The sequence below is a fragment of the Populus nigra genome, chromosome 5, assembly GCF_951802175.1.
Source record: "Populus nigra chromosome 5, ddPopNigr1.1, whole genome shotgun sequence".
In the NCBI taxonomy this organism is placed as follows: Eukaryota; Viridiplantae; Streptophyta; class Magnoliopsida; order Malpighiales; family Salicaceae; genus Populus; species Populus nigra.
Window position 1 is genome coordinate 23,252,824 of NC_084856.1, and position 143,372 is coordinate 23,396,195.

The 143,372-nt window shown below is 34.8% G+C and overlaps 13 protein-coding genes and 2 pseudogenes across 22 annotated transcripts; 9 read left to right on the plus strand and 6 right to left on the minus strand.

Moving 5' to 3' along the window:
• Positions 1-26,273: 26,273 nt before the first annotated feature.
• On the plus strand, positions 26,274-35,176 carry LOC133694924 (receptor-like protein 9a). The gene is made up of 9 exons (XM_062116614.1): positions 26,274-26,646; positions 26,736-26,888; positions 28,050-28,199; positions 28,292-28,736; positions 32,410-32,720; positions 32,810-32,962; positions 34,124-34,273; positions 34,366-34,958; positions 35,060-35,176. The coding sequence occupies exons 1-9, from the start codon at positions 26,274-26,276 to the stop codon at positions 35,174-35,176; spliced, it is 2,445 nt and encodes an 814-aa protein (XP_061972598.1).
• Positions 35,177-35,534: 358 nt separating this feature from the next.
• LOC133693570 (cuscuta receptor 1-like) lies at positions 35,535-36,741 on the plus strand. The gene has a single exon (XM_062114803.1). It carries the CDS (start codon positions 35,568-35,570, stop codon positions 36,549-36,551), a length of 984 nt encoding a protein of 327 aa, XP_061970787.1. The 5' UTR covers positions 35,535-35,567; the 3' UTR covers positions 36,552-36,741.
• A 5,609-nt stretch (positions 36,742-42,350) lies between these two features.
• Positions 42,351-45,396, plus strand: LOC133694149 (UPF0481 protein At3g47200-like). Its single transcript, XM_062115604.1, has 2 exons — positions 42,351-42,485; positions 43,511-45,396. Exon 2 carries the CDS (start codon positions 43,524-43,526, stop codon positions 45,093-45,095), a length of 1,572 nt encoding a protein of 523 aa, XP_061971588.1. The 5' UTR covers positions 42,351-42,485; positions 43,511-43,523; the 3' UTR covers positions 45,096-45,396.
• Positions 45,397-46,349: 953 nt separating this feature from the next.
• On the plus strand, positions 46,350-49,177 carry LOC133693984 (ADP-ribosylation factor-like). 2 transcript variants are annotated; one of them, XM_062115379.1, is made up of 7 exons: positions 46,350-46,455; positions 47,111-47,274; positions 47,369-47,439; positions 48,398-48,517; positions 48,598-48,716; positions 48,797-48,878; positions 48,965-49,177. In XM_062115379.1, exons 2-7 carry the CDS (start codon positions 47,127-47,129, stop codon positions 48,968-48,970), a joined length of 546 nt encoding a protein of 181 aa, XP_061971363.1. In that variant the 5' UTR covers positions 46,350-46,455; positions 47,111-47,126; the 3' UTR covers positions 48,971-49,177. The 2 variants fall into 2 exon arrangements, with proteins under 2 accessions (XP_061971363.1, XP_061971362.1); XM_062115378.1 differs by having other exon boundaries at positions 48,797-49,053.
• Positions 49,178-51,168: 1,991 nt separating this feature from the next.
• LOC133693985 (ADP-ribosylation factor) lies at positions 51,169-54,183 on the plus strand. 2 transcript variants are annotated; one of them, XM_062115381.1, is made up of 7 exons: positions 51,169-51,322; positions 51,901-52,064; positions 52,161-52,231; positions 53,317-53,436; positions 53,516-53,634; positions 53,725-53,806; positions 53,889-54,183. In XM_062115381.1, exons 2-7 carry the CDS (start codon positions 51,917-51,919, stop codon positions 53,892-53,894), a joined length of 546 nt encoding a protein of 181 aa, XP_061971365.1. In that variant the 5' UTR covers positions 51,169-51,322; positions 51,901-51,916; the 3' UTR covers positions 53,895-54,183. The 2 variants fall into 2 exon arrangements, with proteins under 2 accessions (XP_061971365.1, XP_061971364.1); XM_062115380.1 differs by lacking the exon at positions 53,889-54,183 and having other exon boundaries at positions 53,725-53,818.
• Positions 54,184-56,492: 2,309 nt separating this feature from the next.
• Positions 56,493-57,903, plus strand: LOC133693983 (probable xyloglucan endotransglucosylase/hydrolase protein 23). The gene is made up of 3 exons (XM_062115376.1): positions 56,493-56,825; positions 56,919-57,112; positions 57,337-57,903. Exons 1-3 carry the CDS (start codon positions 56,538-56,540, stop codon positions 57,728-57,730), a joined length of 876 nt encoding a protein of 291 aa, XP_061971360.1. The 5' UTR covers positions 56,493-56,537; the 3' UTR covers positions 57,731-57,903.
• A 2,087-nt stretch (positions 57,904-59,990) lies between these two features.
• LOC133694180 (pectinesterase inhibitor-like) lies at positions 59,991-60,536 on the minus strand. The gene has a single exon (XM_062115643.1). It carries the CDS (start codon positions 60,534-60,536, stop codon positions 59,991-59,993), a length of 546 nt encoding a protein of 181 aa, XP_061971627.1.
• Positions 60,537-66,857: 6,321 nt separating this feature from the next.
• On the plus strand, positions 66,858-72,231 carry LOC133695409 (putative disease resistance RPP13-like protein 1). Of its 6 annotated transcripts, none has more exons than XM_062117389.1 (5): positions 66,858-71,143; positions 71,262-71,311; positions 71,397-71,497; positions 71,593-71,802; positions 71,915-72,231. In XM_062117389.1, the coding sequence occupies exon 1, from the start codon at positions 67,136-67,138 to the stop codon at positions 71,141-71,143; it is 4,008 nt and encodes a 1,335-aa protein (XP_061973373.1). In that variant the 5' UTR covers positions 66,858-67,135; the 3' UTR covers positions 71,262-71,311; positions 71,397-71,497; positions 71,593-71,802; positions 71,915-72,231. The 6 variants fall into 6 exon arrangements, with proteins under 6 accessions (XP_061973373.1, XP_061973374.1, XP_061973376.1 ...); XM_062117390.1 differs by having other exon boundaries at positions 71,593-71,747; XM_062117392.1 differs by having other exon boundaries at positions 71,593-71,742.
• Positions 72,232-89,625: 17,394 nt separating this feature from the next.
• Positions 89,626-91,265, minus strand: LOC133695472 (galactinol synthase 2-like). The gene is made up of 4 exons (XM_062117487.1): positions 90,774-91,265; positions 90,379-90,699; positions 90,156-90,290; positions 89,626-90,068 (listed from the first exon to the last, which is right to left on the minus strand). The coding sequence occupies exons 1-4, from the start codon at positions 91,104-91,106 to the stop codon at positions 89,853-89,855; spliced, it is 1,005 nt and encodes a 334-aa protein (XP_061973471.1). The 5' UTR covers positions 91,107-91,265; the 3' UTR covers positions 89,626-89,852.
• A 3,371-nt stretch (positions 91,266-94,636) lies between these two features.
• LOC133694091 (cuscuta receptor 1-like) lies at positions 94,637-100,066 on the minus strand. Of its 3 annotated transcripts, XM_062115522.1 has the most exons (9): positions 99,471-100,065; positions 99,197-99,355; positions 98,928-99,086; positions 98,509-98,664; positions 98,247-98,405; positions 97,467-97,607; positions 97,182-97,331; positions 95,064-97,092; positions 94,637-94,970 (listed from the first exon to the last, which is right to left on the minus strand). In XM_062115522.1, exons 1-9 carry the CDS (start codon positions 99,832-99,834, stop codon positions 94,880-94,882), a joined length of 3,408 nt encoding a protein of 1,135 aa, XP_061971506.1. In that variant the 5' UTR covers positions 99,835-100,065; the 3' UTR covers positions 94,637-94,879. The 3 variants fall into 3 exon arrangements, with proteins under 3 accessions (XP_061971506.1, XP_061971505.1, XP_061971507.1); XM_062115521.1 differs by having other exon boundaries at positions 94,637-97,092; XM_062115523.1 differs by lacking the exon at positions 97,467-97,607 and having other exon boundaries at positions 94,637-97,092; positions 99,471-100,066.
• A 2,610-nt stretch (positions 100,067-102,676) lies between these two features.
• Positions 102,677-106,628, minus strand: LOC133694925 (cuscuta receptor 1-like; annotated as a pseudogene).
• Positions 106,629-118,182: 11,554 nt separating this feature from the next.
• LOC133693993 (WAT1-related protein At1g09380) lies at positions 118,183-121,443 on the minus strand. The gene is made up of 7 exons (XM_062115391.1): positions 121,265-121,443; positions 119,680-119,742; positions 119,482-119,598; positions 119,132-119,381; positions 118,879-119,037; positions 118,566-118,717; positions 118,183-118,459 (listed from the first exon to the last, which is right to left on the minus strand). Exons 1-7 carry the CDS (start codon positions 121,441-121,443, stop codon positions 118,267-118,269), a joined length of 1,113 nt encoding a protein of 370 aa, XP_061971375.1. The 3' UTR covers positions 118,183-118,266.
• A 3,776-nt stretch (positions 121,444-125,219) lies between these two features.
• On the plus strand, positions 125,220-128,352 carry LOC133694926 (GDSL esterase/lipase At1g09390). Its single transcript, XM_062116615.1, has 6 exons — positions 125,220-125,234; positions 125,335-125,653; positions 126,349-126,537; positions 127,044-127,204; positions 127,282-127,546; positions 127,896-128,352. The coding sequence occupies exons 1-6, from the start codon at positions 125,220-125,222 to the stop codon at positions 128,126-128,128; spliced, it is 1,182 nt and encodes a 393-aa protein (XP_061972599.1). The 3' UTR covers positions 128,129-128,352.
• A 3,389-nt stretch (positions 128,353-131,741) lies between these two features.
• Positions 131,742-134,878, plus strand: LOC133693864 (pentatricopeptide repeat-containing protein At1g56690, mitochondrial-like; annotated as a pseudogene).
• Positions 134,879-135,226: 348 nt separating this feature from the next.
• Positions 135,227-135,961, minus strand: LOC133693865 (NRR repressor homolog 1-like). Its single transcript, XM_062115221.1, has one exon. It carries the CDS (start codon positions 135,810-135,812, stop codon positions 135,480-135,482), a length of 333 nt encoding a protein of 110 aa, XP_061971205.1. The 5' UTR covers positions 135,813-135,961; the 3' UTR covers positions 135,227-135,479.
• Between the last annotated feature and the right edge of the window lie 7,411 nt (positions 135,962-143,372).

Below are 143,372 nucleotides of genomic sequence, written 5' to 3' on the forward strand. Positions count from 1 at the left end.
GTTTGTTATCTGGAACATGAACATAAGAAAGGCATCCAAACACACGGAAATAAGTGACAGAAGGTTTAGTGCCACTCCATGATTCTTCTAGTGTTTTATTTTGAATTGCCAGTGTGGGACTTCTATTGAGTATGTGTGCTGCCCAGTTGACAGCCTCAGGCCAAAAAGTTTTTGGAACTCTTTTACTGGTGAGCAGACTTCGAAACATATTCATGATGGTTCAATTTTTTCTTTCAGCCACTCCGTTTTGCTGAGGAGCATAACTTGTTGTGAGTTGGCAATGTATCCCATTAACTGTGCAAAACTCAATAAACTCAGTAGATGTAAACTCCCCCCCTCGATCAGTTCGCAAACCTTTGATACTAGTTCCAGTTTCCTTTTCAACCTTCACTTTAAAATGCTGAAACATTTTAAAAACATTAGACTTTTTAGCCTAGAAGAAGACCCACAGCTTTCGGCTAAAGTCATCAATGAATGTTAACACATATCTCTTATGACTGTTAGAGATAGGATTAATTGGCCTACATATATCTGAATGAATGAGCTGAAGTGGGTGTGATGCTCTCCACATACTAGCTCGCGAGAAGGAGCTCCTATGTTGTTTTCCCAATATGCAATCTTCACATAACAAGTTTGAATATTGCAACTGGGGTAATCCATGCACCATTTGTTTCTGCTGTAAAGTTTTAAGACCTCCAAAGCTCAAATGGCCATAACGGCAGTGCCATAGATGATTTAAATCGAGTGTTGGTGTGAGAAAACACTGCTGATTTTGAGTATTAATCTTGGCCGGCAGAATGAACATTCTGTTTAGAGACATTCTTGTCTAAAAAATGAGACCCCTCTCTAGATGATACACCTTGCATGTATTGTTGTGAAACAAAATTCCCAGACCTTTCTCCTGTAATTGACCAATGCTTAAGAGATTGTTTTTCAGCTCAAGAATATAGAATACCTTTGTAATGATTTGTGAAATTTGATTGATTTGAAGATGAATTTTGCCTTTTCCCACCACACCAATGCTGGAATTGTTTCCCAGCTTTACAAACTTACAAAAGCTCTCATCTATCTCTAAGAAAAATTCCTCGTGATCGCACATATGATTGCTGCAACCTGAATCTAGAAACCATGTTGTTTCATCAGGTGCTTTCTCGACATGATCCATGAGAAGCATCTCCATCGTGTGATTGTCAATCATCTCATCATGTGGTCGTCTTCTGCATCTGTAGGAATTTCTAGTCCTTCACAGTAGCTGCATAGCTTCTTGTCCAGTCTCTCTTCAATAAATTCAGGAGCCATGAAAAACATCTCCATCATGTGATCATCATCTTCAAGAATATTAGGTGCTTCACTGCATAACTTCTTGTTTTCTTCAAGAATATCTGATGCTTCACTGCATAACTTCTTATCTTCACTGCACAAGTCTTCACTGCACAACTTCTCTGTCTCCTCAATTTTAGTATATGCCATGAGCAGCAGTGGTTCGTCGTTAATTGTTGGGGATTCCAGCACCCCATGCGCGGACCGGTGGTGTACTGATAGTTGCTCATCAGAGGGGAAAGCACACTGAGACAATATTTAACGTGGTTCGGCAAATCCACCTACATCCACGGGAGAGATCCATTTTATTAGATATAGAGATACATGGAGGAGGAGGATTACATCTGCTGCTCTTACAGCTACTGCCATTGTAGCTCTCTCTTTCTCTCAACTCACACTCACGTTTTTCACTCTCACACACTCTGCACTCTCTCATTTTTCTCTCAAATATAAGCCTCCTTTATAGGCATTTCATGGTCAACTTTCTCCAGCAATAGCAAGGGGACAATAGGTCCCGAAATCATGCCACTAATTGTGGCACTAGTGGTGCTTCCACTAAGCCACAATTAGTGGTGGGGTATTGCCACTAAATGGCAATATCCTAACAATCACCCCCTTTGCCATTTGTGTGGGCAATTGTCTTCTTGCTTCTTCAGCACAGGCTTGCATCTTGCAGCTCTTCCAAGCTTACCATTCTGAGAGCGTCTTCAACACAACATTCCCCTTCAAGCGTATCAACCATGCTCGGTCCGGAATGAGTTTTCAAGCCTTACACCAAGGCTTACAACACCCCCTCAAACAAATATTCCCAAGTGCGACAGTCATTATCTGAGTATCTCAATATGATCACAAGCTCACCACTCTTCCAAGAGTCTACTCATCCAGGAGTTGTGTCTGCCCTCTATTCCACCCTAGGAACCACGCCTTACTTCTCTGTGAGTCTCTCGCTCTTAGTCGTAAGAGTCCAGGTAGCTCTCCACCTTTAACCATGGGGGCAGCCCATTAAAGGTTGATCCATATCTATCTTCACACTCTAAGTATTACAATGCCATTACCGAGCTCACCACCTTGACGAGAGTCAACTCGTTCTTGGAACCTGCGCATGCCCTTCTGCTTCTTCATAGCAGCCGCGTCTTAATGCTCCACAAGTCACACACTTATTGTCCAAGGCAAATGTCTTCTAGCTCATTGATCTTTAGCATGGGGGCAATATCCATGAAAGTCAATCCTGCATTTGTCTCCATACTCATCATAGCCACTTCATTGGCTATACACCTGTCCACTCATATCTAGCCATCACATCGGCTTTGGGGTTGTTCTGAACTGGGCTCATATCATGGCCCACACACCTTCTCTTTATGTGTCTCTGCTCGTCGTCATACGACGGTCTGAAATGGGGCTTCTATCATGGCCCTCACACCTTCTCTAAGGCGTCTTCACCCGTTGTCATAGGGCGGTCTGATCCGGGGCTCCTAGCACGGCCCACACACACTTTCCATCTAAGGTGTCTTCACCTTTCATAGGTGGTCGCATCCTTCTTCAGTTGAGATGCTTCAAAGTGACTCCAAAATTCTCTACCACCATGTGCACTATGGGAGAGATTACTGCCACTGACTACATAGAAAGTGAAAGTTGTGGTATACTCCTCGCAATCCTCCACCTCGATTTCTATGTTTGGAGCTTCTGTGCCTTTCTGTTTGACAGCTCCACCTACACCAACTCTCTTTAGTGTCTTCGCCTTTCATCATAGGCGGTCGCCTTTTATCACAGGCGTTTGCAGCCCCTCAATTAGGTGCTTCTACAACAGCTTTCTTTCCATCTTCGCATGCATTGGAAAGGTCTTCGTCTGTTGTCTTCATCAAGAGCACAAGAGACTTCCTGTTGTACAACTTCTTACACACTATCTCTGCTCTGATCTTCATCTGTAGAACTTGATCACGAATGAAGTGTAGATCAATTTCTATATGATTTGTTCGGGCATGAAACACAGAATGTTTGGCCATATGATAGGCACTGATGTTATCATACCAGAGTATGGGGACAGCAGGGGTAGGAACACATAGTTCTTGCAGCAAGGCTTGGATCCAAATAATTTCCGCAGTAGCCAGAACAAGCCCCCTATACTCGGATTCTGCACTGCTGCGAGAGACTAATTTTTGCTTGGTAGAGGACCAAGAAATTAGATTACCCCCTAGATAAATGAGGTAGCCACTTGCACTTCTTCGATCGTCAGGTTGAGCCCCCCAATCAGCATCGGTGAATCCTTCGATTGTCAACTGATTTGAGGAACTTAAGAGTAAGCCATCATTCATAGTTCCACGCAGGTATCGAAGAATTCGTTTTATAGAAAGCCAATGTGCTGAAGTTGGTTGTTGCATAAACTGACATGCTTTATTAACAGCGAAGGTGATGTCAGGCCTTGTAATTGTGAGATATTGAAGAGCTCCCACTACACTGTGATAACCAAAAGCATCTTCCATAGGCTCACCATCAAATTTAGATAAATTATGTCCAATAGCCCTAGGAGTTTTGATAGGCTTGGTGTCAAACATTTCTGTTATGTGCAGTAAATCAGAAACATATTTTGTTTGGCTGAGATGTATAAAATTCTCATGGTAAGAGACTTCAATACCTAGGAAATAAGTCAGCCTTCCCAAATCTTGTAATGCAAATTCAGAATTCAATTTAGCAATAAGGGAAGCTACCTGCATACGTGAGCTGCATGTGATAAAGATATCATCTACATAAATAAGAACAATGAAAGTTGTAGATTCACCAAAGGAGATGAACATAGAGTTATCAGTCCTGGAGGTGTTGAACCCCCACTATAAAAGAGCAGAGTTGAGTCGTTGAAACCAAGCTCGTGGAGCTTGTTTCAAGCCATATAAAGCTTTCCTCAATCAACAAACTTTGGTAGGGAATTTGGTGTCCACGTAGCCAGGAGATTGAGACATGTAGACTTGTTCCTCAAGTTCACCATTTAGAAATGCATTGTGGACATCAAGCTATCGCACTTCCCATTTAGAACTAAGAGCAATGGTTAGGATAATGCGGATAGTTGCAGCTTTGACTACTGGGCTGAATGTCTCAAAGTAATCAAGGCCAAGTGTTTGATGATACCCTTTTGCCACAAGTCTAGCTTTATACCTGTCAATACTCCCGTCTGGCTTGTGCTTTAATTTGTATACCCACTTGCATCCTATGATGTTAACATCAGAAGGCTTGGCAATAAGATCCCTGGTGTGGTTGTGATGAAGAGCTGCAATCTCTTAATCCATTGCTCTAGTCCAATGTGGATCCTTTAGAGCTTGACTGAGTGTATATGGTTCTGTGACAGCAGTTAGATCTAGAATATCCTTCTTTTTAGTGATAGCACTCATCAACCTTGTTGTCATTCATGGAGCTAAACTGGAATCAGGGATATGATTAGTAGGAACAGACTCATGAGAAGGAGGAGAGATTGGAAAGGTTGCAGTTTCACTTAGGGAAATATAATCAACAGTTGTTGGAATGGGATCAGTATGTATTGAGGTAGGTGTATCAACTAGACAGTGAGACAAATTACTAGATAGGAGTGGTATTGCAGGAGGTAAATTGGCAGAGAAAGTGTCATCAGGTTGAGAAGAAGGAGATCCGTTAGTGAAAGGGAATTGTGTTTCAACAAACACCACATGAGGTGTGACATAAACTCGTCCAGTGAGATAATCAAGGCACAAATATCCTTTGTTGCTGAGGGTATAACTAAGAAAGATGCACTGAATCGATCGATATTGCAGTTTATGGTTGTTATAAGGGCGAATGAAGGGATAACATAGGCATCCAAATACTCTTAGAGACTTGTAGTCAGGCAGTTTCTGAAAAAGAGTTAGATAGGGTAAAGCATTGTTGAGTACCTTGCTAGGCATTCTATTGATGAGGAATGTGGCTAATTAAAAGGCATACTACCAGAACTTCATAGGCAACGAAGCATAAGTGATTAGTACTTAAAAGTGAACTTGATTTGTTGTTAACATAAGTTATAATCATGAATGCCTGACAACATTTACAAGTATTAGCATTATTCGAATAAGATAACTAATGTAATCATGTTAACAATTTATAATCCGATTGGAACCTCCTTTGTGTGTGGTTTCCAGTTGAATAATAAGAGTTTATACTATACTTGTTTGATGTACCATTAGTGGATCCTCTAACCTTGACATTTGTTGTTATCATTGTTTAATCCTTACGTTAATCTTTCATCTCAAAGTTCTCATCAATTTCTTCTTCTTCATCATCTTTTCTATTATCATTATTAATAGTATTATTGGTATTATTAGTATTACTACTACTACTATCATTGTTGTTGTTGTTGTTGTTACTATTATTGTAGTATTATTGTTGCTTATAATTTATACAAGTAACCTCCCTGTGGTTCGACCCCGGTCTTGCCGGGTTATTTATTACTTCGACACTCCTGCACTTGGGAAAAGACATCAATCTTTTGGTCGTGTCAAGTTTTTGGTGCTGTTGCCGGGGAGGTAAATTCTTGTACAAATTATAGTATTTATTTTATTTTCTCTTTTTTCTTTTCTTGTATCTAACTTTGTTTCTTTTATTTTGTTTCTCTTTCTTTTATTCTCTTCTTCCTTTTATTCTCTTCTTACACGTGCATGAGAGTGTGGTCACGTACATTAAGTGGTAGACTTTGTAGGGTATCCTCATCATTTTCAGAAAATATGGCTGAAGAAGATAACCAATCGCTTCATAATGAGAATAATGAGAATATTTGGGTTAGAACTCTTAGAGACCACATGAATCCCATAAGAACAAGTGCACCCTCATGCATAGTTTTTCCTCCTGATGCATCTCATTTTAATTTTAAGACAGGCATTATTCAACTTTTACCATCTTTTCATGGCTTAGATTTAGAAAATCCATACTTGCATTTAAGGGAATTTGAAGAGGTTTGCAACACGTATAATGACTCAAATTGTAGCATGAACACCATTAGATTGAAGCTTTTTCCTTTTTCATTAAAAGATAAAGCTAAAACATGGCTACAAAATTTGAGACCTGGATCCATTCGTGCTTGGGATGAAATGCAACAACAATTTTTAAAGAAGTTTTTTCCATCCCACAGAACAAACTCTTTCAAAAGACAAATCATTACTTTCTCTCAAAAACCAGGAGAAACATTTTATCAATGTTGGGATAGGTATCGAGACTTACTTAATACTTACCCCCATCATGGTTTTGAAACATGGAGATTAGTTTCACATTTTTATGAAGGGTTAACTCCTAGAGATAGGCAAATGGTTGAATTGATGTGCAATGAAACTTTTGAGGATAAAGACCCTAATGAAGCAATGGAATACCTAGACTTGCTAGCTGAAAATGCGCAAAATTGGGACACCACAGGTACTTATGAGGCACCAAGTAAAACCCAACCTCATACATCTAGTGGAGGTATGTACAACCTTAGGGAAGATCATGACCTCCAAGCCAAGTTTGCATCTTTAGCTAGAAAGGTTGAGGCACTAGAATTAAAAAAGAGTGGTCAATTAAAATCTGTTCAAGACATTGCATGCCAAATCTGTGAAACCAACGAACATTCAACCAATGACTGTCCAACCTTGCCTTCTTTTAAAGAATGTCTCCATGAACAAGCCCATGCATTAAACAGTTTTCAAAGGCCCAATCATAACCCATATTCGCAAACATATAACCCTGGTTGGAGAAATCATCCAATTTCAGTTGGAAGAGTGAGAACAATAATGCTCAAACTTCACAGCCATCGTTTCAAGCACATCATAATTTCCAAAATTCTCATGGATATGCACCTCCTTATGCTCCCCCTCCTAGAAGAAATCTTGAGGAAACATTGCATGCATTTATGGAAAAGCAAGAGGCAATTAACACTCAACTTGCTCAAAGCATGACAGATTTTAAAGATACTCTTGCAAAATTGACATCTGCTCTCAGTTTCCAAGAGAAAGGTAAGTTTCCATCTCAACCACAACAAAATCCCAAGGGGCAATACAATGCGAATGCAAGTAGTTCGGGAAGCCAACACATGGATCACGTAAAATCTGTCATCACTCTTCGCAGTGGTAAGGTTATTGAAAAACCCATTCTTGAACCTTATGAGAATGATGATGAATCAATCTCTGAGGGTAAGGAAGAGGTTGAATCTGATCATTGCAAAGAAAAGACTAATTCTCCGTCTGCACTTCCATTTCCTCATGCCATGACTAAACAAAGGAAAGTCAATCACAACTCTGAAATCTTTGAAACTTTCAAACAGGTAAGGATCAATATACCTTTGCTGGATGCTATCAAACAGGTTCCTTCTTATGCTAAATTTTTGAAAGATCTGTGCACTGTGAAGAGAAAACTGAATGTGAAAAAGAAAGCCTTTTTAGCCGAACAAGTAAGTGTCATTCTTCAGAACAATAATGCTTTGAAATATAAAGACCCTGGTTGTCCTACAATTTCTTGCTTTATTGGAGAACATAAAATTGAAAGAGCCTTACTTGATCTTGGAGCTAGTGTGAATTTACTTCCATATTCAGTTTTTCAAAGTCTCAATCTAGGTGAGTTAAAACCAACTTCTGTAACTCTTTTACTTGCCGATAGATCTGTAAAAGTGCCTAGAGGAATAGTTGAAGATGTGTTAGTACAAGTCGATAAGTTCATTTATCCTGTGGATTTTATTGTCTTGGACACACAACCTGTTGAAGCATGCAATTCATTTCCTGTTATTTTAGGACGTCCATTTCTTGCAACTTCTAATGCATTGATTAATTGTAGGAATGGACTGATGAAGCTATCATTTGGGAACATGACATTGGAGATGAATATTTTCAACATTTGCAAGCAACCTCGAGATGATAATGATTTACAAGAAGTAGATTTTATTGAAGAATTGGTTTATGATCAATTTGAATCTACTTTGAGTAATACTGAATTTGATGAATTTGAAGATTTGCAAATGACTTATTCTCAGGAAGAAATCACGGATGAAAAAGGCATTGAAAATGTTGATGCGAATCTTTTGTCAAGAGTGACAACAGATTCGATATCTGACATCACACCAACCGATGATTACTTTCCTGACAAATCCTTACTTTCTCTTAGTTCAATGCCTTGGTTTGCTAAAAATATCAATTTCCTTGCCTCAGGAGACTTGCCAACTCATTGGAGTACCGAAGACAAAGGTAAGTTTTTGAACGAAGTGAAGAAATTTTATTGGGATGACCCTAACTTATTTAAACATTGTCCTGATCAAATATTTCAAAGATGCATTGCGGACAATGAGGTAAGTAGTGTCATTAAATTTTGTCATTCTGAAGCGTGTGGGAGTCATTTCTCATCAAAAAAGACCATTGCGAAAATCTTTCAAAATAGATTTTATTGGCCCACCATGTTCAAAGACACACATGCATTCTGCAAAACTTGTGAAAATTGTCAAAAAGTTGATACTGGTCAAAAAGTTTTGCTTTATAATTCTCGACTCCATTTATTTCCTGGAAAGTTAAGATCAAGATGGAGCGGTCCATTTATTGAGAAACATGTGTATCCTTATAGGGCCTTTGATATTGAGAATCCAAAGAATGACAATGTTTCTAAGAGAAATGGACATCGTTTGAAAACTTACTTTGATAATTTTCCTAGTGAAAATGAATCCATTGGTTTGAATGATCCTGTAGATAAAGGTTGATTATTTTGTTTTTCTCACATTGTTTTTGTGTTTCCTTTTGGTGTGACTCTTGTTTTACTAGTCTCTCATCCCGGTCAAATGGCGGACAACGGTACTCCGTGACTTCAGTCGGTTCTTTCAGTTTCCCATAATAACTGATATCTGTATATATTTGTGCAATTCTTTGCTCTTTCTCTCTTCTTTGAATCTCTTCTCTAATTCTCATTTCAAAATGGACACCACTCTTGAAAAATTGAGAAAGTATTTTCCCGCTCTGCCTCAGAATGCGATTACAAAAATTTACCGTGCTAGGTGTGCAAGATTGAAGTTGTTAATGGATCATGGAATTCCTGAAGATATTCGTTGGTTGATTGAAGCAAAGGTCCGATTATCAGGTGAGTCCTCCAATTCTTTCATTTCACACATGCCTGGAACAGGTAAAAGCACTTTTGCAAAGAAACGTCGTGCAAAACGACTGAAAGTCTGTCACAAATGTGCCAGATGGACTTGTAATGCAACATGTCGTTCTTTAGGAATGGTATCTATAAACCGTGAAGATAAAATACAATTCATTAAGGATGGCCTGAGTAAGGGGTCTTTAGATAATCTTTTGTTGACCCTTGAGACGCATCCTAGTGGAGATGTGCATCGTGCAATTCATGATTTATGGCCCCATTTTCATAAAGAACATGATAGACTTAGTCTTGGGAATCTGACTAAAAAAGACCCTGTTTGCCAGTTTTTAAGAAAACTGGATGGGAAGCCTATCCCCGACCCATAGAGGGCGTTTAAGCCGTTCTTGGACGTAAAACCAAGGGAAGATGTGAGCCACAATCACAACTACGATTTGAGTTTGAGTTTGTAAAAATTTATGTCTTTCAGTTTTATTAATAGCATAATATTTTTTTTTCTGTTTTGTTATCTCTTATATTTGTTTAAGTGTGTTTCAGGTTTGTCAGTGTTCGTTGTTTCAGGTGATGTCTTCTATACTCTATCTTTCTACCTTAGGACATTGAGGACAATGTCTCGTTTTGGTTGGGGGGAGAGGGTAGTAGTATTTAAAAAAAAAAAAAAAAACTAACCAACTAACTGTTTTTGTTTTAAAAACCATTTGGCAAAACTGTTATTACTAGGATGGCAGAGTAAGGGGGAATGACTCTTGAGACGCATCTTAGTAAACATTTTCTAATGGTTATTTGCAATATTCATAACAAGGCCTATTAGAATACTTCTTGAAATATTCAGGTTTACAAACTCTCGCATTGTTATCACTTGGTTCTGCTCCTATACTCATTTAACAAATATTCTTAAACCTTCATTTTCACACACACACTTTAACATATGATTGTGGGTTGCACATTGGATTATTACATTATTTATGTTCTTTTGTTAAAGGTAACAACTAAGGGATAGGGATAGTCTATAATTTGCAAAAAGAAAAAAAGAGAAAAAAAAAAGAAAAAAAAAAGAAAAAAGAAAAAAAAATGATGATAATAAAAACGTAGATAAGTTTGGTTTCGTAGCCTCCCTAACCTAAGCAATTAAGCCCGAAGGGGTGTTTTAACACCTAATACCCTAAAGTCAACTGACTTGGGAGCTATTGGCCCAAAACTTGTTACATGGGTTAAGGAGAAAAGCTTAAGGGAATCAAACATTGCACTATCTACGTATCAGTATCTGCAACCCGAGTTACTAAGCTCGTAGGGGTGTCTCAACACCTAATGCCCTAAGATCAACTGGTCTGGGAGTCATTAGCCGAAAGCTCGTTACATGGGTTAAAGATGCATTGTGTTTTAAGTTATATGTATAGATATTAAAAAGAAAAAAAGAAAAAAAAAGAGTAAAATAAAATAAAATAAAATAATCCCAACCCAAGGAAGTTAACCTTAAACATTAGAACAAAATATTGTTTTCTTCCAATAAAAGCCCCATCATCTATGTTTCATACATTGAGCACATAACAAGGAAGGTTTATTAATATTTTGTTTAAGAGGTATTGAGCAGATATATAAAATTTAATGAGAGTTTGTTTATCTGGATAGATTAATGGAAGTTGAATGATGAATGCCTTGCCTTGTGAAAATTTGCAAATTGTTTTTCTACTTTAACGCTTTAATTACTAGGGACTAGTAATAAACTGGTTGGGGGGTGTGATTAGTACTTAAAAGTGCATTTTTATCAAGGTTTTATATCATCATTTTGCACTTAAAGTATCAATAACTCCTTAACTAAAGCATGTTTTATAATAACATATCTAATTATATAAGATACCTTTAATTTATGGTAAATGTTCATCTTAAATGCAGGCCTATCACATAAATGAAAGAATTGATTGATGAGTTGAAGTACTGAAATTGAAAGGACAAAGAGATGGCCAAACTTAGAAAAGAGATGCTGGTGCAGTCCAAACTTGAACACTGTTCGGTAATTGGGTCATATCTGGAGCTGTAGATCTTGGATTTAGGTCCATTTTATATGGATGGAAAGATAAGACATAGGCCTACAACTTTCATGTGGAGCCCAAGATTTAAAAAGGCCGTTTTCAAGTCCAAATTGTAGCAACAACGAAGAAGTCCGAATCTGTCCTGCAGCCCAGACACTGTTCAGTGTTCAGCCCATATCTCGAGTTCTAGAAGTCTAAATGATCTCAAATGTTTACCCTGGAAAGATGAGACAATTTCCTAGAACTTTCATGATTCAAGTTTGTTCAAATTATGACGTCATCAATGACGTTTTTGGCAGACAAGAAGATAAGAATTGTCACCAAGTCAAGATGTGGCCACCCACTCATCAATTAGTCAACAAATCAATAGTTCCGAATTTTGGCCTATAAAAGGAGGCATTTGCCATGTATTTAGGCATCTTGGTGTTCAGATCAAGATCATGCTCTTTCTTTCTCTCTTTATATTTTGTAATGCTTAAGTTTTGCTTATATTAATCTCTTGCTTATGCTTTTCATTTCCTTTCCTTGTTTATTTATGTTTCTTTTTTTCATTATGTTTAACTAAGTTTATTATGTCAAGGTGAAAAGGGTACACTAATGGTGTAAGAATAAGTATAATATAAACTTAACATGGACCTTAATGTTGGATACTAACATGCTTTATATTTGCTATCTTGTTCACTTTTAATACTTTGCTTGTTAAATGGTTAATCTAGATTTATGTTGTATAACATTTGGTACAACAAATACTTGGTACTTTCATAGCCCATACTGTATGGTATAACCGACACCTGAGCTATGAAAGGAACTTGATTTGTTGTTAACATAAGTTATAATCATGAATGCCTGACAACATTTACAAGTATTAGCATTATTCGAATAAGATAACTAATGTAATCATGTTAACAATTTATAATCCGATTGGAACCTCCTTTGTGTGTGGTTTCCAGTTGAATAATAAGAGTTTATACTATACTTGTTTGATGTACCATTAGTGGATCCTCTAACCTTGACATTTGTTGTTATCATTGTTTAATCCTTACGTTAATCTTTCATCTCAAAGTTCTCATCAATTTCTTCTTCTTCATCATCTTTATTATTATCATTATTAATAGTATTATTGGTATTATTAGTATTACTACTACTACTATTATTAGTATTACTACTACTACTATCATTGTTGTTGTTGTTGTTGTTGTTACTATTATTGTAGTATTATTGTTGCTTATAATTTATACAAGTAACCTCCCTGTGGTTCGACCCCGGTCTTGTCGGGTTATTTATTACTTCGACACTCCTGCACTTGGGAAAAGACATCAATCTTTTGGTCGTGTCAATAAGCCAGCAAAGCCAATCCAATCTCTATAACATGTCTATGTTTCCTTTCAACTCTCCCATTCTGAGCTGAGTTATAAGGGCAGGAAAACCGATGCACAATACCCGCCTGTTGAAGAAAGGTGATGAAGGATTTGAACTCGCCTCCATTGTCAGACTGCACATATTTTATATTGTCATCAAATTGATTCTCTACTTGAAGTTTGAATTGTTGAAACATTAGGAGAGCTTGATCCTTTGTATGTAGTGGATAGAACCATGTGTATCGTGAGAAATCATCTAAGAACAAAATAAAATACTTAGCACCAGATATGGATTTTTCTAAGGCAGGCCCCCAGATATCCATATGAATCAATTCTAATGGTTTGGAAGCACGAGAGAAGGAGAGACGAGTCGGCAGTCTGTGACTCTTTGCAAGTTGACAGGAAGAACATATAGTGGAACAATTAGGGGCTTTATTCTTTTCATAGGAAACATTACAGCTTTGTAATATTTGGACTACAACATCAGCAGCAGCATGACCTAGTCTGTGATGCCATATATCCATATTATTATGAGTGGTTCTGGAGATTGGAGAATGAAAAACTGAGAAGTCTTTAATGCCAACGTATGCCATCTTCTCATTGTTCAGTGCTGGGAACTTGTAAAGTCCATTCTCAAGTCTGCCTCGTGTCAGTATCTTCTTCGTATGCAGATCCTTCACAAGGAAACTATTAGATCGAAATTCAACCAAGGCATTATTATCTGAGCAGAACTTAGCAACACTTATCAAGTTTGCTGAGATGAATGGAACATGAAACACCTTTCTGAGTTGAAATGATCGGGAGTTAGAGACTAGACGATGGGAACCAATGTTGGAAATGGATAAGTGCTTACCATTACCAACTGTGACCTTATCTGTCCCTTTATATGGAGTAGAGTTGGTTAGATTCCCAGCATTTTGAGTCAGGTGATGGCTTGCTCCAGAGTCAAGGTACCAATTGTCATCTGCAAGATTATTAGAGGAGGCAACCATAGCAGGTATATTGTTTTGATTTCTGATATTCATATTCACAAAGTTAGTACCATTGTTGGAAAAGTTTTGATAGGAGATGTCAAATCTGTGATAGCAGACATGTACTGTATGCCTAAATTTACCACATAACTGACATTGTGGTTTTTCTGAACTGATTGAATTATGTCTTCCACTCTGTGTGTGTCTACCCCCGCGACCACGACCTCTGTAGTTGTAATTGCTGGCATTTGGAGTGAAGCTTGTGTAACTGTGTCCTCTACTGCTATTGCATCTCCTTCCACCACCTCTGTTATTAGAGGAATAGGCATAATTGGCTGCCATTGCAGAAATTTGATCCACTGAGCTTTGTTGCTCAAGTCCATTTTTTCAAATGCCAGGAGCATACTGTGAATTGCTTCAACTGAGATTTTATCATCTCTAATGTTGATAGCTGTAACTACTGCATTGTAGTCAGAACCGAACCCTCCAAGTAGATTCATGACTTGATCCTGTTCGGATACAGGTTCTCCAATGGCTGCTAGACTGTCTGCAGCCCCTTTCACCTTCATGATGTAGTCTATCATAGACAAAGATCCTTTCTTTGTGGATTGCAGTTCAAGCCTCAGTTGCATTATTCTGGCTCTTGAAGAAGAAGAGAAGGTCTTCTCCAATGCATTCCAAGCAGATTGAGAGGTAGTGTGTCCGATGATCTATGCCATGATAGCTGGTGTGAGAGATGAGTATATCCAGCTGAGGATTGTGCGATCTTGTCTTCTCCAAGTAATGAAAGCTGGATTGATTACACCTACACTCAATTCCTTTTCTGGACAAACAGAGGTGTCATCTATGAAATCCTCAAAGCTATTAGTAAAAACAATATTATCAATTTGAGATTTCCACAAAACATAGTTGTTTCGATCAAGTTTTACTGGTAATGCATGGTTGAGCTGCTGATAGGATGAAGTAAGTGTCATTGTTGTGGTTTGCCCAGATTCAAGAGGACTGAAGGTTGAGGAGGAGTGACTTGAAGCAGAAGTCATAGCTGAATCGAAGAGGGAAAGAAGTTTTTCTTTTAGAAGCTCTGATACCAAGATAGAAATTGAAAATTCCTTCTCTTCTGAAGGTTATATTTCACTTGTGTATTTTGTATATACGCATGCACTATATATATATATGTAGTTACAGATTGTAACTGTCATGACAGCTGCTAAGGCAGTTATGAAGTAGTTAGAATTGGTTACAATTATGTTACCGGTAGTTATAAGAAGAAAATAATTAACAGCAATCCTGACGTAACAACTTCTTCTTCTTAACTAGTTCTTCACGTAACCAATCCTTCTTCTTCTACTACTGGTTTATCAAAGACAATAGAGAGGTACCGCGGTGAAGATTTCTGGAGAGTTCAACATATCACAACAATCACCCGTATCTACGAGAGCCAGGGGAGATGGGTCTCCGAAACTCTTCTGTAATTAGAGGGGTGAACTACGGAGAGGACTACAGTTTCCGGAATATCATGATCTCTGCCAAGTTCCTCAGGTCTGTACAGAAGTTTCATCATGTAATGCTGAGCCTCAGAAAACAGAAAACTGCTGCTCTTCCCTCCTCTTCTCTGCTTCTTTGTCTCTGTTTTGCTGTTGTTGAATCTTCCAACCTGCTATCTTGCCCAAGTTTTACAATTTACACTTTCTAATTTATAAAGCCAGGAGTAAATCACATACATCAGATATTTTTTTCTTGCCCCAAGTTCATTTTGAGGAACACCCCGTTCAACAAGCTTGAAGAAAAACAATAACAAATAATCCATTGATATAGTAAATACGCAAATAACTGTTGGCACTGTCCATTTAAGGGTATCATGAGTAAATTGAAAACCAGGAACGGAATATTAATATTTATGGATCAATGAAGTGAAAGTGTTTGGTTGTTTATTTATCTAGTTTTTTATGTTTTTTTTGGAGGAACTGTTGCTGATATTAGAAAGTTTTTGAAAAAAAAAAAGAGTTTACATTAGATTTATTTTTCGTTTCCAATTCTATCAATTTATTGCCTCTTAGACCACCAAGTGATAGTATACAATTAGATCTATAAATAAATGACATAACCAGTCCAGGGAAAGTTATCAGCTTCAAGCCCTCGTCTGTACAATTTTACAATTAAACAAGAAAAAAAGGGTCCAAACCTATGAAGTAGAAGATCATTGTTTATTGGATTACTACTTTGAAATCCTAAACTCGTTTTGTTATTAGAACAAAAGGGTAAACCCACCTTTTGACTTTGTAACGTAGAAGCAGAGTATCAAACTTTGAGCCATAAGGACAGTCTGAGGCGAATTAAGTGATATAATTCGCTACAAAAATTAAATTGGAATTTGCTCAAAGTTCTTATCAAGCTCAACAGTAATCTGACAAATGGAAGCGTAATACTAATTGAAAGCAGAAACATTACGAGTTTTTGTAACGAGTTTAAGACCAAAAAAAAAGGCTAAAATTGTCTCCTGAAGCTCAAAAGTAATGATTTTATTTGTTCTTGTTTTTTAAGCCATTGATAGTGTTTTGGCGTACTCTGTCTATATACGTCATCTCTGCCCTAAATTTCTCCATTCTAACAAGTCCATGTTTTAAAAAACATTAACAGACTAACGAAAATAATTGTGGGACCCAAGATCAAATCAATTGCTCAAACACTCATCACAATTTATTTTAATTTTATTAAATTTTTATGTTAAGAAGTTTATGTTGGAAAATAATTTTAATATTAAAAATAAGCAGGGTTTGTTTTTTATTTGATTTTAAATATGTCAATTAATCATGTTTTAGATAATGTTTTCATCAAATAATTCAATATTACAGGATTAAATTTAATTAATCAAGTAATTTAACATACAGATAAATTTAACATAAAACTTTTTTATTTTTTGACAAGCCATTGATATTGTCTTTCGTTTTCAATTTTATTGGCCCACACGGTGTCTATGATGGTCATCTCTGCCCTAACTTTCTTCATTCAAACACATCAATAATATTTTAATCAATGTATTTTTCTTCTTTCGTAGTTATAGAAATATATTTATAAAAAAGAAAATGAATTTGTTTTGAATGGACTAATATCATTCAGATTAAGAATATTCAAACAATAATTAATATGGAAGTAAATCAGCCTAACAGATATTTCTTTCTGAAATTGATGATGTTGATAATATATTGGGAATCTTGACCGACTTCACAAGTCTACGGAGAAAAAGAACTGCAAGTGGATGATGAAGCTATCGGCAAATCACTTCACTCCATGGGAAAAGTCAAGAAATACATAAATTTTTAAAAAACATTTTTGAAATGCAAAAATAAATAGAGTTTTATGAAACTTAGTTAAAAAACATGTAAAAATTACTTCACAAATATTGCCTTTCAAACTTAAATTTTTGGGTATGCTTGAAATGTTAAGTCAAGATTTAACTAGTTTTATGTATTAGGGTATGCTTGATACGTGGGTAAAGGAGTTTTCCACCTCTTCTACTTGTGTTTATAACAATTTCAAAGGTACGAAGTGTTAGGTTGGTTGCCATTAATGTGCAACAACCCACAATTGCAGCAGCCACCATTGTCAAAGAAGATGGCTGCAATGGTGGGTTGTTGGTGGCAGCCAACAACCATTGTCTAATGTCAAAGTTTGGTAAGTTTGGCAGCCATCATTATTGACAAAAGAACAAGTGGAGCAGCACCATGAAATGCCTATAAATAGAGGTATTATGTGAGAGCAAAATGTGAGAGAGAACGTGAGTGTGTGCAAGAGAGTGGAGAGAAAGAGAGCTGCAATGGCAGCAGCCTTGCTGCCATTGCAGCAGCTGCAAGTGCAGCAAAGAGCAGCTCCTCCATGTATGTTGTAAATCTTTCTTTATATATCTCTAATAATATAGACTCTCTCGTGGATGTAGGCGTTTTGCCGAACCACGTAAATATTGTGTCAGTGTGCTTAAGCCTCATATGAGCAACTATCAGTACATCACCGGTCCGCGCATAGGGTGCCGGAATCACCCAACTATTGGTATCAGAACACCACCGGTCCGCGCATGGGGAGCCGGAATCCCCAACACGAAGAAATTAATCTAAAGAAGTTTAAGATTTAATCTCAAAAGCTAGCGGAGTTAAATGGTAACTTTATGGAGGGTGGAAGGGGTAAAAAAAAAATGATTTATCAATGGGAGAGATATGGAAGTAGCTAGGTTGGAAGGGTAAAAAAATGATAATGATAAGAATTCAGAAGTAGAAAATAATTATGTCAATTATAAGACGACATTAATTGTAATGGGTTTCTTTCAAAAGCAAAATTATGATTTTCGTGCAAGGAAAATAATATAAGGAAATAATTTTGGTAGGAGTAGCTCTGTATCAAATCTTAGACCTAGAGTGGATTATAGTGATAAAAAAATGTTGTATTATCATGAAGAAGACTATATTCAGTATCACTGTGAGGAGGAGAAAGCCATTGTAGAAGAACTGAAGCTAAGGAGCAAGAAGTACTCTAGATAGATGCTGCTATTGTACAAATCATAAACATGTTCTCATGGTTTATAAAGGCAATGAGGTTTTGAGATATTCATGAATTTTAGATTCTGCACTCTCTTTTCATACTTGTTTAATGAAATAATGGTTTAATATTTATTTAAAAAAATGATGGAAATTTTATCACACAACAATCTCGCTCGATCTATACCTGCAACGTTCTCAAATTTGAAGCAGATTGAGAATTTGGATCTTTCTTACAACAACTTGAATGATATCATCTCTTGAGAAAAAGTATCAGTTTGAGACCTTCGATGAAAGCAGTTATGAAGAAAATCCTTTCTTGTGTGAATCTCCATTGCGAAATAATTGTAAAGAAAAAGAATTATTATGGTAGCCAAAGGATAATGATGAACAAGAAGATGATGGTTTTATAGACATGGATTTTTTCTATATAAATTTTGGTAAATGTTACTTGGTTGTGGTGATGGCTATTACAGTAATTCTTTACATCAATTCGTAGGGGTGACACAAGTGGTTTTACTTCATTGAAAACTGCATAGATTCTTGTAATTATTTTGTGGTGGCTACTTTTCGCAAGTTCTCCAACTTCAGAAGGTGAATTTGTTAATGGAGAGACGGTTGTTCCTAGTTTGTGATGATTGTTTGTAATGTGGATGCTTTATAGTGTACTGTCTCTAAGCTTAGCCTTTTTATTTGATTAATTATTTGGGCTACAAATATAAGCTGGACTTATTTTTAAGAAAATTATGGTTTGATATTTTTAAGAAAATAATGAAAATTATATGAGGCCATATAGGTGGTACCCCAGTGGTAAAAGCTTGGAACTAAGAGGTTTGTTATCTCTGTGGTCTCAGGTTCGAGCCCTGTGGTTGCTCGTATGATGGCCACTGGAGATTTACATGGTCATTAATTTCAGGGCCTGTGAGATTAGTCGAGGTACACGCAAGCTGGTCTGGATACCCATGTTAAACTAAAAAAATAAAAATAAAAAGTTATTGGAATTGATAGTGTTAAAATTAACATGCTTGATGATACAGCGAAGACTAGTTCCAAATAAAAGACGATTTAAATAATAAAAAGGAAATTACTGCTAAATCAAAAGGGCACAGCGCAAGTCACGCATCCGCGTACACGACATTTTATGCCACCAAAATATCGTTACAGAACAGTAATGGAGAAAGCGTGATAGCCTACTTTTGACTAATTTATACACCCAATGTTTAACACAAAATAGAGCTGTACATCAATAATTGATGACAAACTGGCATTCAGCTAATTTAAATTAAAATATCTTTTATTTTCAATTATTATTTCATTTTATTGTTGGATTTCTTTTATATATATAAAAAAAAGCCATTGCCACTCCATATATTAAGAATTGCAGATTGAATCAGCTTAAAATGGTTCTGTCCTGCTATCTTGCTGGAGTTTCCCAATTGATTGCAATTATTTCTTACGATGTTAGATCAAAACTTTAATCGCCCTTACAAGGTTTGTTTCCGCAAGGAAATCAGCAATTTCCGGCGAAAAGGCGCCCTGCAAGTCAAAGCATCAGCGTCCACGACATTTCATGCTTTCACTCAATTTTCTCCCGTAGCGCTGTAAGGCAACCAATAGATTGACTCCGACTCAAAAACTTAAACGTACATGTGTTTCGTCTGTGATGGTGTAAAATGTTTTTTAAAAGTACTGTTTATTTGAAAATGTATAAAAAGATTTGTTTTAGATTTTTTATATAAATATATTAAAAATATAAAAGAAACATAAAAAAAATATTAATTTAATATTTTTTAAATAAAATATATTTTTAAAAAACATTGAAAAGCATAAATTACTAAACTCTCAAACATTCAAAAGCATAAGTCTTAAATTAATCAAAAGAAATCATTTTCCTATCTCTTCATTTCTTTCACAAATCAAATCAATTGATGTAACAGATAACAAAAATTAATAATATGGTTTATAAGACTATAAAAAAACCCCAAACTATAGCTCATATGCGACAAAAATAATTTGGATATTTTTCTATAGTATCCGAATTAAAAAATATTCAAACTATAAATGAAATAAAGAAAACTTATTAATTAGTTGAAATCTGAAAACAGATAGAATAAGAGTGGGAAAACAACCCTCAATGTTCAGCCTTAATTAAAGCATTGTTTTCAAAAAAAACTAGTAATTTTATTTTTTATTTGAGTGAAAATTGTAAACAACTTACAATGTCTTACTCGGCTAAATTTTATCTAATCAATAATTTTGAATATCTTTTTACTGCCAAAAAATCCAAATCATTACACTACCATGAAATTGTCAAATATAAACGAAACTATTGATGAAACAAAACCTGTCAACAATTTACAATGACATTTATCAACAAAATATTTATTTGCTATGTTTTTTGGTATACACTAATGAAGATTTTTCATTGGTATATATCGAGAAAATTATAATTGAAAAATGAATGAAAAAAAGAAAAATAAAGTGTCATTATTATAGACTGTATTACTTATGAAATAAACCGTCACTAATATCCTTTGGTGAATCTGTCGTTAATATTTAAGTTATAACCTGACAAACAAACCTCCTCTCCTCCTCCTTTATTTCTTCTTCTTCCTTTTTATTATGCAGAAAACAACACACAACACCCCTATATTTTTGTCATAAAACAAGCTCTCATCATCACAAATCCAGTCACCCCAACACTCAATCTGTCTGCATACCTGTTCTACTTTTTCTTTTTTTAGATTGGCCACGTAAAGTAAGAAAAACACTTTTTTTTGTTGTAACCAATTTTTAAAATGTTAATTTTTTTGGCATTTTGAGATAGTATTTGTTAGGGGTGTTCACGGTTCGGTTCGGTTCGGTTTAGACTCAAAAAACCAACCAAACCGAATTATATTAATTTTGTGAAATATTAACCGAATCGGACCGAAAACCGGTTCGGTTAAATCCGGTTTTTTGGCAAAAAAACCAGGAAACCTAATCCTATCATCCGGATTTTTTATATGGCAAGGAGAAAACATAGGCACAGCCGCACAGAAAGAAGATAGATTTTACAGCCCTTTTACATGAAAGGCACAAAGAAGTTCAAGACAAAAACTTCCTTGATGGAGCTAGATGAAGGATAATTATCTTTAATATCCAAAACCCTCTATGGTTTTCATTGCCATTAATCACATCGATCTCAGTCATTACCACGAATACTTACCACAAGAAAAACAGCTAAGAATGAAAATGGAGGAAAGATAAGAACAAGAAAAAAATACAAGCGACAAAGATGCGCAAAGATATTGTCTTTGTGGTAGCTTTGTTCTTCTGTTATGGAATACATATAGCATGTACAAGCTACTATAAATTTTCAAGTTACAGAGGCTTATAATCTTTGGATGTGTACGTGACGTTGAAAATTGTGACCTTCACATTGAAAGCTCATTAAACAACCCACTGGAAAGGAAGATTGGGAAACTAGGAAAGGAAGATTGAAAATTAATTGAGAGAAAGATTGAGAATTTTTTTGGAGCAGGCTTGGAAACTGGGAAAGGAAGATTAGGAATTTTTTTGGAGCAAGCGGCGGCTTTTTGTGAGAGGCAGACAGGAAGGTTATATTAACTGTTAGGGTTAGGTTACAGTTTAACTATTTATACCTCAGATTTGAGTAACTTTTGGCTTTTAGTGGGTCCAGTTCGGTTTGTATTAGTTTCTGGTTCAAAACTGAAACCAAACCGGACCTGTTAAAATTTATGGTTTTGACAATCGGTTTAATCGGTTTTTTATTTCGGTTCGGTTTTTTTATTAATTTTTCTTTGGTTTTCTCAGTTAGTCGGTTATTTTGAACAACCCTAGTATTTGTAGTTTGTTTATGTGTTTACTTGTCATATAGCTTTTTCTCATAGAAATTTGTTGTGTAAATGTATGATTTGTACATGTTAGGGTTTTTTTTTAGATTTTTAAAAAATAGTATTTGTTTGTAATTTGATGAAATTGAGTTTGATTTTGTAACTTAGGTGTTTTTTAATGAAATAAATAATGACTTATTTCATGTGTATGTTTCCTATTTTGTCAATTTTATTGTTAAATTTAAAATTTCAATAAATATGGAGGAATTGAATTTTTATAGAAAAATGATAATGATTTAAGGGTACAATTAAAATAGATTGAATAAATTTGAGTTAAACTTATGGTAGCTAATTAATTTGGTACCGATAATTTGTTTAGTCCACATTATTAATTAATATATTTTGTCATCAACATTCTATATAGGGTTTCATATAAGTAATGGATGATCGTTATTAGATATATCAAGTTTCACCAAAAGGGTTGCATAAGATGGATTATTGTAATGGGGTTGAGGGTTTTATTAAATTCGTCTTAGATAAGAATGCACAATTACTTGTCTACCAAAAGCTTAAGAGTCTTCGTTTTCTTAATGGATATATTTCAAACATATCTCGGTGATGAATTTGAAGGATGACAAATTATATGGAATAAAGAGTCATAATTGTCACGTGTTTATGAAAATACTCATTCGACATGCCTCCCTAGATTTATTGCCAAAAGAGATATGAGATATACTCACAGAGATCAGTCACTTTTTTAGATATATATGCTCTAACAAGTTGCATACCCAACATATATATAGAGAAGCTTGAAACAAATATCATCCAGACAATCTACAAACTTGAGATGATATTTCCTTCATCTTTCTTTGACTCAATAGAGCATCTACCTATACATCTACTGATTGAGACAAAAGTAGGAGGCCCTAACCAATATAGATGGATGTATCCATTTAAGAGGTGACGGATTACATATTCATTCTAATTAAATTTTTATTTTTTTTAATAAGACATTCATTTAATTCCATTTGAAAACTTATTCAATCTAAAGAAAAAAGTTAAAAATAAAGCGCATGTTAAGGCTTTGATATGTAAGGCTTATATTGTGGAAGAGAACTTAACATTTAACTCATAATATTTTGAGTCTCATTTGAGAACAAGAATAAACAGTGTTCCAAGACATAATGACAGTGGGGAATTTCCTTCTAGTGGGAGCTTGTCAATATTTTATTGTCTTGAATGACTTGTACCAAAAAATATAGTGAGAAGAAAATATTTGACAGAAATCAAATACAATACTAGAAGTGAAAATATTTTTCCATTTTGGACAACATAGAATATCAAATTTATTCTTGATACAATACTAGAAATAGAACCAAACACTTATTGCAACAAATTAAACATGAAGTAAAATAAATATTAGTGAATGTTATATTTCCTTGTTCAATTCATTGCCTTGTTCATATTATAAAATAATCAATTTATAAAAACTTATTAGTCATAAATAAAATCAACTAGTTTGTGGCTTTATTTGTTGATGAATATTTGTAAGTACACGAATTTCAGGTAGGCTCTCGTATAGGGAAGGTGCTGTTGAATTTTTAACATAAAATAGGAATGTTATTACCCTTTTCAATGCTTTAATTTGTATAGATGTTAATGAGAATGTCATTAGTGAGTAATATGGACAGGAGTGCTGCTAGTTCTTCTAGCAGCGTTTCTAATAACCATGAGTCGTTCGGTGCCGACCATGATAAGCACCCGAGGCACATGCACCCTTTCTCGATGCAGGCTCGTCGAGTGCAATGCCACCTCACAAAGGGGTTTTCCGTTATGAGAAACATGTATGTACTGGGAAGTACATTGCTCAATGAAAGCTCAGTCGCTCAATGTAAGTTTGTTTTAATTCCTTTTATGCACGATTGAAAAATAAACTACAATGTATAATTTTTGAATAATTAATTTCAATTAATAAATGGAATTTTAGGTTTATAAATGTGGAGGTTACTTGCACAATAATATCAATGATGAAATCATCAATGAAAGTGCCATTGTTTTAGTGAAATCAAGTTTTCAAAAATCCTGAATTGAAACCTATGATTGATGCAAGATTCAGAAACTTCAAGGATATTATACATAAATAGTTTTTTTATTATTTTATTTGGTTAGCTATTTAATGTTAATGAGCAAACTATTTTACAAATTTGACATGCAATGAAAAAATTTACTATGATAGGGCTAATAGCACAACATTGTAAGATTGAATTCAAAATGTTATATTTTTTATTTAAATGTTGAAATTGTATTCTTCATTATCTTACCAATAATTTATTTCTGGATATATGTTAAGTGATTTCTGGTATGAGGCATAGGAGAAAACAAAAAAATATGCTAAAGAAAGAGGTTTTTCAGGCTGAGAGACGTGGTTGTTTGGAGAGATTTTAGACCTTCGCACATCTTAAAGGCTATCTAGGAAGTTTATATCTAGCACATGATGTTTGCACATTTCATGTGGTGGTCACAATCCAGTGCAGGGAACCAAAATAGAGAGATTTGCGGTTCAAATACCACGTAGACCAACGAATCCATTTCATCTGTTTCACATGCGAAATAGATGTTAAGATTCTTTTTTATTACATCTATTTTTTAAAATTATTGTTTTATATGAAAAATTTTAACTAATAATAGTCTTCTTTTGCAGGCTATGGTTCTTGGACACGAACTAAGACTCATGGAGCTTTTTGTAGAAACTCACATGTGAAATGATGACCGTCAAAAAGAGATGCTACAGCTCATTGATAGCCGAGCTTAGAAGTTCATTGTAAGTTGGATTTCAATAATTTTTTTCTCAAGTTATTATTTTTTAAAATAGCTGGCTGGTTATTTTTTTAGGAAACATATACCCACCTGATTGCAGGAGAGATATGAGAACGATCCTTTGACCCATCCAAAACTCAATCCAGTTTTGTGGTTAAAAGTTGGATCATCTAATGGACCCTATATAAATTGGATTTATGGTATCTCAAACACTCTTATTGAGGATATGCAGATGAATTGTAATGTAGTGACCATTGGTTCCTTGCAATCGGTATCGAGCTCCCAATCTGTATAATTCCAGGCGATTGTGTGACAACAAGTTGAAGCTCAAATGGCCTGGCTTACTACTGAGACAAAACAACTTATTGCTAAGATGGCCGAACTTAGGTGAAGGTATGTGGAGTTATTGTCAAACATCGATGGTACATATGGTCCACCTCGTCGCCCACCTGGTCCCGGCAAAGATCCTCCCCTGCCTCCTCCTCCTTTAGCTTCTATTCTCTAGATTAATTGTATTTAAATTGATAATTTTTAAATTTGTAATAAATATTTGGTTTTTTATTTTAGTTTTTATTTCTTTTAATTTTTTTGTGTTCTATTTATTTGATTTTAAAAAAAATATTAAACAAATTACTAACGGAATTACCGACAGACTAAGTTTATTAAAGTTCTAAAGAGTTGAAAAAAAATTACATGAAATGCTACTCAACATTACAGATGGAATCACCGACAAACTAAATCCCTCAAAGAGTTCTAGAGAGTTAAAAAAAATTACATGATCTTGCCACTGATAATATGTAAATCACCAACGGGTTTAGTTTATCGGTAATATGAAATAAATCACCAATGAAATTACAAATAGTATTCTTTGTCGATGATATGTCATACTAACTGATGAAATGATACTGGTATTTTTTTAACGTGTTTTTTTTCCTGTAAATCTAACAGTGATGATATTACTGATGGAATGACCGGCATAATAAAAATCACTAACGATAAGTTTTTCAATGAATAATTACCATCCATGATTCCCTTGGTAAATGTTTTTCCAATAGAATCAATGTTTAAATACCGACGGACCAATCCATTGGTAATATGCAAAATTCTAGCAGTGTTTAATTGGTCAATTTTACTATGTTTCAAAGTCTTTCGCCAATGATGCACCCAAGTCTTTTTCTGTTCACAGTTGAGCAAAGAAAATTCAAATGAAAGGTTGAAGAGAGCCAAATTAGTATAAATAGGACCTCTTTTGTTGCCCAAATGCACATAACAAACAACAATATTCTACAAACCGTAGTGGTTCATAGAATTATCTAAGATGATGGCAACGAAAAAGATGTGGGTTTGGATGTTGCTAACATTATTAACTTTGGTTGGCGAAAGGTGTGGTCGTTGCTATGGGTGTTTGGAGGAAGAGAGAATTGGGCTCTTGGGGATCAAAGCTTTGATCAATCCACACAGCGTTTACGGGTATTTAGGCGACTGGACGGTCAATAAAGAGGATAATTGTTGTAAGTGGTCTGGGATCAAGTGTGATACAGCCGCAAGGCGAGCGATCCAACTCTCTCTTTGGGATGCAAGGGATTTGCGCTTGGGCGATTGGGTTCTCAACGCATCTTTGTTTTTTCCTTTTAGAGAATTGCAAAGTCTTGATTTGAGCTCTACTGGATTAGTTGGTTGCTTTGAGAATCAAGGTTCGTTCAATGTTTATCTTCTTATAATAAAAAATAAAGTTATATTATTTGTGGATGTTAATTATCTTGCTTCGATGTTTTTCTTCCAGGTTTCGAAGTCCTATCATCAAAACTGGAGTTACTTGACCTAAGTGATAAACGATTTAATGATAAAAGCATTTTGTCATGTTTGACTGGGCTTTCCACTCTCAAGTCTTTGGATCTATCACACAATCAGTTGACAGGATCAGCTAGCTTCTATGGTAACCTTTTCCTTTCTCCTTCTCATATGATTTTTCTATGCGTTTATTTCCTTCCAATATGCTTTTGACAAACATCTTTCAGGTTCCAAAGACTTGTCATCAAGGTTGAAAAAACTGCAGAACCTTCATCTAAGTGGGAATCAATGCAACGATAGCATTTTTTTCATCTCTAACTGGGTTTCCATTTCTCAAGTCTTTGGATCTGTCATTCAATAAGCTGACAGGATCAATATTAAATTATATATAATTCATACCTAACTGCTTTGCATGCCATTCTCGTATACGGTTTCTTTATCAAGAAAAATGAGGACTTTATATCTATTTAATAATCAATTTAATGATAGCATTTTATCATGTTTGACTGAGCTTTCATCTATAGGAATTTATATCTATATGCATTCATGCATCATTTTCTTATGTATATCTCGTAAGATTTCAAGTCCAACAGATTTCATAGCATCCCATCAATTCTTGTTTTTAGTTTCTATAATGCATATCGGAGATCTTTATGACTTACATATAGCAACAACTCTCCTGCAGGTTTTGAGATCAAATCATCACATTTGAGGAAACTTGAGAACCTTGACCTAAGCTATAATATGTTCAACGACAACATTTTATCATATATGGGTGGATTTTCTTCTCTCAAGTCTTTAAATTTATCAGGCAATATGTTGTTAGGATCAACGACTATCAATGGTAAAGTTTTTAATATTTCATGGCATCTTGTACCTAATTAGGCATAACTTACCCAAAATTCATTTTTTTAGATTGTACATGAAAACTTATTTAGCTCATTTTTCAACAATACCTTTTGAAATCTCTAAATTTCTCACGCAATTTGTTGTTTCTATCCAAAAATCATCATAGGTTTAAGATGTATACTTAATTGTCATAATACTTAATTTCACTACTTATTTGATTGCCTGTTTTCAATTCTACACATCATAGGTTTAAGGAAGCTGGAATTACTGCATTCACTGGGAGCATTGCCATCCCTAAAGACCCTTTCTCTTAAGGATACTAATTTAAGCTGGACATCAATAAGTCAAGGTTAATCAAAGTTTAGTTTCTTAAAATTTTAATTAATAAAATTGAATGGAATGGTTACTCTGTACCACCACTATTTTGATCATACCTTTTCTTGTTTCTTTTTCACAGGGACTTTCTTCAACTCGACCACCCTTGAAGAATTGTATCTAGATCGTACTTCTCTCCCAATAAACTTTTTCCAAAACATTGGAGCATTGCCTGCTCTTAAAGTTTTGTCTGTTGGTGAATGTGACCTCAATGGCACGCTGCCTGCTCAAGGTAAATTAACAACTCTCCATCTACCTATAATTAAATTATCAATGAAAGATACTTGCATCACTATTTTGACTATTTTGAGATAAATTGTACAGGTTTGTGTGAATTGAAGAATCTGAAGCAGTTAGATCTCTATGGAAATAATTTAAGAGGTTCACTCCCAGATTATTTGGGGAACTTGTCATCTCTACAACTATTAGATGTTTCTAGAAACCAATTTACTGGAAATATTAACTCCAGTTCTCTTACCAACATCATATCCCTTGAATTCCTCTCACTATCAAATAACCTCTTTGAAGTTCCCATTTCAATGAAGCCTTTTATGAACCACTCAAGCCTCAAGTTCTTCGATAGTAAGAACAATAGGCTAGTAACGGAACCTACTGCATTTGATAATTTGATTCCGAAGTTCCAACTAGTCTTTTTCCGCTTGTCAAAAAGTCTAACATCGGAAGCAGTCAATGTAGAAATTCCCAACTTCCTCTATAACCAATACGACTTAAGAGTCCTTGATCTCTCCCACAACAACATCATTGGAATGTTTCCATCGTGGTTGCTTAAGAACAATACACGATTGGAGCAACTATTTATGAGCGAAAACTCCTTTGTTGGTACCTTACTGTTTCAAGATCACCCAAATCCAAAAATGAAAGTCATAGATATATCCAAAAATGAAAGTCACGTGTTTATAAAAATACTCATTCGACATGCCTCCCTAGATTTATTGCCAAAAGAGATATGAGATATACTCACAGAGATCAGTCACTTTTTTAGATATATATGCTCTAACAAGTTGCATACCCAACATATATATAGAGAAGCTTGAAACAAATATCATCCAGACAATCTACAAACTTGAGATGATATTTCCTTCATCTTTCTTTGACTCAATAGAGCATCTACCTATACATCTACTGATTGAGACAAAAGTAGGAGGCCCTAACCAATATAGATGGATGTATCCATTTAAGAGGTGACGGATTACATATTCATTCTAATTAAATTTTTATTTTTTTTAATAAGACATTCATTTAATTCCATTTGAAAACTTATTCAATCTAAAGAAAAAAGTTAAAAATAAAGCGCATGTTAAGGCTTTGATATGTAAGGCTTATATTGTGGAAGAGAACTTAACATTTAACTCATAATATTTTGAGTCTCATTTGAGAACAAGAATAAACAGTGTTCCAAGACATAATGACAGTGGGGAATTTCCTTCCAGTGGGAGCTTGTCAATATTTTATTGTCTTGAATGACTTGTACCAAAAAATATAGTGAGAAGAAAATATTTGACAGAAATCAAATACAATACTAGAAGTGAAAATATTTTTCCATTTTGGACAACATAGAATATCAAATTTATTCTTGATACAATACTAGAAATAGAACCAAACACTTATTGCAACAAATTAAACATGAAGTAAAATAAATATTAGTGAATGTTATATTTCCTTGTTCAATTCATTGCCTTGTTCATATTATAAAATAATCAATTTATAAAAACTTATTAGTCATAAATAAAATCAACTAGTTTGTGGCTTTATTTGTTGATGAATATTTGTAAGTACACGAATTTCAGGTAGGCTCTCGTATAGGGAAGGTGCTGTTGAATTTTTAACATAAAATAGGAATGTTATTACCCTTTTCAATGCTTTAATTTGTATAGATGTTAATGAGAATGTCATTAGTGAGTAATATGGACAGGAGTGCTGCTAGTTCTTCTAGCAGCGTTTCTAATAACCATGAGTCGTTCGGTGCCGACCATGATAAGCACCCGAGGCACATGCACCCTTTCTCGATGCAGGCTCGTCGAGTGCAATGCCACCTCACAAAGGGGTTTTCCGTTATGAGAAACATGTATGTACTGGGAAGTACATTGCTCAATGAAAGCTCAGTCGCTCAATGTAAGTTTGTTTTAATTCCTTTTATGCACGATTGAAAAATAAACTACAATGTATAATTTTTGAATAATTAATTTCAATTAATAAATGGAATTTTAGGTTTATAAATGTGGAGGTTACTTGCACAATAATATCAATGATGAAATCATCAATGAAAGTGCCATTGTTTTAGTGAAATCAAGTTTTCAAAAATCCTGAATTGAAACCTATGATTGATGCAAGATTCAGAAACTTCAAGGATATTATACATAAATAGTTTTTTTATTATTTTATTTGGTTAGCTATTTAATGTTAATGAGCAAACTATTTTACAAATTTGACATGCAATGAAAAAATTTACTATGATAGGGCTAATAGCACAACATTGTAAGATTGAATTCAAAATGTTATATTTTTTATTTAAATGTTGAAATTGTATTCTTCATTATCTTACCAATAATTTATTTCTGGATATATGTTAAGTGATTTCTGGTATGAGGCATAGGAGAAAACAAAAAAATATGCTAAAGAAAGAGGTTTTTCAGGCTGAGAGACGTGGTTGTTTGGAGAGATTTTAGACCTTCGCACATCTTAAAGGCTATCTAGGAAGTTTATATCTAGCACATGATGTTTGCACATTTCATGTGGTGGTCACAATCCAGTGCAGGGAACCAAAATAGAGAGATTTGCGGTTCAAATACCACGTAGACCAACGAATCCATTTCATCTGTTTCACATGCGAAATAGATGTTAAGATTCTTTTTTATTACATCTATTTTTTAAAATTATTGTTTTATATGAAAAATTTTAACTAATAATAGTCTTCTTTTGCAGGCTATGGTTCTTGGACACGAACTAAGACTCATGGAGCTTTTTGTAGAAACTCACATGTGAAATGATGACCGTCAAAAAGAGATGCTACAGCTCATTGATAGCCGAGCTTAGAAGTTCATTGTAAGTTGGATTTCAATAATTTTTTTCTCAAGTTATTATTTTTTAAAATAGCTGGCTGGTTATTTTTTTAGGAAACATATACCCACCTGATTGCAGGAGAGATATGAGAACGATCCTTTGACCCATCCAAAACTCAATCCAGTTTTGTGGTTAAAAGTTGGATCATCTAATGGACCCTATATAAATTGGATTTATGGTATCTCAAACACTCTTATTGAGGATATGCAGATGAATTGTAATGTAGTGACCATTGGTTCCTTGCAATCGGTATCGAGCTCCCAATCTGTATAATTCCAGGCGATTGTGTGACAACAAGTTGAAGCTCAAATGGCCTGGCTTACTACTGAGACAAAACAACTTATTGCTAAGATGGCCGAACTTAGGTGAAGGTATGTGGAGTTATTGTCAAACATCGATGGTACATATGGTCCACCTCGTCGCCCACCTGGTCCCGGCAAAGATCCTCCCCTGCCTCCTCCTCCTTTAGCTTCTATTCTCTAGATTAATTGTATTTAAATTGATAATTTTTAAATTTGTAATAAATATTTGGTTTTTTATTTTAGTTTTTATTTCTTTTAATTTTTTTGTGTTCTATTTATTTGATTTTAAAAAAAATATTAAACAAATTACTAACGGAATTACCGACAGACTAAGTTTATTAAAGTTCTAAAGAGTTGAAAAAAAATTACATGAAATGCTACTCAACATTACAGATGGAATCACCGACAAACTAAATCCCTCAAAGAGTTCTAGAGAGTTAAAAAAAATTACATGATCTTGCCACTGATAATATGTAAATCACCAACGGGTTTAGTTTATCGGTAATATGAAATAAATCACCAATGAAATTACAAATAGTATTCTTTGTCGATGATATGTCATACTAACTGATGAAATGATACTGGTATTTTTTTAACGTGTTTTTTTTCCTGTAAATCTAACAGTGATGATATTACTGATGGAATGACCGGCATAATAAAAATCACTAACGATAAGTTTTTCAATGAATAATTACCATCCATGATTCCCTTGGTAAATGTTTTTCCAATAGAATCAATGTTTAAATACCGACGGACCAATCCATTGGTAATATGCAAAATTCTAGCAGTGTTTAATTGGTCAATTTTACTATGTTTCAAAGTCTTTCGCCAATGATGCACCCAAGTCTTTTTCTGTTCACAGTTGAGCAAAGAAAATTCAAATGAAAGGTTGAAGAGAGCCAAATTAGTATAAATAGGACCTCTTTTGTTGCCCAAATGCACATAACAAACAACAATATTCTACAAACCGTAGTGGTTCATAGAATTATCTAAGATGATGGCAACGAAAAAGATGTGGGTTTGGATGTTGCTAACATTATTAACTTTGGTTGGCGAAAGGTGTGGTCGTTGCTATGGGTGTTTGGAGGAAGAGAGAATTGGGCTCTTGGGGATCAAAGCTTTGATCAATCCACACAGCGTTTACGGGTATTTAGGCGACTGGACGGTCAATAAAGAGGATAATTGTTGTAAGTGGTCTGGGATCAAGTGTGATACAGCCGCAAGGCGAGCGATCCAACTCTCTCTTTGGGATGCAAGGGATTTGCGCTTGGGCGATTGGGTTCTCAACGCATCTTTGTTTTTTCCTTTTAGAGAATTGCAAAGTCTTGATTTGAGCTCTACTGGATTAGTTGGTTGCTTTGAGAATCAAGGTTCGTTCAATGTTTATCTTCTTATAATAAAAAATAAAGTTATATTATTTGTGGATGTTAATTATCTTGCTTCGATGTTTTTCTTCCAGGTTTCGAAGTCCTATCATCAAAACTGGAGTTACTTGACCTAAGTGATAAACGATTTAATGATAAAAGCATTTTGTCATGTTTGACTGGGCTTTCCACTCTCAAGTCTTTGGATCTATCACACAATCAGTTGACAGGATCAGCTAGCTTCTATGGTAACCTTTTCCTTTCTCCTTCTCATATGATTTTTCTATGCGTTTATTTCCTTCCAATATGCTTTTGACAAACATCTTTCAGGTTCCAAAGACTTGTCATCAAGGTTGAAAAAACTGCAGAACCTTCATCTAAGTGGGAATCAATGCAACGATAGCATTTTTTTCATCTCTAACTGGGTTTCCATTTCTCAAGTCTTTGGATCTGTCATTCAATAAGCTGACAGGATCAATATTAAATTATATATAATTCATACCTAACTGCTTTGCATGCCATTCTCGTATACGGTTTCTTTATCAAGAAAAATGAGGACTTTATATCTATTTAATAATCAATTTAATGATAGCATTTTATCATGTTTGACTGAGCTTTCATCTATAGGAATTTATATCTATATGCATTCATGCATCATTTTCTTATGTATATCTCGTAAGATTTCAAGTCCAACAGATTTCATAGCATCCCATCAATTCTTGTTTTTAGTTTCTATAATGCATATCGGAGATCTTTATGACTTACATATAGCAACAACTCTCCTGCAGGTTTTGAGATCAAATCATCACATTTGAGGAAACTTGAGAACCTTGACCTAAGCTATAATATGTTCAACGACAACATTTTATCATATATGGGTGGATTTTCTTCTCTCAAGTCTTTAAATTTATCAGGCAATATGTTGTTAGGATCAACGACTATCAATGGTAAAGTTTTTAATATTTCATGGCATCTTGTACCTAATTAGGCATAACTTACCCAAAATTCATTTTTTTAGATTGTACATGAAAACTTATTTAGCTCATTTTTCAACAATACCTTTTGAAATCTCTAAATTTCTCACGCAATTTGTTGTTTCTATCCAAAAATCATCATAGGTTTAAGATGTATACTTAATTGTCATAATACTTAATTTCACTACTTATTTGATTGCCTGTTTTCAATTCTACACATCATAGGTTTAAGGAAGCTGGAATTACTGCATTCACTGGGAGCATTGCCATCCCTAAAGACCCTTTCTCTTAAGGATACTAATTTAAGCTGGACATCAATAAGTCAAGGTTAATCAAAGTTTAGTTTCTTAAAATTTTAATTAATAAAATTGAATGGAATGGTTACTCTGTACCACCACTATTTTGATCATACCTTTTCTTGTTTCTTTTTCACAGGGACTTTCTTCAACTCGACCACCCTTGAAGAATTGTATCTAGATCGTACTTCTCTCCCAATAAACTTTTTCCAAAACATTGGAGCATTGCCTGCTCTTAAAGTTTTGTCTGTTGGTGAATGTGACCTCAATGGCACGCTGCCTGCTCAAGGTAAATTAACAACTCTCCATCTACCTATAATTAAATTATCAATGAAAGATACTTGCATCACTATTTTGACTATTTTGAGATAAATTGTACAGGTTTGTGTGAATTGAAGAATCTGAAGCAGTTAGATCTCTATGGAAATAATTTAAGAGGTTCACTCCCAGATTATTTGGGGAACTTGTCATCTCTACAACTATTAGATGTTTCTAGAAACCAATTTACTGGAAATATTAACTCCAGTTCTCTTACCAACATCATATCCCTTGAATTCCTCTCACTATCAAATAACCTCTTTGAAGTTCCCATTTCAATGAAGCCTTTTATGAACCACTCAAGCCTCAAGTTCTTCGATAGTAAGAACAATAGGCTAGTAACGGAACCTACTGCATTTGATAATTTGATTCCGAAGTTCCAACTAGTCTTTTTCCGCTTGTCAAAAAGTCTAACATCGGAAGCAGTCAATGTAGAAATTCCCAACTTCCTCTATAACCAATACGACTTAAGAGTCCTTGATCTCTCCCACAACAACATCATTGGAATGTTTCCATCGTGGTTGCTTAAGAACAATACACGATTGGAGCAACTATTTATGAGCGAAAACTCCTTTGTTGGTACCTTACTGTTTCAAGATCACCCAAATCCAAAAATGAAAGTCATAGATATATCCAACAACAACATGAATGGTCAAGTTTCAAAAAATATTTGTTTGATCTTTTCAAATCTAGACACCTTAAGGATGGCTAAAAATGGATTCACAGGTTGTATCCCTTCTTGTTTGGGAAATATTAGCTCTCTGGAAGTTTTAGATTTATCCAACAATCAATTGTCGACAATAAAACTAGAATGCTTGACAGCATTAACATTTCTCATGCTGTCAAACAACAATTTGGGTGGCCAATTACCTGACTTAGTGTTCAATTCTTCTGGTCTGTATTTTCTCTACCTAAGTGGTAACAACTTTTGGGGTCAGATACCAGATTTTCCACCACCCTCTTGGAAAATATGGTTTGAATTGGATTTGAGTAACAATCAGTTTTCAGGCATGCTTCCAAGGTGGTTAGTCAATTCGACGCTACTCTGCGTAATTGATTTGTCCAAAAACCATTTTAAGGGTCCAATTCCAAGTGACTTTTGTAAGCTTGAGGTGCTTGAATATTTGGACCTTTCTAAGAACAAATTGTTTGGTTCTATACCATCTTGCTTCAATCCACCACAAATAACACATGTTCATCTATCTGAAAATAGATTGAGTGGTCTATTAACATATGGATTTTATAACAGCTCTTCCCTGGTTACGATGGATCTCCGAGATAACAACTTCACCGGTTCCATTCCAAATTGGATTGGTAATCTTTCATCATTGAGTGTTCTTCTTCTGAGGGCTAATCACTTTAATGGCAAGTTCCCTGTTCATTTATGTTGGTTAGAACAATTAAGCATTTTGGATGTTTCACAAAATCAGCTCTCTAGTCCACTACCCTCCTGTTTGGGCAATCTTACTTTCAAGGCAAGTTCCAAGAAAGCGTTAGTGGATCTCGGATTTGTTTTTCCATCAAGGTCTATAGAAAAAGCTTATTATGACACAATGGGTCCACCACTAGTGGATAGCATCAAAAACTTGGAAAGCATTTTTTGGCCCAACACTACAGAAGTAATAGAATTTACAACTAAAAACATGTATTATGGTTACAAGGGAAAAATTCTCACCTACATGTCTGGTATTGATCTCTCCTGTAACAACTTCTTAGGAGCAATCCCTCAAGAATTGGGAAACTTATGTGAGATACATGCATTGAACCTATCACACAACAATCTCGTGGGATCTATACCTGCAACGTTCTCAAACCTGAAGCAGATTGAGAGTTTGGATCTTTCTTACAACAACTTGAATGGTGCAATCCCTCAGCAACTTACTGAAATTACCACACTTGCAGTTTTTAGTGTGGCGCACAATAACTTGTCAGGTAAGACTCCCGAGAGAAAATATCAGTTTGGGACCTTCGATGAAAGTAGTTATGAAGGAAATCCTTTCTTATGTGGACCTCCATTGCAAAACAATTGTAATGAAGAAGAATCACCATCGCAACCAATGCCTAATGATGAACAAGAAGATGATGGTTTCATAGACATGGATTTTTTTCTACCTCAATTTTGGTATATGCTACACAATTGTGGTGATGACGATTGCAGCAGTTCTCTACATCAATCCATATTGGCGACGCAGGTGGTTTTACTTCATCGAAGACTGCATAGATACTTGCAACTATTTTGTGGTGGCTAGTTTTCGTAAGTTCTCCAACTTCAGAAGGTGAATTTGTTTTGATTGTTGCTGGGAAGGCAGTAGTTCCTTGCTTGTGAGTTATTGGTCTTGTATGTCTAGCAATTGGATACTTGGTAGTGTACTGTCTCTATAATATTTTGAAATAAAAAATAATAATAGAAAATGACAACAATGCCTTTGAATGAGTAAATTTTAAGTTTAAATTATTGAGGGATACTTTGGTAATTTTCCTAACAATTGGTAAATATAAATAGGAAAAGAAAAACAAAAAAAAAGGAAGTGCTCAAAATTTTTGAGAGGAAACCGTGAGAAGAAGAAGAAGAGAAAAAGGAAGGAAGGAAGAGAAAAGATGGAAAGAAATGGTTTTTCATAACTTCTGAGGTTAAATTTTGGGTTTGTTTGCACGATTCTCAAGTTTAGTTTTGATTTTAAGATTTTTGTGTTTGTAGAGATTTTAAGTTGTGTTGTGAAGTTTAATTGATGAATTATTGTTATGGTAAGTGTTTAATTAGTTACCGATGGAATTTTTTTTGTTGGTAAATTACGGTAAATTTTACCAATAAAATTATCTATTGCTATATCCCTCGATAAACACTAGCAAAAACATTCTGTTAGTATATATTGAGGGAATTGCGGTGGAAAAAGAATGAATAAAAAAGACAGAAAAATACGATGATGTGTAACTTTTATCAATGGTTTTACCAATGGAATAAATCGGATAGTAAAGTTCATCCATAAATATACCGACAGAAATAATCCCTTGGTATAGACTGATAAAATTACAAACGCTATTACAAAGGGATTCAAAAAGTCAAATCGTATGATGATGTGGCAATTTTTACCGATAGAATTACCAAGGGAATGCCTGACAGGATTATTTTGTTGGTAAATCCATTGATAATATTTAATTTATGACCTGAAGATCAACCCTCTCTCTGCTCCCCCCTTTCTCCTTCTTCCTTGTACATTTTTTCTGCAAATAGTCATCCCCTCATTCTCAACATAATTCAATCTCCCACAACAAATCTGGCCACCACAACACTCAGTTTGTCAACATTCATGTTCTGATTCAAATTTTATTAAGGATTCTCCACCTTAAGTAAGCAAATCTATCCTTTTTTTTAATTTAAACATAATTTTTAAATGTTATTTTTTTTTTTGCATATTTTTGTAGTATATGTATTTTGTTTGGGTGTTTACTTGTTTTATAATTTTTTCCTCATACAATTCTGCTGTATTGATTTATGATTTGTACATGTTATCACACCCGAAATCGCGACAACCTTTAAAAATTCAATTTGGTGGAGAAAGAATATATTTCTGGCATCTTGTTCTTTGATAGGAAAAAGGTCTTGTTTAAGGAGTTGCCACCTAGTATTATGATCACTAGAAACACTACATGGTCAACAGATACTATCACTCATTAAGCGTCCTACCTGTGGTAGACTGTATTGTTGGTTTTGTTTTAAATTGCTAAGAGTTTGTTGGATTTTGCTATGATGGTCTGCTCGTAATATTCCTAACCCTAGTGTCAATAAATATTCAACTATGAATATTTCTAATTCTAGCGTTGGTAAATATTATGTAGTAAAAAAAAAAACATTTAGCATTCCTAGCTCTAACGTCATAAAATAAATCAATAAACTAAATTTAAATTAATACATTTATTTTTTTTTATTTTTTTATGGGTTTGGCCCAGCTTGTGTGGGTTGGACTATGTCGGCCAACCTGACCAAGCTGGGCAGCAGGAAGCACGCGTGAATTTAGTCACGCGTGCATGAATAATGTGAAGGTAATTAAAATTACCGTCGCACAGTGTTCAAATATTATTTGCAAAGAATGAAAAGGTAAATGAGCGTAACTGGTTCTTGAAATGATGAAGACGGTGGCAACGCTGGTTCTGGTCTCGACGATTTCCTCTGCTTATATTCTTTCCTTCTGCTCGTCTCTATCTCCCTCTCGTGCTCGTTTTCTCTGGTTCTATCTTCCTGTTTTTGTTCTTTTTCTGGGTTTTTCATTGTTTTAGTGTTTTTGCTCTCTCCTTCTGTTGCCTTCCCCTCTGGCCTTTCTGTGGCTTCTATAAAGCCAGAGAAAGCCTTCTCTTCGTGCCGAAGCACGTTAGTTCCTGTTTGAGGAAAAACAGGGGACTAGCAGTCCTGCCATTGCAGGACTGTTGGTCACGACAACATGGCCTTTTGAAATGGTATCGTGGAGGATAGTGGGCAGCTGAGGTAAGAGTCGTGGGGACTGTCTTTGGCGCATTTCCCCGGATTTTCCAATTGAATCGGTCCCTGGGATGAAAGAAGGCGATGAACAGTGGAAACGGCGACGTTTTCTTGACTAAAATGGATATTTCCAATTTGCCTCCTAAACTTCTGACATTTAGCAATTGGGTGTCTGTCTTTGGTGCATTTCCCTGGATTAATTTTGGTGCTATTTACAAAACGATTGTTGGTTTTTAATTTAATCAATTCAATTTTTAGTTGACTCTTCAACTTGTAATTTTTTTAAAATTACCCCTAGAAAAATCAATTAATCCCCCTATAGTATCACCACCTATTCACTTTGATCCTCGGACCCCAAATTAACCCTAAATTTTGGTATTTCTTCAATTAAACTCTTGATTGTATTAATTAATTAAATCAAAGTTTAATTAAATCCTCAAACTTTCAATTCTTCTAATTTTTTATCAAATTGACTCCTAAAATTATAATTTGATCCTTATTAGTCCCCAAATTTTCAATTTGTGTTATTTTAACCCCATCTTCAATTCATTTTTTTTTATTATTTATTATTTGTTTTTGAAAAATTCAAAAATTGGGTATGACAGATGTTATTGTTTGTTTTATATCTTGTAAAATTATATTTGTTTGTAAATTGAAGAAACTTATATTGATTTTTTTTTACTCAAGTGTTTTATGATGAAATAAATAATGGCTTATTTAATGAAATCGTTTTATATTTTGTTAATTTTATTGTAGAGTTATAATTTGTTATAAATGTGTAGAAATTTGAATTTATGTAGATATATAATTGATAATGAATTATGAGAACTATTAAAATAGATTGAATAAAATTGAGATAAACCAATATTTTTACAAATTATTTAGTTAACATAGTTAATTAATAAACATTGTCATCATTATATATTTAAATATATTTGATATAAATAATGGATGGATCGAGATTTACTCCAGGGGTTGAAGATGATGGATTATTGTAATGGGGTTTAAGGTTTTATTAATTATACATTATCTAGCCTGAGAAATATTAGTAGATGCGGTATTAAAAAATCGATTTAGATGTTGTAACGATTCATGTTCTACAAAAAGAGTTCATAGAGAAATTAATACTTGTGTTGGTATGCACACGGAGAACCATAGGTTTCTTAACATATCATGGTAGAGAGGATGATTAAGTCAACTTTTAGTGTTAGCAACATGTATGAAGTTGTAGATGACAACAATAATCCTTATAGGGATCTGATTATGTATGCAATGAGAATGAATCAAGGTTATGTCGATCAATGTTCAACAATAAATGAAGAACCTAATGCAGACATGACCAAGTTTTTTTATTTTTTAAAAGATTTTGGCTAACTATTATGGAATGGTTGCATAAATCCATGAGTCCATCGATAAAAAACTTACCGATAGAATGTGAGTGTAAATATTGATGGGAATTTCTGTCAATAAAACTGTAAAATCTGGTAGTGGACACTTCAACATCTAACTCCACCTTTAAAAAACTCATGCGTAAATCATAATACATGTCAAACAATAATTAATCAATATTAATTTAAATTAATATATAAACCAAATTAAATCTAAGAATTTATTCATACACCATTAGCATAGAATCTTTCACCAAAAGATAAAGGTAATTAGACCTCCTGTACATAACGTTATATATTCCAAACTCTTTTAACAAATGCATGTGGGAAAAGAAAACTTCACCACCTAAACCCTCCGGTGGCTCAGATGTTAAAAAACCCCATTATCTATTTTGTAGGTCACATATCCCTATCCATTACCCACCACCCTCTAATCATTACCAACGGAATCTCTTTATACTACCACTAATCACTGCTACAATTCATTACACACACACACACACACCTGTGCTTAGCTATGGCTTTAATCTTAGCGATATAATGTCCATATATATGGAGTAGCCGACGGAATCTCCTTATATTACCAATTGAGTGTAAGGAAGAATCTGGCAGAGAGTTCTGGTGTTGATCAAATTATTCTTGGAGGCTAATTTAACCATTTAAGTTTTTGAAATCAATTTGTGAATATTTGTTCATGTAGCTTATGATATTATATAAAAAATTATCTCAATTTAAAAAAACAAAGTTATTAGATGAGATTTTAAGAATTATTGTACATACTATTATACTATATATTGCATATATAATTAATTAAGTTTTGGTTGCATTCAAAAGATTTAGATTTTGTGATGAGCGGATGAACGGGCTAAATAAATTAAACAATTTATTCAAAGATAACAACGTCAAATTTTGGATACAGTTTAGTCTGCTATTATTATTATATTACCTTTGCCATAACACATGCGATAACGTCATATATTCCCCTCTCTTTTTTTCAACTCATTAATCCAACGGGAAAAAAACAAAATTCACCACCTAAAGACTGTGGTGGCTCAGATATTAGAAAAGTCTATTACGTACTTGTCTGTCTGTTTTTTAAAAGCATTTTTAAAATGCAAAAATAAATGTTAAGGCTTTATTAGTGATATGAATGTCCACATGGAGCCACCAGCGTAATCTCTTTTATAAGAGCACCGACTGAATGCAGGGGGGAATATAGCAGTGAAATCTAGTGTCTCGAACGTGAAATTTAGAATCCAACTTAATGTTTATGATCAAATCATTCTTGAAGTTTAATCTAGCCATTCAAGTTTTTGACATCAGATTTGTGAGCTATTTATAAATCTCTCATTCTACCTCTTTCTCTTACTTAAATTTAAAATTAACTCCTATAAAAATTATTTTAATGTATTTTAGTTGACTTGACATGTTTGAATATAGTGATTTTATTTAAAAAAATTTAAGATGATATTTTTTAATATTAAAATGATATATAACATATTGCATCAACCCAAATTTCATAACTTAACACATCAAACTCGTGATATAGGTCATGGACTTCACTGAACTAAACAAACATTATTTTTTTAATTATTTTTATTTAATAATATGATAATAAAAATACACTCATAAAATTAAGAATAAATTAAATATAGAAATATTTATTTAATACTGTGATAAAATAAAGTTAAAAAATTATAAAAACCATTTTAAAATTAAAAAAATATTCAAGATGAAAGTAAAAAAAATTCTCTCGGTTCTTTTAGTTTGTAGTTGAAGTTAATTAATCATGCCAACCCCAATAAAATTCTTTTAATAATTTAATTTTAAATCGACACAGACCTTGTTAATTTTAAAAAACCCCACCACCTAAACACTCTGGCGGCTCAGATATTAAAAAATTCCATTACGTCCTTCTTCGTCCGCATACACAAATATTCGTTAGCAACACTAATCATTGCTACAATTGACTATAAATTACAAGATATAAGTAATACATTTTCTTAGCTTTGGCCTTAACTTGGTGGTTAGGAATCTATTAGACTGGCTAGAAAATTTTATGCGAGCATATTAAATTTCTCAATAATTAATCAAAGGTGGAGTTAACCTAACTAGCTAGTTACTTGAGGATTAAAGAAAGAAACAACGTCGAGAGCAAAGGAAAGAGTACTATATATATGACATCGAGTCGAAGAGCTAAATATAAACAAATCGAAAAGAGTGAGAGAGGCTGCATACAGCATCTCAGTACTATTGCTTCTAGGAAAGTGGCTCTGCTGCTGCTTGAACCAAACATTTGCCCTTCTACAGTACAGGCCAAGGTGCGTGCTCTGGTTTGCTTAATTTTCTCATTAATTAGTTTTGTTTTTCTCTCCATCCATGTTTCTTTTTCCTTCCATAATATTTGATACACTAAGACGAACGGTTCAAGGGGAATGTCATGAACGTAGCCTCTCCCTCTGAAACTCTAGTTCTAATTTCTTTTGGCTCTTATTTAGTAAGTTAGCAACTGCAACACATGAAACGAGTTCATTTTCACCTTTCCTCTGCTTTGAAAGGAAAATTGTTGTTAAAATCACCATGAGAAAGCTGAGGATAGTAGCTCCTGGTTAAGGAGGATGCTACTTTTTTGACTACGTACTAGGTCGTTAATTAGAAGTAAAATTATACAGTACTATCTATGAATCTATAAATCTTGATGTGGATAACATGTCTTTTATGATCAGATTGAAGAGTTAACTGTCTCGTTGAGCTAAATCTGACCTGAAAATAAAAGATGATCGTTAAAAAGAACACAAGTAGATGTAAGCTTGTTAGATGAAGAGCCATGGATATATTATAATTTTATGTACTTGCTGAGGGCATTTGATTTTCCTAAAATATTTTATAAAATAATATATTTTATATGTTTTAGATGCCAATCTCTCCTTCCCTTTTCTTTTGCCTCTCCCTCCTCCCCCTTTCCCTTGAAGACTATTTTAGATATCACATGTAAATTTAACGGATCTATAATATACTTAATGTTCACGTACTAATTAATTAGTTTTTAGAACTAGACACGCTATTCAATTCATTTTATTTATAGGGACTAATCGATAACATATTCATTTTGAGAACAAGACTAGAAGTCAGATTCTTGAGAAGCAAATATTAATGGCAAATGTTACTATATATTGTCTTTGATTACGGAAGCAAAAACTTCAAACGCATAACTTTTTTTATATATTAATTTTTACATAATTCTTTAATGAAGAAAATAAGTTACTTTTTCCTGTCGTATAATCTTAATTTTTGAGAAATTGTTTTTATTGGTAAATAATGATTCGTTTACCTATCATCTTGGCAGCAAATTGCAATAGATGGGAGAAATTCGTTCACCATATTTTTCACTTGGCCAATATTACTATGGAGATAATCCTGATATTCATTCACCGTACTTTTCATATGGCGGAGAGGACTATCATGGAGATAATGCCGAAATCCATCAAACATATTATTCAGCCGGAGACGATGCCGAAATTCATCCACCATATTCTTCAGCCGGAGACTACTTTGGAGATAATGCTGAAATTCATTCACCATATTCTTCAGCCGGAGACTACCTTGCAGATAATACTGAAATTCATTCTGAAGCATTGTTTCATCAAGATATTTCTGGAAATTCATACAATGCACAACAATTTGTTGAGCATGGAAAAGCACTCCGTTATTCTAGAGAAGATTTGAAAGATGAACAAGAGAGTGATGTGTGCATCTACATAGTTGGCGGGGCACTTCGCAAATCAAACGAAGCCATGTACAGTCCTCAACAAATTTCTATAGGCCCTATTTACCACGGCAACAGAAATCTGCGTTTCATGGAAAGGAAAAAGTCTAAATACTATGAACAGTTCTGGAAAGACAGGGTGTCAAAGGAAAGGGAACGGAAAGGGGCTGAGGACGAGTTTTGGGATGCCCTGACAAAAGATGAAAATCAGATTCGCCAATGTTATGAAGATGGTTCCCATAGAATTAAAAGTTCTCAACGCTTTCTGGATCTGATTCTGTACGATGCTGTATTCATCTTCGAGCTATTCCTCAAGTACAGTGAAGATAGAGAGGAGTTTAAAAAAGATTCTATATTGAAAGAACCATGGTTGAGGTTAGCGATTCGACGGGACTTGATTTTGTTTGAAAATCAGCTTCCATTCTTTATTCTTGAGAAATTATATGAACTTCTTCCAAAAAACATTAAAGGAGAACACACGGATTTTAAAGCTCTTGCTTGTTCCTATTTTAAACTCCACCTTCGAAGTAACCTCTCTCCTGCAGAAACAATGCCAAAGCATTTCACTGATTTGGTAAGATCTTTACTATCCTTCACTCAAAATGACAAGTCTGTAGAACTAATCAAAAGCTTTCACAGTGCAACCAAGCTACGCCAAGCAGGAGTTAAGTTTAAGGTTCCACGAGAACGTGACTGCTTACTTGGTGTGGATTTCCGTAGATTGGAAACAGAGTTTCACATACCAAAGCTTGAGATAGACGGCAACACTGAACGTCTCTTCAGAAACCTTATGGCCATGGAGAAGCGTCTTTATCCAGGACGAGAGTACATCTGCCATTACATCAACCTATTGAGTATTCTTGTTGTCAAACCTAAAGATGCGAAACTCCTAATGAAAAATAAAATTGTAATTCACAATGACGAAGTTGCAGTGAGGGACCTGATTTACAGTCTTGCATCAGACACGATTGATCGCCATTCCTGTTATCACGACATCTTTTTTTCGGTGGATGATTATTATAAAAGCTCCTGGGCCAAAAACCCCTCATACTTTATAGAGGAATTTTTCGGGAATTTTTGGAAAGGTGTTGGAACGGTTAGTGCAGCTGGCCTCCTCATCCTCACTTTAGTACAAACAATTTGTGGGATCCTTGGCCTGCGCTAGCACTCCAAGTGGATCAAGTCAATCCAAAGCCTGTGTAGTTTTATTTCTCCTGTTTGTTGGCTTTTGTTGTGTTGTGCTGTGGATTTTATGTTTCCTGTGCAGTCAATAAACACACACACATGCATGCAGCTTTAGTTCGTTTGGTGTTGCTGACTTGGCGGCATGGCTGCCAGCATTTGTGTCCTGTCTCCATGTTGTATAAATGTACAAACAGTAGTAAGTTGGGCATATTCTCTTTGATGTATTTTAAAAAATTCTTATCACATGTAACTATTCTGTATATTTTATTTTGAATTCCTCATGGTGTGCGCTTAATATTGTAGAGCATGGTATTTTTTTACTTTAAATTCAAGTAAAATACATGAATTACCGTATTTCTAAACACTCACTTAACTTATCTCCGAGGGTGCGAGGGGGATAAGAATAGACATGAACAAAACGACACAAGTATGACTTAATTGTTAATATAATATATCCTTCCATGGTTCTCAAGCTATGCAGATTAATATCTCTTTCTTGGGCTGAAAGGATGACCAAACCAAACTATGGACACATAAAGCATGGCTGGAAAAGCAGTGCGTTCCCTACAAAAATTTATAAAATAATTTTTTTTTATATTTTTATATCGTTAAACCAACACCAATGTTACAATTCTAAAATATCCCATAATCTATAAAATAATATAAAACCGCATGAGTCAAGATATTCTTCGCGAAGCATACTTGAAGAGTGTGTGCGTTTGTGTTGCGAGGTGGCCCGCTCGGTGCACTTTATTAATTCATGCTTTTAACAAATTATATCGCGTAATGCTACTCATAAATAAATAAATAAACTTGAAATAAATAAAATATAATTTTGATTGATATATAAGCTAGTTTAAAAACATACTCTACTATCCAATAAAAAAATATTTACACGAGTATAAGAAACTTCAGAGAGTATTTTATTAACAGAAAAAAGAAAAAAATAAGTGGTGATCAATATTAATAAATCAAACGAAAGAAAATTGGGGTCAGCACATTGATCTCCTTTTTACCACACATTGTTAAGTCATTAACAATATTAAAATAGTTTGAATATTAAATTTAGTTTTGATTGATGTAGAAATTAATTTAAAATTATGTTTCATTATCGGATAAAAATGGTTATCAATGTTAACAAATCAAACCAGTGAAAATTGGGGTCCACCAATTGACTTAATTTTTACCCTAACATCGTTAAGTCTCTAACGCTGTTAACTCACCACACCCATATTAAAGCACAGGTTGATATATGGAGCCTCCCTTTTTTCCATTTCCTTGATCTCTCTCTGGGCAGCTTCTGTGTACTCTGCCCTCTCTCTATCTCTCGCTCGCTATATGTAAGCAATCCCCCTCTCTTTATTGCTTTTGTTATTATTGTTGTAGATCTTGATCTGGATTCGGACGGGATTAGTCTTGTTTTGGTTCTATAGCTTGTCTTTTTTATTTTTCTCTTGAAGGTTCCTAGATCTGACCCTTGTTGGATTTGATCTGTTTTTGGTGTTTTTCTTATGTTTTTCAATGACCCTTTTGTTTGTTTTGTTTTCTGGTATTGACATTAAGAAGATTATGAATCTATAAATTTGGCTTTGGTGTGAAATAATGAAATGAAAATAGAGGAATTTAAAGGAACGGACTTCATTGTTTATACAAGCTTGGATCTGTATGATTTATTGTTGATTCTAAATGCCCTGATGGATTGGACCTTGTGTCGTATGTGAAATGTTGTTAAAAAGGAAAGATTTTGTTTGTGTTTGTAAGAAAATGTGTTTTGAGATCTTGCTATGCCCTGATGGATTGAACCTTGTGTCGTATGTGAAATGTTGTTAAAAAGGAAAGATTTTGTTTGTGTTTTTAAGAAAATGTGTTTTAAGATCTTGCTTGCTTGCATGCAGTGTTTGATTTTGATTGTTTCATTGGCGTGAATGAGAAAATGTTATAATGGATGTAAAAGTGATCTTTTTTAAAGATTGATTGTTGGGTTTTATGATGCAGGTGAGATTTAGGAAAGATGGGGCTTTCATTCACCAAGCTTTTTAGCCGTCTCTTTGCCAAGAAAGAAATGAGAATTCTCATGGTGGGTCTTGATGCTGCTGGTAAGACCACCATCTTGTACAAGCTCAAGCTTGGGGAGATTGTCACCACTATCCCTACAATTGGTATGTTACTCGAAACTTACCATTACTTTAAAGTTATTTAGTACTGAATTTATTGTGCTCTTGTTTTTCTTGCTAATTGTCTGTTTCTATCCAGGGTTCAATGTGGAGACTGTAGAATACAAGAACATAAGCTTCACTGTCTGGGATGTTGGTGGTCAGGACAAGGTATGTAAATGCTGTAAATTGTAATGAGAACTTCGGGTATAATTACAATATCATGAAAATGCATCAAATCGTTTTCTCGGCATTGTAAATGTCTCATCTTTAGTCAATGACTAAATATGGCACTATTCATGTTTGTGCTTTAATCTGGTTTTAAAATGTGCTTGTTGACGGTCTTGTGCTGGTTAGATATTGCTCCCTCAGCGCATAATCAAATCATAAGCTACATGGATTTAGCCAGTTAATGTTGCAATCTTTCCTTTTTCGGCATGAAGGGAAAGATAACCATTGCATGGCTGAAATTTTACTATTTAAGCATTTGTGCCCTTGCACATACCCTTGTTGTCTATTTGCTTATGGACAGTCTAGTGCTGATTATATGCTTTGTCATTAGCACACAAGAAATACATAAGCTATAATGAGTAGAGCCATCTTGTCTTTCATGTTTTTCCCCTTGTTGGAATGAGGAATGACAATCCATGACATGGCGACATTTTGTTGTCCATGGTTGTAAATGTTGTCTGGTTTGAAGTTTTTGGTTGTTTAGGTGCATGTGCTTATCGACGGTCTTGTGCTGGCTAGTTGTCTTCCACTAGCACACAACATATTCATAAGCTACATTAATGAATCCACAGTTTTATTTTAGTTTCTCCTGTCTCTGTGAGGAAAAGCTTTCAATGCTGTGGTGTACACCATAAATCATATATCAATGTTTGATTATGTTATGTGAAATGCATTTTGGTTGCATTATCTTTAATGCTGATCAAGTAAGGATGTAATTCAAGTTGATTTGGAAGCATGTGTAGAAAAAACCACCTGCTCATGTGCAGTCTATCGCCTAGGAGATAGGAGACATCTTCTGTCTTATTTCCTTGTTATTTTGGGTATTGTATTCTTTTCATATTTTACATGTTTCATGAAAAAAGAATTGTTTTTCAATTTACTTATCTGATCTGCACAGATTCGACCATTGTGGAGACATTATTTCCAAAACACTCAAGGGCTCATCTTTGTGGTGGATAGCAATGATCGTGACCGTGTGGTTGAAGCTAGGGATGAGCTGCATCGGATGTTGAATGAGGTATGGCCATAAGATTTACTTCTTAACTTCTGCCTTTGTTGCTTTTGTCTTGTAATGATGAAAATTTATTTTCTGAATAGGATGAATTGAGGGATGCTGTGCTACTTGTGTTTGCTAACAAGCAAGATCTTCCAAATGCTATGAATGCTGCTGAAATTACAGATAAACTTGGTCTTCATTCGCTTCGTCAACGCCACTGGTAAATGATAATATCTCCATTTTGAATATGTTGATAGTTTGCTGTTACATATATGCCATCCAATCTGTGTTTTATTTCAGGTATATCCAGAGCACCTGTGCCACTTCTGGTGAGGGCCTCTATGAGGGACTTGACTGGCTATCTAACAACATTGCTAACAAGGTATGGTCATAATAATTTGTTTGAAGTGATAATAAAAAAGATGTTTGGGTCGTGTTAAAAGTAACTTTGTGTGATGATTGTGGCAGGCTTAAGAGATGGGTTTTCTGATTCTTTTTGTAGCATTCTGCTTCAGTTTGGGAATATTATTTGGTTGTTTGATGTTCGAGGATTCCAATTTGTTGTAATATTGGCAAGAGAAGAATGTATTTGTTTGGTTTTATAAGATAATGTTACTGTAATAGAAATTGGCAAATTATCCATATATACACCAAAATAATTAATGATTCACAGTTTCTTAAGTAATTGTGCCTTTGCTTCAAAGCTTATGATGGAGGAGCTTTTGCAGATTTTTTCATTGACCAGCCAATGCTTGATGTCTGTAGTAGCTATTTTGCCCTGTAGTATTGGTTATCGCAGGATGTACTTTCTGAACTTTCTGTTATGCAGAACCGTGCACTTTTCTAGTGATTGTTGAACCTTGCCTTTGAGGGTTGATTTATCAGTTAGTGCTCTTGAAGAATCAATTAGAACGAATAATGTTGTAAAGTTTGACTTGAGTCAGATCGGCCAGGTTATTTTCAAGATTTTTTTAAAAAATTTTTGTTTAAAATAATGCTGTTTTATTAAATAAAAAAAACCACTGTTTTTTCGGTAGTTGATGCGGGCTGGCTCAACACTCGAGGCGGGGTGCGTCCATGGTCTGTCGAGCTCCCAAACAACAATTAAAATGAATGCCAAATTTGGCAAATGGATAACGGCTTTTGTTTTGTTGATTCACAAGCGACCTTTCTTCATAACTTCCTTCCATGGAAGTGTATGCAAGATAGGCACTGGCTTCGACCAATCTTTTCTACGTAACTTCTCCTACAGATACCCTTGACCATCTCCCAAAATGCCTGCGCAACAATCTGTTCATCAAACACCATGTCCCAGTCGTGTTATCAATATTTTCGAAAGGTAGAATCGATTGTAGAAGAAAGGAACGCTGCATATAAAGGGACTAGCATTGCTGATGAGTTTGTAGAGGTTGAAATGAATGATTTCTTACCCTCTTTAACAAAATCTAAACGATGAGATAAATGTACTTTTGACTTGTGAATTCTACAGAATCATTCATGGAAAGATACTCTGATAGAAGGCAAGGATTATGGATCCATTCCTTAAACTCTCTGCAGCAACATCTTAGCTATCGTTTTTTACCCTCAAAAAGATTTTTTTCTCCCTCGGAATTTGAAGCTCTTGTCGAAACTCCTCTTTTTTCTTACAAAAATCAAGAGCCTTCCTGTTGGCAACAGGTGTTGCCACTCAGGTTTCAGTTTCTAGGTTGCTCTTTGCCAGGATGGATGGACAGAAGTGCCAGTGGTTCAAGTAGAAAGATCGAGTAGAAAAGAAGACAGGAGAGTTGCCAATTAGAGGTCAAAAGAAGAAGAAAGGAACGAATGCTTACAACAAAAGCCACTTTCTCTGGTGAAGATCTTGACCAGACCATGCTGTCCAGGCAGAATCTCATGTAGGCAATAGGAAGATGAGCATGGCAATAGATTCTTCCAATTGGCAGACATATTGGCCACATTCAATTATGCCTTCCCTCTTTTACCTTTTTTTTTCCCCGACAGTAATATGCCTTTCTCAATCACAAGATTCTCCAGAACATCGAAGCCTCTATTATGTATATATATACACAACATTGAAAGCTTTTCCTCTCGTATAGACATGAAAAATCAATCTCAAAATTGTTCTAACCATTCATATATTTTTAAAGCTATAATTAAAAGTATTTTTTAAAATCTATTTTGTTAAACATGAAAAAGTTACCATAATAATAAACATATAATTGTGAATTAAGCACTATATTGTTTCTTAAAAAATCATGAAACACTTGATTGTGGACCTCACATAAATAGATATAAAAATAATAATTCATATTTAAATGAGAAATTTATGATTTTTTTTCTCTAGCTGTTCCCTTGTGACTTCAAATTCAACATATAAAACAAGCAAATTTAATTGAAAATAATGGGGATTTAAAGGAGAAGAATGGTCATAAATCATAATCATCGAAATTAAAAGTAGATTTTTAACATAAATTTTTTATAAAAATTAATTATAAAATTTATTGAGAAAAATAAATAGAATAAAAACAATTAGTTAAAATTATCCTATATTATAGGGTAAATTTATAATTTGCTCCCATGCTAAAATAAGAAAATAATTACTAGTGAGTAGCAATATAATAAATCAACCATCCAAAATTAAATGTAGGGTCCACAAAAAATCTCACTTCGACACTAACGTCGTGAACCCATTAACGCCGCTAACTTTCATCCATATCTAAATTCCCAGCGCTCATAGATAGGCCATCCGTTTCTCTTTCTCATTTGTTTCAGCCCCCTCTCTGCACAGCTTCTCTGCAGATCCTGCCCTCTCTCTTCCTCTGCATCTCTGTAAGCTTTTCCAACTCTCTCTCATTTTCTGTATGTTTATATTGGTTGTCGATGTTGTTACTGTAGAACTTGAGTAGTCTTAATTTGGTTCTAAAGTTTGTTTTTTAAAAAAAACAAAAAAATCTTTTTTGGTTTTGTTTTGAATGGTTCATAGATCTGACCCATGTTAGATTGGATCTGTTTTAGGGGTGTTTGTTGAATACTTTTATGACCCTTTTGCATGTTTTGTTTGTTTGAATGGATAAAAGGGAGATCATGAAGTTTGGTGTGAAATAATGAAAGGAAAATGATGGAATTGAAAGGGCCAGGCATTGTAATGTGTAAAATTTTTGATATTTTTTTGTTTATGATTTGTTTGTTAATGGATTGGATTGTGTGATTTGTGAAATGGTATAAAAAAGGGAAGACTTTGCTTGTATTTGTGAGAGGATGTGTGTGGAGATCTTGCTTGTACATCTATCTATTTTTATTTTGATTGATTTGTGTGAATGATAGCATGTTAAGGTTGATGTAATAGTGATCTATTTCTGTAATTTTGATTGTTGTTTTTTTTATTTGCTGATTTGTTTTTGATGCAGCTAAGAACTTGGAAAGATGGGGCTCTCATTCACTAAGCTTTTTAGCCGTCTGTTTGCCAAGAAAGAAATGAGAATTCTCATGGTGGGTCTTGATGCTGCTGGTAAGACCACCATCTTGTACAAGCTCAAGCTCGGAGAGATTGTCACCACTATTCCAACAATTGGTATGTTATCAAAATATCATTGGTACTATAGAGCTGTTTAGTACTGAATTTATTGTGTTTTCTTGCAAAGGATGCTTATATGTAGCCTCCTTTCAGGGTTTAATGTGGAGACCGTGGAATACAAGAACATAAGCTTCACTGTCTGGGATGTTGGTGGCCAGGACAAGGTTTGAAAAAATCTGTTATCTTGTGATGTCAACTCTGAGTATAATGGTGACATTAGGGAAATGAGTTAAATTTTTATCCTTTCGAGTTGCTGCTTCATAAGTTTTTCTGCTCTATCATTGACTAAACCTGATATGATGTGCACTTATGCTTGTACTTGCTGTCTTTTGATGTAAATGTGCTCGTGAATGGTCTTTTACAGATTAGATATCTGTCCATCATATCAAAACAAAAAACATAAACTATGTGGATCTAGCCACTTTAGTGTACAACCTTACCTTTCTTACAAGGAGAACTATCCATTGCATGGCTGAAATTCTTGGAGTATAGACTTTCTGTCTTCTTAATTTTACACATTTACATGCCTTTGTTGTCTAAGTTTCTATTCTTTGGTTATGTATATGCTCTCATGGCAGTCTTGCTGATTAGATGCTTGTCATTAGCAAACAACAAAAACATAAGCTATATTGACCAGAGCACTCTTGTCTTTCATGATTCTGCTCTTTTCGGAGCTAGGAATGTCTATCCATGATATGACAGGCATTTCATTGTATGTGTTTGTGAATGTTCAGTGGTTGAAGTTTTTTTTTCCTGATGCCTGTGATTATGGACTGTCTTGTGCTGGCTATTTGGCCTTCCTCCAGCTCATAACATATTCAGAAGCTACATTACTGAAGACACCTTGTGTTTCAGTTTTTTCCTTTGTCTTTGTGAGGTAATGGTATCCAAGCTGGGGTGTACATTAACATAAATTACATATCCGGAATCATAAATGGGATTGCTTACATGTTTCTCTATGCATTTAATGAATTGTCTAAGAAATGAATAGTTGAGTTGCCAGTCTCTCTATCATCGTTTCCTTGACTATTTCCCTGTTTGTTGTCGTATGCTCTTTATCTCTTATGTTGATCAAATAAGGATGTAATTTTAGCTTTAATTGTTGAAATTATGTACTAAAAATTACTGCTTTTGTACAATCTGTCACTCAAGTCAACACCTTGTCTTGCATTCAACGACATCTTGGATCTTATTTTCTTATGTTGATAAAAAAGAATTGTTTGTCAAATTGTTTTTCTAATTTGCACAGATTCGACCTTTGTGGAGACATTATTTCCAAAACACTCAAGGGCTCATCTTTGTGGTTGATAGCAATGATCGTGACCGTGTTGTTGAAGCTAGGGATGAGCTGCACAGGATGTTGAACGAGGTAGCCATAAGCCAGCCTTAGTTCTTAATGTTTTCTCGTGGTTTTGCGCATCTTAATAATGAAATTTTATTCTGAGTAGGATGAATTGAGGGATGCTGTGCTACTTGTTTTTGCAAACAAGCAAGATCTTCCAAATGCTATGAATGCTGCTGAAATCACAGATAAGCTTGGTCTTCATTCTCTTCGTCAACGCCACTGGTAATTGTTAATATCTCCATTGCAAAATTCTGGATAGTTTGCTTCTATTTAATATTCATTGATGTCATCTGATCTTTATGTCTGTTGCAGGTATATCCAGAGCACTTGTGCCACTTCTGGTGAAGGTCTTTACGAAGGACTAGACTGGCTTTCCAACAACATTGCTAGCAAGGTAGGGTCATAGTGTTTTGTAGGAAACAATGGTAGAAATCCGTGTTTTGTTGGTTGTAACTTTGGCTAATGAATTGTGGCAGGCTTAAGAAATGGGTTGATCATGCAACTTTTTGGATCGCCCTTACTTTGGGAATCTTGCTAGGTTCGGTGTTTGCACCTACTTTGGGAATCTTGCTAGGTTTGGTGTTTGCGGATTTCATATCCTGTAATCGGCAAGAGAATGTATCTTTGGTTGTGTAAGATATTATTACTGTAATAGAAATTGACTAATTATCCCTATAGTTTTGAAATAATTCATGATTCACAGCTTTAACATGATGTATCTTGATACAAGTTTATTGCTAGTGGAGCTCTGCGAGATTAATGTTTCTTTCATTGACCGGCCATTGCTTGATGGCAATTTTTTGTGTAGTTAATATATTGCAATGTACGCTATATTTCGGCGAATGTTGTCCATTTGATTTCTATTATCAGTTTGCACGAACGATGAACAGTCCTGATCAGACTTTTCTGCAGACATCATAAATTTATAATGCTTTGGTTCTGGTTTTTTCCTTCTAAGCTTGCTAGCATTGTATCCTCCCCTCTTAAGGTATTGATCGGAAATGTAGCTGTGTTTGTTTATAAGTATATTTCAAAAGCGTTTTACTTTAGAAAAACATAATTAATGTTATTTTTAGTTTTTTCAATGTATACAATATAAAAAAATTATTTTGATATATTTTAAAATAATAATGCATTAAAATATCAAATACATATAATAACAATATGTATTTCTTATCTTTTCAATTATTCATCAAGAAATAAAAAATATACACTCTTGAAAAAATAATCAACCATTTTTTTTAGAAATAATCATTCATAATTAATTTCTTAAATAAATAGTATTTTGTTATATGCTCTCTTTTATTTTTTTTCTCTTATTAGTATCACAATAATTTGACAAATCATCTCATAAAATAAAAAAAGTTTCTGATAAATATACCATATTTATTTAAGATGAGGTTAAAATAAGTACTTAATTTCTAACATAAAACGACACACCCCCTCAAACATTTTTTTTTAGCTTCCCCCTCGAACCATTTTTTCCACTTTTTCATATTTGGTGAACTTTAGGAAAGTAGTTTTTAAGAAAATGGTTTCCCAAAAAAAAAAAAACTAGCCCTTCCAAAAGGAAAGTGTTTTCCTTTTCTAATCTCCAAAAAAACACTTCTCTCCTCCGATTGCTAGCCTCATCAAAACACCTTCCTTTCTCTCCCTCTCGAATTTTTGTATCTATTTATACTCAATATAAAATCTTGACACTAAAAAAAACCCAAATATCTAACTCTTAACTTACCATTACTATTAATTAATTTTTCCTTTTCAATATGAAAAAAAAATTATTTTAAGGTTTTAAAAATGAAAAAATATCAATAGATTTTACTTTAAAATTATTTAATAAGGTTATATTTAAAATACTTATATTATTTATATAGTAAAATAATGAAGCTTTATATAAATATATGATATAATAAATTCATTTCCCCCATCATTAACACTTTATTATATCTCTCTCTTTTTTTTTTTTTTGTAAATGATCAAATAGTTAAATTTAATGTTTTATATATGTTAGATAAACTTGAAAAAAAAATCAATAATTTTCAAGTTTATTTTTCATGGTATAGCTAGAAACTAGAAAATATTTTTCAATTTATCTTTCATAAAACTGTTAATTATATGTCAAACATCGAAAAATAATTAATTTTTCAAGATTTTACTCTCTATAAAAACCACTTTTTAAAATTAAATTGCTTTCAAGCAAACAAATAAAATCATAGTTTTAATTAAAACCTGGACTGATAGGTCGATCCAGGACCCGACTGATCCAGGGCTGGAATTGGACTATGTTTAAGAAAAATAAGGGAAGTCAAAAAGCCGGGTGACTCGCGGCAAGATCCAGTCAAAAACCCTGTTGCAACCTATTGACTTTTTTTTAACCAAAATAATGTCATTTTGATTTATATATATAAAAAAATTTAGGGTTAATCCGGATGACTCGATCAAAACCCGTTGACTCGGGAAAAAACCATGACCAGAAGCTTGGCTCGGGTCTACCACCGAGACTGATTTAAAAACTTTGGATAAAACTTTAATTAGAGGAGGAAATGGGCCGGCATTGTGAAAGTAGAATTCGTATTATTTAATAATTTAGATTATGGTATCACATTAAAAACATCTTCATCTAAAAATGACAAATTTTTAAAATATAATTTATATTAGTATTTTAATTTTGATTTTTGATATATATATTGTAGCAACTTTACTGCTTAGATGCACATACCAAATCCACTGCATGCTCACCATCGACTCGTTGGCGACGGTGGTGGTCTAGGTAAGAAAAACACGGTGCGTGGAAGCAGTGGACCAACGAATCAACAGCTTGATGACTGCTGGAAGAAACCATCTTAAACCACCAATTAATCTCCATCATTTTCATCAAGAATTATCCATGCAAAACCGCGTTCAGTGACTTCTCTGTGCACGTCATTGATTACAGCCAAATTCCTTACAATATCTGTCCAACTGGCCACAGCTGAAATGCACCTTCCTTCCTTCCAAGGCACATCTCATCCACTGCCACAACTTCTCCTATAAATACCCACCAAATCATGCGCCATCTCCTCACTTCAAAACAACTAATTTTCTTGCAAAAAAACAAAAAACAAAAACTCTCTAAATTTCTCTCAATGGCTTCTTTTCTTGCTTCTTCAAGGGTTCCAATGTCGGTGGTATTGGTCTTGTTTACACTTGCTTCTTTGATGGGGTCATCTCTTGGTAACTTCTACCAAGACTTCGATATTATGTGGGGAGATTGGCGTGCTATGATACTCAACGATGGTGAGCTTCTCAATCTCAATCTTGACCAAGCTTCTGGCTCAGGATTCCAATCCAAGAATGAGTATTTGTTCGGAAAGATTGATATGCAACTCAAGCTTGTCCCTGGCAACTCTGCTGGCACTGTAACTGCCTACTACGTAAGTTTTCTTAATATTAATGACTATTTTGAGTACAGAAATTTAACATTTGCTCTTAGTGTTATTAATCTCTGTTGGTTTATTAATTTTCAGTTACAATCAAAAGGGTCGGCCTGGGATGAGATAGACTTTGAGTTCTTGGGGAACTTGAGTGGAGATCCTTACATTCTTCATACTAATGTGTATAGCCAAGGCAAAGGCGACAAGGAGCAACAATTTTATCTCTGGTTTGATCCAACTGCTGATTTCCACACCTATTCCATCCTTTGGAACCCACAAAGAATCATGTAAGCTAACACTTGCTCCCATATCTAAATCCAAGATTATACGTTTTTAGAGGTAGCTTGGAATTGTGTTTCAAGTAATATTTTAAAAAAGTTAGATTATTTAATGTATTTTTAAGTAAAAAACATTTTAAAAATCAACCATTATCATATTATACAATATATATTCCTTTTGCTACCTTAAATTTTCTTTGTTTAGCTAACATTTTCCTTCTCATTTGTGTCAGCTTCTTCGTAGATGGCACCCCTTTTAGGGAGTTCAAGAACATGGAATCGATTGGTGTTCCATTTCCAAAGTATCAACCAATGAGACTCTACTCTACTTTATGGAATGCAGATAACTGGGCTACAAGAGGTGGTCTCGTCAAGACTGATTGGTCACAAGCTCCTTTCACTGCCTCCTACACGAACTTCAATGCTAATAATGCTTGTGTTTGGTTCAACGGTGCATCTTCTTGTGATTCAAATAATTTCTCCCCTCCTTCTTGGCTTTCAGAGGATCTTGATTCAGCAAATCTTGATAAGCTTCAATGGGTCCAAACGAACAACATGATATATAATTATTGCGCAGATGCCAAGAGGTTTCCCCAGGGATTTCCTCCAGAATGCAACATGTCTTAGAGGGAGAAGTAGACGCAGTCACCCAGCAATGCATGGTTTATATTAATAATTAATTTCTTTCATTGTTTTTACTCATGCAAATTACAGATTAATTAATAAATGTATGTATGATTTTTATTTTTGTTTGTTTCAATGTTTTCCAATAATATATACGTGTTCGATTTAAGAACTAATATTACAGAATCCTTAACTTTGTAATTAATTTTTTTTTCTTCATCAAAACATCTAGCAATCAAGTATTGGATCCCACATAAATGAAACAGTCCTTGTATTCCCATGAATCTACACCAAACAGTTTAAATTTTAGACCTGAAACCTTCTAAATTGAAGTATCAAATTTTATTGCTAAACTGTAAATCTTGAAAAGCTGTCATTGTGCTAAAGCAATGACTTCAAAGTTTGATGTATTTTGCAAGAGAGAGGTCGAGCGTGTTTGGAAGTGTGGTTGCTGTTGTTTTTCAAAGTGTTTTTTACTTAGAAAAGTATGTCAATAATATTTTTTTTATTTTTAAAAAATTATTTTTGAGATCAGCACATCAAAATAATTTGAAAACATCAAAAACATATTAATTCAAAGCAAAAAAAAATTTAAATTTTTCCAGAAGCACTTTTGAAAAGCATTCTTAAACACCCTCGTATGGGCAACGTCAATTACTGTGTTTTGTAATGAAATTAAATAGTGATTTTTAAAAGTGTTTTATAATTAAAAACATATTTTAATTATAATTTTTTTTATATTTTTCTTAAATTTTTAACATAGCAAAATAAAAAAAAATACATGTAAAAAATATTAAATTTAATATTTTTTAATTTAAAAAATTAATTGAAACACGTTATTAAACACACATTTAATAGGCTTGGACCAGTAATAAAGTTAGCATCAAAGCTTGTATTGTAATTATGTTGGTTAAGGGGTCGGTACATGCAAAGCTGGTCTTGCCAAACCTGGGACATGTTGAGAGAGATGAAAACCTTAAATGGTGAATAGAGGCTAGATTGAATTACTCATAGCAAAGAGAAACTCCTGTACTTTTTTCTTTCTTTTTCATGTGTTTTTGGTACACCCACTATCCTTTTGTGTTTGTTTAGGTCAATTAAAAATTGGTTTACAATTAACTAAACTTATTTGACGCGTGAGCTTTTTAAAAAAATATATATTTTTCTTAGTTTATTTGTTTTATTCAATATTATTAGGGTTTTGTAGTTTTTTCTATGTAATGAATTAATAGCCATTTGACAAGTGGAAATATAGAGGAATAAAATTAAGTATTTTGATTTTTTTATATTTATGGTGTTTTTAGTTTTAAAAGTTTTTGACTTATAATAAATCTTTTATCTTTCGCTACTGCCTGCATTAATTGGTATTAAAATCCAATAATCCTTAACAATTATTTTGCTTTGTTATATGTTGTAAAATAATCATAGTTGCAAGAGGTTGTATAATAGAACATGTTTATATAAGAGGGGATGAAGAAGTTCTTCCTCGAGAAAAAGATGTTTAGGATCTAACTATAATGTTTTTTTTTTTTACATCAATTGTTTTCATTCGAAATCCTAATGGTGAGACCCGTGATAAGACCGTATGCACAAATGTATTATGTAAGGAATTTATAATGAGATGATCTGCACAAAAAAGTTAGGAATTCATGATAGGGTGATTCATGCACAAAAAATATTCTTAATGGAAAACATTTTTTAACTGAAGACTGAACTCAATTACGAGTTCTTTTCAATCAAGAAAAACTAATGTAAAATTTTTTTAGAAAAATAAATATTTTTCATAGTTAACTTTATTTATTTGTTATTTTTATACTCAGTATTATTAATGTTTTTTTTTCTATATAAATAGTTATAATAGCTTTTTGATAAGTGAGAATATAATTGAATAAAATTAAATATTTTTAAATTAATTCTAATATTTATAGTATTTTTAATCTTTAAATTTTTTTTACTTGTAATAAACTATTTATCCTTCACTTTTATGTCATTATTGTTATTTAATTATGGATTTTGGATTTAACTTAGAATCCCTTAATTTATAAAAGTTACATGACACGGATTTATATAGTATTTGGCACTTATTTTCAAGTTCGATATATATATATATATATAAAGAAAAAAGTTGGGAAGAGAAAGAATCAAAATAAACGAACGGTTCAAATTTTATTCCATGGAGGATAAATCCACCGATATAAATGAACGAATACGCTTTAAAACTAGAGAAGGGTTGCTTGCAGATTAACAAGCCTAACAAAAAACATCAACGCTTTAGTATTTCCTTTCCAGAGGCAATAGCCATGGTAATCAGAATCCTCATCTCCCTATTCCTTTCAGCCAAAGGATTTGGAGGACTTGGTGGTGCAGTGAAACTCGTTTCACAGCTGGCTTGTGCTCTCGGTGCAACCCGTTCAAGCTTGAACATATCATCATAATCTTTCCTGTTAAAAGATTGCAAGGCAGCCCCGAACGACGACTTCACTATACCAAAAGCATTCTCACATGCAACAAGAACATTCCTCAATGATTGGTCAGTTGTGTTCCTTAGAAGATCCAAAATATACTCGTAAGTGTTGGTTGCGTTTGTTATTGTCTGGTCCATTGCTATTGCTGTGAGACCAACATAGTCTATTGAGGAGCTTTTCATGTTCTCATGAAAAACCCTGTTGCAGAAACCATAGTCTTCCATTTGTCGACATACTTCGTCGATTAAATCTTGGGAATCTTGGGCTTCACTTAAGGTAGGGTTGGTCAAGAGAATGATGACTAGAAGTGGAACAAATAGGGAGAAACAATGAGAAAAGGCCATGTTTCTGCTGTTAGAATTAGAATATAGTGATGAGATATACGCAACAGAGGAGAGTACTGTGGCGAATGCCTTTGCCTGTGTATATATATATGTGTGAAAGTCTATCGAGGAAAATATAAGTTTCAGAAGATGTTCCGAGTAAAGCAAAGGGTTGAAAAGAAGGAAAGAGTTGAAAGCATGATCAAGCCCCATATGCTAAAGAAATTATGCGGTAAAGTACCTGCCACTTTGAGATTAAGGTTCAAGGAATCATGGAAGGAAAAATCATCCTATATTTAGTCATTAATTAGTTTTAAAATGCTAAAAATAATTATATTTGTAAAAGATGAAAGATTTTTGTATGAAGATCTTTGTATGAATTAAAAGGAGAGAAATTGATTTTGTTTCCTAATATATGGTCATGGGGATACTGTAGGCAACGTGTTATTTTCTTTTATTTCTATTGTAATTACTAATGTAATGTTTTGATGTAGTAAATATTTTTTTTTTAATTCAGGAAATTATTTTAACAGAAAAAAAAGTAGTGATGGAAGTGAAAGATGTAAGTGAAGTTAAAATTTAATTCCTTACAAGAAGTAAAGGAAATAAAATTTATTTTAGTTGAGTAATAATTAATTATAATAATTACTCAAAGGTAAACGAGAAAATTTAGAGATTGCTATATTTCTTTCCTAATTCAAATGAATCCGAAAAATTGATTTCTATATTTGAATTTTTTTTCTAAAATATAATGAACCTATACTGGAAATCAGTCCCTCATCTTAATTACATATCACATAAAGTCAAATCTAACTAATATCAATAATCTTTTTTTAATTTAAAATTAAAGAGAATCTTTGAATGATCTTAGGTACTAATCGAGACTAAATTTTATTTTTAAAAATTCTTAAGAACATATTCATTAGAATTAGAATGGTGTATTCAAACAAAAAATAATGCTGACCTCAAGGTTTTTCAATTTAAAAATAAAAAAAGAGGCACATATATCTCATGAACTAGCAAGGCCAACTCTTCAGGGTTGGTTGATTCCAATAATCATAACATAGTTAATTTCAATGATATAATACTCTCTATCATCATGCATCATCATTTTTTTCTTAAATTAATTTTTTTGGCTAATTATTGGCTAGGCTCTTAAATAACCAAAAACTTATGTTCAATAATCTTGAAAGAATATTCGGAGAAAAAACTCATCAATTAATCGGGAGCCAAAATAGACGACTATAAGTCAATTAATATATTTTAGTTAATCAGCGAGTTAAAAATTACTATCGACGATTAGTTTCCAATTAGTATGTTTCAAAAACTCCGTAATTAAAATATAACCAAAAACTTATGTGCAATAATCTTGAAAGTGTAAAGATATCAACGGTTCTAATGATGCTAGGTGTCAGAAGATTAGTAATTAATATTGTTAGCATTCTGTTAGTAGTGTTTGTTAGAGAAAAAGAATCTGTTAGCATTATATTGAGTGTAAAAAAAAGCATGTTCTTCGTGTAGTATCTTCCAATACTGCATATATAAAGTGAGAAATAGTAATGTAAACAGTCAAGCAAAAGTAATAATGTAACAGTGCATGAATTTCATCTTCTGCTTTTCTGTATAAACAGATTCATTCTTTATTCTTCTTCCTTTCTATTCTCTGCACTTTCTTCATTTCTGCTCCTTTTTCTGTATAAATTCTACTGTCTAACAGAAAGAATATTCGAAGAAAAAACTCATCAATTAATCGGGAGCCAAAATAGATGACTATAAGTCAATTAATATATTTTAGTTAATCAACGAGTTAAAAATTAATATCGACGATTAGTTTCCAATTAGTATGTTTCAAAAACTCGGTCATTAAATCAGAATTTAATCTTCAAATAATCAGAAATCAATCGGCATATATATACTTTAAAAATACTACTCGTCAATTAATCAGTACATGTAAAATTGGAAAATAATCGGCTCTTGATTTTTATTATGGCAGTGTTTGTTTTGCAGTGATACCGTGATTTTAAAAATATTTGAATTATTTTTGTTTTGGATTAATTATTTTAATATTTTTAATTGTTTTAATATATTAATGTTAAAAATAAATTTTAAATGATTGTTATTTGTCTTCTCTCTCTTCTTCAAAACCACAAACAACATCAATTCCTCCACCTCCATTACCATTCACAACACTCGAGCAGCCCCTCTTTAACTCACTAGCTCCATCATTAACGTTCAATAATCTTGAAAGAAAAAATTATGCAACAATAAAGAAGAGAAAAGAGATTTTATCCCCTATTCATCAGCCCTGATACATCAGTTATCCAAAATTCCACATACATGATAGTTTTTTTCACCAAATATTTGATATTTGTGCAAACTAGTCTTGAAAAGCCTCAAGCTAGTCTATGCAGTAGCCAACAATGTCTCAATTGACCCTTTCAAGAACATATTCGTTGACACTCAGAGTAGTTCCACAGGTTAACACCATTCTTTTGTTAATACCATTAAAAGCTGCAGAGTTTATTGGGATCTGACTCGCACAAGTTCTAAGAAAAGATTTACATTGGGACAGGTATAGAGAGATTTGCTCATACTGTGTTTGCTGAGAGAGTTGGTGAGGCTTTTCAAGCTTGGCTTGCAGGTCTTGGTAACAAGGAAGGAAACTTACCTTTCATTTCAATAGCCAGCATGAACCTTCTCTAACGTATTAACAGCTGGTTTGGAAGGAGCATTCTACAGAATCATCGACATCTAACATTCTAGCTCTACGTACCTGACAAAGATTAGTACAGAACAAAATGACTTCATCAGCTCTAACCCTCTTTTCTGCTATTCTGGTGGTAGCTTCTTTAAGCATTCGTTTGTCTTGAGGAGTCTCCAATGAAGTCTTGGCAAACATATGCTCCCAAACTGATAACCAGACAAGCTGTGAGTATTTTAATTAGTCATAAACGTACCAGCACAGCTTTTCCCCTTTAGCTGTCAATAATCTCAATAGAGCTTATAACTTAGCGATTGACGCGACAAGAACAACACGATAAAAACAATAAGCACAAACAATACAAATTTTTGCCAAAAATGATCACCACACAAGAACCCTAAATCATAAATTTTTTATGGTCATTAATCTTTGCCATTATCCGATTATCAGAACTGGATTATCTAACTTGTGATTATTCAATAACTACATCGTGAAATTCATTTTACATATTTGCATTGCTCTAGCGAGAGAAAAAAGAAGGCATTAATGTTCAAGCTGACAGATTTTCATTACTCCTTTTGTTCTGCCGCTGCCTCGACAGCCTCTGAGAAACTTTGAGCTTGCCCTGCATATCCTTTTGAAGTATGAAGCTGTCAGAACACTTCTTCCTTGTAAAGTTGGATGTGTAGGATTGCTACGAAAATGTAGAATCATTGTGATTTTCTTAATTTCCTTCCTTCCCCTTTTACATGACATGATATGTCAAGGCAAATTGCGAAGCTAAAAAATAAGCCTGAAAGATAGGGATATGATTAAAAAAATATAACAGCTTAAGGTTATAATTAGACAGAAGAAAAACGGAGAGTAATCTCATTTAAAAAGGGAGATTTAGCGTAAAAAAAGGGTAAACTTCGTTTTAATCCATATAGACTTATCCGTATTTCACTTTAGCCTCTGCAGTTTGAATGTTCCCAATGTTACCCGTCTACTTCTCAAAAAGTTACAACGGTACCCTTACCCATTCACCCAAAACTCGCCGGTTAATTAAAATATATTAATTGACTAAATAGACTAGTTTTTTTTTAGTCTTTATATTAATTTTCTGAGTGATTTTCTGATATATATATATATATATATATATATATATATATATATATATAAGTATTTTAGAGGAAAAATGATTTTTTTTATAAAGATATGAAAAAATTCAATAGTTAGATGTTTTTGATAAGATACTAAGGATAAGGATATAAATAGTAATTAATTCTATGCTTATTAAACTATTTATGGATTATTAACTACCAATATTTATTTTATAAACTCATAAGAAGAGATAGATATAAAAATAAAAGAGAAAAGAATTAATAAAAATGATAAGAATATTTTTGTTTATACTGAATGATATTTTTCTTAATTCTCAATCTCTCATGTTTTCTTCTCTTTCTTGTGTCTTTATCTTTCTAATTTAATATATATTATTTATTACTCTTTAAAATTTCTTGAAACTGTTTAAAAATTATAAGGGTCACATTGGAAAGGTCTGAACTATGAGTGTAGTAGTAAAACATTGATAAATTTATATGGGCATAAATGTAGTCTTCCCCTAAAAACAGTAAGAAGAGAAAAGAGAGAGAAGGAAAAGAACAAAAAGAGAGGGAGGGAGAGAGCTGGCTGAACCTTCATCGGTGCTGGCCGGACTTGTACAATGTAGTGTTGTGGTGAAGTAGGTGAGAAATCTTTTCCAGAAGTTGAAGGCCAATTAGAATATCAGCAAAGCAACTACCTCTACCGTTGCTTTCCTCTTTTGTTTTTGATGCCTGGAAGTAAGTGAGTTTAACTCCAAGCTTCTTGTCTGTTTAGCAATTCTATGTCCTATTTCTTTGTGGGCTTCATTTTTTTTCACTATGCTTGAAGATCAAAACCTTTTGCTTGTCTAAGATAGTTTTTGTCGAGAAAGAAAGAAAAAGCAAATGAAATGTTTAGTGGCTCACTGTTTTGATTGTTCTCTAGCTACCTTTGTTATGTTGTGGTTGGCTGTGACGGATTGTATATTGTTCTCGAATTGCTTTCAGAAAATCTTGAACCAGTATTTCTTCTGGCTCTTGAATTGTTCCTCTTAGTTTCCATTGCTCTATTTTCTTGTGTTTACTATTGACATTGATTTTGTTCCTCTTATTTGTTCTTATTATTGTTCCTAATTGATCTTGATTGAGCTTTGTGGTTAATGTTCAACAAAGGCAGTTCAAGTTCGACTTAGTTCTTGGATTCTCATTTGTATGAGTTACACTTGTTACAGTTGTTAACATCTTCTTCCTAGGTTGTTAATTTTCTGTTTATAACCGAGGTAAAAGAATTGCTGTCTGTAATATGTCCCATTTATGGAAATATGGTATGGTTCTATGTTTCTATTTTCCACCTTCTGCCTGGGTTTCGAGGCATTACAGAAACCACCATGAACTTTCTGTGAATTGGTTAGAATTTAGCATTCTCCTCTTTGAATGTTAATGAGTGGAACATTTACATGTATTTTTGTTCATTCATTTGTGAAAGACTGTAATTTTGACAAAAGAATCCATATTAGAACAGATTTCTGATCTTTCCCAAGATGAGGCTCTTGAAAGTTTCTCCTTTTTCTACATCTGCTTTGCCTTGTAGGATCTGTTTTGTTGGATTTTTCTCTCTTACTGTTGTTGTTCCAGCAAAAAGTTAACTTGTCATCTTCCCTTCATAGTTCTTTGTGAGAGAAATTAATGTGGATGTTTAAGGTATTAAATTTGATAAGTGATATATTGCATCTGTCAATTTTGAATTCCTAAGACTCTCTACAAGCTTAATTTCAGGAAGTGATGTGCTTTAAGCGATTAATGGTGTTTGTTTTTGTAGTTGCATCGTGTTTTTAAATTTTTTAAATTTTATTGTTTTTAATATATTAATATCAAAAATAAAATTTAAAAAATATTATTTTAATATATATTTTAAAAAATATTTATTAAAAAACAATTTATACTGCAATAAATATATATTAAAAAACAATTTATACTACAATCTCAAACATGTTTTGGTACTTATTGTTAGGTGTGCTGCAGCATGATATACTGCTTGTGTACTCCAGTTTTTAATTTCAACAAGTCTGAGATAATCCTGCATTATGCTGCTGGATAATTTTTATTTTTTTAAAAAATATTTTTATTTTTAAAAAATATTAAATTAATGTGTTTTTTATTTTTTTTAATAATTTTAATATGTTAATGTAAAAAATAAATAAAAACTTTTAAAAAATATTTTAATATATTTTCAATAAAAAAAACATTTTTTTTTAAAAAAGACTCCACACTGCAATACCAAACTTACACTCGAATTCATGTTCTTTTCATGATTCATGGTGTTAAATGAGACTCAGGCAAGCTTTTACATGATTCATAATTCACATTTGATAAGTAAACCATTGAAACTTGAGAGTTGTTTTCATTTTTGTTGGAGCTGCCTTGTTGCATTTGCTACATTCAACTTTCAAGTCCCAAATATGCGGTGCTGCCCAAACTCAACAGCACTCGCGAGTCACAACATCCACCCATATATATATATATATATATAGATCACTGAAGTGGCTCTAGAACAAGGGGATGTGAGATCTGTGGTGGGATGAGGCCAGAGCCTTTGCTTTTGTCCACTTCTGAGCGCTAAGGTGTCTTTAACATCTGGCCCAGCCTGCAATAATGTTCCAAGTCAAGCTGTCAAGGAAGACCAAATTAAAAATTGGAATGGAAAAGAAAAAAAAAAAAAAAGGGTAAACGAAGCACAACACTGTTCGTCATCTTAACCTTTGCCCGTGGCTATGTTTCCTTTATTTTTTTCTTCACCAGATTTCTCATTTGACCCTTACAAACTAGCCTTTTGCTAACAGTAGAATAACCAAACCATGGCTTCTGCAACTGCATTAGCCATTGGAGGTTCATTTCTGTCAGCCTTCCTTCAGGTTTTGTTCGACAGAATGGCTTCTCGCGAGGTTTTAGGCTTCTTCAAAGAGCGAAAACTCAATGATAGGCTGTTAAAGAAGTTGAAGGTACTTATGATTTCTGTTAACGGGGTACTTGATGATGCGGAGGAGAAGCAAATAGCCAAGCCAGCTGTTGAGATGTGGGTCAATGAGCTCAAAGATGCTGTATATGAAGCTGATGATTTGTTGGATGAGATTGCTTATGAAGCTCTGCGATCGGAGGTGGAAGTTGGCTCTCAATCTAGTGCAGATCAGGTGAGAGGCTTTTTATCTGCTCGTTTTTCATTTCAGAAAGTAAAGGAAGAGATGGAGACAAAGTTAGGAGAGATCGTTGACATGCTTGAGTACTTGGTACAACAAAAGGATGCCCTTGGTCTGAGAGAGGGTACTGTTGAGAAAGCATCATCACAGAGAATACCAACAACTTCTCTTGTGGATGAATCCGGGGTATATGGTAGGGATGGGGATAAGGAAGCCATAATGAAACTGGTACTATCTGCAAATGAAAATGGCAAACGGCTAGATGTGATTCCCATAGTAGGTATGGCTGGGGTTGGTAAGACCACTCTTGCTCAGCTTGTTTACAATGATAGCAGAGTAGGAGAGCAGTTTGATATGAAGGTATGGATCTGTGTTTCGGAAGAATTCGATGTTCTCAAGGTGATCAAAGATATTCTTAAGAAGGCTGGTTCCATGAATTGTGATACAATGACCGGAGATCAACTTCACTGCGAGTTAGAGAAGGAATCAACAGGGAAAAAAATTATGCTTGTTTTAGATGATGTTTGGAGCAATGATTGGGGAAAATGGGATTTTCTGTTGACACCTTTCAAGTCTCTGTTACATGGAAGTAAGATCCTTGTTACAACACGAATTGAAAGTGTAGCATCGGTCAAGGCCACTGTTGCAGCCCATCGCCTACAGGAATTGACTGCGGATGATTGCTGGTTGGTGTTTGCAAAACATGCATTTGATGATGGAAGTTGCAGTGCACGTCCAGACTTGGAAGAAATAGGTAAAGAAGTGGTAAGAAAGTGCAAAGGGTTACCTTTAGCTGCAAAAGCCCTGGGTGGTCTCCTACGCTTTAAAAGAGATGCCAAGGAATGGGAGAAGATCTTGAAGAGCAACATGTGGGATTTGCCGAATGATGGTATTCTTCCTGTTCTCAGATTGAGTTATCACTATCTTCCACCACAGCTGAAGCAATGCTTTGCTTACTGTGCAATATTTCCAGAGAATCATGAATTTAACAAGGATGAATTAATCCGTTTATGGATGGCAGAGGGCTTTCTAGTTCCACCTAAAAGAAATAAGGAGATGGAAGAAGTAGGAAATGAGTTCTTTCATGATCTTGTTTCAAGGTCATTTTTCCAGCAATCTAGTGGAAAATCAAGGTCAGTTTTTCAAGGATCAAGCGGGGATTCATTATTTGTTATGCATGACCTCATAAATGACTTGGCTAGATATGTAGCTAGAGAATTTTGCTTCAGGTTGGAAGGCGAAGATTCAAACAAGATCACAGAAAGGACTCGTCATTTGTCTTATGCAGTAACAAGACAAGATTCTTGTCAAAAATTTGAGGGTATTTATGATGCCAAGCTTTTGCGCACTTTCTTACCATTGTCAGAAGCGTGGCTACGCAACCAAATCAATATCTTACCGGTGTCAAGACCACGCAACCAAATCGATAATAAGGTAACACATGATTTATTGCCAAGGCTTACACGCTTACGAGTGCTGTCCTTGGTTAACTATTCCAACGTGGTTGAGTTACCTGATTCAATGGGCAAGTTAAAACATTTACGATACCTTAATCTCTCCGCTACATCAATAAAAAGGTTACCTGAAGTTGTGAGTACTGCATACCATTTGCAGACATTAATCCTGGAAAATTGTAAAGAGCTTGTTGAGCTGCCTGATTCAATTGGCCACTTGAAGCATTTGCTATATGCCAATCTTAAAGGTGCAAAAATCAAAAGGTTACCTGAATCCATGTGTACATTGTCTAATCTGCAAACATTAGTCTTGGAAGATTGCAGAAACCTTGTCAGACTGCCTCATTCAATTGGCAATTTGAAGCGCTTGCTATATGTGACTCTTAAAGGCACAACGATCAAAATGTTACCAGCATCCATGGGAGGCTTGTGTAATTTGCAGACTTTAATCTTGTGGTCATGCAAAGATCTGATTCAGCTACCAGATGATATGGGAAAGCTAATCAACTTGAGTCATCTTGATATCGAAGGAACAAAATTGTCGAAGATGCCGCCGCATATGGGTAAACTAACAGAGCTCCAAAACCTAAGTGATTTCTTTCTAGGAAAAGATACTGGTTCTAGCATTCAAGAGTTGGGGAAGCTTCAACATTTACAGGGAGGACTAAATATTTGGAACCTGCAAAATGTTGGGAGTGCTCCAGATGCTCTACATGACAATGTGAAGGGTATGAAGCATCTCAAGACTTTGAATTTGATGTGGGATGGTGATGCTAATGACTCTGGACATGTAAGGCATGTACTTGACAAATTAGAGCCTGATGTGAATATGGAGTATCTTTATATCTATGGTTATGGGGGTACAAGGTTTTCAGATTGGGTAGGAGACTCTTCTTTCTCAAGAATAGTATCCATGGAGCTCAGCCGATGTAAATACTGCACGTCCTTACCACCACTTGGGCAGTTGGGGTCTTTGAAAGAACTCCTGGTAAGAGGGTTTGAGGGACTTGCGGTTGTGGGTCGTGAGTTCTACGGAAGTTGCATGTCCGTGAGGAAGCCATTTGGATCCCTTGAAAGTTTAACTCTTTCAATGATGCCTGAATGGCGTGAATGGATTTCAGATCAAGGCATGCAAGCTTTCCCTTGTCTTCAAAAGCTTTGCATAAGCGGCTGCCCCAACCTAAGAAAGGTGCTGTCCAATCACCTCCTTCCATCTCTAACAACACTTGAGATCGAGGGATGCAAGCAGCTTGTAACTTCAATTCCAAGATGTCCAATCATTGATGAATTAAAATTAGACGATGATTCTCGTCATCTGCTGCTAGGCAGATTGCCTTCTGGGATGCACAGCCTGAAAGTTTATCGATTCTATTCCATAGATTCCATACCAAAAGAAATGGAGCAAATTGGTTCATTTCTCACCACTTTAGAAGAAATTGAAATGGAAAATTGTGATTCACTCAAGTGCTTCCAGCTGGATTTGTTCCCTAGGTTGAAGACTCTCAGGATCTCTACATGTTCAAATTTGGAATCTCATTGTGAACATGAAGGACCTCTAGAGGATCTCACCTCTCTTCATTCCTTGAAAATATGGGAATGCCCTAAATTAGTATCTTTTCCAAAAGGAGGATTACCTGCCTCATGTTTGACAGAGCTTCAGTTGTTTGATTGCGCAAATTTGAAGTCCTTGCCTGAGCATATGAATTCCCTCCTCCCATCCCTTGAAGATTTGAGATTATTCCTCCTTCCAAAACTTGAGTTCTTTCCAGAAGGGGGTCTGCCCTCTAAATTAAAATCACTTTATATTGAAAATTGCAGCAAACTCATTGCAGCCAGAATGCAATGGAGTTTGCAATCGCTCCCTTCTCTTTCAAAATTCACTGTTGGTGTTGACGAAAGTGTGGAATCCTTCCCAGAGGAGATGCTGCTGCCCTCAACTCTTGCCTCTCTTGAAATATGGAGTCTTAAAACTCTGAAATCCCTGAACTACTCGGGGCTTCAACACCTCACTTCTCTTGGACAATTGACCATCACAGATTGCCCTAATCTACAGTCCATGCCAGGAGAAGGCCTCCCCTCCTCCCTTTCTTCTCTTGAAATCTGGCGGTGTCCTTTGCTGGATCAAAGATGTCAACAGGGAATAGGGGTAGATTGGCTCAAGATTACTCACATCCCCAACGTGCATATTAATGGATACAAGATCCATCAACCTTAGGTATTGCTTATCTGAATTTCAACTCAAAATTTCTCTTTTCTTATCTTTTTTCTTGTTAAGCTTCTTTTTGTGTACTTTTAGATTAATTCTCTGCTATTAATTCTGTCATTTGTGGCAGCATTTCATTTTAATCATGAACGGCCAGTTGGGGAAACAGAGTGTTTACAGGTTTGTCATGCAGATATTTTCCTACTGCTGACTTTCATTGCTCACCTCCAATTTTTGCTAATAATGTCTTACGAATTTCTTACAGCATTTATGCCATTGAAACTTAAACTCTGGCCTCAAATCAGTTTAGATCAGCATATTATTATATCCCATATAGCAGGAGAACTGGAATTCTGGGTGCCCCAGGTAAATTCAGTTTTCCCTATTTGCACTTGTATTCTGAACCGCAACAAGTAGATTGAACTTCCAAAGTCTTTCTTTCTGGTTTGATTCATCTGCAGCATTCTCTAGCAAGCCATTTTGCTCAGCTCTTACGAGAGAAAAGCTTCATGTGTAGACTTACTTCTTGCAGAACGTATTAGAACTAGATGCTTGTCTGAATCTCGTGCTTCAGGCCATTGATGAGAAGATCTTCGGTGTACGTTCCTTATGTAAGGTTGAAAAAAGTTCTATGTTTACTGAATATACATGTACAAGCAGAACTTGTTTTGGTAATTTTATTCAGCTCAATCTTACACCCCCCCATTCCTACCATAATTCCACATTCTCTCCCGTTCAATTATCTGATATAATTTCTCTACCGTTTCTTTTCTGCTCTATTAGGTCCCAGAGGGATTGAAGAGGCCAATGGATTATGTAAATTCAATTTTATTCCGTGTCTCATGATGATGTTGAAGATGGTTCAGGGATCAAGACTGTGGAAGCCATGAGATCAATATGGTTTATCTGGAGAGAACTCAAATTGGACAGAAGATTCCAGGGGGAGATTAAGCATTGACCTCTGAAAACAGAAGCTTGCAAAATGACTTGTGAGCCTTCATGGTCCCAACGAAGAATCAGCCAGTCCCATAACTGTACACACTCAAATATATATTATCTCCAAAATATAAATAAGATATGAATATATAAATTTCTACTCATTGTCATTTATACTTGAACTTCCACAGCCCCTCTCGCAGTTATTACTTATTAAGTAGGGAAGGGGAAGGATCCACTCAGCCGACCTATTAATTATTGCGAAATTACTTGCTGGATTAAAAATAATAATTTTATATATATATATATGTTCATCAAAATTATCACAATCTTGTTTCGGCACCATTTTCTTTGAATAAGATTTAAACTTAAAATAAGAGGGCAAGAAAAATATTTATTCATATAAATGAATAATTTTTGTAGTAAAAAATTGGAATTACCAACTTCTTTCCAATGCCTTACGCCCTACTTGTGTGAAAGATAGTTTTAGAGAAGTTTCTGTAAGGTATTTTATATTTTCTCTTATTGTTCATTGAACTTTAATACATCTTGTCTATTTAAGCATAATAAATATTACCTTGTAGAACACTTCCTCTTTCTTCCTGATCGATTGCTGCAAGGATTCTGCCTCCTCTTGCCGACCTACTGCAGCTGAAAGTCCTTTTTCCCGCAAGGACTTTCAGCTGCTGGAACTCCTCCTTCCGCTAGGATTTCTGCTTCTGCCGCTCCTTTGCTGCGTGATTCTTCCTCAACATCTAGCTAACTCTATTGTATGCATTTTTCAGCTTCCTACTTTGGTCCTCATCATTATGCAATGACACGCAGAATCCACGAAGTAATATGCTTATACATTCAAATACCCTCCTGTGGTTTCGTTGGCTTGCGCATGCTGAATTGACTTCTTTTTCTTGCTGGTTGTTCCACATAGGGCAGCATAAAATGACTATGATTTCTAAATTTGAACTTACAAAGTTTAGGATATTCACTGAATTTGTTCTTCCTGATCAGTTTTCACTCAAACAACGAAAGAAAGAGCTTTCTGCTTAAGAACTTAACAAAAGACTCTGGCTTATGTAACAAATCTATGTCATAACTCGATCGGTTAAAGTGCACGATGCAATCTAAGGTCACGGGTTTGAGCGATGCATGGGGCACGCAAATGTTTTATGTAATTTTCATATTATTTAATTTAAAATTTAATTTAGGTTAGATTTTTTCAAATTTGAATCATTGTATAAAATTTAATGATATTATTTTTTTATATTCATTTTTTTTTATCAAGCCGCAACGATAATGTAGATATATAATGAAAAAATTTGGCCACTAAAAGTGTAAATAAAATAAAGCTAGATATATAATGAAACCAATACATTTCCTTTTTTTTTTCTTGTCTTGATGACCATATATTATTTCCTTTTTCTAAAACATAAAATACCATTTGTTCTTTAGTTTAAGGAATTATATTACTTCTTATTTTATGCCATTGTCCTCTTGAATTTATTTTTGTGAAAAGAAATAAAATTATAAGAAATGGAAATATTAAAAGTGTAAATAAATTAAAATAATTATTAGTAGTAGTTAACCAAGTGATTTGAGCCACGAAATCGTATACCTGGTAATTAAAATGGTCCTCTTGAATTCATAATCAAGTACCATTAACAGCACATGGACCCTCTTAACCCGACACGAAAGCCCACGACACGAAAGCCCAGCCACGAAATCATTTTTATACGTGTTCCGAAGCCCGTCGTTCTTTATTAGAGTATACCTTGTAGGAAATATGTTAGACTAGACTCTGTCCGAAGTGAAATAATTACTTGGTTATGATTTAAATATTTTTTTTTTTTTTGGGGGGGGGGGGGTTATGGGATAAATCTGAGTCTGTTAATTTTATTTTAATTGTTTATTTAATCTTGATGTAATTAGATTTGATTAGATTAACTAGATAGTAACTCAATCAATAAAATAACTCAAATTTGATTAAATTAATATAAATTGAAATCAAACTCTAAGTAATAGATTAGCAACAAAAATATTAATTTTTTTATAATGAAAAAATAGAAACATATAGGTTACTGGAAACTTGGAGAAAACATGTTACATCTGGCACCCATCTATTGGGTGGTGATCTCTCCACACAATTTCTTATAAGCTCCACAACAATGCATTTTTGCAAAAACTTTATTTTACCTGTCGGCGTTCTTGCAAAAGCTTAATAGTTTTGTTAGTTGGTCAAGCAGGATGGGACCTAATTAAGGTTGACAATAAAACTTGGATTCAGCCGACATTTTGAGATTGGATAATATATATATTTCTAGATCTACTTGGTATAAGATAAGTTTTGATCTTGGACCGGTAAAATCGATTACTTAATTAATACTCTTTGTGCTGTGACTTTGACTAGCTTGAATTCTTGGGAAAGTTCCATTATATACTCTTTATTATGTCTCATATTCTACATTTGGAATTCATTCCAACTAATACGGGCATGATGGTAGCTATATAAATTAAGCAACAAAAAAAAAATATCAAATCTGAAGTGGTACGAAACCTTTGGTTGCTCGCCTTGACTGTAGTTTGTAATATTTTGAGAGAATTTAAAATAAAGTAATAAATATTGGAATTTAATTTGATTGAATTTATAAATGGTTAATAAAAGCCTTGACGTATCATTTGTTTTAAATTTTAATTGTTGACATTTAGGATAAAAATCCCAAAGATATTGGAGATTAATGGAGAATCTAGATGGTTTAACGTACGGTTATTATGGATCAAGAAATAATTAAGATCTAAGGGCTACGAGAGAATCATGGATTGGACGGTGCAAGATAAACCATTAAATATTATTTCATTTTTCTTCTTAAACCGAAATATATACCTTTTGATTGTTTCATTTGATTACATTTCATTGCAAAAGATTTGGTTTGCGATTTAACTTGTAATCTTACAAAGTAACTATTAAAAGAAAAGGAAGTCGGAAATAATGTATATATCTAAATAAGATAAGCAAGACAAATTGATTAGGAAAAGGGATATGTTTTTTTATATATTTTTTAAAAGAATATAAAATTACTTTAAAATTATCTTAAAGAAATATTTATTTTATGTTTTTGTTTCTGCTTATAAATTAAATATGTTTATATCTCTTTTATTTTAAGAGATTAACTAAACACAAATAAAAAAATTGGATAATTTTAATCTATAGCTTCTTTAGAAATATAAAATAGAAAATAAAATTGTTTCCATCAAAATAACAAAATATTCTTCCATCTTTATTTTGTTACTTTATTTTAAACAATATATTTCATATTATTATTTTTTCCCATTCTTTAGGGAACCGTAGTAAAAAAAAGATTATATTATAAAATAAAATAAGAAACTAAAAAAAAAAGTGAGAGTAAAAGTGTAATTAAGTACCACCGGCCTAGGCCTACCATTAGTACCGAAGCCACACCGATGCAATTTTGTCCTCGTGCCAGACCACAAATGCCACGTGAGCATCCAGTAGGACTTTTTCTTTATATGTCGGCAGCCTTGCAAGCTTTCTAGAATGGTTAGTTGGTCAAATATGTGACCTAAGGTTAATTAAGGTTGATTATGAAATGGATAATATTTATTTAGTAGCAAGATAAAGTTTTGATTTTGGACCAAGAAAATCAATACTCGTTATGGTTGTGAATTTGAAAAGATTGACTGTTTAAATTAGTTTGTGTTTCAATTGTGATTAAGTTTGTTTTTTCTAATTATAATTTTAATAATGCATCTTTGTATTTATATGATATTTGTTGCTACCCAATTTTTGACCCATGTTTTAATAAATTTTCAAAAAAATCCAAAAATAGTGAAAAGCATTGAAAACCCAAAAAAAAAATACATTTTTAATACATTTGCATCGTTTTTAGCATTTTCAGCGTCGTCTAAAAAGAATTTAAATTTTCAAAGGTATTTGGAACGCGTTCAACTTTTAACGCGTAAATTTTATGATTACTGATTTTCCTTGATTAGTTGACGTTGATTTTGCTCGCTTTCAAAAAATACAAAAAAATAATAAAAATCAAAATTTTTAAAAAAAAAAAGGAAAAGAAAAGGAAAGGAAAAGTTGAGGGACTAATTTGAAGACCTAGCAAAACTTTTACTATAAATACCATGCTATACTGAATTTTCCAAGGGAGGGGGACAATTTTGACACCATGAGAAAAAATAATAAAAAAAAAACTTAAACCTAAACCCATTTTTTTCAAGGAGAGCAGCCGCCCCCCTCCCCTGGATTTTCTTCTCGGCACACAACCTCCCCACTGTCATCTTCCCCGGCCGGCTTGCCAACAGCCACAGACCAGCCTCTAACACCCCTCACCCACTACAAATCAGAACCGACCAGCCTCCCCTCACAAATCAGCCTCCACCGCAGCTTCCCTTTTCCTTCCTTCTCCCACAGCCCGGTCTGCTCCCCTCAAACCAGCAGCGCCGATCCTCCCTCTCAGCCACCGTGAACGGACTGCTCTCTCCACTGCCTTCAACCGGCCCGAACGCAGCAACAACAACCCAAGACCAGCCCCTCAGCCAGCGGAGCGTCCCCCAGTTCAATAGATCTTCTTCTCCTTCGGCCAGCCACACAGCCAACAGACCCAGCTGTCTCTCCTTGGCCGACTACCAACAGCAACGGAGAAGCAGCACCCATAGACCAGCTGATCTTTGCCGTCAGCAGCAGCACCGCCCACAGACGCGGGGCGGTCCGCCATCTCCCTCGAGCAGCGTCTGCAGATCTGCCCTCCAACGGCAGCCCCGACACAGCGGCGCCCACAGATCCAGCGCCATTTCCAGCCTCCATCCCCACAGACCCGGCGATCTCCTCCCCATCAGCACAAAAGCTGCCGACCGATCAGCTCCTCTGCAGCAGATCTTCCATTGGGGAAGAAGAAAGGAACAACGGACAGAAAAAAAAACAAAGGATAAAAGCAGATCTATAACAAAAAAAACTAAAATCAACTGCTTGCTGTGTTTTGGGGGTTGTTTTGCAGGTCACAGCGGCGAGAACGGGAAGAGGGGGGAGCTGCGGCAGACCCCTGTTCTGCTTGGGGTTTCTGACGGTGGCGCGTGACCCCACGCGCCACTAGTGACGGCGGCGTGGGGTAGACGCGCCGCCAGTGTTTCTGCAGTTCTTGAAGGTTATCCCTGTAATTTCAGATTGTTTTGGGGTTAATTTTGTAATTTTAAAATTGTTTAATGTATTTTTTTTTGTTTAGTTTTTGATTTTTTAATTTGTATTGTTGATGTAACAAAAAAAAAAAAAAAAGAGAAAAAATACAGTAAAGAAAAAGAACAGAAAAAAATACAGTGAAGGTGTATGTGTGTGTTTGTGTATTTTTTTTTATGGATGTTATTGAATTAAAAGAAAAAAATGAATTTAATATTTTAATTTATATGCACAAATATCTAAAAGACAGATAAAAATCATGTTGTTTTTCCCATGAAAATGTAGAACATGTATCTACATATATTTTGGGAACCAATAACTGATTTATCAAAGCTTTAGAATTGAGCTAAAATTTTATTTTAAAAAAAAACACATCAAGTTCACGAAGCAGCTTACCTCAGGTAGGGTGCGTTAGGGGTGCTAATACCTTCCCTAACCACAACCAGTCCCTTACCCATGAATCTCTGACAAGACCAGTACATCAGGTTTCCTAGTAGCCCTCAATAAATTACTAGGTGGCGACTCCGACGAACCAATCAAATCAAGCAAACAACGATAAAATCGCCAGCCGACGCCGCGCGGATGATTTTCTGACGTGCGACAGAATGGCGACTCCACTGGGGACGGTATTGTTTTCAACTTTATTGGACTAAGCTTTGTGTTTTTGATGTGTTTAAATTTTTTGCTTTTTGTCTTTTTTTTTTATTCATGCATTGTGTAGAATTGTCTCATGCATCACATATTGTTATTTTTTAAAGCACACACAAGCTTCAGGTTAGGTGGGGGACTAGCAGCTTACCTTACGACTTTTAGTCAAGGTTTAAGTTTGTGTAAACCCCAACTCTTCGTTGAGTGCTTAGACTGGTAACAGTTGGTACACGTGCCATCTCATTGCCTACTGGGCCCCTATTTTGCCTTCAAGAGGGTGATCACTGGGACAACGAGAGACCCTTTTTAGAGACCAAGTAGTAAACCTCCCTTTTGTCTCACTTAAAAAGATTAGAACCTGCCTTTAGGATGTGTGCTCCATATACATTGTTTTACATCAGGGCAAACCCTTCTTGAAGCATCTTGAACTCAAGACTTTTGGGTGACCCAATGGTCGTCACTCAAAAAATTTTCATTGTAAAGTTTGGGCAAGAATCAAGATTCTTGTTTCATCATACAAGAGTTACGACCATATGTCACCCCTCGAAGGGCGAGTTCATCATATAGTTTACATGTTCATACATTTATCATGCATATACCGGGAGGAAAAATAGGTTCCCCTATCCGAGGTTTACTAAACCGGATGGAAAATGATGGATAATAAAGAAAGGGGTCAGAGAGAGGCACGATGTCAAAATGAAGTTGAGAGCAGTAAAGGTGAAGCAGCTAGACTCAGATCTGCTTGAGCAAGTGTTGAGCATTAAATGGAAAGGGAATGTCTGCACAATTTTCTGTGAGAACATCGCTCATCCACGTCCCATTGAAGCTGCACCTCTCCTTTTCAGTCATGAACAACGACAACAATGCCTTCAGTCATCAACTAATGACAACTTTTGTTCTTGGTCATATGCCCTGTTAATTGTTCATCGCCTCCACATCTTTCAATGACACCAAATAACTGCTAGCCTTCTATGCATGGTGCTTTAGCCTTCTTTGACGTTACCCCAACTGTTAGCTCAATTCCAGTTCAGCGGCACAAGATGTAAAAAAAAAAAAAACAAAAAAAAACCCGAAAAAAAAACCTGAAAAAACCCATGATTAGACACTGAACTTCTACGTTGCAGAGCTCTCTCTGTAGAGATTTATTTTTGGATCTGCCAGTGGGGAACGCAAGAGGGGGTGTAGTAGTTTCATATGCTTTAAAACTTTCTCTCACCAGTGGCACCAGCAAAACATTGTAGTAGGCAGAAGAGTGAGGCTTGGTCTGAAAATGTTAGCAGTCATCAAACTTAAATGTGGCAGAGCTCTCTCTACAAAAATCCGTTTGTGGCTCTGCAAGTTGGGAATGCAAAAGGGGATTTATTAGTTACATATGCTATAAAAATCTCTCATCAGTTTCAGCACCGAAACACTGCAGTAGGCCGAAGAGTCAGACCTAATCTGAAAACATGAGCAGTCATCGAACTTTGACGTGGCAGAGCTCTCTCTATAAAAACCCGTTTGTGGCTCTGCAAGTGGGGAATGCAAGAGGGGATGTAGTAGTTTCAGACAATGTGAAAATTTATGCCACCAGTTTCAGCACCGAAACACTCTAGTAGGCAGAAAAGCTAGACCTGAGCTAGAAAACAGGGACAGACATCAAACTTCAACATAGCAGAGCTCTCTCGGTAGGAATCTGTTTGTGAATCTGCAAGTGGAGAATCCAAGAAGGAATGAAGTAGTTTCAGATCACCTACAAGTTTCTCCTACCAGTGTCAGCATTAAAACGCGAAAGTAGGGAAAAGAGACAGACCTTGGCTGAAAAATAGGAAGAAAATTGAAACTTCAAAAGAGCAGAGCTCCCTCTACAGGTGTCTGTTTGCTGCACCGTCAGTGAGGAATCAAAGAGGAGACAAAAGGGCTTCAGATTCATCAATTTCTCTTCCAATTGAGACAACGCGTGATCCCACACGTCGACAGTGACAATGCTGCAAGTCTCCGAGTGCTGCCAAGATTACCTAGCTACTGGAAGGTTTCCAACAATTCTCATACAACCGCAACAACATTGGAAGATTGACATGATGTTGTGAGGATTGCCAAAAGAATTGAGCTAGCTGTCAAGATGGGAAAGATTGAAGGATCTGCCATGGATTCCAGAACTGTGAAGAGATGAATCAGGAGATGACTCTGAAGGTGGAAAACCTTATTCATGTGGTTTAGCCAGGTCTCGCTGTAACATCAACTGCTCAAGTGTTTTTACCAAGATTGACATCCTTCTGCCGCTCAAGTTGGCCTACCAGCACCTGTCAGGTTCCAGACTTTTTGCCTGACTCCGACAAATCCTATGCAACCACCATTTTCTAGGTGGTATAATCCAGACAAGAGATGGGATGTCATGGTGGGGTCCTCGGCCATTTCAGTTGAACAAATACAAGAGTTTCAAGAATCGAGCTCAGTTTGTGAAAGATGATGTCATCGATCATTTTGTCACCAGAACATCCTCAGAATGACGAGTGATCGGAATTGCTAGGCAAAACACAGATATTGCCAGAGAAGTTGATCTAAGAAGGGGTTAAACTGTCAATCATTTTTGTTTTGGATTTTTGCCCTTCTGCATTTTGTTTTGGGGTCACATCTCACCCTTCAATGAAACATGTCTTCTCTTTGTCTTCTTGTTGTTATGAAATCATGAGATGCTTCTTTCAAAGGGTATTTTGACAAAATATGTTTGATTAAACTCCAACATGCAAAGTTTAATCATGAACATTAAAAGTGTTTTGATTGCAGAAATGACTTGATGCTTGAAAATGACACGAGGTGACCAAACAATTTTGAACTCATACCTCCTGAAACTGAACCACACATCATATAGCTAAATTTTAGCAGTATGCATAATGACATGTAGCGGATTCAATAGTTATGGACTCGTGAATCATGATTCTTACAAGTCCAAATCATTACACTGGACGAGGTCAAAATTTATCGGTTCTAACCGACCTTGCTTGAAATGAGAAAAGGCCATCTTTGTTATCCCTTCACTTTCTAAAAGATTATATCCCTTGCAGTCCCATTTTGAGCCTGGTACAATATTTTCTTTCAAAAAGAAACCTTGACTAGGATCACACCCCATACTAGGGGCAAATGAGAGATATTTTGAAGACAGTGATAGAATCAATGATAAAAGAAAGGCTTAGAATAAAAGCCCAATGATTGAGAAAGGGAGAACAAGAAAAGCCATAGATTGAGGGCCATCCAAGAAAACTTTGAGGAAGGTTATGTAAAAGCAAAAAAAGAGTGGAATGAAAGGAGAATGCATATCAATTCTAAGAGGGGCAAAATAGGTTTCAATTGAAGAAAGACACAACAAATGCCAAAAGTCAACACAAAAAAAATCAAGTTTCATGTCTTTTGGTGTGTCTAGGATAAAGCCTTTAGTGTCTTCAAAAGGATTAGATTGATTATTCATCAAAGAAAAGTTGGATTTACATTATGACCTATGTTAAGAGAATTCTGATCTTTGAGATTAACAAGGTTATATGTCACTTTCTCCACAAAGACAACAATAGAAAACAAGTTGATGAATAGTTTGATGTTGATCCTAGGTCTTTGAAACCTTGAAACACCTTTTGAGCTTGTGAAATCCCTTTCTTTCATAGCCATGAACCATAGCCTGCATTACGTGCTTTTTTAAAAGCCCTTTTCGATCAAGTAAGCAATCTGAACTGATAAATGACACACTCAAAACTTGAAGAGCCTTTCCATAAGAGTCGTGGCTTCATGGATTAAGCTACTTGTTATTATGCATGCTAATAAAATTGTTGCTAAAAAAGAAAACAATCTTTCTTGATGAATCCTCAAGTTTTGACTTGAGCCTTTTGTTTTCCTTGAAATTCACAGAAGGTCACCTCATTGCAGACCATGGAAAGATATACTCAAGATCAAAGATTAAAACTGACATAAAGAACCATGAAAAAAGTCATTTTAAACTTACAATGGGTCATTTCTGTTTTCAAAATACAAGACAGTCAAAAGATTACATTGAATAGTGCGTGTTGGATCTTTGACCAAACAAACTTGATTTCTAAAAATACTTTTCAAAATTGACATCTCTCTGATTTCATTTCAACAATTAGACTTGAATAGACATGATCGTTGAAATATGAGATTTGATTCCAGAACAAGGAAGATTGTCCAACATGAAGAACACTGATCGAATTTGCAAAATCCTTGACAAGAATGACTTTAATACTTCTTGACACTCCTTGAAAAGTTGACCACCTGGGGGCAATACAGTGGACCCTGAGAAGGAAAAACAAGCAGTATTCAGATCAGCTATGAGGCAATGAAAGATGATTAAATGATGAATCAATACACTGAGGACAATGGTGTTTAAAGAAAGCTAATCAGCAGAACAAGCATTCAGATCATTACTGGGGGCAATATTGTTCAAAGACGGTCAGTGATTTAGTGAACTTTAGCAGCAATTGATGAGCAACGCTGCACTTGAAGGGCATTTTATTATCGTCAGCTTGGGTTACCCTCTAAAACATGGCCATGACTCCTGACAGATGTTATCAAGTGAGTGCATTTGAATGAACATCTAACATATGCACACCACCAAGACTGACGGTGGATCAAAGATGTACCTGAAGGACATCTTCATTAGTCATCTTTTGAAGCGTGGCTATCGACCGATGTGGGCACATAACTGCATTGAATGAATGTCGGAAAGGGCACCCACCATGAAGACTGACCATGGGACAATTTGTTTTGAAGCTCAAATGCGCACTTCACTGCATGAATATGGGTGATGAACATCATTGATGATGCCAAATCATTTCTTTTTATAAGCTGATTTGACAAGCCAAGAGGAATCCATGAAGAAGAACATTGAGTTTACAACGATGAGTTTTTTATTGCAAGCTATGAGATGCATGTCCGGATGACTTGGCAATATCCAAGAAGGTTGATGATAACATATACTTGAAAAGTATTGTTTCAATTGGAGGCAAGTTCATTACTAGTTGACAATCTTGATGGGTGTTGGCATGATGCACACAATCAATCAGAGGATAATTATCAGAAGAATCCAGGAGAGAAAATCCTTCATGATGAATCAAGCAACACCGCACTTGGGGGCAGAGTCAAGCTTGATAAACAACAAGAGCAGTAGCCGTCGAAGACAGCCCAGGATGGGCACTGCACTTACAACTGAGTGGATGGCTAGCACATGAATGAGCCAATCCATCGAAAGAACCAATAAAGCTTTGGAATGCAAACAAAGGCACCCTATGACGATGGATCATCAAAGGGGGGGACCTATATTTCGAATCAGGTAAGGATGCATGCATGTCATCTAACGTTAAAACATTACACATATTTTTTATTTTATTTTGTTTTGTTGCGAGAAAAATCCTCAATGTGTTCAGCAAGATTGGGGACCAAAAAAAAAAAAGAAAAAAAAAGAAAAGAAAAAACAAGGGAGAATCATTGAGCTGATAATAACAGAGAATCATGGTTGTGACCTTGAAACGGGAAGAAGATGAGATAAACCTTACAGTTAGGAAAATCTCAAAGAAATGAAAAGATCAACCTTGCAATCAGGAAGCATCGAGTTTTCAAGCCCTGCGATCAAGAATTATCAAGAAGCACCAAGTTTTCCGGCTCTTCTTCTATCATCCCTTCAGGACTTCGCCAGGTAAGTCCCATTTTTCACACTTGTCACATCACATCTTTCATTTGGGTAGGTCACCCATAACAATGAGACCACTTCATATTTTTTCTATCCTCCACCTGGGTAGGTCACCCATAACAATGAGACCACTTCACATTTTTTTCTCATCTTCCATCTGGGTAGGTCACCCATTATAATGAGACCACTTCATATTTTTTCTATCTTCCATCTGGGTAGGTCACCCATTATAATGAGACCACACTTCACATTCTTTCCATCTGGGTAGGTCACCCATCATAATGAGACCATTTTTCACATTCTTTCCACCTGGGTAGTTCACCCATTACAATGAGACCATTTTTGTTACACATTATTCTTTGTTTGGTTTAATGAGGTCGCCAGATGGGATCTCATGTAGCTTTGGTTAAAGGAAATCGCTATAGAGGATTTCAGGTTGACCGAGTTACGCAACATTTTTTGGTTTTGGTTTAATGAGGTCGCCAGATGGGATCTCATGTAGCTTTGGTTAAAGGAAATCACCAGATGGGATTTCAGGTTGACCGAGTTACGCAACATTTTTTGGTTTTGGTTTAAGAGGTTGCCAGATGGGATCTCATGTAGCTTTGGTTAAAGGAAATCGCCAGATGGGATTTCAGGTTGACCGAGTTACGCACTTTTTTTGGTTTTGATTTAAAGGAGGTCGCCAGATGGGATCTCACGTAGCTTTGGTTAAAGGGAATCGCCAGTTGGGATTTCAGGTTGACCGAGCTACACACACAGGAGTTTTGGTTCTGGTTGGAGGGGATCGGCGAAGGGATCTCAGTTCAGCCTAACCACAGAAGATTTTGGTTCTGGTTAGAGGGGATTGGCGAAAGGAATCTCAGTCTATCCTAACCACAAAGGATTTTGGCTCTGGTTAGAGGGGATCGGCGAAGGGATCTCAGTCTAGCCTAGCCACGAAGAGACTTTGGTTATGGTTAAAGGGGATCGGCGAAGGGATCTTACTTTAACCTAACTGCAAAGGATTTTGGTTCTGGTTAGAGGGGATTGGCAAAAGGAATCTCAGTCTATCCTAACCACACATGAGTTTTGGTTCTAGTTGAAGGGGATCGGCGAAGGGATCCCAGTTCAGCCTAACCACAAAGGATTTTGGTTCTGGTTAGAGGGGATTGGCGAAAGGAATCTCAGTCTATCCTAACCACAGAGGATTTTGGCTCTGGTTAGAGGGGATCGGCGAAGGGATCTCAGTCTAGCCTAGCCACGAAGAGATTTTAGTTATGGTTAAAGGGGATCGGCGAAGGGATCTTAGTTTAACCTAACTGCAAAGGATTTTGGTTCTGGTTAGAGGGGATTGGCGAAAGGAATCTCAGTCTATCCTAACCACACATGAGTTTTGGTTCTAGTTGAAGGGGATCGGCGAAGGGATCCCAGTTCAGCCTAACCACAAAGGATTTTGGTTCTGGTTAGAGGGGATTGGCGAAAGGAATCTCAGTCTATCCTAACCACAGAGGATTTTGGCTCTGGTTAGAGGGGATCGGTGAAGGGATCTCAGTCTAGCCTAGCCACGAAGAGATTTTAGTTATGGTTAAAGGGGATCGGCGAAGGGATCTTAGTTTAACCTAACTGCAAAGGATTTTGGTTCTGGTTAGAGGGGATTGGCGAAAGGAATCTCAGTCTATCCTAACCACACAGGAGTTTTGGTTCTGGTTGAAGGGGATCGGCGAAGGGGTCTCAGTTCAGCCCAACCACACAGATTTTGGTTCTGGTTAGAGGGGATTGGCGAAAGGAATCTCAGTCTATCCTAACCACACAGGAGTGGTTCTGGTTAGAGGGGATTGGCGAAAGGAATCTCAGTCTATCCTAACCATACAGGAGTTTTGGTTCTGGTTAGAGGGGATTGGCGAAAGGAATCTCAGTCTATCCTAACCACAAAGGATTTTGGCTCTGGTTAGAGGGGATCAGCGAAGGGATCTCAGTCTAGCCTAGCCACGAAGAGACTTTGGTTATGGTTAAAGGGGATCGGCGAAGGGATCTCAGTTTAACCTAACTGCAAAGGATTTTGGTTCTGGTTAGAGGGGATTAGCGAAAGGAATCTCAGTCTATCCTAACCACACAGGAGTTTTGGTTCTGGTTGAAGGGGATCGGCGAAGGGGTCTCAGTTCAGCCCAACCACACAGATTTTGGTTCTGGTTAGAGGGGATTGGCGAAAGGAATCTCAGTCTATCCTAACCACACAGGAGTGGTTCTGGTTAGAGGGGATTGGCGAAAGGAATCTCAGTCTATCCTAACCATACAAGAGTTTCGGTTCTGGTTAGAGGGGATTGGCGAAAGGAATCTCAGTCTATCCTAACCGCACACAAGAGTTTTGGTTCTGGTTGAAGGGGATCGGCGAAGGGGTCTCAGTTCAGCCTAACCATGCAGAATTTAGCTTTGGTAAAAGGGAATTGCTAGATGGGATTTCAGGTTGACCAAGCTGCACACCGATTTTTGTCCTTGTTAGATCGCCAGATGGGATCTCAGGTAAACCCAATCAAAAGGGCAGGTCGCCCGTGGAAATAGACCAGTGTGAGTTTGTGGGCAGGTTGCCCCTGAAAATAGACCACTTTGAGTATGTGTGGGCAGGTCGCCCGTGAAAACAGACCAGTGTGAGTTTATGGGCAGGTCGCCCCTGAAAAGAGACCACTTTGAGTATGTGTGGGCAGGTCGCCCGTGAAAATAGACCAGTGTGAGTGAGTGGGCTGGTCGCCCCTGAAAATAGACCACTTTTCTTCAAAAGGAGCAGGTCGCCCAAGATAATGAGATCATTTTCCTTTCCTTTTCTTTACAAAGCTTACTATGCAAAACATTGAGGAGTTTTGCTTCGTAAGCATTGTAAAGAGGGGGCATCTGTTGCTACCCAATTTTTGACCCATGTTTTAATAAATTTTCAAAAAAATCCAAAAATAGTGAAAAGCATTGAAAACCCAAAAAAAAATACATTTTTAATACATTTGCATCGTTTTTAGCATTTTCAGCGTCGTCTAAAAAGAATTTAAATTTTCAAAGGTATTTGGAACGCGTTCAACTTTTAACGCGTAAATTTTATGATTACTGATTTTCCTTGATTAGTTGACGTTGATTTTGCTCGCTTTCAAAAAATACAAAAAAATAATAAAAATCAAAATTTTTAAAAAAAAAAAGGAAAAGAAAAGGAAAGGAAAAGTTGAGGGACTAATTTGAAGACCTAGCAAAACTTTTACTATAAATACCATGCTATACTGAATTTTCCAAGGGAGGGGGACAATTTTGACACCATGAGAAAAAATAATAAAAAAAAAACTTAAACCTAAACCCATTTTTTTCAAGGAGAGCAGCCGCCCCCCTCCCCTGGATTTTCTTCTCGGCACACAACCTCCCCACTGTCATCTTCCCCGGCCGGCTTGCCAACAGCCACAGACCAGCCTCTAACACCCCTCACCCACTACAAATCAGAACCGACCAGCCTCCCCTCACAAATCAGCCTCCACCGCAGCTTCCCTTTTCCTTCCTTCTCCCACAGCCCGGTCTGCTCCCCTCAAACCAGCAGCGCCGATCCTCCCTCTCAGCCACCGTGAACGGACTGCTCTCTCCACTGCCTTCAACCGGCCCGAACGCAGCAACAACAACCCAAGACCAGCCCCTCAGCCAGCGGAGCGTCCCCCAGTTCAATAGATCTTCTTCTCCTTCGGCCAGCCACACAGCCAACAGACCCAGCTGTCTCTCCTTGGCCGACTACCAACAGCAACGGAGAAGCAGCACCCATAGACCAGCTGATCTTTGCCGTCAGCAGCAGCACCGCCCACAGACGCGGGGCGGTCCGCCATCTCCCTCGAGCAGCGTCTGCAGATCTGCCCTCCAACGGCAGCCCCGACACAGCGGCGCCCACAGATCCAGCGCCATTTCCAGCCTCCATCCCCACAGACCCGGCGATCTCCTCCCCATCAGCACAAAAGCTGCCGACCGATCAGCTCCTCTGCAGCAGATCTTCCATTGGGGAAGAAGAAAGGAACAACGGACAGAAAAAAAAACAAAGGATAAAAGCAGATCTATAACAAAAAAAACTAAAATCAACTGCTTGCTGTGTTTTGGGGGTTGTTTTGCAGGTCACAGCGGCGAGAACGGGAAGAGGGGGGAGCTGCGGCAGACCCCTGTTCTGCTTGGGGTTTCTGACGGTGGCGCGTGACCCCACGCGCCACTAGTGACGGCGGCGTGGGGTAGACGCGCCGCCAGTGTTTCTGCAGTTCTTGAAGGTTATCCCTGTAATTTCAGATTGTTTTGGGGTTAATTTTGTAATTTTAAAATTGTTTAATGTATTTTTTTTTGTTTAGTTTTTGATTTTTTAATTTGTATTGTTGATGTAACAAAAAAAAAAAAAAAAAGAGAAAAAATACAGTAAAGAAAAAGAACAGAAAAAAATACAGTGAAGGTGTATGTGTGTGTTTGTGTATTTTTTTTTATGGATGTTATTGAATTAAAAGAAAAAAATGAATTTAATATTTTAATTTATATGCACAAATATCTAAAAGACAGATAAAAATCATGTTGTTTTTCCCATGAAAATGTAGAACATGTATCTACATATATTTTGGGAACCAATAACTGATTTATCAAAGCTTTAGAATTGAGCTAAAATTTTATTTTAAAAAAAAACACATCAAGTCCACGAAGCAGCTTACCTCAGGTAGGGTGCGTTAGGGGTGCTAATACCTTCCCTAACCACAACCAGTCCCTTACCCATGAATCTCTGACAAGACCAGTACATCAGGTTTCCTAGTAGCCCTCAATAAATTACTAGGTGGCGACTCCGACGAACCAATCAAATCAAGCAAACAACGATAAAATCGCCAGCCGACGCCGCGCGGATGATTTTCTGACGTGCGACAATATTGTATTAAAAAATATTAATAAATCTTATTAAAATGTTGTTATTAATATTTAAATTTTCAAAACTAAGAAATGAAGTATAGTTGTGATTAGTTTGACTTGTATCATGCTCCCATGCTGTGCTGTATTCTTTAATTTGAATTTATTTGTGTTCTAATTGAAATTTTAATGAAGCATCCTTGTATTGATATCACACATTGAAAAATTTAATAAATCTTTTAAATATTGATATCGGTATATTTAATTAAATTGACCTTTTGGAATATATCATCATGCCCTCATATTGTCTCATATTGTGCTATATTCTACAATACTTGTACTGTCTATAGAATTGCAACACATAAAATTCTGTGGTGAAAAGTATATTATTCTCCATGTGATTCAACAATTGATTCATTATTTCATGTGATTCAAAGTAACTATGTTTACCCTCCATTTTTTTACCACCCATCGACCCACCCACGCTCACGCCCGCCCACACACACACACACACACACACACACACACACACACACACACACACATATATATATAGACACACACACACATTAAAAGGTATATATGATATAGTCTTAGATGTAAATATTGACACTTGATCTGTGGAGATATAGAGATGGATTCTGCTTAGCTAATGAGAGCTATTGCGGAAGATCCATCCATCCAATGTTACAAAGAACTACAAAAAAATGCAGCTCATCATAAGAGATAGAGCGCCTGCATTTACTTGGCTATGTAAGCCTTTTTCCAGGGCTGTTGATGCGCGTCTAGGTGCTATGTAACTCGAGAAGTATTATTCTTAGGACTTTTAGAGACTTAATCAACAGTTGCTTAGTAACAAATTTGACTAATAACTCCAATTTTGAAACCTTCCAAGTTCTGATGCGTATCGAGATCAATTTACGGCGCCATTAATTTATGCTTGAGAGGTGAACCCAGCTCTTCATAGACCATTTTATATAGGCCTTAGCACCATCTTCTAATTAGATGGTTCTCTGTTCGGAACAATAAAAATGAAGATAACATAAATTGAAAAAAGATATATTTTATTATGTTTCTTGTTTTGAAATAATAAAATTTTATTCTAAAACTTTTCCAAACAGATATTTATTTTATTTCTATTTCCGTCTTTTCATTTATCAATAAAACATATATATAAAGAAATTGTGTATACACAGAGAATAATAGTTTTATTTACAAAATGAGGGATAAACTCATAAAAGGTCCTCCCAGATTTGGAAGAAAACTCAAAAGAACACTATCCCACTTCATGAATATAGGGGATATTAACAACCAGCAAACTGTCACAAAAAAAAAGAAGCTAAAAAAGACTGTTTTTCCTCTACAATTTGACTAATTTAGAAGGCTACTAGCTCCACAATCCACCAGCTTTAAGCGGCAGATGGGGCGGTAATGTAGTGAGCAATACCAGCTTCTGATAGCGCCGCCAAGAATGGTTGCACTTCAGCTCCAGCAGCAGCCACCACAGTGTTCTTGTAGTCCAAGGACTCGTCGTGGTAAATGTCCCACCATTTGTTAACCAGCATCTTGATGTCTTCTCTGTCCATGTTATCTTCTTTTCCTGTGTACCTCCATGGCTTGGACCCCTGCAGTAACATGAGAATTAGCATTGCAGTACTTAATGTCCGAAAGGATAATTTTTTGTGTTTAATATGTGCATGGTGAATACTTACAGCAGCACAATAGTGAACAACTTTGACTTTGTCGACGTTGATGTTCTCAGGATGGCGCCATAACAAGGCCAACACAAGGTTGTAATCCGAAGGAATTGGCTTATAAACATCCCTGAAAAACATGTTCAAGAAATCCTGCCAGGAAAAGGAAATTAAATTTAGAATTTCTGCCTGATCAATTTTTCCTGCCAAGAAGCTCTGACCAAGATAGACAAATATGTACCTGCTCAGCAAAGAGGGTAGGGGTGGTGATTTTGAGGGTCTCCAGCAGGTCATGATATGTCGACAAGTTGGGCTCATAAACAAACATGCCAGCGTTGAAGTAGAGAGGAGGCTTAGGACCCATCTCAGCAGGCCAATGGACCTTATCGGGACACTGTTGGCAGTAACCAATCTTGTACTGGGGGCTATTGCTCCATGTTTTTTCACAGAAGCAGTCCATGGCAGCATAGAAGTAGCCATCAGGCATGTCAAAGAGGTGGTCTATGTTATCAAACACTTGGATGTCACCATCCAAATATATCATCTTGCTATACTCCACAAACTGTAAAAAAAGAAAACAATATTTAGGAGTTACATATAACATAATACTAGTAAGTGTTATACGGGCATACATACCTCCCATATACGAAGCTTGGAGTAGTTGATGACATAATAAGCCATAGCAAACTGGGTCTGGTTCTCCGGTGGGTTAACAGGCTCAATCTCCCTCACTATGCACCCTTGAGAGGCAAGTATCTTCCGGTGCTCCTCGGGAACGTCAGGCAAGATAGCTACCACCAAAGGGTAGTTGCTCTTTGCCTTCCTCAATCCCTTGGCTAACCCTACAACACCTTTCCAGTAGTCTCCATCACCAGCCAAAAACGTAACATATGCACAACTTGAAATGCTAGCTTGCTTGACAAGGGAGTTGGCGTTGTTAGCAAGAGTAGCAGTAATATCAGGAGCCATGGAGTCAAAAGATGTGATGTGCAAAACTTTTTAGTTGTTTTTGGTTAGAGAAATCAAAAGGTTTTGAAACAAGTTGTTTGTTTACTAAGAAAAGAAGAGAGAATTTCAGGTTGCACAAACTGTATTGCTTTGATCTTTGAAAGGTTATGGTTGAGTGAAGTTCTTGGGATGAGAGGGGGTGTATATATAGGGATTGGAGGATGCATTGAATTTTAGTTTCTTTAACATAAGTGAAAGATATATAATTAATTAATTAAATTAATGGTATTATAAAATCCAGAAAAGTCCTCATTTGACAAGTCCATTTCTTGCCTTTAAATAGGATAATTATTTTATATATATATATATATAATTTAATGACTTTATAGTTGTATAAAATGTACATTGATATATGATTTGTTTTTTAATTATAGGTAAGCACCGACATTTTAGAATGATTTTGTTTATATTATTAAGTAAATGGGTAATTAAAATAATTATTTTTTGATTACCTACAATATCCAAACACCACCGACCAGGGCCTACCGCCTAACAAAAAGTCAAAAACAACGGGGACCCACTAAGATCCCAAAAGGAAATCCCACAATATTTGCCAGGTGGAAACACTGTGGGACACGTGGAGGGAAGAAACACGTCTGTCTTTTTGCTGTGGGGCATGTTAATTGGTCCCACAAAATCTAATGCGTGTCGAGATGCATGGGAGTCATGGTTTCCTTCGATAACAAGTGTCAAGATCTGAGCTAAAGGACAGTGATTTGCCACGTGGCGAAATGGGTTGCCATGAGACTATGAGAGGAACCGACGGTTCAATGGAGCGAAGGTGTTTCTTATTTTCAAACTTTCTAGTTTTGTTAGTTGGTGTAATATGGTAGATAAGATCATTAAATTAAAAGAGTATTTACGAATTAGAATATTTATTAATCGAGCTTTTATGGAAATTTACTTTCAGTCTGGATGCCAATTCAAAGCATTGTAAGACTTTTTATGTCCGGCAAGGAAGAGAGTTTGTCTGAGCTGAAAATAAGAGTATCGTCAGCATACTGTAAATGGGAAATGCTCGACTGGTTCCGGTCTGCCCGAGAGCAATGCCTTCTATTAATCTCAAATCACAACCAATTTTTAGCATTCTACTGAGGTCCTCAGCAACCATGTTAAAGAGATAAGGAGATAGGAGTCTCCCTGACGAAGTCCTTTTTCCATGGAGAATTAATCCTGTATAGGGGAGAGCCATTTACTAGGACAGATACTCTGGCTGTATATATAAATACACTGCTTGATCCATCCTCTCCACCTTACCCCAAAGCCCGTCCATTCCATGACTTCATCAATATATTCCCAAATAACTGAATCAAAGGCTTTGTGGAAGTCGAGCTAATTTGAGAATATAACCCTTTGACTTTGATTTCTTTAAATGACAGATAATTTCAATGGCTATAAGAACACTGTCTAAAATTTGTCTCCCCTTGATAAAAGCGTGCTGGACCTCGCCAATAATATCAGGCATGGCAGCCTTTAACCTATTAGCTTGCAACTTAGAGATGATCTTGTACAAGCATCCAATCAGGCTAATAGGTGTGAAATCCTTGAGTTTATTAGCACCAACTACTTCTGGGAAGCGAGTGATGAAGGAGCTGTTGATGCCATCAGGTAGGAGACCAGACAAATAAAAGTCGTCAACCAGACCATATATATCATCCCCAATTGTTTCCCATGCTTTCTTTATGAAGAAGAAATTGATCCCATCAGGAACAGGAGCCTTATTGCTGTCACATTCCCAAATGGCTGCTTTTACTTCTTCTAGAGTAAAAGTAGTTTCCAATGTAGAGGAAGACGAAGGCTTAAGTTGCTAGAACATCAGTTTTGCACAGGATGGTCTAATCCTTCTATCCAGTGATGAGAAGAGGTCTTGTAGAAGAAGTCTTGAATCTTCAAGCGAATCAAGCCATCTCTTCATCCACCGTGATTTTGCCTGGAATCTATGGATGAAATTCCTTTCTCGGTGGGGTATTAGTGGTTGTTTCCCAAATTCTGTTGAAGATATGTGCTACCAATGGTCTTCTATGGTGCAAGGCAGATTCCAGAATCTTTCATGGCAGCTTCTCCTCTTGTATTGTGTGGAATCTGTGTTTCCCTTATCCTCTGCAGGTTCTCCTTATGGATGAAGCTTGATAACATATCTTCAGGCTCCACTAGTGTGGATATAGGTATCAGCAATGGTGTCATCTTTTACGGAGAAAACAGAGGCTGACTCCCTTGTTTTTTTTTTCTTTTGCCTGGTTGTCTTCTCCCCCTGTTCCAATCTCTTTGCCTGTTTGTTTTTCTGTTCTTTCTCCTTTCTTTTTTCTGCTCTTACTGTTGTCTCCTAGGCTATTCTCTTTTTAGCCATAATCTTAATAAATTCTCGACTATTATCTAAGAAACAAAAGTGAGAAGAGGTCTTTATAATATCTATCAATTTCCATCTTTACCAAGGATGGCTTGGAGATGCTTCTTCCATTAACAGACAACGAGAGAATTGCATTTCTGTTTTTCATTCTAGTACCAGATAAATGAAAGAATCGAGTGTTCTTGTCTTCCTATTTTACACCACTGGACTCTTGATTTTTGAGGCCAAAAAGAGAATTCGGACCAGATGACAACCCATTCCATTTTTACATAGCACAATTAATATAAAAATAGAAAATGCTAAAACTAACCGAGGTCATAAGTCCCTAAAATTATATATAGAAGCTATTGTTTCAGAATTTTTAGTATTTTTTGGATTCTTTTCTTTATTTTCTGACTATTTAAGGCTTTCTTTTTCTTTTTTAAATTGGGTCGATTTAAGTACTTATTTTTAAATAGATTTAAGGAATTTTTTAGAATAATTTTTTTTGATAGATTATTAATTGGAATTATTTTTTCTTCATATGAGAAACAATGACATTTAGTATTCCTCAAGGCCCCTTTTGTTTTCTGTCATCTTCCTCATTTTTTCTTTCAATCCTGATTATAACAGGCCCATTGTTTCTTAAGACATCTTGTATACTCAAGGGATTGCTTCCAACCATTAGAAGATAATTAGCAATTACCGCTTTCGTTGAACTCTCCATGGAAGTATAATTGCCTAAACAGGAGTCCATATACACAGCTTATTTAGTAAAATATTCAAAATGCTTAAATGCTCTAACAAGTATAACTGAGTAGGAAACTCACGAACAGTCATGTTCAACAGTATCATCATACTGTTACCTTCACACTGTTTGTTTTGAGGCGTTTGAAAGGGAAGGAGAGCGTAGGGCGAGGTACCTCTGGAATTTTGTTTGGAAAAAATATTTTAAGATGAAAGGTGGAGAATGACTGCCTTAATCCTTAATACTGTTACTTTAATGAATTGTTTATGGATGAGATTATTATTTCTAATTCCTCGTCAATAAGGAACACTTCACAGAGCTTCATGGGCGGCCTTAAAGGCCTTCATAATTAACTTCTTGATAAGAATTTAATTTCCAACATGATGGTCAGTGCAAAAATATATAGCGAAAACACAGTAAAACAAGACAAACTTAGGATCCCAAAGATAAATATAGTTACAACACTTGCATATTGAAAAGATCCAAGGTAAGGCTAAGCTATGAGACCAGCACACTAAAAAACACCTATAATGGCTGGACAGATACAAGCAAATTGGACAAGTTCGGAGAAAACACATATCTGGACCAAGAATGCAACAAGCAAATAACTGATTCCCCCACCAACAACCACAACAAATTCAGCAATCCCATGCTAAGACCCTAAGATCTTCTGAAGTTGGAGAACTTACGAAAATTAATCACCAGAAAATAGTAGCAAGTGTCAATGCAATCTTCAATGAAGTGAAACCACCTGCGTCGCCAAAGTGGATTTATGTAAAGAACTGCTGCAATTGTCAACACGACAATTATGAAACATACCCCAAAGCTCACATGGAAAACATACATGTCTATGAATCCATCATCTTCTCGTTCATCATTAGGCGTTGGCTGTGATGGTGATTCTTGTCCATCGCATTTTTTCTGTAACAGAGGTCCACATAAAAGAGGATTACCTTCATAACTGCTTTCATCAAAGGTCCAAAACTGAGCCTTCATCTCTTGAGTTCTTCCTGACAAGTTATTGTGTGCCACACTGAAAACTGCTAGATTGTTGAGGACAGCAAGTTCTGGAGGGATTCCACCATTCAAGTTGTTGTAAGAAAGATCCAAGCTCTCTATCTGCTTTAAGTTTGAGAATGTTGCAGGGATACATCCAGTGAGATTGTTGTGTGACAAGTTTAATGCATGCAACTCTCTTAAATTTCCCATTTCTAATGGGATTTCGCCTGAGAATCTATTGCTGGAGAGATCAAAACCAGTCATGAAGTTGAGAATATTGCCCTTGTAACCATATGACATTCTTTTAGTTGTAAATTCTATTGCTTCTTCTATATTGACGACTCTAAAACTGTTTTTCAGGTTATCGATCCTCCCTAGTAGTAAACTGGTTTCAGAATACATCTTACTTGTGGACTCCAATTGATAGATTCTTTGATGAACAGCTACCGCTTTCTCCAAATTTTGCTTAAAAAGATAATTTGCTATACAGGAGGGTAGAAGACCGGAGAGTTTATTTTGTGAAACATCCAAGATGCTTAAATGCTCTAACAAGCATAACTGAGTAGGAAACCCACCAGCAAAATGATTAGCTTTCAGAAGAAGAACACTCAAGACCGAAAGATTGCCAAACCAATTTGAAATTGGGCCCATGAAGTTGTTGTAATTGAGATCCAACGTGACCAAGGAAGAGCTGTTATAAAATGCATTTGTTAATGGACCGCTCAATTGATTTTTGGATAGATGGATATGTTTTATTGTTGATGGGCTGAAGCAAGATGGTACAGAACCAAACAAATAGTTCTCAGACATGTCCAAATATTTAAGGTTGCCAAGGTCGCAGAAATCTCTAGGAATTGGACCCTCAAAATGATTTCTAGACAAATCAATTACTTGGAGATATGAAAAATTGCCCATCCACGTTGGAAGCATGCCTGATAATTGATTGTTACTGATATCCAATGCACTCAAACGTATCCAATTAGGAGGTGGAAAACCTGATATCTGCCCCGTAAAGTTGTTGCCGTCTAGGTATAGATATAGGAAAGCAGATGAGTTGAAGATTGAAGGAGGTAGCTGCTCACCCAAATTGTTGTTTGATAGCTTGACAAACCATGAACTCTTCAACTGCTCTAGTTTTACTCTAGACAACTGATTGTCAGATAAATCCATATATTCTAGAGAGCTCATGTTTCCAAAACAAGAAGGAACGCAACCTATCAGTCCATTCATATGCATCCTTAATTTTGACACATTTGGGACAACCAAACACATATTTCTTGGAATTTGACCATGTATATTGTTGTTTGATATATCTATGACATTCATATAAGGATTTGGCTGGTTCTGCAATATCAAAGGACCAACAAAAGAGTTCTCCCTCAAGTATAGTTGTTCTAACCTCGTGTTGTTCTTAAGTAACCACGATGGGAACATTCCATTGAAATTGTTGTGGGAGAGATCAAGGATTCTCAAGTCATATTGGCTATAGAGAAAGTTGGGAATATCTGCATTGAGTGCTTTAGATGTTCTACTTGACAAGCTGAAAAACATCAGTTGGAACTTTGGAATGAAATTCTGAAACCCAGCTTTGTCTCCTATTAGTGTGTTGTGGTCACATATGAAGAACTTGAGTTTTGAGTGGTTCATGAAGGAATTAAATGAAAGTGGGACTTCAAAGTGGTTATTTGATAATGAGAGAAATTCAAGGGATTTGAGATTGGTAAGAGGACCGGAGTCAATATTTCCAACAAATCGATTTCCAGAAACATCTAATAGTTGTAGAGATGACAAGTTTCTGAAACAATCTGGGAGTGAACCCTTTAGATTATTCCAAGAGATATCTAACTGCTCTAGATTCTTCAATTCACACCAATCTGCACAATTTATCTGTAATTTGTTAAAACTAGTGATGAAAACTTCATTTAGTTATTGATGTAAACGTGGGCAGGAGTTGTTAATTTACCTTTTGCTGGTAAGGTGCTATTGAGATCACAACCACTAAAAGACAGAATTTTAAGCGCTGAAAATGCTCCAATATTCTGAAGATTGTTTGTTGGGAAAGAACTGCCGTCGAGTATCAACTCTTCAAGGGTGGTCGAATTGAAAAAACTCCCTGTGAAAAAAAAATATTTGATGAAAATGGTAGTGATACAGAGCAGCCATTCCATTTTGCATCAATTTTACTTATACTTGATAGAAGGCCTCAACATATTTCATTAAGACTTTAGGCGAATGAACTATGATTAACCTTGACTTATTGACGTCCCGCTTAAATTAGTTTTCTTAAGAGAAAGGGTTTTTAGGGATGGCAATGCTCCCAATGACTGCAGCAAAGTACTACTGATGATGGTGAGCTCGTTCAGACTAAGGACCTCCAACTTCCTTAAACCTGTAATATGTCCGATTGAAAGGAGACGACAATCAAATAAGCAGTGAAATTAAGTGTTGTGAAGATGAATTGGACAACATCTTTGTCATGGATTATTAAAGAAAACACCAAATTTGATTACCACATATAATTCATAAATTATTTTGTAACAAAGACAATATCCTTGTTGAAACGCCAAACACCAACCTAGTTTATCCCTTTGAAGAGAACTTACTATATGGATTGTTTTGATCTGTGATTTTCAAATTTCACATGTTATAGTCAGGCTTTATTAAGTCGGAGCTTTAATGGCGCTAACTGCCATAAAATTATTAGACAGACTGTATTTAAAAAAAAAAACAAAAACCTATTTATAATACACAAAATTGCACATAATAAAGCAAGTTATTTGAAGTTGATATACTCATAACTGCTAGTGAATATAATAAAACCATATTCTTGGGGTCTTATTCCATGTAAATTTTAAAATTTTGGATTGATATTTTATCGAGATATTTAATACATATCAAACGGTATTGTTGAGAAATGAGCTAAATGAAATGAATTTTGGGTAAATAAGCATGTACCATTTAAACAATGAATTTTGGGTGAATTATGCCTAATTAGCTAGAAGAGGCCAAGAAATATTCACAACCTTACCATTGATAGTCGTTGATCCTAAGAGCATATTGCCTGATAGATTTAGAGACTTGAGGGATGGAAATTCACACAAATAAGATAAATCGCTGTCGTTGAATCTATTATAGCTTAGGTCAAGGCTCTCTAGTTTCCTCAATTTTGATGGTAGGGCCTCAAAACCTGCAAGAATGTTGTTGCTATATGTAAGTGGCAATGCCTTAATTATAATATGCAAAATAAAAGGTAAAAATCAGCTGCCTCTTAGTAAATTATCCCCCCCTACCATTGATACTTGATCCTCTGAACATGTTATATGATAGATCCAAAGACTTGAGGGATAAAAGCCCACTTAGAATTGATGAGATGTTGCTGTTCAGTTGATTGCGACTCAAGTAAAGGTTCTCTAGTTTCCCCAGCCTCATCGGTTGGGGTTGAAAAGCTACAAGACACATAAAAATGATACATGAATGCATATTTTATTATAAAATAGGCTGTGTACACTTCAAAGATTAAGGAACGAGCCAGGTTGTTTTATGCCTTGAGATAGTGTTTTTGTCAAAAAAAGGAAAAGAGAAATGGAGAAGAACGACTAGAACCCAATGATAGATTGGAAGTATCCATTCTATATACCTGTTCTTCCTCACTTGTGATTTTTAAAGTAAACTAATGGAAAAGATTCAAAGCTAGATAATTAAACGTTACCATTGAAGCCAGCTGATCCTGTCAACTGATTGTATGATAGATCCAAAGACTTGAGAGATGAAAATCCAGTTAGAGTTGAAAAAATGCTATCATTGTATCCATTCATCTTTAGGCGAAGGCTCTCTAGTTTTTTTAACCTTGATGACAAGACTTTGAAACCTGCAAGACGATTCTCAAGAGCCTGTTGGAAGGAAATAAACGTATAGAAAAAAGCATACAAAAAGGAGAGAAGGAAAAGCTTCAAAGTTAAATTATAATTAAATTATTACCATAGAAGTCAGCTGATCCTTTCAGCAGATTGCTGGACAGATCCAAAGACCTGAGAGATGAAAGCCCATTGAAACATGATATAAAATTATTACTAAAACGATTACCACTGAGGTCAAGGGCATTCAGTTTCCTTAGCTTAGATGATAGGACTTCGAAGCCTGCAAGAGAAACTCAAAGCAAAGTAATTAACATTAATTAAACACTTGATCGGTGTAATTTAATCACACAATAATATAAATTTATTTTGTGATTATAAGAACAGAAAGACTGAACCTTGATTCTCAGAGCAACCAACTAATCTATTTTTGTTCAAATCAAGACTTTGCAGTTCTTTAAAAGGCAGAAACAAAGATGCGTTGAGAACCCAGTCCCCCAAGCGGAAATCCCTTGCACCCGCGAGAGAGAGATGAATCACACGCCTTGTAGTGGAATCACACTCAATCATAGACCAATCGCAACAATTAGCAATATCCTCGTCATTGGCCGTCCAGTCGCCCAAATGCCCGAAGATGCTGTTTGGATTGATCAAAGCCTTGATCTCCAAGAGACCAATCCTTTCCTCCTCCAAACACCCATAACAACGACCATAGGTCAATAATGTTAGCAACAACCAAACCCACATTTTTTTCATCATCATCTTTAGATAATTCTATGAACCACTACAGTTTGTAGAATAATTCTATGAACCACTACATTTGGCTCTCTTCATGCATTTAATTATATTTTCTTTGCGGAATTGTCAAAAGAATTGACTTCGGTGCATTATAGACGTGGAATTTTTGGAAAGACTTTGAGTCACAGTAACGTACATTAATGAACGAATGGACAAGCAACAGTTACTGATTTTGAATTTTGTATTTTTTGGTACTAAGGAGACATAACACGAAACAGCCATGAAAATTACCTTGAAGAAATCTTACCAGCATCGGAACGTCGGTGCTCTAGCTAGGACCACACTATGGATATCCATGCATTAAATTTGATAGTGACAACCCTTGATTTTAACTGCCGAATTGTCAAAGTAAGAGACATCGGTGCATTATAGAGCTGGAAATGTTGTGGTAGACTTGACCCACAGTCACGGACGTTAATGATCGAATGGGCAAGCAACGGGTACTGATTTGATTTTTTTTTTAATCTTTTTTGCAGTAAAAAGCCCATCACCAAGCCTCATTTGTGTTCTAGATAATAAAAAAATAATTATAAAACTGATGATTGATTTCACTCGAAATTTAAAAAATGGCTTTTACCAATTATTTTTTATAACATTCTTCAGTTAAACGTAAAGCAATCTAAGTAGGGAAAACCAGAAAGTAATCTAAATAAATTTCATTCCCTCTAATCCTTACATGAATATTTAGACTAATTAAATAATAATAGATTAAAATCGTTAGTCATGTGACTTAGTTTACTGGAGTAATGATAGAAGACATTAGCAAATCTGTTTTTCTTCACTGTGCTTTGTTAAAGAAATAAATTCGTTTTTCATCTGCCTTCCTGATATTAACAGCGTGGAGTTTTTTGCATAGAAGAAATAATTGTATGGTTTTGAATCTGTAAATATGTGGTTTCCGGGTTACCAGTCTTGCTTGTCTTTTGTTTCTGCAGATTATAATTTTACGAGCCACTACTAGAATGGTTCTATTTTTTAGATATAATTTTGATATTGATCATAGTCCATCTGCTAGGTCGTTAAGAAAAAAAGAAGGCGTAAAAAGTAAGAGTGTAATTTTGTTTAGAATTGGGGGAGTCGTTGTGGTTTTTATTTAGAAATATATTTAGAATTTTTTTTATTATTTAAAATTTATTTTTGAGATTAGCACATCTAAACAATCTGAAAATATAAAACATAATTTTTAATAAAAAATTTTAAAATTTTAAAAAATATGATTTACACTGTATTCCCAAATAAACTCAATTAACATAATTATTTTTTTGATCATCTACGTGGTTGCGGTTATTTTTTAAAGTGTTTTTTATTCGAAAATGCATTAAAATAATATTTTTTTAAAAAAAATTATTTTTAATATTAACGCATCAAAATAATTTAAAAATATTATTTTAAAAAATAAAAAAAATTAAATATTTTCAAAAAGATTTTAAAACTAAAAAACAAAGCTTAAATCCAAACACCACCGACCAGGGCCTACGCCTACTGCTAAAAGTAAAACCACAAGGATCAACGAAAACCGACAAGATTTAGGCCACGCAATCAACTTTACCTACGTGTCACCCCTAGACGCCTGTCATTTGTTTATAGGAAACACCTAATGTTGAATTAAGCAGGTCAAGCAGGACCCCACCCCAAAAAATTTTAATTTGCCACATAAGAACACTGTGGGACACGTGGAAGCTAGAAACACGCCTGGTCTTATTTGTTGTGGGGCATGTATGCGGTCCCACAAAATCTAAGTCATGGTTTCGTGTGATGGCAAGTGTCATGATCCGATGTAAGGGACGGTGGTTTGCCACGTGGCGAAATAGGATGCCATGAGAGGAACCAACGGTTCAATGAAGCTATGTGGTTTTCTTAATTTCAAACTTTCTAGTTTTGTTAGTTCGTGTAAAATGGTGCCCAAGACAATTAAATTAAAGAGTATTTATGAATTAGTTTAAGTATTAATTAATATTATTTTTAAAAAATATATAAATATCTTTATACATGTTTAATACATTTTAAGAAATTAATTAAATTTCATAGATATTAATTTTAACGTTTGAATTTAAAAAATCAAGGCTTGAAATATATATTTTTTTAATCTTTAAAATAATAAAAATCTATTGAAGTTACTTAAAACTGGTGATGAAATAAGTTTAAGTTTAGGAAAATTTGGATTCAACCTCCAATGAGTTTCGATAATATTTTTTGGACTCTATTTGGTATAAGATAAAGTTTTGATATTGGACCAATAAATTAATGACTTGATTGGTATAGTTCTGAGTGGACTAAACTTTTGGGAATATTCCATTATTATGCTTTTATGTTGTACTATATTCCATATTGGGAGTATCCTTAGAATTAGGACACAAGGAATATTCTAATTTCATGTGGGGGGATAAGTGGAGCCTACACAAAATCCAATACTTAATTAAGTGAGTTAAAAATACTAATAATAATAATTCAATACTTAATACGAAAACCTTTGGTTTATGTCATGGATAGTGATGTTTTTTTTCAATTTTCATATTGATAGATTAATTCATTTACATGATTTCGTTTTCTTTTCTTCCCGTTTCATATATTTAGAAATCTCCAAGTTTTAGAAAATAGATTATAAATCTAGTTACAGCACTCATATATTGAGAAGATAAAGAGCAAGGCTAATCTATGAGACAAACACACTATAGAGCACCAAATAAATGGACAGATACAAGCAATTGCTGGACAAGTCCTGAGCGAACATAAATTTGGAACAGTAATGCAATAAGCAAACAACTGCTTTCCCCGCCAACTACACAACAAATTCAATAATCCCATGCTAAGATCTCCTGAAGTTGGAGAACTTGCGAAAATTCATCACCAGAAAACAGTAGCAACTGTCAATGCAATCTTCAATGAAGTGAAGCCACCCGCGCCGCCAAAGTGGATTTATGTAGAGAACTGCTGCAATTGTCAACACCATGATTATGTAACATACCCCAAAGCTCACATGAAAAACATACATGTCTATGAAACCATCATCTTCTCGTTCATCATTAGGCATTGGTTGTGATGGTGATTCTACTTCACTGCATTTTTTCTGTAATGGAGGTCCGCATAAAAGAGGATTACCTTCGTAACTCCTTTCATCAAAGGTGCCAAACTGAGCCTTCCTCTCTGGAGTTCTTCCTGATAAGTTATTATATGAAACATTGAAAACTTCTAGATTGTTGAGTACAGCAAGTTATGGAGGGATGCCACCATTCAAGCTGTTGTAAGAAAGATCCAAGCTCTCTATCTGCTTTAAGTTTGAGAATGTTGCAGGGATGGATCCAGTGAGATGGTTGTATGACAAGTTTAATAAATGTATCTCACTTAAATTTCCCATTTCGAATGGGATTTGGCCTGAGAATCTATTTCTGGAGAGATCAAAACCCGACATTTAGTTGAGAATATCGCCCTTGTAAATATATGAAATTCTTTTAGTTGTAAATTGTATTTCTTCTTTTATTTGTTCTTGTATAGTGATGTCTTCAAAAGGGCTTTCCACGTCATTGATCTTCCCTTCTAGTAAACCGGTTTCATTTGACATCTGCTTTAGGAACTTGAGCACATAGGATTCTTGACCAGTATGCCCCGCTTTCTCTAGATTTTCCTTCAAAGAAAAATTTCCCAGACAATAAGGTAGAGGACCAGAGAGCTGATTTCGTGAAACATCCAAGATGCGTAAATGTTGTAACAAGCATAACCGAGTAGGAAGCTCACCAGCAAAAAAATTAGCTTTCAGAAGAAGAAAACTTAATGTCGAAAGATTGCCAATCCAATTTGAAATTGGACCCGTCAAGTTGTTGTATGCAATATCCAATGTCACCAAGGAAGAGCTGTTATAAAATGCCTTTGTTAATGGACCGCTCAGTTGATTTTTGGATAGATGGACATGTTTTATTGATGATGGGTTGAAGCAAGATGGTAGAGAACCAGACAAATTGTTCTCAGACATGTCCAAATATTCAAGGTTGTCAAGCTTGCAGAAATCTCTTGGTAGCGGACCATCAAAATTGTTTCTGGACAAATTAATTGCTTTGAGATTTGAGAAATTGCCCATCCATGTTGGAAGAATGCCTGAAAACTGATTGTTGCTGATATCCAGTACAGCTACATATATCCCATTGGTAGGTTGAAAATCTAATACATGCCCCGTAAATTTGTTGCCATCTAGGTAGAGATATCTGAGCAAAGATGAGTTGAAAATTGAAGGAGATATCTGTCCACCCAAATTGTTGTTTGATAGCCTCACATACTATGATCTCTTCAACTGCTCAAGGTTTACTTTAGACAATCGATTGTCAGATAAATCTGTAAGTACTAGAGAGCTCAGGTTTCCAAAACAAGAAGGAATGCTACTTGTCAGTCCATTCATAGCCATCCTTAAGATTGACAAATTTGGTAATACCAAACACATATTTCTTGGAACTTGACCATGTATGTTGTCGTTTGATATGTCTATGATAATCACATTTGGTTAGGATGGTTTGGCAATTTCAAAGGACCAACAAAGTGTTAGGATACTGGCATGCAAACCCGACAAGATAAAAGGCAAGAGATATGATAAAATGAGAAATGAGACACACAAGAATTTACGTGGTTCACCCAATTTGGCTACGTCCACGGGCAATTATAGAAGGATTTTACTAAGTAATGTGGGAATTACAACCTCTCTCAAATAATAGAAGAACAACTAAGAATCTCTCTTTTACTAGGAGAAAACACCTCACTTACTCTCTCACAAATACCTCACAACTTTGTGGGATTACTCTCTCTTCACTCTCCTCTTCTTCTTCTCTAACTTGGTGTGCAAAATAAGCTTGAAGGCATTGTCTATTTATAGGCAAGAGTGAGGGGACAAATGCCATAAATCATGGCACCAATTATGCCACAAATTATGCCATAAATCATGGCACCTAATTATGCCAACAACTCCACTAATATTTGTCTTCCACCAATTAATTAAGTGGTGGCTTCACATTCTCCCACTTGAAGACTTTGATGATTTAATCAAGTCTTCACACTTGATCATCTGTGATTCTTCTATCCTTTCTATACTTGCCATCTTCATGCTGCTTACGTTTCTGCTAGGCCAGAAGAGGATCTACACCATATATACTTATCAGTGTTGACTGGTTTGGTCAAAGCATCTGCTGGGTTTTCCTTTGTGTGAATCTTTTGAAAGTCCACACTTCCATGTTCCACCACTTCGCGAACAAAGTGATACTGAACATCTATGTGTTTTGTTCTTGAATGAAACGCTGGATTCCTTGCAATATGCAAGGCACTCTGACTATCACAATACAAAGGAATCTTCTCTTGTTTGTGCCCGAGCTCCTCCATAAGTTTCTTCATCCATATTGCTTCTTTACAAGCTTGTGTAGCTGCCATGTACTCAGCTTCTGTTGTGGACAATGCTACAACAGTCTGAAGTTTAGAGATCCAGCTCACAGCTCCTCCTGCAATTATGAACACATAGCATGTAGTGGATTTTCTTTTCTCAAGGTCACCAGCAAAATCTGAGTCAACATAACCTCTGACAGTAAATTCTGATCCTCCATAACATAATGCAACATCTGAGGTACCCTTGATGTATCTCAAGATCCTCTTAATAGTATTCCAATGCTCTCTACCAGGATTTGCCATGTATCGACTAGCTGCTCCCACTGCTTGTGCAATGTCTGGTCTTGTACATATCATGGCAAACATTAAACTTCCCACTGCTGATGCATACGGTACTCGAGACATCTCCATCCTCTCTGCTTCATTGATAGGAGACATACTTGAGGATAATTTGAAGTTAATAGGAAGTGGGGTGGAAATTGGCTTACAATCTTGCATGTTGAAGCGACGCAAGATCTTCTTCAAATAATTCTTCTGAGAAAGCCAAATCTTCCTCTTACTTCTGTCTCGGTGAATTTGCATCCCTAGAATCTTGTTTGCTGGTCCCAAGTCCTTCATATCAAACTCCCTAGCCAACTGTGCCTTCAATTCTTGGACTCGATCTTTGTTGGGGCCTATCACCAACATGTCATCCACGTACAACAACAGAATGATGAAAACATCATCTTCTTCAAACCTCTTGTAATACGTACAATGGTCTGAATTGAGTCTGTTGTACCCAAGGCTAATTATGAAGGAATCAAATCTCTTGTACCAACATCTCGGCGCCTGTTTGAGACCGTATAGAGATTTGTTCAACCTGCAAACCAAGTTCTCCTTGCCTGTTTCAGCAAAACCCTCTGGTTGGAGCATATAAATTTCTTCTTCAAGTTCTCCATGAAGAAATGCAGTTTTCACATCTAACTGCTCTAGGTGAAGATCAAATATAGCACACATTGCCAAGACTACTCTGATTGTAGTAAGTCGTACCACCGGAGAAAATATCTCATTGAAGTCTATTCCTTCTTTCTGAGCATATCCTTTCACCACCAATCTTGCACGATACCGCTCCACTTGATCATTGCCATCACGTTTTATCTTGTAAACCCATTTGTTGCCAATGGCCTTTCTTCCTTGTGGTAGCGGAACAAGATCCCAAGTGTTATTCTTGTGCAGAGCTTCAATCTCCTCTTGCATTGCTGTCATCCACATAGATACATTTGTGCTTTTGATAGCCTCATGGAAAGTTGATGGCTCTCCATCCTCTGTTAGAAGACAATATGCAATATTGCTCTCAGTACTATATTCTGAGTGCCAAGCCGGTGGTCTTCTTTCACGAGTTGACCGCCGAACTTCAGGAGTTTCAGACTCTATTTGTTCTTGCTCTTCATGCTCTGGTGCAGCTTTAGAAGAAGTATGATTCTGAGTATTTTCAATCTGGACTGCTGTAGTCTCCTTTAGAATGCTATTATGTTCTTCCATTTGCATTTTACCTTCTGCAAATATGACATTTCTGCTGATGACTACTTTGTGGGCAGTGGGATCCCACAAGCGATACCCCTTCACTCCATCAGCATATCCCAAGAATACACATTTTCTGGATTTTGAATCCAGCTTGCTAACTTCTTGTGTATTGTACATCACGTACACAGGACTTCCAAATATATGCAATCGAGAATAATCAACTGGCTTCCCAGTCCACATCTCCATCGGTGTCTTCAGCTCAATTGCAGTTGATGGAGATCGATTTATCACATAACAGGCGGTATTGACTGCTTCTGCCCAGAATGACTTTTCTAGACCTGCAGCCTTCAACATTGCTCTTGTTCTTTCTAATAGAGTTCTGTTCATCCGCTCTGCCACTCCATTTTGTTGTGGAGTGTATGCCGTTGTGAACTGCCTTTTGATACCTTCATGTTGACAGAAGTTATCAAATTCATCACTGGTATATTCTCCTCCATTGTCAGTCCTCAAACACTTGATCTTCTTTTCAGATTCAAGTTCCACCCGCGCTTTGAAAGTTTTAAAGACTGCGAACACATCTGCCTTCCTTCTAATTGGATACACCCAACATCTCCTGGAGAAGTCATCTATAAATGATACAAAGTATCTTGCTCCTCCCAAGGATACAACCGGTGCTTGCCAAACATCAGAGTGAATCAGGTCTAAGATGCATTTGCTCTTAGTTATTGATGTGCCAAACTTTAACCTGTGTTGTTTACTTGTAACACAGTGCTCACAAAAGGGTAAAGTAACCTTTGTAAGCCTAGGGAGTAACTTCTGATCAGAGAGAACTTTCAAACCTTTCTCTGACATGTGGCCTAGTTTTTTATGCCACATCATCGTCTTCTCTTCTGCAGGATTGGCTGATGCGATTGACGCTTCTGCCCCATGATGTGTTTCTCCCATTAATACAAACATGTTTGCAACTGTCTTTCTTGCCTTTAAAACCACCAGCACTCCTTTGACAATTTTCATTATTTCATTGTCTGTTCGGATCTTACAGCCAAGACTATCAAATTGTCCTACGGACAAAAGATTCTTCTTTAAGTCTTTCACATGTCGCACTCCTGAAATAGTGCGAATCAAGCCATCATACATCTTCAATTTGATGGTGCCAATGCCAGCAATCTCTACAGCATGATTATCACCCATGAACACTTTGCCTCCAGAGATGGGTTCATATGTATGGAACCAATCTCGATTAGGAGTCATATGCCATGTTGCTCCTGAATCCATTAGCCAGACGTCAGTAAGCTCTTCTTTATCTGTAGAGATTGTCGCTGCTTCACTATATAAAACCTCCCCATCTTCTGAGGTGCTCGCAACACATCCTTGAGGTTTTGATGACTCTGCAGTGTTCTCTATACCCTTTTTAAACCAACAATCCCTTTTGAAGTGCCCTTTTCTGCCACAGTTGTAGCATTTCACAGTCTTCTTGCTTCTTGATTTGGACCTCCCTTGCCTTTGACTCCCACTGGAGCCACGCTCCGTTGATCTCCCTCTTGACACCAATAATGCCTCTGCTTGGTTTGAACTATTTCTGTCTCCTTTATTTTTGCGCCTATTTTCTTCTTCCAAGATGGCGGCTGCAACATCATCAAAGACTAAATAGTCTGTGAGGATATTATTGGTCAAGTTGATAATGAGCTGATCATACGAATTTGGAAGACTTTGAAGTAGAAGCTCTGCACGTTCACTTTCCTCTATTTGTTGACCCAACGTAGTGAGTTGAGAAAATAGAGTCCTTATTGTGTTGATGTGGTCAGTCACCGCCATGGTTTCTGCCATTCGAAGGGTATAAAGTCTCCGCTTTAAGAAAATCTTATTGTGCAAAGACTTGGACTCATATAGCTTTGTTAGAGTCTCCCATATCTCCTTAGCTGTTTTCTTCTCCGCCACACTTGATAATACTTCATCGGCTAATGCTAAATGTATGTTAGCAATAGCATTGCCATCCATCTCATTCCATTTTGCATTATCAGTGATCTCCGCGGGTCGATCCCCAATTGCTGCCAAGCAATTGTCTTTCCTTAAGATTGCCTTGATTCTCATTTTCCACAATGAAAAATTGCTCCCTTTGAACCTCTCAATCTCGTACTTTGCTGCCATTTTATTCACCGTGATCTATTCAGCTATCACCGTTTCACCGATCTGTAACGTATATAGAACTAGTATCGTGTAAATAATACTTCACTAAGTAAGTTTCCAGGAAAGATTGGAGGGGTCACAAACGGTCCCGCTTAAAACTCAATCTCCTTAGACAGAACTTCCTATCCTGTATTTATTCACCGCACTGATTTTCTATAGACGCCAACAGTATCGTATGTAAACAGTATCGTATGGATGAATAGTGCCGTAGACGTGAATAGTGACCGTATACACGAATGACTTTTGTGTATTAACAACACCAACCAAGAAGGCTCTGATACTGATATTTGCTCATAGGAGGTAAAGCACACTGACACAATATTTAACGTGGTTCGGCAAACTGCCTACATCTACGGGAGAAGCCATTGCATTATATAGGGAGAGTACAAGATTTACAACAATAGAGGAGGAGGAATCATCCCCTCTTTGGCAACTCTCAACCTCACTCTATTTCTCTCTTTTCAGTGATGCAATGGCAGCTACTGCTGGCTGGCTTGGCAGCCCACTCTCTCCTACATCTCTCACATCTTTGGCTCTACTTTCCTTCTCTTTACTCTCTCATTTTGCTCTCTAATGTATGCCTCTATTTATAGGCATCCATGGCAGCCCCTCTTGCTCTTTTGTCAACAATGGTGGCTGCCAAACTTACCAAACTTTGACATTAGACAATGGTTGTTGGCTGCCACCAACAACCCACCATTGCAGCCATCTTCTTTGACAATGGCAGCCACATAATTGGCAATATTCCAACACAAAGGAGTTCTGCCTCAAATGTAATGCTTCCAAGCTTGTGTTGTTCTCAAGTAACCATGACGGGAACATTCCACTGAAGTTCTTGTTGGAGAGATCAAGGGTTCTCAAGTCATATTGGTTATAGAGAAAGGTGGGAACATCTGCATTGAGTGCTTTAGATGTACTATATGACAAGCTGAAAAGCATGAGTTGGAACTTTGGAATGAAATTCCGAAAGCCAGCTTGGTCTTCTACTAGAGTGATGTTGTCACATATGAAGAACTTGAGTTTTGAGTGGTTACTGAAGGACTTGAATGAAAGTGGAACTTTAAAGTGGTTATTTGATAGTGATAAGAACTCAAGGGATATGAGGTTGGTAAGAGGATTAGAGGTAATATTATCAGTAAATTAATTTCTAGAAACATCAAGTAGTTGTAAAGATGACAAGTTTCCCAAATAATCTGGAAATAAACCCTCTAGATTATTTCCCGAGAGATCTAGCTGCTCTAGATTCTTCAATCCATCCAAACAATTTGGGAGTAAACTCTCTAGATTATTTTTCGGAGAGATCTAACTGCTCTAGATTTTTCAATTCACACCAACCTTCACAATTTATCTCGAAATAATTATTAATAATGATGAAAGCATCTTTCATTGATCATGTAATTATAGACAGATGGAGAGTTGTTAATTTATCTTGAGTACCATGGAGATCACGTCCACTAGCAGACAAAATTTTAAGAGAAGGCAACGGTATAATATTCTGTTGGGTATACAACCAAAGTCCCACATTGGCTAGAAATGGAGAGGATCATGGGTATATAAGGATGGACAAATATCTCCATTGGTATGAGGCCTTTTGGGTATAGCCCAAGAGCAAATCCATGAGGGCTTAGGCCCAAAGTGGACAATATCATACCAATGTGGAGATAAGTGGTGTCTATAGTTCTTACAAGTGGTATCAGAGCCAGGCCCCGGAGTTAGCCATGATGGATGAATCCTCGGAATGCTGAACAAAAGGTGGTGGGCCCCCAATCACACGATGTAATCCATGGATCAGCTCTATTGGATAGGCGGTGTGCTCCCTTCATGGACGTGTCCTGATCCCAACACGGTGAAGAGGAGTTGACCTAGAAAGAGCAAACTCTCAAGTCAGGTAGTGCTTTCCAGATGCTTCATGGACGTGTCCTGACCCCAACACGGTGAAGTAGAGAATGAAGAATCCTGGTTGGTTGAGAGTGGACGGATGAATGATCGGTTTGAGGGGAGGCTCAGTGGTCCTTTGTTCGAGGGGAGGATTGTTAGGTATACAACCAAAGTCCCACATTGGCTAGAAATGGAGAGGATCATGGGTATATAAGGATGGACAAATATCTCCATTGGTATGAGGCCTTTTGGGTATAGCCCAAGAGCAAATCCATGAGGGCTTAGGCCTAAAGTGGATAATATCATACCAATGTGAAGATAAGTGGTGTCTATAGTTCTTACATATTCTGGAGAAAGTTTATTGGGAGAGCAGTGCGATCTAGATACAATTCTTCCAGGGTGGTTGAATTGAAGAAAAGCACTGTGAAGGAAGAAACAATAAAATATATGATACAAAGCAGCCAATACATGTTACAATATTATGCTTAATAGAAGGTTTCAACATGATTAATTAGGAATTTAGGCAACTAAACTGAGATTAACCTTGACTGATTGATGTCCCGCTTAAATTATTAGCCCTAAGAGAAAGGGTCTTTAGGGATGGCAATGCTCCCAATGACTGCAGCAAAGTACTTCCGATGATGGCGAGCTCGTTCAGACTAAGGGCTTCCAGCTTCCTTAAACCTATGATATGTAGAAGAATTGAAAACAGACAATCAAATAAGTAGTGAAATTAAGTATTGTGAAAATAAATTAGACAACATCTTTGTTTTAGATTATTAAAGAAAACAACAAATTTTGATTACCAAATATAATTTTCATAAATTATTTTGTAACAAAGAAAACATCATAAAAAAGATGCTTGGCATAATTTCTTAAAATTATAAATTTTTTGAAAAATAGTGGGTGAGATAGGAAAATGTTAATAGATATTATAAAAAAGGAAAAAAATTAATAGAAAAAAACAGTATTTTTTAAAAAAAAAAATTCTTGTCAAAGAACTATCTTGACTAAAAGCTTAATCTGTTAAGTGATGTTTTAAGATATAATTTATATTACTTTCTAATATTATAAAATTAAGGTATCATTTGTCATAAAAAAATATTGTCATAAAAAAATATTATTTCAAAACTTATATTTGTTATTCTAAAAAATTAATTCAACTTATGATGTATTCTAAAAAATATTAATAATGTCCAATTAAAATTAATAGAAATTAAAATTAATAGATATTAATAAGGTCAGTTTGATGGTTTTAAATGATTAAGGCTGTCTGAGCTCAAAATTGTACTTATTACATAATTCTAATACACAAAATCCCACGTAATATTATATATCTTAAGCTTCTGTGTTCAAATGTGCTTGAAATATTTAGAGATATCAAAATGTATTGTTGAAAAATGAGCTAAATAGGTTGGCATGGACCATAAAAAAATGAATTTTTGGTAAACCATGCCTTATTAGTTAGAAGCTGCCAAGAAATATTCATAACTTTTTTTTAGTTTAACGTGGGTGTTCGGGTCAGCTTCCGTGCACTTTGACTAATCCCACGGGTCCTGAAATTAACGACCATGTAAACTATCTAGGTGGTGGTTCAATAATAAGATTTTAAGACTAAAAAGTTTACTTTCTCTGTGATTTTAGATTCGAATCCTGTGATTGCTCTTAGTGATTTTAGATTCGAATCCTGTGATTGCTCTTACATCATGTTCCCTGATGGATTTAAAGATTTAAGAGAAGATAATCCTCGCAGATGTGGTACAATGCTGTCGTTGAATATATTATAGCTTAGGTCAAGCCTCTCTAATTTCCTCAACTGTGATGATAGGACCTCAAGACCTGCAAGAGAGTTGGTGCTATATGTAAGTCTTATTATTATGGATACTACAAGTAGATGCTGTCAGCATATTCGCTGATAGATCTAAAGATTTAAGAGATCAAAATCCATTACGAAATGAAACAAATGCTATCATTGCACTGATGAAAAAAAAAATCAAATCTAGATAATTTAGCTGTTACCATAAATGCCAGCTGATCCTGTCAACCAATTGTACGATGGATCCAAAGACTTGAGAGATGAAAGCCCAGATAAAGATGAAAAGATGCTATCATTGTAAAAATTAAAACTTAGGTCAAGGTTCTCCAATTTCTTCAATCTTGATGACAAGACTTCAAAACCTGGAAGATGATTCTCAAAAGTAGATTGAAAACAAATAAACACATAAAAAAAAATTATACAAAAAGGACAAACGAAAAGGGTTCAAAACTAGATAATTTAAATGTTACCTGATCCTGTCAACATATAATTACCAGATAGATCCAAAGAGTTGAGAGATGAAAGCCCAGTCAAACATGATAAAATGCTGTCATCATTAAATTCATTATAACGTAGTTGAAGGACATTCAGCTTCCTCAGTTTTGATGATAGGACTTCGAAGCCTGCATGCAAGAGAAATCTCAAAGTAAAATAATTAACACTAAACACCAGCCATTTTATCAATGTAATCTCACAGGATAATATTCACTCAATAATATGATTATAACAACATAAACATTGAACCAGCCTTGATTCTCATAGCAAAAAGCTATTCCATTCAAGCTCAAATCAAGACTTTGCAATTCTTTAAAAGGAAGAAACAAAGAAGCGTTGAGAACCCAACCCCCCAAACTCTTAACCGGCCTTACACCAAAAAGATTGAGTTCAATCACTCGCCTTGTAGTGTTATCACTCTAGTTTTATTTTTTTTATTTTTTAATATTATTTTTAACATCAAAACGATTTAAAAAATAAAACAAAAAAATAAAATTTAATAAAAAGTAGGTTTCACCACAACCCTAGACACACCTTAGTGATCACTTGATTCAAACAAGGGACCGGAGTTGCATTCAATAGATGCATGTAGTGAGGTATGTGAGGGGTGCTCACCGTCCATAATACTTCAAAAAAGAGAGGCTGATGTCACTGTTGAACCAAAAACAAAATTGAGACATCTAACTACTCACCCTCTGGCTTAGTTAATAGAGTTAATTTTTTGGGTGTGTTTGGGACTAAATATATAGTAGTAATTAGATAGGAGGTCCTCCAACTTGTTGCGTAACTAAATAGTAGTAAAGTTATTTTCATATATAGACATGGAAAGTCAGGTGCTCTGAACAATTGATTTGATCTTGTGGAATAAAAATATTTCTTCCTCAAAACTTTTTTCATGGAATGAAGTGATTTGCCGATAGCTTCATCATCCACTTGCACTTCTTTTTCTCCGTAGACTTGTGAAGTCGGTCAAGATTCCCAATATATTATATATCAACATCATCAATTGTTGCTAATTTGGTTGAAGAAAGAAATATCTGTTGGGCTGATTTACTTCCATATTAATTATTGTTTGAGTATTCTTAATCTGAATGATATTAGTCCATTCAAAACAAATTCATTTTCTTTTTTATAAATATATTTATATAACTACGAAAGAAGAGAAATATGCATTGATTAAAATATTATTGATGTGTTTGAATGAAGAAAGTTAGGGCAGAGATGACCAACATAGACACCGTGGGGGCCAATAAAATTAAAAAGTTTTATGTTAAATTTATCTATATGTTAAATTACTTGATTAGCTAAACTTAATCCTGTAATATTGAATTATTTGATGAAAACATTTTCTAATTAACATATTTAAAGTCAAATAAAAAACAAACCCCGCTTACTTTTAATATTAAAAATTATTATCCAACATAAACTCTTTAACCTAAAAATTTAACATAATTAAAATAAATTGTGATGACTGTTTGAGCAATTGATTTGATCTTGGGCCCCACAATTATTTTCATTAGTCTGTTAATGTTTTTCTTCAAGCTTGTGGAACGGGGTGTTCCTTCAACTCGTTGTGTAAGCTACTTTGCTTTTTTTTCTTCATAGACTTGGGAAGTCATTTGTTCGAACAATTGATTTTCTGACAAGTCACTTAATCTCATCATCCACTAGCACTTGTTTTTCTTCTTCGCAGACCTGTGAAGTCAAGATTCCACTGCATCAATCTCTATCCCATCAAAATGAATTTGGTGCAAGAAAAAAATATCTGATTTACTCCTGGTTTTATAAATTAGAAAGTGTAAATTGTAAACCCCACCATTAAGATATCTACATGCATGTCAGACAGTTTCTATATATATAAAAAAAAGAAGGAAGAAGGAAGAAAATGCATTGATTAAAACATGGATGTGTTTGAATGAAGAAATTTATATAGGGCAGAGATGACGTGTATGAAGCACTACGTATAGCAGCATCCAAACCCACAACATCTTTTTCATCTTCATCTTATATGATTCTAAGAAGCACTACGTATAATAGTAATTGTTGTTTGTTATGTGCATTTGGGTAAACAAAAGAGGTCCTATTTATACTACTCTTTAGCTCTCTTCATGCATCGATAAATTGATATTTAAAAAAAAAACATTTTATTTTAGAGTTGTATGATAATACAAGTTATGTACAATTTTCACTCAAAAAAACAAGGCTTTGAGGTTTTATATATATATATATATATATATATATATATTGCATCACTTGATTTGATTTGTGGAAGATAAGAAAGCGCGCTGCTTTTGTATAATTTAATACTTCACTAAACAATTTGAATAAAATTTATTGCTATTGGAAAAAAAAATTTATATAAAACAAAATAAGTGGTTTTTATGGAAAATAAATTCCTGAAAAGTAAATTATATTTTTATATTTGGTAGTGTCATGAAAAATAAGTTCAAAAATATTTTTTAATATTTTAATTTTTTCAAGTTTATTAAAAAAATTAGGATCAAATCTGATAGATAAAAAAACTGAAGGACGATGAAATTAAAAAAAAATATTTCATAAATTACTTTCAATAAAACAAATAACAATCAAAATAATAAAGATAAAATCTGATAAATAAAAAAAATTGAATGATGTTAAAATTAAAAACAAAATTATTTTTATAAATTATTTTAAATAAAATAAATAAAAATAAAATATAATAAATAAAACATTGGAGTTAAATATTGTTCCCTCAATTATGACAAATTGTTTCTCCATTTGTGATTGACAGTTGTCAACAATTAAAACTTCGAACAATTATTTAAAATTTTCATTTTTTGGTTTTTAGTTTAAGATTTTAACATATGCTAATATGAATTCAATCTATGATTATCAAGTTTCCAGATCAGTTTTTAATATAAATTCTTATATTAATATTTGAGGAGTCGATAAGCTATAGATGTTTATTTGTCAGGCTGCCAAATTGAAGGTTTGGGGTTGACTTGAAACAAGATTATGGCAGTCAAGTGTATTAACTCAGATTAATTCTGATTAATTAATTTATTTTATTTTATAAAAAATAAAAATTATAGTATTATTTTTTTAAAAAATAAATATTTTTATTAGATTTTACCAAATTAAAAATAAACATGAGTTTTTTATCAAGTTATAACAAATCAATTCTCTTTTTATTTTTATTAAAACCTACTCACAACTCCTTGACCCATTAAGTCGCATTTTAAATCAATAATTACTATACTAGGAGGTTAGACAAGTCTAGCCAAGGTAACCAATCCTTCTAGTGTTGGATTAAATTGAATACAAGTAAAGTAATAAGACTAAAGATTACTAATTATGTTTGAGATTATGATAAGGTTTAAAGTGTTTAAAAAATTTTATTTAAAAATATATTAAAATAAAATTTTTTATCTTTTATATTATTTGCATGCCATCTTCTCATCCCTCATTGTCAAAAGGAGTCCTATTTTGTGTTAAACGTTGGGTGTATAAAGTAGTCAAAAGTAGAACAGTAATATCGTGATTTATACGATGGAAAATATTAATCGGATTGTACAAGACTGCTTTGGATTGAAATAAATAATTTGTTTTGTTTTGTTTTTATTAAATTCTAAAAGGATTTAATCAACTTAAAATTTAAATTATTTTAATTTCAAAAAAAGTTATTTTAAAATTCGAATTAACTTATAATTTGATCAACTTAAAATAAAATATAAATAAAAAATTTATTAACTTTGCTTATATATAAATTTTTAGTCAAAAACAAGATTGTTTTAATTTTCATAACACCAGAAATGGAGCTAAAGCATAAAACGTGGTGTACGCGGCAGTAATTTCCTCGTGATTTCCTTATATATATATATATATATATATATATATATATATATATATATATATATATATGTTTTCTAATCATAAACAAGCAATTTGTTGAAGAAAATTGAAATTAAAAATATAATTAGCTAAATTTGCAAGTAAATGATCAAAATAAAAAAGTTTAGTAAAGTTTAGAGAAAACTTATAGTGGTATGGCGAACTCTAAGCCTATATCCACTGGAGGGAGATATGCCTCTATCTCACTGTGGTGGTATTTTTCTAAGTGGTATTGAAACTTTCTTTCTCAGGCTAACGTACGGAAGGTGTACAAAATAACACTTATCTCACCTCGCATAGTTTATGGTGTAGAAGAACATACACACTCACTTAGACAGGCTCTCACAATAGCACTGCTTCTCAAAATTAACGCAGAGGAGACTGATGGAATCTCACAATAGCTTTACTTCTCAACAATAACACAGAGGAGACTGATGGACACTTAAGAGAAGGATAGTCTTAAAAAGTCCTGAAAGGTGTTCAATACACTTCTGGCTAGTTGTTGAGTTGATGACTTCAAGGTTGTTTCTGCCACATATAAAGCCTCTTAAATATGGATTTTTCTTCTCCTTTTCCTTTCCTGCAAGGGCTGTTCCACCGACTCTGCCGCTGCCGATTCTTTGCTGCTGCCTTCTTCAGCCCGGTTCCCATCAGAGACTCTCCCAACTCTTTAAAACACGCACATTCACAGCTCTGCACCTTGGTTCAAGGCTATACTGAAATGCAAATCTCGAGTGAATATGGTTGGCTCATTTTAAGTCAACAACAAATTTCCCAAACCAAGATTTGCTTTGAAAAAACAAGGAGCGATGCCTATTTTTCTCCTGTTCCAATTAATTTGGCGATGCAATGTTTTTTTCATTCTCCATGTGAAGTTCAATTTATGTCATACTTTTATTTTTAAGGTGATGTTAACCTTATTACTGACACCATGCTAAGGAACAGCTTCAGTAACAAGGATGTGCACCTAGTCCTCCAAGACACTGATCGATTAATCAAATCTCAGAGCTGCTGGTGTTTTGTTTTTGTTAAACAAGCATGTAATTGGGTAGCTCATTTGTACAGCTCAAAAGGCCCTTCGTGATAGTTGTTAATGTGACAATGATAGAGAATCTACAGTTTTCTGTTAACGAATATTTTGAAGAGGGATCGACCAATCGAGGAACAAACGATCCATTAATCGAGTCAGTTTAGGCCTCTTCATACACAGGAGAAACATGGTAATTGATAGCTCATCCAATACATAAAACCGAACAGATTGTTTACCCTTATGTTCCCATGAATCCCATCCTTCAACTTGCAGCATTTCTATTGCCATTTGAAATTGCATGTAATTGTAATTCAAGGTCATGGTTATTCCACTCTTTATTGCCTATCTTCATCACCTTCGTCTCTTCGATCTCTTCGATCTCCTCCTTCAATTCCTTATCCTTCCCCCAGAGAACCGCGTAGAGCCCAGCGACGATCAAGATCGACCCTACAGCACTAAAAATCAATCACATATCAATTAGTCCTTCCTTGCTGCTACAAAAGATTAAGTACACAAAAACAATGATAAGTGTAAAATAAGTGGAGTTAAGCATGTGCATACGTTCCGACATATATCTTCTCATGAAGCAATGCCCAACTCAAAACAGCTACTATAACAAGCAACAAAGGACTGAAGACTGAGACGTAGAGTGCTCCTTTCCTTTGAATACTCCATGAAGTGAGGGAAAACGCTAGTGCGGAACACACGATTCCCTGAAATTGTGAAGGAAAAAGCTACCATCATTTAAACAGGCATAGAAGTATAAGAATTGGCTCAAAAGCATGAGAATTTAAAGCCAAAATAAGTTGACATAATTCCTTAGCTAAGTTGATTAATCCTATGTTAACTTGTTGGAAAAATTTAGGGAACATACTGCATACAAAGCTGCAATAAGCCTGCCAGGAGATCGCAATGACCACTCGGATACTTTGTGATTGGCACCGATGCCGATCACTCCACATTCAATGCTGCCCATGAAACACATCAATAAGGTGCATGTGTAAGGAGCTGGAAACTTCAAGCTCACTTTCGCCTGCGTAAATCATCAAGAAATTAAACTCTATTTAAACCATGAAGTGGCATGACCAGACCAATCTGAAAACTTTCGAGAAGCTAAGATTTCTTACTTGGACGGTGAACCATATTGCCCAAGAAACAGCACTAGCAATTATAAATAAGGATCCCAGGACTAGGTTCGATTTCTTGTCGGTACTGCTATTTCCGGTACTATCTGCATAGTTCCAATGAATACTTGACTCACCTATATTGATCATGTGACCATGGTAGAATGACAACAACATGGCTCCTCCCACACATACTATTGTCCCTAACAGCTTAGCTTGCCCTGATGTCTTCTTGATTCCCACTGATTCCTGTCTGCAAAATATTGAAGAAAAAAACATAAACAAAAGAAGAAATATACCGAATGTGGTCTAATTTGCAAGAAAAATACAGAAAAATGAGACTACCTCAGTACCTGAAAAGAACTGCAAGAATGAAAGTCACTGCAGGGAGTATGTTGGTCAATGCACATCCTATTGTGGGGGTGGAATTTTCTAGCCCAATAAAATAAAAAACCTGGTTTCCTGTTACACTGCATGTCTTAGAAAATTAGATATATTTCCAGGAATACATGTTATTGGCAGAGAACTATCAGAGAGAAGTAATTACTCACCCTGTAAGAGAACATATGAAAATCTGAAGCAGCAAAGACATGGTGATCTTGGGCCTAGTTTTCCTGCACCAAAAAAAAAACAAATTAAATAATTTCTAACTCTTTAAAACTAGTTATAATTAGCTTCATAAAGTTAGGTTACTTGACCACCTTTGCAATGATCCCTTTGCTTATTTCTTTTAACAATAAATCATTTCACGTACTCCATTGATCAAGAACTTACAGTTCAAAAGAAATAAACAAAGGGGGTCATCATAGAAAAGATTTTCCATCAAGCAACAATAGTAGCATGATAGTTCAATATTTCTGCATGCCAGCCTGAATTGGTGGGTTCTACTGTTTAATTTGACTGCTAGATAAGAATAGCAAGAGATTGCGCACTATCATAATTAACTTATTGATTATCATTAATACCAGAGAGATTGATGATAAAGTTAAAGAATTGAGAAAGGTGGAGCTTGGAAGTGGAACAGCTGGGATGAACTCAAGTTACTAGTTATTAATAGCCTAGTTGTAAGTGAAAAAAAACTGATTTTTCTTCAAAAAAAAATAATATTGTTTCAGGAATTTATTTAAAAAAAAGGGTTAATCAAGATCAACCCATCCAATTCATGAGGTAAGCATTAAGCCGAGTTGATGTCCTGAATTAAAACTTAATTGAGGCCAGTTCGTGTGCTTTAGAAATTGTTCGATAATGGATACTACAAAATAAGATGCAAATAATCTGAAGCTCATAGCTTTGACAAGAGTCGCAACACTTTTTCGTTAATAGCTATTTCAATTTAATACAGATGCTTCATTTTTATTGAGGCGAATTGGGATATATATGATCAATAAAATAAATTAATTAATAGGCACCTGATTTTCTTTTTCTGCACAAGAATTCAACATCTTCTCAGAAGTATGTGTTTGCTTACATTAAGATTTTTTTTTGTTTTTTTTTAGAGTTAATTTTAAAATTTGATTGGCCTCGAATGAGCCAATGGAATTACAGGCAGCCTTAATATAGGCTGTCCTAAAGCACTTAATTAATACTGTGAAGACGTGGCAGCTAAGTATATACACGAGATCATGTAATTAAATGCAAAGCTGCTGCTTTATAGTATCTTTGTATGACCTTAAAGAAAGAAGAAGCTGAAGCTTGCTCCTTTCATTTATTAGGTCATTTGTGAAGGCATGCAAGAGGTAGTTGGCGCCTTATAGCAGAAATGGACAAGCGGCAGCCATGCGTAAGCCATGGCCTTTGTGTATCAGTAGCATAGATGCCAACATTCCAGATTCAATATAAATCTTTTCAGCAGCATGATTTTTATTTGTATAATTCGTACTGAAAATAAATAAATTACTGTATATATAATCTTCAAATCGATACTTTAGGGAAAAGAAAAAACAATTGATCAAGGAATGTAATGGCTTAATTTTCTATATAGCATGCAAGATTAGAAAATTTAGAGAGTCCTCTAAATTTGATTGGCAAGAGAGATGCGCTCCTCCAAAACACCAGCCCCACTTACCAAGTTCAAAGAAAAAAGAAATAATGCCATGAAAAACCAGTTAAAACAACAAAAAGCTTTAAAAAACTTACCACTCAAAGAAATAAGCAAAGGGGACCATTGCAATGGTGGCAAAGATTTGCCTATAACCAACAAGAACAAGTGGTTTCATGCCTGAATCCATTGCAAGCTTTGATGTAATATTCATGCCTGCATAGCCAAACTGGACTATAGCCATAGCCAAGAATGGCAAAACATCTGCCATATCCATTGCAAGTTTCTTGATTCTCTTCAAGAATACTACTAAGCTAGCTAGCTAGTGATGCTTTTATATAGAAAGAATGTAGCTAGATAGAGCACAAAAGATTTGGAGTACAGAGAGTTAAATCTTAGAGCATGAGAAAAAGAGAGAAACGGTTCAGGATTTTCTTGCAACACTTGTGCTTTTGCATGAACTATAACGGCTTTCAGTTTTGTCTTGCGCTGTAGCTATTTGCCAGCTCAATTTTGGCATTTTCCATTCTTTGCCGTTTTAGCATAAACAGCAAGTGGGACCCACTCCCCCCTTTGTGGGTCAGTATGTAGGAACATCGGAACATCGAAAAACTTTTAGTAGTAATTAATTAGTATTTCCTAGAGATTATGGAGGATGACAACTTTAATATATAATCGATTTTATATACTTAATTGACGTTAAGCTCATTTTGAAAAAAAAAATTAAACATAACATGAAAAGGAAAAAAAATAAAATTTATGATCTATAAAGTAAATATCTCCACCTAAAATTTATCTTTTCTACTTGGAATTGTCTATTTAAAAAAAAAAACTATCAAAAATTAACTAATAAGATATTATTAAAAGTTTTCAATTACACCCTAAGATTGTGATTACAACTCATCAATCAAAGAATATTTGGTTAAGCATAGGTAAGCCTATAAGCATAGTTATAAATTAAATTCTACCCATGTTTTTGGTAATTTGCTCATTTGAGGTATAACTTATATTGAGTTTTATACTAAACCGAGTTTTTTTTAAAATCAATGTTATTTCAATTATTTAAAATAAAATATTTAAAATAAAATCGTTTTGGTTAAAATAAATGAATTGAACAACATGGGTTCGCTCTGGTATTGTAGAAATAAAAATCTCCATTCAAAAGATGGGCAGAAATAAATTAGATGATCAGAGATGGGATTAGAAATGGTAATTAGGGATTTGTTTGAATAGTTAAGTTGTTCAAGATTCATTGATTTTCCATCTTGCTTGATGCGTGAAAGCAGCCGGGCTTGGATGCAGAATTATTGGTCTTGTAGTGTTTTCTGTATGATTGCTTAAGGGAAGCATTCGTGTCATGATTAATTTTAGCTACGTACAAAAAGCAAACCCTCTGTGTCGTTTTGGCTCCTAGATAGCTATGGATTATATATAATTTCCCTCACCAAGTTTCTTTAAATATATTAATTATCATGCATGTTTGTCAATACGCCATTGATAGCATTGCTTAATAATTAATCAAGTGTCTAAATGTATCGGGGGAATTTGAGATCTTCATAACTTAGAAGCCAAGAGAGTCCCTTTTTTATAATTTATGAATAAATTAATGATAATTGAGAAATTTGTAGTCCCCATTGCATCATTCATATATAACAACATAAAATCTGATATATAATTACCAATATAAATAAATAAATCCATTAGAATTTTTAACCGACACTTCAAATTGACCTTGATATATAAAATGGCATAGATAACATTTGAGTGGATTTGTTTTTGTGTTTAAAAAGTATTTTTTAAAATTTTTTAAAATAAAAAAATATTATTTTGATGTATTTTTAAATAAAAATATTTAAAAAAATAACTGTAATAATAATTTTAAACACTATCAAATTAATCTCAGTCTGTTCAAAGGCATATTTTTCTATGTATTTTTTCAGGTTCATAGGCAATGCATATAAATTTTTTATGCATATAATATTTTTTTCTATGCAGAGCAAACAGTATTTTCTACATCAATGGATCCATCATCAATATTTATATCCATTGTGCATATGCATGGCACAACCACATAGCATGATACAGGAAGTCGTACGTCTTTTTAGCCTACAACAGCACACTAATTTCTTCACTGACGATGAGTCTCCTTCTACATGGAAAAAGTCCATTATCATGTATAGAAATACATCTAGTTACTTGGCAAAATTAGATCTCATCTTTCACCATGCAGAGATAGTCATAGAGAGTCAAGCAATAAGCCATCAATGTAAAAATTCATGTCACGCAAGTTTTAGCCACAAAAAAACTAGAGCAGTTAATAGCTAAGAAGGTTAGGTCAGACTATACAATTAATTATAGCCAACACATACACAAGTTATATAACTTCATTTTGTTTTTCTCTTTTCATACTTTATTATACCCTACTAATCAAAATGTCTCATGTTCAAATAGTGAAGTGGTTTCTCAAGAACAATCAAGGCCGTACAGAAGTTTACATTTAAATCATCACTCCACAAACCCAGAACGGTTAGAACGTGTTAGAGAATAATACAAATCATATTCTGAAATCTTACCTAAAAGCTTAAGCTTTTGGGTTGAGATGGTTCTTTGACATGGTATTAGAGCCTTGATGACCAAGTGATCACGAGTTCAAATCTCACCATCCTCATTTATTTGATAAAAAAATATGCACAAGGTAAAGTAGGTCTTAGCAAGTTTCAAGTCCAAAGAGCTTTCACTTGAGAGGGTGTATTAGAGAATAATATAAATCATATCCTGGAACCTTACCTAAGAGCTTAAGTTTTTGGATTGAGATGGTTTTTTGACAGAACGTGGTCATAAAAAAACTCATATTATGTCTGAAGTTTTTTCACAACTTCACTAGCATGCATGGTATAAAAACTTACTTTTTTTTAATTTTAATCTTAAGAAAATACTTAAAAGAAATCTATACATCAACATGTAAAAATACATCTTTAAAAAAAACTTTAAAAATGCAAGTCGGTGTATGGATTTGTGGACTTGCGTGCATTAAAATTCATTTGGTCATGATATGGTTAAAACTTTTTGCACGTTTCGATTGATTTTGGAAGAAGTATATCAAGGAAATCAGTGATTCTGGGCCAGGGGCTCAAGGGCTTGGTAACTGCTGCTTAGCTACCCTAACACATTGGGTGTGGATTTAAAATGTGATGATAGATTCACAACAGTCATGGAAGAAATTCATATATATATAAAAAAAAAAGCATCTCATGATCTAATTGAAGGGACTTAAAAGCAATCATTGGTATATGAGAAATTCATTTTTCTTGTGGGCTACAATCTCTTGGCCCTCCTCTTATCTCTGTGTTTAATTTTGAAATTTTTCCACATAGTTTCTTTCCAAAGCCTTGAAGCCCAGATAGAAATATTTGTGGGTGCATGGCTATATAAAATCATTAATTAAATGTGCATGCGCTTGTATTGATTTTAAAAGCTCATGCCTGAAAATTTGTTCATAAAAAAAAAAATCTCTCTTAAATTTGAGTATAGGCCCGTCCAATCAAACTGGAAATCGACCCGGTCCATTAAATAATATATTTAAAACACTTACAAGATAAGTTCTTCTTTTTTAGTATTATTTTTAAATTTTAATTAATTTTAGTGTTTTTAAGCTATTTGGGTGTTATTTCTCAATTTACTTTGCGTAAAATATGTTTCTACTACTTTCATGGTTTCAATAATTGTTTTCCTAATAAAACAAAAATACTGAAAGAACATAAGATTGTGATAAGGATAGCATTTTGTCGAGCAAATTACCATTCAATCCCTTGTTAATTGTAATTACAAGTTAGTCCTTCATACTTGATAGCCACTAACTAAGCTCTAAATTTTGATCGACCCATGACCTTGTTTTATCAAAAAGTTCGTTGGTTTTTTCCTAAATTTCAAGACAACCTTTGACAATCGAGTTCTCAGAGAAAAAGAACATGATAAGGGCTTAGAGAAAACCCAAGGTATTTTAATAAAATGGTCAACCAAGAGTCAAAGGATTAATCTATAGAGTTATCAAACATGGAGGACTATGCTGTATTTGTGCTCAAGATATAGGGACTAAATAAATAATTTTACAGAAAGAATCAACACCAAACAAAAGGCGGCCTCACTCTCCCCCCTTTAAATAGTAAAGAATCCAAAGAGTTTAAAGGCCGCTTTCGTTTTGACTTTGTGCTCCTTTCTTACTTCACTAGCTATGATCTCTCACTCTCCACTTCTCTCTCAACCTCTCTCCCACTTTCTTCTTCTTCTTCTTCTTCCATTGTTTTTCACTTCAGTTGCTTCTCAATGCAAGAACCCACCAATTATCTTCAACTTTGGAGACTCTAACTCTGACACTGGAGGACTAGTTGCTGGACTTGGCTTCCCTGTCAATCTCCCTAATGGCCGTACATTCTTTCATAGATCAACTGGTAGATTATCTGATGGAAGGCTCCTGATTGACTTCCTTTGTAAGTGCCTCACACCCCCACTTTTCTTTTTTCTTCTTTTTATTGATCAAAGTATGAATGTCAAATGGCCTTCCTTGATCACGGGTTCAAGTCGTGATTTTGATCATGTGTAGTGCTGTTGTTATTAGATTTGATTTGATAAAGTGGGGTCCAAAGATTTAATTTTCCCTGTCTCCAGTTGATGCCATCCACAAATTTCTCTGTTTGTCAGTTGTCACGTTACTATAAGGCCCCAGAAATGCATGTACCTGTCTTGAAATTATACATTTTGGCTGGATTTGCCCTTGAATTCAGCTATTTTGGCTGGTATCTTTTACAGTCTTATTTACCTTTCACTTTTAACAAATCAATGTGAATAGCATGAACTTATCGCAGACTGTGAAATGTGAACAATTAATGAATGGCAGCATATCCTTAGATCAAGTCTTGTGCTTGAATCAATATGGAATTAATGTACGCTTAAGCTCTAAAAGCCTAGTATAGTGAGTGACCATAGCTTAATTAGCCATAACACAGTTGTCTTTGCAAGCACATTGGTAAAGCGACATGGTATTGTCTCAAGATTCAAATCTCACTTGCACATCAGTAGAGCATAAAATGATATAATTCCCAGTGCCCATTTGCCCATTCTGACAGGTTAACAGGTGCATGGACCAAAGTGTTAAGCTTTATTGTATTTTATTTTTTTAATGCAGGTCAAAGCTTGAATGCTAGCTTTCTAAGCCCATACCTGGACTCATTGGGGGGGTCCAGGTTCACAAATGGTGCAAACTTTGCAGTTGTCGGGTCTTCTACCCTCCCAAAATATGTACCCTTCTCGTTGAACATTCAACTAATGCAGTTCCTTCATTTCAAAGCTCGCACTCTTGAACTTGTCACTGCTGGTATTGTTTAATTTTCTCCTACTCGTCAAAGAATTATATGTTAGTTTTCTGCTTTTAATAGCTTTTGATGACTCTACCAAATTCAAGATATGATATAGTTTTGACATTTGAAATTAATGGGGATTTCATGGTTGTGGTGAACTGGGAATTCAACACTGTAGGCAATGAGATCAAATGATTGTGTGAGTCCTGGCTATGGACCTTCAATTTTAATTGATGGGCGGCAAGATTGAATTGCCAATAACTTCTTTATGTATGATCTGATGTCTGTGGTTCGTCATTCCTGGAATTCTTATCGTGTCTAATCATGAAGCTTACAGTCTCCTATGATCAATAGATAAATGGTTGTTATTAGGCTTCCAGAAGCATAAGGCCTAACCTTTGATGTGCTCATATCGACCTGGAAGATACTTTAGTAATAGTGAAATCATGTTGGAAGATAATGTATTTCCAGCTTATGAAGTGTTCAGGCAATCTGCAACTTATACTATTTAATTGGCCTTTAGGTTTTGGAAATTTCATCACCGATGAAGGACTCCGAAATGCGCTTTACATTATTGACATTGGCCAAAATGACATTGCTGATTCATTCTCCAAAAAAATGTCTTATGCACAAGTAACCAAAAGGATTCCCTCTGTCGTTTTAGAGATTGAAAATGCTGTGAAGGTGAGTTTAGCAATCTGAGAAAGCTTGGTAACTACCACCCCATGTATTGGTTTATTGACTAAGAATATATTGAATAGGTTTTATACAATCAAGGAGGCAGAAAATTCTGGATACATAACACTGGACCGCTAGGCTGTCTCCCTCAAAAACTTTCACTAGTTCAGAAGAAGGATCTGGATCCAATTGGATGTATTTCAGATTACAACAGGGCAGCAGGATTGTTCAATGAAGGACTGCGTCGATTATGTGAAAGGATGAGGTCTCAATTGTCCGGAGCAACTATAGTCTATGTAGATATCTACTCAATCAAATACGATCTCATTGCCAACTCCTCCAAATATGGTAAGAAAAACCTTCTAATTGCATCGCAGTGAATTTTTTCTTTCTCCTTTTTTAAGAACATTCTGTATGTTTTTTTATATTATGCTGACTGTGAAACAAGACGAGACATGAAGCACGCATATACTATTCCTCATGTATTCGGATTCCAAACCCCTTACCGTTTGCTTGCGAATCTATAAAAGATACAATGCATGCATATATTGATCCATAGTTTAACTGCTCGATCAAATGCTTGAACTGCTAATTCATGCAATTTCATATTAGAACTAGAGTTTCCATATAATGAAATAATAGTTATGCAGGTTTTTGAACTAAATGTATTGCTCTGATCAATCATATGGCAATGCAGGTTTTTCGAGTCCATTGATGGCATGTTGCGGTTCTGGAGGGCCTCCGTACAACTATGATATAAGAGTAACATGCAGCCAGCCTGGTTATCAGGTCTGCGACGAAGGATCCCGATATGTTAATTGGGATGGAATCCATTACACTGAAGCAGCTAATTCGATCGTAGCCTCCAAAGTGCTGTCAATGGCTCACTCTTCACCGAGCATTCCATTTGATTTCTTCTGCCGCAATTGAGCAGCATCCAAGAAGGATGGTATCTCCATATAAGCTATTTTCTCTATAGTTTTATTTCCTTGGACAATAGCACCAAACAAAAGCATGGTGCAGCCTGTGATAGAGAAGATTTCACTTTTGTCGAAAGAGGGTTGTAATTGTAAACATGCCAACATGAAAAACTGGCTATTGGCCTTCTAATAAGGAGTCGGGAGGATTAGCTCTGTTCTCTCATATATTTCCTATCTTGAATCTTCTCCAAGAACCACAAGTAATTCTCATGCAATCTCTCTATCCTCCTGGTGAAGTACACAGCAATTCTTGAAAATAATGAAAAACAATGGTACTTTTGGCTAATCTTCTGCCATAATTCTTAAAGAAACTGGATGGGCAGCACTAGCCGTAGAAAACAAGTTGTTTAGGAGGGTGTTGAAGCACCGACAGTTCAGAGAATAAGCAAAAAGGAATCTGTGATTACAAATATTTTTTTCAAGGCAATATATTTGGTGGATGTGAACATAATTTTTGACATGATATTGTTTTCCATGGCAAGAAAATGAGTAATGATGACTTATCATCTCATGTGTAGCTTTTAGTTGCCGTGTTGACATCGAAGAGACGGCTTCTCATTCTTTTATTTTAAAATAATAAAAAAATCATTTAAAAACTATTATCAAGTTAGATACGCAAGCTAGATTTATTTTATATCTATATTTGTTTTTCTTGTTAAACATGTTTTTATTATTTTTATAATTTTATTTTTATCTTGAGACATTAAACGATCCCAACTTTTCCACAAGATTTTTTTTAAATGAACAGAGACTATTAATGAAAAATTACATCCACACATAATATCTAAACCGCGCTCCGAGTTATAAGTTTTTTTAAAAAAAATTATTAATTGTATAAGCTATTTTGATATATTTTTTACATAAAAAATTTAAAATATAAATCAAAAAATATATGCAGGTATCTAATTAAATAAATTAATAATCATTTATGTAAATAAATAGAAAAAAATATTAACAATAGCCAAAAAACAATTGAGAAATTAAGAGATAAATATAGGTCAAAATATTCAATCACACAAAATAAGATATTCACCCGATTATATTTATTGAACTTGTTTATTTAAATAAATAAAAGATAAATACACTCCTTAAAAGCCTGTAACTTAAAAAATAAACACAAATAAAATTAACTGAATAAATTCACACCTTAAAAAACATATTACACAAGGCCAAACACATCATAAATATTATTTTAAAATGAATATTTTTTATTTTGAGAAATAAAGTCTGTTCATATAAAACTAAAAAATATATAGATTAATTAAAATAATATCTTGAAAAATCAAACACAAATAAAATATTTAAAAAAAAACTTATATTAAAAAAAGACATGTAAAACTCATGATCTAAGTTATGAGATCAGGATAAAGCTCATAAAAAATTAAAGATAATCATAAAACCAATATTAAAATAATAATAATACAAATCAATAAGATCATACTAAGCTAAATCTCCAACAAATCAAATGTCGAAAGATGAGATAAGTAAAAAAAATCAATTACACAAAAGGATTGAAAAAAATAAGGGTGAAAATAAAGGAAACATTAAATAGAGAGTAGATAAACACAAAAAATCATTTGAAAGGTTAAATTGAATTGAAAAATAGCTTTAGCAAAAGAAAATAAATAAAAAATAAGGGTCAAATTAGGGAAAAAAAACTTTGATTAAATGATGAAATTGAAAATAAAAAAAACTTTAACAAAAAAGATGATGAAAAAAATTAAAAATTAAAAGAATAAGAATCAAAATGAAAAACAAAACATATGAAAAATTATAATCGAATAACTAAATTAAAAAATAAAAAAAAACTTCTATAAAAGAAATAAAAATAAATAAAAAATTAAAAGAATAAGAATTAAAATTGAAAAAAAAAGAACAATCATGCACTTTACATGGCAAGAGAGAAAAAAAAAAAAAGAAATGACCATCGGTTATAACTTGACAACCATACAACAACATGCGTCACACCATGTGGAAGAGGACATTGAAAGGCATTCACATAAATGACGAAATGTTAGGTTTAGCCACTAGGTAACGTTTCAAGCGCTATTTAAATGACACGAATGAACACACAACAGTTTTTTTATTGAAAAAATAAAAAATCAATGTAAAAATACCAAAACACTCCATGATCAATCCAAAAACCCATGTGAAGGTACAAAAATACCCTCAAATACAAAGGTTTTTTTTTTGTCTTTTCAAATGCCAAATACATGAATAATGAAAAAAAAAACTTTAGTGTAACAACCCCATTACCTTTTGAACTTGGATAAATAAGTATTTTAACTGTTTAGAAGTTTATGAAAAGTAAAAAAAAACTCTTGATTGACAGCTTTAAATCTTATTGATTCTGGGGTAAAAATATATTTTTATTGTGCAAAAATTATTAAAAAAAAACCTGAGCACCCCAAACAATCTTTTAATAATTTTATTATAGTAATAAACTATATCTAGGTTAAATTAAAACACTCAAGCCCTTTAGAGTTTGTTAATGCATGCACACACAGACACTCACGATAACAATAAATCAATTTTGAATATCAAGACTAATTTTTTAATTATTAAAAGAACTGACTGTACTGTGATTTGGCAATTCCGTTTCGGTTCAAATAGGAAAAAACTTGATTCAGTTGTAACAATCTTAAAAAAGAAACCCTTGTCATTTCTTTTTTTAATTAACATTCATGCATTTATATTAAATCTAATTTTTCAATCTAGTATATAAGGAAAGATAATGTCTCGTTAATCATCATATTAAACTCATATTATGAAATTATCATTCTTCAAATTTGTCTAATGAATTAAGTAAAATAAATTATTCATAATGCTAATTAAAAGGTCCAGAGTCAAGAAATTAAAAAAAAAAAGCAGTAAGCAGACCACTCATCGACACAGGACATGCTTTTTGGGGTTTTTTTTTTTTTTTAATTATGATCCAACCAGAGCAGTTCAAACCAATATTATTAAACTAGAAGTGAACAAAAACTTGGTGACTCAGCCATTGAACCAGCCCGAGTTGATAGTCCAGACCAGAATTTTCAAGAGACCTTATAAAAATCAGCCTAACCCGGTAAAACTTGGCTCTGGTGGGTCGATCAAAATTGGCCCAACACCCCAAATTCACTTCACGACATGTCTGTCACAACTTGTCATCTTAACTCATTACCTGTAATAACACAAGTAAAGCAATTGCTTTGAGATGGCAAAGGGTCAGGCAGAGTCGGAGTTTTTACACCCAATCTAGCTGGGTCCGGTCACATGAAGGGTTTTTCTCATTTGTCTGCATACCCGACTTGACCCCATTAATTTTACCTTTTTCTAAAAAAAATATGTTTTTTTTAGAGCCTCACAAAAACACATCCTTATAATCTTATTTATCTAGCTAATAATCTTTTATTTTTTCGTATTATATTTAAAAACTAATATTTTGAGAACTTTTAGAAATACGGGTTAACCCGTATTTTTTAAAAATTCAAATTATAATGGGGTTTATAATAGTTATATTTTTCTTCAAAAAAAAAGTAAAAGTCCCAGGTCAAGTATCGGTTGAGTGATGAATCGGGTGAGATTTTTATTTGTACTCGATGCAAGTGAAATTGGATCGGATTTTTTTTTATTTAATCGGTTTCGACTTTATCAAACCAACTAAAAAACAGATACTATAGAATTGGGTGATATTAAGATCATGCGGGTCGGGTCGGAAGAAATTGTCAGCAGTCATAACCACCACTTCGTTCTGTGGACCCCCATGTTATTTCGAAGCTTTTTGTCAATTTTAATCATCAAATTTATCGACTTTCACTGTTTTTGGCATCTGGGCACCATCAAAATCGAAACTTTAACCATTTTTGCCATCTGGGTACTTCCCTTCCTTGCTCTTCGATGCTGTCCCGTTTGATTCCATATAGAACTTATTCTTCAACCTTCGCTGCAGTATCTCAAATTTCCCATTTTTCACGTCTTGGACAAATACGCATAGCTCGAAAGATATTTGATGATTTGCAAGACAAAACAGTTACTTCTTGGAATGCAATTATGGCTGGTTACTTTCAAAACAAACGGCCGCGTGAAGCCCGGAAACTGTTTGATAAATTGCCTGAGACAAATACGATTTCATGGAATGGATTGGTTTCTGGTTACGTTCAGAATGGAATGATTTCTGAAGCGAGAAAAGTTTTTGATAAAATGCCTGAGAGGAATGTGGTTTCGTGGACAGCGATGATTAGAGGGTACGTGCAAGAGGGATTGATAGAGGAGGCTGAATTGTTGTTTTGGAGAATGCCGGAAAGGAATGGACTGTGATGTTAGGTGGTTTGATTGAAGATGGCCGTGTCGATGAGGCTAGACAACTTTTTGATATGATGCCCGTGAAGGATGTTGTTGCTAGCACTAATATGATTGATGGATTGTGTTCAGAAGGAAGGTTGATTGAAGCAAGAGAAATTTTTGATGAGATGCCTCCGAGGAATGTGGTTGTTTGGACTTCTATGATCAGTGGGTACGCAATGAAGAGTAAGGTGGATGTGACTAGGAAGTTGTTTGAAGTGATGCCGGATAAGAATGAGGTGACATGGACAGCGATGTTGACGGGGTATACGAGGAGTGGTAGGATTAATGAGGCTGCTGAACTTTTTAAGGAAATGCCTGTGAAACCGGTTGCTGCTTGTAATGAGATGATTATGGGGTTTGGGCTGGATGGGGAGGTGGGGAAAGCGAGGTTGGTGCTCGATCAAATGAGGGAGAAGGATGATGGGACATGGAGCACGATGATTAAGATTTATGAGAGAAAAGGATTTGAATTGGAAGCACTTGCTCTATTTAGTTTGATGCAAAGAGAAGGGGTTAGGCCAAGTTTCCCATCCGTCATAAAAGTTCTTTCTGTTTTTTTGTAGCTTGGCAAGTCTTGGTCATGGTAGACAGTTTCATTCACAGTTGGTAAGATCACAATTCGATATAGACATATACGTCTCTTCAGTTTTGATCACAATGTATATCAAGTGTGGTGATCTTGTGACAGCAAAAAAGGTGTTTGATAGGTTCTCTTCAAAGGATATTGTCATGTGGAATTCCATTATTGCTGGTTATGCGCAGCATGGTTTTGGAGAGAAAGCTTTAAAAGTTTTCCATGACATGTTCTCTTCAAGCATTGCACAGGATGAAATTACCTTTATTGGAGTTCTGTCAGCATGCAGTTACACTGGGAAGGTTAAAGAAGGGCTTGAAATTTTTGAGTCAATGAAATCAAAGTATCAAGTGGATCCAAAAACTGAACATTATGCTTGCATGGTTGATCTACTTGGCCGAGCAGGGAAGCTAAATGAGGCAATGAATTTGATTGAAAATATGCCTGTGGAAGCAGATGCTATTGTTTGGGGTGCTTTATTAGGTGCATGCAGAACCCATAAGAATTTGGATTTGGCAGAAATTGCAGCAAAGAAACTTCTACAGCTTGAACCTAACAATGCTGGGCCTACATCCTTCTATCAAACCTTTATGCATCCCAAAGTAGGTGGAAAGATGTTGTAGAATTGAGAAAAACAATGAGGGCGAGGAATTTGAGAAAATCGCCTGGTTGTAGTTAGATTGAAGTGGACAAGAAAGTGCACATATTCAGTGGGGGAGGTAGCACAAGCCATCCTGAGCATGAAATGATATTGAAAAAGTTGGGAAAATTAGGTGCGTTGTTAAGGGAAGCTGGATATTGTCCTGATGGTAGCTTTGTGATGCATGATGTTGATGAAGAAGAGAAGGTGCACAGCTTACGGGATCACAGTGAGAAATTGGCTGTTGCATATGGACTTCTGAAAGTGCCAGAAGGGATGCCTATTCGAGTGATGAAAAATCTTCGAGTCTGTGGGGATTGCCATTCAACAATTAAATTAATAGCTCAAGTAACTGGGAGAGAGATAATTTTGAGGGATACTAATAGATTCCATCACTTTAAGGATGGCTTGTGTTCTCGCAGTGACTAATGGTAATTACAAGCACCTTATTACTGGACGGATGCAGCTTTGGCTGGGCCTTTTGATGCCAAGATCAAGATGGCAACACTTCTTAGGCTCCTCCAGAGATTTTGGTGCCCAAAGATGTGGTATGGTGCAATCCTGAATTCAGATGCTAATGTCAACTATATTTCATATGAATGCTGATGAATAAACCAGCAACATCCTGACCGGAGCTCATAAAAGCCATAATGAAGTCCAGAGACGTAGTCATACATACCATTTTCTCCAGAAGACCAGAAAAAATTGAAGGAAAAACAATTTCAGAAGCTTTACACTTTAATTATCAAAGTCACGGATGTTGATGCATTGTTGCATCCTTCAAACCTTAGAGCAATCTCTACGTCCCCAGGCTTTGTGCCAGTGGAGGAACGATGGAATGTCTGTGCCTATTTCCTCACATTTGCAGTATTCAGTACATAAAGAACTGTCCTCCAATCAGCTAAATCAATAATTTATCAATGGAAGTTTGCAAGAAATAGAGTGCGGACAAGCAACCGCAAAGGATTGAAAAGCAGATGTTCTATGTTAGTTCTGGAATATGGCTTGTTGAGGGAGAAACTTCCAGCTTTTGTAGCATGCTAAATTCTTACATTAACATTCTAACTGAGAAAGGTTTCATGTTTTACTTGGGTTAAGTATTTTTTTTATATAAAATGTTTATTATTCCAACCAATTCAAGTAACGAGCTTCAAGTACTTCACATGTCCACTATCCCATGTACCAACATCTCCAGACACCTCTGCAGGTAATAAACACACTTGTCTCTACATCCAGGAGTAAAATTTATCTCAGGTGCTTGGGATACAAACTATTGTTGATTGACTTTTACAGGGAATTAAGAGATCATATATCTGGTATGCGTTTTGTATGTCTTTCTTTGAACTTGGAAGTGGTTTTTGCTGCAATAGCATAACTGAGTGACTTTTGCTCTTGAGCCAGAATAATAGAAATGCATTGCACGCGAACATAATTTCACAGAATATGTCAATGCTTGGATGCTTGATTGTTTATTGGTAGTGTAATCTGAGATGATGACTATAAAGTGGAAATAAACTCCTAATCCATCTTTTAATATTCTTGATGACCTTGAATATGAAAGATTCATCAATGTAAAAACAACAATATTACAAAAAAAAAAAAAATTGCAAAATTAAAGCCGACCCAACTGAACATACATGCAACCTTTTATTCAACACACACGACTGCTCTAACTCTGCTGCATCACATGTTTCATGCATCTTGAAAATACTACTCTGAAGCATATCATATCCCATGCACTGTATTTGACCTCCACAGTCAATACAAGGTAAGGTTCAGATCTAGTTCTTCTTTCTTCTCCTTTCCACATTCCTTATTTGAGGAACTTGGTTGAGATATGCGAGTGGATTCCGACCCTGGCTCCTCAAAATCTTCCAGTTGAAACTTTGGAGTCCATACAGGTGCGTGGGCTTTCTTTGCCTTCTTTGCTATCTTACATGCCTCCTGTTCTCGCAAACAGGTTCTCGAATACATGCGAGCATCTCTAAGCCTTCTTATTATCGCGAAGAACTTCTCAATTCTCTCGTCCTCATCGTCGTTTTCTTCTTCTTCAGAAAAAGTACTCAGCTTGTTTTTCCTTTCTTCCTCCATTTGCTTTGTTAGTGCTGTTTCACCGAACTTTTATGACACACACTATATATTAGTGGTTGATCAGTTACTGCCTTGTCACTGCAGGGTGACTGTAGTTGTATATTTATACAGCCCGGGTACAAAATCACAGAAAATATGTCATTCTAGTGGGGACATAGACCTGCTGGAGGTTGTGATGCCTTTTAATTTGGTCCAGTGAAGGTGACCGAAGTGAATCAACTAGGATGCTTTCTTTCAAAGCTGCTATTAACTAGTGCTTGATCATATACGTCATAGGATTGCATCAGTCAAGAATCTTTTTCCTGTAAATTTTCTGTCAGCTTTGATAACTGTCTTTGTTGTATCTGTTGAGCTCTATGATATCTGAAACTGTACCTGTTAGTGGCCAAGTACTTCGATCCTCAAAAGATTTTATCTTCGGAAATGCTAATGAATGAGAATCATGATTTTTTAAGCAGATAATCTTGTGATGAGACAAGTATCTACGAAAAAACAACAATAATAATAAAAAAAGTTGCTTTAGGCAAATGGCATCAATTATTAGAGGTGAATGCAAGGCTGCCCCGACAAAAAAAAAAAAGAAGGCTGGTTTAAGCAAATGGCATAAATTATTAGAGGCAACTGTGCAGCTTGGCAAGGTAAAAGCCTCCTCTAGATGATCATTAAAGAAAAGTTTTTTACTTTGCCTGGAATAAATTTATTATGAAAGGCTTGACAAGCTGTAAAGCCTGCACACCAATTTGCCTTCCACAACGTTCTTCCAAATTTCCAATGATGCTGCCCATAGAGTTACAGCCTACCGTTCAGTCTAGTCACAAATTTCGCAGAACGGCCCTCATTCAGCCACGTTCCCAGGTCAACAGGTTGTGAAATCAATCAAGTAGGTGGGGGGTTGATTTAATAGATGAATTATAGAAAAATATTTAGGCTGTCGCTTTTTTTTTTAAAAGTAGCTTTCAAAAAATTATTTTTAATTTTTTTTAATATTTGTTTTTCATTAAAAAAAATTAGTTAATGAAAAAAATTTTCCAACCAAAAAAATTTAACTTGATTTTTAAAAAAATATTTTTCTAAAAAATTTAAACGAAAAATACTTTTTAAAAATTGTAAAAAATTTAAAAATATTATATTATTTTTTGATTATATCAAATTTGATTCTCAAACTTTTCATCGTTATATATATTTTATTTTGAATATTTAATTTTTAATTTTATTTTTATATTAATTTTATTCATCACTTTTATAATTGTTATTTGCTTTTTTCTTATTATTTTTTATTGAAATTTTTTATCTATCAAATCTAATCCTCATTCTTTTGATTGTTACTTATTTTATTTGAAATAATTTATGAAATGTTAATTATTATTATTTTAATTTTTTTATCTTTTATTTTTTTTATTTTTTAGATTTGATCTCTATTATTTTGATTATTATTTATTTTATTTGAGATAATTTATGAAATTATATTTTTTTTCAATTTCATTCTCATTCAACTTTTTAATTTGTAAGATTTGTTCTTCATTATTTTAATAAACTTGAAAAAAATAAAACATTAATAAGTTACTTTCCAACTTATTTTTTATGATATAACTAAATACTAGAAAATATTTTTCAACTTATTTTTCATTACACTATCAAATATCATAAAATAATTTACTTTTTTGGAATCTATTTTCTCAAAATTTATTAAAAAAAAATTATTTTTTGACAAACAAACAGATCTTAACATGTATAAATATATTAATTTTAATATTATATCGCAAGTTTATTCATGGTCAATTAGTAACTGTGTGTGTGAAAAGAAAAGCGGGAAAGGGTTCAAATCCCTTATTTTTGTATTTTTTTTACTAGCCAACTAGCTAGCCAAAGTTCGAATAGAATTCCAAGTCAGTCAATTTATAATAATAATAATAATAATAATAATAAAGAATACAAGAGCATATTGTGAACGTATTTAATAGAATATATTAAACATTATATCAATTAATAAATCTTAAAAAGAGATCTTAATGCTAATTAGAAATTAAGATTAAAAGTTGAAAAATTAAAATGTATGAAATATTTGATCTTGAGTTGTGGGGTGTTTTTTAAATTTTTTTATTTAATTTTATAACAATAAAAATAGATTTTATAAAAACTTATAATTTAAATTCTTTAAGAATAAATGCATTTTCTTAATATGAATTCTCTTTTTTTTTATTAATGTATTTTTTAACAAAAAAAATGCACCTCTTTTAGCTATGTTATTTATTGCATAAAAACTAAAAGTAATAAAAATAAATAAATAAAAATGCAACAATAAAAAATAAGAATAAAAAAGATATCTCTTTAATAAAAACTCATTTTCCTTATTAATGAATTCTTCTTCTTTCTTTTTTTATCAATAGTACTTTTTTTATAATAAAAACTTATAATAATCTTAAAAAAAAGTTATGATAAGAAAAAAGAGATGAATTGATCATTTTGACACAAATATATTTAAATAATAAATTTGAGAAAAAATATATAAAAAATAGATATTTCATCTATATTGAATATGAAAAGTTAATATATAATTATTCAAAAAATAATTGTTAATATCATCATAAATTATTTGGAAATATAATTGAATAATTATTTAAACACCATTTTAATAAATTTGAAGGTCTAAGCACGCATGTGTTGAAATGAACGAATGGCACATCATCCATTTAGACAGATGACGCCTTATATAATCTACTAGGGTCACCACTCGGGGGCTTTGGTTATTAAAAAATCAAAATCTAAGTTTTTTTTTATCCTAAAATCAAATTTAAACTATTTTTTCAATTAAAAACATGAAAAAGAAATCTCATAAACTTTTAAAACTTAATTTCTAGCTACAAAACATATTTTAATAAATTTAAAAACTCAAAGTTAAAAAAAAAAAAACTTCTAAAGCTTAATTTTTTTTTCTCAATATTATTGAAAGTCAAAACCATCTTTATTGAATTTCTTTTTAAAGCATAATCATAAACATAAAAATTAAAACTATTGGTAGTCAAAATCCAGCCACTTCAGAGTTTTCTCTCTCATTAGATTTTTCAATGGTTTTTTTTCTTTTCTCTTAAAATCAAGGGATTAAAACATAAAAAAATAAAGTTTAGAATCAAAATAAAAAATCTAAAATTAAAAACACCTAAATATAAATAAATTAAAAATTAATGAAAATATAGTATTCCGCACCTATTGAACAATGAATGCGGGGAATAGGTGTTACTTGTTGCCAACGTTAATTTTAGTTGCTGTTTGTTTAATTTTATTACTATAATCTAAAATTCTCTGTTAATGTAAAATTGTCATGTCATTTAACTCTGGAATAATCTGACTCCTTCAACACATGATAGCATAATTTTTGAGGACCAAATTGAAAGAGAATAAAGTTAGAATATTACCAAGTAAAAAAGAAAAGAAAATTCGAGAGACATAGAACGAAAATGTGGTAAATGAGCAATGCTATGAATAATGAAGTGTGAGAGAATAAGCAATGTTTATATAGTAAAACACTTATATGTTTTAGTTTTTTTTATTATTATTATTAATATTAATTTATTTTTTTTGTTAGAAATTGACCGGGTCATAACTATGTCTGAAACTAGGCTTTGTTGTTGTTTGTTGGAGAAAAAAAAGAGTATATTCTTCTGAACTGTCTCAAACCTATTTCAAATACACAAGATGAGTTCGTCGATCAAGATGACCTGGTGTCTCCACTTCAACCAGTGAGGTCATCCCATCACTTGTGTAAGAACATCAACCTTAAAAAGAAAATCTTATTAATCTCATAGATCCAAACAAGCAGAGAGGCAGGATACAAAATATGTTTTCGATAAATTCCGCACATCGATCACATGGAAATGCTGACCAGTATTACAGTTTACATGTTGTATTGATCCTAGCTTTCATTGTAAGAGCTTCTCAACATGCAAGAAGAGAAAAGGGAGTGGTGTGGGTGGGGTGGGGTGGGGTGGGGGATGGCGGAGGAGGCCAACTACCCTCTACAAAGAAAGTTTTAGGTCCAAGCCAGTGCCTTCTTCTCCCTCGTCCCCTTTCTCTTCTTCCTTGCTCTTGGAAGGACCGGCTGCTGCCTGACTATCATTGCCATCCTCCAAGAAATCTTCTGGCAGAAATGATGGATGCCAAGCCACGCTAACCTTCACTTCTCCAACTTTCCTGATCTCCTCTCTCTCTTTAAATATTCTATTTGAGTTTCTTCTCATTTGATCATGCATTTGTTTTGTACTTCTCAGCAAAGCAAAGAACTTCTCCATCTTCTCTTCCTCTTCCTCTTCTTCATCATCATCATCTTCCTTTCCCTTTGCTTCTTCTTCAACATACTCCATCTTCCTCTTCTTTGCTTCCCTCTCCATGCCAAGCTAGCTAGCTATTTCCCCCAACAAAAACAAATATCAAAGAGAGAAGCATAAGCACATGCAGTAGACCATAGAGTGTCTCTTATTGTATAATGTTTGATGGGTTAAACCAAACCACATACTACACTTGCATTATAACCACTCTAGAGACCGTGTTAGCTGACTCTATGTAGAGAGTCACCGTATGCCTGCATCACAAGAAGTATTTTACAGAAATGGGCTTGGCTTTTCATGTTTGATTTTGAATGTGAAAGCATCTACCCATACATAAACAATTGTTTAAGACTTGATTGGTGCGAACTTTAGTTTCAATGTACAAAAGCTGATTTAAAATTACCTCATCATTAAGGCCTAATAAAATTTTGATTTGAATTCTGGCAAAAGCAACTGAAAACCACAATGAGTCCTCTGTTTTATTCTGGAAAGATAGGTTGTAGTTGGAGTGGATACTACGGATGGAAAAGAATAATTAATGGCAATAACGTCATGATGCTGTGTTGCATACCGCAGAAAGGTGATGCAAGCACCATGACATAATCATATTGTCATTCTGGTGGAGTTTCCGATAGGGGGCCTGCCTGACTTCTTCTTCTTTTTTTTGTAAGAATGGCCTATATTTAATTAACACCTTACAAAACTAATGTCTTTGTCGTTTGTTTTCCTTCATTACTTGTTCTATGTTCATCGCAATAATCTATCACAGCGGCAATTAATCTATTATTGTCATAGTGATGTCATATGGATGATCTCACACCACTTTAAGGTACAATTGATGGTTGTCATCCTCCACGTAGGGCTTGAGAATAACATGTAATTTATAGCATATTAACAAGTTGGGCTTGGACTTCTTTCAAGTTTCAACCGAATCAAAGCTGAAAGTCTTGAGGAGCCAGGACACCACCATGAAATTGAATTATACTGACCAAGTATTCTGTCGGTGTAAAAGCAGCTATTTATTTGTCAGTAAAAATATATTCGATGGATTTACTGTAGTAACCATTTCGTCACCTAGTGTCGTTGGAATATTTTTTATCGGTGATGAAAATATACGACAATCAATTTTTGTCAGTATATCGATCAAAAAATATTTTCGACGGACTTCTGATAGGTAACTCATTGATAATGTATAGCGTCCTTTCAATGAATTAATACCCAATAGGATAATCGACAATTATGTTCTATGTCATATGGGTGATTCTATCTATCTATATCAAAACATTTAATAACTCTGTATAATTCTTTTTTTTTTATGAAAACTATCAAAAGATTTAAAAGTTTACTTATAATAAATAAACGTCTCCACTCCTCAGTTGTTCATAAACTGTTATACTTTTTTTTTTATCCTCCTATATATGTGTTTTTAAAAGTGGATTCGCACCCAAGATATATAACTTGCAAAATAAATCACTAATTAAACATTATCACAAATAATAACTATCATTTTAAAAAAATACTTAAAATTAAAATAAACTCTCATACCAAATGTCTTGCATAATTATTAAAAGGAAGAGACCTTATGGTATACTCGTTAATGAGACCATGAGTTTTCTTGTTTCTGTTTGAGGACCCCTCCATGAACGCCTCCTAAAATTATAGTTATTAAACTCGATCTAGGGTTCGACCGGGCTAAGGAGTTGGGTCCCAGGTTACACGGGTTGACCCGGGTCAACCCGAATTAACCTGGAAAAATTAAAAATATATGTATATTTAAAGTTTTAATTAATATTTCATATGAAGAATTAAGAAATAATTCATGTGAATGTAGGTTATATATGTTGTAAATAATGAAGTTTAAAAGATTATTTCAAAAGGTTTTTTTATCCCGCATCGAAAAGATACTATGTTATCCTTTTAAGCTGAAATATTTAAACCAAAAGGTTTGTTATCCCACATTGAAAAAACATAACTTTTTTGTTGTGAATATAAAGTATATATACTAAAAAGTTTCAAATCTCAAATTGAAAAAATAAAGCATTCTTCTATTATTTATATATTGAACTTTGAAAATGGTTAATAACCAACTAAAAAATATATATATAAAAGAGGTCTTTGGCTAAGACAAAAAACACATTTGAAAAAAAAAAAGTTTTTACCTAGGTTTGTCGGGTCATCAGGGTCATGAGTTAACCTGGCAGGTCAACTAGGTTTTGCCGAGTTTTTGCTCGTGCCGGTCTTTAACCTTACCTGAACTGATTCATCCACCAGGATGACTGGGCCCCGGGTCAACCTATCAAACCGGTTCGGGTTTAATAACTATGCTTAAAACCCTTCTGCATGAAGAACTCTAAATATCTCTCCCATTTACTCTTATTGATAAGGAAAGGTCTACAAGTCTTCCACTTCTCAAAGTCATTTGAATATGCATATCTCCTAACATAAGTGTGCATATCTCCTAACATAAGTGTGCGCATCATACTGGAAATCACATAACCTAGTTCAAAAATTTATTAAATAAAAATATATAATGAAAAATAGTTATAATTTATCAAAAAAATATTACTTTACACATTAAAACTTACATAGGATTATATATATACTAACCTTAAACTTCCTCCACCAAGCCTCAACCACGGGAATCCATTTAGGATGCTCTTTAAGCTGGCCAATGAAATAAGAGCACTTTCATCATCAATGTAATCATTCACACATCTTTTATATTTGTAAACCTAAAAATCAATTAATTAATGATTGATTATATAAACACGTAATCATTAATTTAATGTTGTATTTAAATATTTCTTGCATGCTTAAATCGGGCTTGCATTACATTATTAACTTGCAAGAATAAGGATCTCTACCAGATGGGACGTCAGATCTGCGATCCATATTTGAAGAGCCTGCGTAGTTAGGATATGCATTTGGTGCCTTCATAATCGACACCTAAATGCATCACAGCCTTGGGAACACCATTGCTTGACAATGCAAAACCACTCCATTTCAACCATAAACTTTTCATCGGCATCTAAACAATATAACTAAATAATTAAGAATAATCAATTAAATTTTCAATATGTGATTTATATTTTTTTTTTGTTTTAGTCCATCTATCCATTTAAAATAAATTTTGGCAGCACCCCCTACACGGAGCCTTACCTAAATTTGAAAAAAAATAATACTAACAACTGAATACAACAAACCAAATTATCACCCACAAGCTGAGCATTTTAAAAAC

Bases quoted from the DNA above. Each gene is read 5' to 3' on its own strand.
- LOC133694924 (XM_062116614.1), top strand. From the start codon at position 26,274: ATGGCAACGAAAAAGATGTGGGTTTGGATGTTGCTAACATTATTAACT. The intron at 26,889-28,049 runs GTAACCTTTTCC...TCTTTTTCACAG, and splicing joins AGGATCAGCTAGCTTCTATG to GGACTTTCTTCAACTCGACC. The intron at 32,721-32,809 runs GTTCGTTCAATG...TTTTTCTTCCAG, and splicing joins TGGTTGCTTTGAGAATCAAG to GTTTCGAAGTCCTATCATCA.
- LOC133693570 (XM_062114803.1), top strand. From the start codon at position 35,568: ATGGATCTCCGAGATAACAACTTCACCGGTTCCATTCCAAATTGGATT.
- LOC133694149 (XM_062115604.1), top strand. From the start codon at position 43,524: ATGGGAGAAATTCGTTCACCATATTTTTCACTTGGCCAATATTACTAT.
- LOC133693984 (XM_062115378.1), top strand. From the start codon at position 47,127: ATGGGGCTTTCATTCACCAAGCTTTTTAGCCGTCTCTTTGCCAAGAAA. The intron at 47,440-48,397 runs GTATGTAAATGC...TGATCTGCACAG, and splicing joins ATGTTGGTGGTCAGGACAAG to ATTCGACCATTGTGGAGACA. The intron at 48,717-48,796 runs GTAAATGATAAT...GTTTTATTTCAG, and splicing joins TCGCTTCGTCAACGCCACTG to GTATATCCAGAGCACCTGTG.
- LOC133693985 (XM_062115380.1), top strand. From the start codon at position 51,917: ATGGGGCTCTCATTCACTAAGCTTTTTAGCCGTCTGTTTGCCAAGAAA. The intron at 52,065-52,160 runs GTATGTTATCAA...GCCTCCTTTCAG, and splicing joins CACCACTATTCCAACAATTG to GGTTTAATGTGGAGACCGTG. The intron at 53,635-53,724 runs GTAATTGTTAAT...TGTCTGTTGCAG, and splicing joins TCTCTTCGTCAACGCCACTG to GTATATCCAGAGCACTTGTG.
- LOC133693983 (XM_062115376.1), top strand. From the start codon at position 56,538: ATGGCTTCTTTTCTTGCTTCTTCAAGGGTTCCAATGTCGGTGGTATTG. The intron at 56,826-56,918 runs GTAAGTTTTCTT...ATTAATTTTCAG, and splicing joins GCACTGTAACTGCCTACTAC to TTACAATCAAAAGGGTCGGC. The intron at 57,113-57,336 runs GTAAGCTAACAC...CATTTGTGTCAG, and splicing joins TGGAACCCACAAAGAATCAT to CTTCTTCGTAGATGGCACCC.
- LOC133694180 (XM_062115643.1), bottom strand. From the start codon at position 60,536: ATGGCCTTTTCTCATTGTTTCTCCCTATTTGTTCCACTTCTAGTCATC.
- LOC133695409 (XM_062117389.1), top strand. From the start codon at position 67,136: ATGGCTTCTGCAACTGCATTAGCCATTGGAGGTTCATTTCTGTCAGCC.
- LOC133695472 (XM_062117487.1), bottom strand. From the start codon at position 91,106: ATGGCTCCTGATATTACTGCTACTCTTGCTAACAACGCCAACTCCCTT. The intron at 90,291-90,378 runs GTACATATTTGT...TTTTCCTGGCAG, and splicing joins CTACCCTCTTTGCTGAGCAG to GATTTCTTGAACATGTTTTT. The intron at 90,069-90,155 runs GTAAGTATTCAC...ATGTTACTGCAG, and splicing joins TTGTTCACTATTGTGCTGCT to GGGTCCAAGCCATGGAGGTA.
- LOC133694091 (XM_062115521.1), bottom strand. From the start codon at position 99,834: ATGATGATGAAAAAAATGTGGGTTTGGTTGTTGCTAACATTATTGACC. The intron at 98,406-98,508 runs GTAGGGGGGGAT...ACATTCTTGCAG, and splicing joins CAGAGGATCAAGTATCAATG to GTTTTGAGGCCCTACCATCA. The intron at 97,332-97,466 runs GTTAATCATAGT...TTTTTTTCACAG, and splicing joins CGGGACGTCAATAAGTCAAG to GGAGTTTTTTCAATTCGACC.
- LOC133693993 (XM_062115391.1), bottom strand. From the start codon at position 121,443: ATGGATATGGCAGATGTTTTGCCATTCTTGGCTATGGCTATAGTCCAG. The intron at 119,743-121,264 runs GTAAGTTTTTTA...TTTTTGGTGCAG, and splicing joins TTTGCTTATTTCTTTGAGTG to GAAAACTAGGCCCAAGATCA. The intron at 119,599-119,679 runs GTGAGTAATTAC...TAAGACATGCAG, and splicing joins TTCATATGTTCTCTTACAGG to TGTAACAGGAAACCAGGTTT.
- LOC133694926 (XM_062116615.1), top strand. The intron at 126,538-127,043 runs GTATTGTTTAAT...ATTGGCCTTTAG, and splicing joins TCTTGAACTTGTCACTGCTG to GTTTTGGAAATTTCATCACC. The intron at 127,547-127,895 runs GTAAGAAAAACC...ATGGCAATGCAG, and splicing joins TGCCAACTCCTCCAAATATG to GTTTTTCGAGTCCATTGATG.
- LOC133693865 (XM_062115221.1), bottom strand. From the start codon at position 135,812: ATGGAGGAAGAAAGGAAAAACAAGCTGAGTACTTTTTCTGAAGAAGAA.